This window comes from Patiria miniata, unplaced genomic scaffold (genome assembly GCF_015706575.1).
Source record: "Patiria miniata isolate m_02_andy unplaced genomic scaffold, ASM1570657v1 HiC_scaffold_21, whole genome shotgun sequence".
Lineage (NCBI taxonomy): Eukaryota > Metazoa > Echinodermata > Asteroidea > Valvatida > Asterinidae > Patiria > Patiria miniata.
Window position 1 is genome coordinate 2180331 of NW_024037060.1, and position 136882 is coordinate 2317212.

The window sequence follows — 136882 nt, forward strand, 5'->3', positions numbered from 1 at the left end:
GTACAATTAGGTGTTCAGAAATTTCAACGCTTAACAAAGCTTTTACAGTGTATGAACTTTGTTGCTGCCTCGGAAAATGTTTATGAAACCAAGATCTCAATTTTTGAGGCACGTTTCTGGTGCTGCACAATGCTAGTGTGACGGAGCCTCTACCGTCCCTGGAGTTTATGCAACATATGCTTATCTAAAAATACATGTTTTGATGGCTTGTCTGTCTTTTCACGGGCGCCATTAAAATTATGTTGTGAGCTAACGAAACGAAAAAGGACTATAGTATTTTATAATATTGATTTCCAGTAATTTAGCCTACATAGCCTTCCGAAGACTAGTGATCCCAGGAAGAATTATATTTAGGAAAATGGAATCGCTCCCTGTATCACAGTTTTGTACCTCGTGTCAAAGCAGTTTGTAGCCTATTCGTTTTAGAATGCCTCACTTACAGATTCTGCTTATTTTCTGAAGATATCTGATTAATTAAACAAAATTCAATTAATAGTTGTCTCAGTTTTAACATTTTATCATGTTTTATAATTTTTTATTTTTTGGAAAGAAGAATAATTACATTAATGCGTATTTGTATCAAAATGATTGACCTTTAACCTCCGGTTTGATGACGTTACAGCATTCGGATGCCTAACATCAAGAAATGACGATGATCATTTTCAGCATTTGTGCCAGAATCATCCAGAGTTGTAATGACTACTCGACTCGACTCGAGTCACTGCGAGCAAATGACTTACGATTCATTGTAATATCCACTGAGCTGAAACTTCAACAGGTTTTTTTTTTTTAAGTCTTCTTGGAATTTCGATTGGTGATATTATTGAAAACGAACAAAATGCATGAAAAGCAAATGATTCTATATGCCTTTAGAGAAACGCCCCCCCCCTCAAAAAAAAAAACCCGACCAAACCAGGAAACGATTTGATTGAATACAATTCACTCTTAAGTAGTAAAGTAGTCTAAACGTCTTGTCCCTAGTTTGAATCGGATGGAGTGATTTTTTGTTTTACTCTTTGGGAATTTAAAAAAAACCCATCTGCCTTCTCCAGCGACCTGCATTCTGCAGGGGTATGCAACCCCTGGCCTGTCCCAAAAATATGGACCCGCAATGAACCATTAACGGGTTGGTCTATGGCAACAAGTGCCTGCTATGTGGAGCGATCAAGGACGGCGACCAACCCGAGAATGTCTCTTTCGGACGGTGTAGACCTGCCGGGTAGGCGTGGTCGGCGACCCAAGATGTCGAAAGGAGTTGGACACCTAAACTATAGTCTACATCAATGCACTAATTTTGTAGGGGAAAACGTATACTATGGTAGACAAATTGTATCATCGATGCTGAAGTTATCAATGGAAATCAATCTCTAAAAAAAATCCTTGATAGGACATTTTCCATCTTTTCAGTTTGTATAAGGTTGTATTCAATGGGAAGAGAGTACATCTTTTACGATTCCTACATGGTTGATTGGGTGATCAAACATAACCCGATAACCGTTTTCAAATTGTTCGATTCGGGTTATCGGGCTGATCTGATACACCATAATCTTAATCAACGTTTCTGTCGTACATTTGAAGTCGGTTGACCTTTACTTTTGGGGTTACCGGAAGGTCAAAAGTGTGTATTCAAAATACAGACACAAATATCAATATAAATAGGTTTTCCCAATTACTTTAACCACAGAACAAGGAATATGCTTTAACACATGTATCTTTCGAATTCCACGGAAGGATCCATATCGTTCCACGCAGAGCGTCGTTGGCCTCCAATTGTTAATTCCGATTTCAAAGTTACACCAATAGATTTCATATTCGGTCCAGAGTAATTCGTGTATGTATTTCATTCTTCGGGGGTGGGGGTGCAATCCCGCAGATTAATGTTATGATACCAGTAAAATGGGGCCAAACTAATAAATTTAATGCTAAATTTCCTAAATTTATTTTCAAATTGCCTAGTAGATTTCAAAAATTTCCGGGGGGACATGCTTCCGGAGCCCCTAGTGTAGGGCACGCCTCAAGAATACCCGTACCCCCCCCATGCCAACCCTTCGTTTCCTACAAGCTGGATCAGACCATGTTCTTATTCGTCCAAGTTTCAGGAAATTCGTCTCATGTGGAGTTTGGCGCAGAATCGAAAAAGCCAATCCGTTGTTATCATTCATAGCTCGGGACCATAATGGATCGGAGTGGTGGATATAGACCTATCTCATGGAGGGTTCTGATTTTTCCTTTCCACGAAACAAATTTTAACCGCATCCTGGGCTCGACACTTTTATTATATATGGATAATGTAGAACTTGTTTTCTTTCAAAGTAAATATAGTTATACATTTTAAGTTTTGTTTGAGAACGGATTCCGCTACATACACAAACCCGTATTTTATTTCAACCCAACACATCTGTAATTTTTCTCCGACCGTTAGTCCCATATAAAATAGAAAATATTAAGGGAGAACCATTGAAAAAATAATATTTCAAAAAAGAAACGTTCATCAACATTTCCTAATAAAAGCCTCCACGCTATTGGCTGCCGAATCTTTAAGTGGCCAATCGCGATCGTGAAAGGAAAAGCCCGCGAACCAAGTTGTCGTCAACATCAACGGCCGTCTGCGTGAGATAGTCTGGCCCCTCCGACAATAACATAGTTTGACTGCTATGAGATATCAGGATCGTCTGGTAAGCTAAGGGAACCAACCAGATCTAGATTTTCGAGGCGCATTTCTGGTGTTGCACATTATCAGCATCAGTAGACTCGAATATGGACTTGACGAAGCCTCTAGACGTCCCTGGAAGTAACATATGCTTATCTAAAAATAAATGTTTTATGGCTTTTTTGTTTTTGCATGGGCATAATAAAAATACTGCTGTGAATCAACGAAACGAACGTTTCCAGAGTATATTTTACGAAATTATAAATCTCTGGGGTTAACTTAAGTTCATTTGCTTGCTGCATCACAATATTGCCTTAAATTTCATGAAATTGAGGTGCGGCCATTTATATTGAAACTTGTGGTTAATACTTGTGTTAAACGCCACTAGAATATATTTTTGTAGCGGTTGCTAACCGTTGAAATTTTGGGGCCTTGTTATTCCCGGGTTTAATTACATATATTTTGTTTGCTTGAGGATAATTGAATTAAAATTTCAGATACTTATATTTTTCTAAATTTACTGTCGCCTGGAAATTCATTTTGTGCATCCTTGTTTCCTTCAATTTGGTTAGGGTCTGGATTTAGTAAAAGTCCCGTTGGCTCTATTACCATCATCCGACAACGGTTGGTGTGATTGACGGGATTGTATTACAGATTCCCCCCTAGCAATAATTATTTATTTTACCACTCGGTAACACCTGTATTTAAAATACGAGAGGAAAACTGGCGAAAAATATCAGAAAATGGACCGGTAAGGTATATTAAAATTGACTGTTTCGAGTGATTTAGCTTATGGGCCATCAGTCACTAAGATTGGTAGTGTTTTAAACCCACTGCGAGCAAATGACTTACGATTCACTGTTTTATCGAAAAGTGTAATATCCACTGAGTTGAAACTTTTTTTTAAGTCTTCTTGGAATTTTGATTGGTGATATTATCCAAAACGAACAAAATGCATGAAAAGCAAATGATTCTATATGCCTTTTAAGAAACGCCCCCCCCCCCTCCAAAAAAACCCGACCAAACCAAGTAACGATTCGATTGAATAAAATTCACTCTAAAGTAGTCTTAACGTGTTGTCCCTAGTTTGAATCGGATGGAGAGATTTTTGGTTTTACTCTTTGGGAATAAAAACACTAAACCCATCTGCCTTCTCCACAGCGACCTGCATTCTGCAGGGGTATGCAACCCCCGGCCTGTCTCAAAAAATATGGACCCGCTTTGAAGAGCTCGGGACCCCTGCATCGAAGTGGTGGATACCTTTCAAACAAACAAATTGTAACCACATCCTGGGCTCGACACTTTTATCATATCCGATAATGTAGAACTTGTTTTCTTTCAAAGTAAATTTAGTTGTACATTTTCAGTTTTAATTGAGAACGGATTCCGCTACATACGCAAACCCGTATTTTATTTCAACCCAACACATCTGTAATTTTTCTCCGACCGATATAAAATAGAGCATATAAAGGGGAGAATCATTTTAAAAAAAAAATTATATTTCAAAAAAGAAACGTTCATCAACATTTCCTAATAAAAGCCTCCACACTATTGGCTTCCGAATCTTTAAGTGGCCAATCGCGATCGTGAAAGGAAAAGCCCGCGAACCAAGTTGTCGTCAACATCAACGGCCGTCTGCGTGAGATAGTCTGGCCCCTCCGACAATAACATAGTTTGACTGCTATGAGATATCAGGATCGTCTGGTAAGCTAAGGGAACCAACCAGATCTAGATTTTCGAGGCGCATTTCTGGTGCTGCACATTATCAGCATCAGTAGACTCGAATATGGACTTGACGAAGCCTCTAGACGTCCCTGAAAGTAACATATGCTTATCTAAAAATAAATGTTTTATGGCTTTTTTGTTTTTGCATGGGCATAATAAAAATACTGCTGTGAATCAACGAAACGAACGTTTCCAGAGTATATTTTACGAAATTATAAATCTCTGGGGTTAACTTAAGTTCATTTGCTTGCTGCATCACAATATTGCCTTAAATTTCATGAAATTGAGGTGCGGCCATTTATATTGAAACTTGTGGTTACTTGTGTTAACCGCCACTAGAATATATTTTTGTAGCGGTTGCTAACCGTTGAAATTTTGGGGCCTTGTTATTCCCGGGATTAATTACATATATTTTGTTTGCTTGAGGATAATTGAATTAAAATTTCAGATACTTATATTTTTCTAAATTTACTGTCGCCTGGAAATTCATTTTGTGCATCCTTGTTTCCTTCAATTTGGTTAGGGTCTGGATTTAGTAAAAGTCCCGTTGGCTCTATTACCATCATCCGACAACGGTTGGTGTGATTGACGGGATTGTATTACAGATTCCCCCCTAGCAATAATTATTTATTTTACCACTCGGTAACACCTGTTTTTAAAATACGAGAGGAAAACTGGCGAAAAATATCAGAAAATGGACTGGTAAGCTATATTAAAATTGACTGTTTCGAGTGATTTAGCTTATGGGCCATCAGTCACTAAGATTGGTAGTGTTTTAAATCAAATCGTATTTAGAGTGTACTCGTGAATATTAATTTGCATTGATACATCTTAAAAGTCAGCCAGCTAACCAAATTATGAAAATCACGAAGGGTATGATCGCTGTTTACTCTATTTGAAGTTTGTTGCTGCCTTTACATTGATGTAAATTAGCATTTACAATGTATGAACTTTGTTGCTGCCTCGGAAAATGTTTATGAAACCAAGGTCTAAATTTTCGAGGCACGTTTCTGGTGCTGCACAGTGCTAGTGTGACGGAGCCTCTAACGTCCCTGGAGTTTATGCAACATATGCTTATCTAAAAATACATGTTTTGATGGCTTGTCTGTCTTTGCACAGGCGCCATTAAAATTATGTTGTGAGCTAACGAAACGAAAAAGGACTATAGTATGCTATAATATTGATTTCCAGTAATTTAGCCTACATAGCCTTCCAAAAACTAGTGATCCCAGGGAGAATTATAATTAGGAAAATGGAATCGCTCCCTGTATCACAGTTTTGTACCTCGTGTCAAAGCAGTCTTTAGCCTATTCGTTTTAGAACGCCTCACCTACAGATTCGGTTTATTTTCTGAAGATATCAGATTAATTTAACAAAATCCAATTAATAGTTGTCTCAGTTTTAGCATTTTATCATTGGACCAAAGGCAGTATTTGGAAAATGTTTTCTTTGCAAATCAGAATAATTACTCTAATGCGTATTTGTATCAAAATGATTGACCTTATTTAACCTCCGGTTTGATGACGTTACAGCATTCGGATGCCTAACATCAAGAAATGACGATGATCATTTTCAGCATTTGTGTCAGAATCATCCAGAGTTGTAATGACTCGATTCAATGACTCGACTCGACTCGTGAATTTGCATTGATACTTCTCAAAAGCCAGTCAGTTAACCAAATTATGAAAAACCACAAAGAGTATGATCGCTGTTAATTTGAATTTCGTTGCTGCCTCGGCAAATGTGTATAGAAGACAAGATACAAATTGTGTTGGCGCATTGCTTTTGGTGCTGCATGCACATAATTATGACTCAAGTTCTCATAAAATATGAAACAGTATCTGCGGTAGACTTCAATATGGAGTTTGACGGAGCCTCCGACGCCATTGGACATGCTTTTCTAAAAATAAATGTTTTGATGGCTTTTTGGTCTTTGTATGGGTATAATAAAATTATGCCGTGAGGCTACATTATACGAAAGTACGAAATATGGATTTTCTGTATTTAAAATATGACAGGAACACTGGAGGTGCGATTGCAATCAGTTATGACGAAAATTCAGAAAACGGACTAATATTTTAGTATTGATTGCTTCGAGTGATTTAGCCTATACCTTGGGTAAACCACTTAGATTGATAGTGTTTTCAACCAATCAACTTTTTGAGTGTTTTACAGTGTACTCATATATTAAAATGCATGGACACTTTTCAAAAGTCAACCAAAATTATATGAAAGCAACAAAAGTTTGTTCAATCTACACTGTAAAAATGGTGCTTTTTGGTACCAATTTTTTTACACGTTTGGTCTAAGACATTTTGTTGCACATGAAATCCTGTTACTGTCTTCATTAATAAGTTATCAAAAGTCAAATTTACCTTTTAAAGTTTGTTTGTCTGAGACAGATGATAAAAGAAAGAGTGATAACAGTGTGCACTGTATTTAGCCTGTCATTCGACTTCAACCTGATATGATTATTCATTTATATTACATGTATACTTTTAATTTAAATACTTGATGGTACTAACAGGCTTCCATAGTGTACCTGACATGTCACAGACATCCGTGTCGTAGATTCAAATGGGTACAATTAGGTGTTCAGAAATTTCAACGCTTAACAAAGCTTTTACAGTGTATGAACTTTGTTGCTGCCTCGGAAAATGTTTATGAAACCAAGATCTCAATTTTTGAGGCACGTTTCTGGTGCTGCACAATGCTAGTGTGACGGAGCCTCTACCGTCCCTGGAGTTTATGCAACATATGCTTATCTAAAAATACATGTTTTGATGGCTTGTCTGTCTTTACACGGGCGCCATTAAAATTATGTTGTGAGCTAACGAAACGAAAAAGGACTATAGTATTTTATAATATTGATTTCCAGTAATTTAGCCTACATAGCCTTCCGAAGACTAGTGATCCCAGGAAGAATTATATTTAGGAAAATGGAATCGCTCCCTGTATCACAGTTTTGTACCTCGTGTCAAAGCAGTTTGTAGCCTATTCGTTTTAGAATGCCTCACTTACAGATTCTGCTTATTTTCTGAAGATATCTGATTAATTAAACAAAATTCAATTAATAGTTGTCTCAGTTTTAACATTTTATCATGTTTTATAATTTTTTATTTTTTGGAAAGAAGAATAATTACATTAATGCGTATTTGTATCAAAATGATTGACCTTTAACCTCCGGTTTGATGACGTTACAGCATTCGGATGCCTAACATCAAGAAATGACGATGATCATTTTCAGCATTTGTGCCAGAATCATCCAGAGTTGTAATGACTACTCGACTCGACTCGAGTCACTGCGAGCAAATGACTTACGATTCATTGTAATATCCACTGAGCTGAAACTTCAACAGGTTTTTTTTTTTAAGTCTTCTTGGAATTTCGATTGGTGATATTATTGAAAACGAACAAAATGCATGAAAAGCAAATTATTCTATATGCCTTTAGAGAAACGCCCCCCCCCCCTCAAAAAAAAAACCCGACCAAACCAGGAAACGATTTGATTGAATACAATTCACTCTTAAGTACAGTGTTGTAGTCGAGGCCACAACCTCCGAGGCCGAGGCCAAGGCCGAGGCCACAACCTCCGAGGCCAAGGCCGAGGCCGAGGCCACAACCGCGAGGCCAAGGCCAAGGCCGAGGCCACCTCCTCCGAGGCCAAGGCCGAGGCCGAGGCCAGCTATCAAAACACGTAATAAAATATAAAACACTAAAACAAGGCTAAGATTATGTTGGAGTTTTAACATCTTTTTAGTTGAACTCACTGAGTTTTGGAGTGCCTGGCTTACAAATTCACAGCTTGCAATGGGTTTCCTCTTGTAGGGAGTCCGGCGAATTTTATTTTTTAAAGAAAGAAATCTCAAGTTTTGTATCACTGAAAGCAAATTACACAACAAAATCAATGGTGTTTGGATCAGGCTCATAGGTGTTTGATACAACAAATTAAATGGCCAAAGTTTGAGTTTCTATTCTGTAAGATTTACATTATTTACTTTTAGCATGTTTTATAAATCTTATTTTCAAAACCTATCAAAATGCTTAATATCATAGGAATCCCCATTAAATAAACAACAACTTGATTTTTGAATCAGGTTTTTACCACTCATAACCAAAAAGTTACGACCCCCCCCCCCCCCCCCGACCTTCGCAATGTCCAGGCGCGCGCCGAGCAAACACCGCGATGCAACCAGACAATGCCAGACGGCCCGCCGTTACGCACGGGACCCGCTCCACACAACGGAATAAGTGTCCACGCATTATCACTGTTAATACCGCGGTACCAGACAAAGTCAGGCAATGGCCAATCCCGCTCCAAACAGCACGGCAACACGGAACATGCGTGCATGATATCACTCAGTTCATCAAAATGACCATGAATTCTCGGATCATCCGATTTGAATCCAATGGCTTCGAAGAATTTTAAGATCATGGTAAGAGGTAGGGAGTCCAGAGGTTTTGGCCGTATATCTGTAACCACGCAACATTAGTCAATTTCAAACCGTGCTTATACAAAAAAGTATCTCTAAAGTAGGCTCTAAAAATACAAAAAAGTATCCTGGTACCACGAGGAATACTGACTCCTATTATTAAAACATTCATTCAGAACTTTGCATTCATTTGGATGGAAAAACGAATTCTGAAATCGCGCTTTCCATATCGACCATTTGCGCCAAACATTACCGTGTGAGCCGGAACTTTCATTTAAATCACCGTGTAAAAATAAAATCTACTTGATAAATCGTAACTGTTTTTATCATATCTTTATGAAAAAAAATGGTACGGACTAGTACACTCGATCGTACCCAGAAAGTTCAGACTTTTACTGAAATAGTGGCCTATAAAAAGAAATGATTAAGCTTGCCGCACCTTGCCGCAAATCATTTTGAAAGGTCGGGGTACAGAGGCGAAACGAGAAAAATTTGTACAACACTGCAACCAGACTAGTCTACTACCACATGTTATTGTTCGCAGATGGGATTGGTGCCAGACTTATGTAGTCTGGCACGCGGTAACAGTTATAACGCTTGCACGCACGTGGAAAGCTGAAGCGCAGGCTAGGCGAAGATGCTACGTACGTGAGTACGTTCAATGCAACCATTTCCAGGTCATTCGTGCGTACATTGTATATGCGTTCGTTTCACGGAACCCACTGCGGCAGAATCTCGAGGGTTTGATACGGTAAAAAATTTAAATTAATTAGAATAGAAAACACATCAAAATGGGCGGCCTCGAGCCGGCCTCCACCGATTCGCCGAGGCCGGAAGGCTCCGAGGCCGAGGCCAAGGCTGAGGCCTTGCACCTCCGAGGCCAAGGCCGAGGCCAAGGCCATGAAAATCGGCCTCGAGGCCGGCCTCGAGGCCGATTTTCAACACTGCTAAAGTAGTCTAAACGTCTTGTCCCTAGTTTGAATCGGATGGAGTGATTTTTTGTTTTACTCTTTGGGAATAAAAAAAAAACCATCTGCCTTCTCCAGCGACCTGCATTCTGCAGGGGTATGCAACCCCTGGCCTGTCCCAAAAATATGGACCCGCAATGAACCATTAACGGGTTGGTCTATGGCAACAAGTGCCTGCTATGTGGAGCGATCAAGGACGGCGACCAACCCGAGAATGTCTCTTTCGGACGGTGTAGACCTGCCGGGTAGGCGTGGTCGGCGACCCAAGATGTCGAAAGGAGTTGGACATCTAAACTATAGTCTACATCAATGCACTAATTTTGTAGGGGAAAACGTATACTATGGTAGACAAATTGTATCATCGATGCTGAAGTTATCAATGGAAATCAATCTCTAAAAAAAATCCTTGATAGGACATTTTCCAGCTTTTCAGTTTGTATAAGGTTGTATTCAATGGGAAGAGAGTACATCTTTTACGATTCCTACATGGTTGATTGGGTGATCAAACATAACCCGATAACCGTTTTCAAATTGTTCGATTCGGGTTATCGGGCTGATCTGATACACCATAATCTTAATCAACGTTTCTGTCGTACATTTGAAGTCGGTTGACCTTTACTTTTGGGGTTACCGGAAGGTCAAAAGTGTGTATTCAAAATACAGACACAAATATCAATATAAATAGGTTTTCCCAATTACTTTAACCACAGAACAAGGAATATGCTTTAACACATGTATCTTTCGAATTCCACGGAAGGATCCATATCGTTCCACGCAGAGCGTCGTTGGCCTCCAATTGTTAATTCCGATTTCAAAGTTACACCAATAGATTTCATATTCGGTCCAGAGTAATTCGTGTATGTATTTCATTCTTCGGGGGTGGGGGTGCAATCCCGCAGATTAATGTTATGATACCAGTAAAATGGGGCCAAACTAATAAATTAAATGCTAAATTTCCTAAATTTATTTTCAAATTGCCTAGTAGATTTCAAAAATTTCCGGGGGGACATGCTTCCGGAGCCCCTAGTGTAGGGCACGCCTCAAGAATACCCGTACCCCCCCCCCATGCCAACCCTTCGTTTCCTACAAGCTGGATCAGACCATGTTCTTATTCGTCCAAGTTTCAGGAAATTCGTCTCATGTGGAGTTTGGCGCAGAATCGAAAAAGCCAATCCGTTGTTATCATTCATAGCTCGGGACCATAATGGATCGGAGTGGTGGATATAGTCCTATCTTATGGAGGGTTCTGATTTTTCCTTTCCACGAAACAAATTTTAACCGCATCCTGGGCTCGACACTTTTATTATATATGGATAATGTAGAACTTGTTTTCTTTCAAAGTAAATATAGTTATACATTTTAAGTTTTGTTTGAGAACGGATTCCGCTACATACACAAACCCGTATTTTATTTCAACCCAACACATCTGTAATTTTTCTCCGACCGTTAGTCCCATATAAAATAGAAAATATTAAGGGAGAACCATTGAAAAAATAATATTTCAAAAAAGAAACGTTCATCAACATTTCCTAATAAAAGCCTCCACGCTATTGGCTGCCGAATCTTTAAGTGGCCAATCGCGATCGTGAAAGGAAAAGCCCGCGAACCAAGTTGTCGTCAACATCAACGGCCGTCTGCGTGAGATAGTCTGGCCCCTCCGACAATAACATAGTTTGACTGCTATGAGATATCAGGATCGTCTGGTAAGCTAAGGGAACCAACCAGATCTAGATTTTCGAGGCGCATTTCTGGTGCTGCACATTATCAGCATCAGTAGACTCGAATGTGGACTTGACGAAGCCTCTAGACGTCCCTGGAAGTAACATATGCTTATCTAAAAATAAATGTTTTATGGCTTTTTTGTTTTTGCATGGGCATAATAAAAATACTGCTGTGAATCAACGAAACGAACGTTTCCAGAGTATATTTTACGAAATTATAAATCTCTGGGGTTAACTTAAGTTCATTTGCTTGCTGCATCACAATATTGCCTTAAATTTCATGAAATTGAGGTGCGGCCATTTATATTGAAACTTGTGGTTACTTGTGTTAAACGCCACTAGAATATATTTTTGTAGCGGTTGCTAACCGTTGAAATTTTGGGGCCTTGTTATTCCCGGGATTAATTACATATATTTTGTTTGCTTGAGGATAATTGAATTAAAATTTCAGATACTTATATTTTTCTAAATTTACTGTCGCCTGGAAATTCATTTTGTGCATCCTTGTTTCCTTCAATTTGGTTAGGGTCTGGATTTAGTAAAAGTCCCGTTGGCTCTATTACCATCATCCGACAACGGTTGGTGTGATTGACGGGATTGTATTACAGATTCCCCCCTAGCAATAATTATTTATTTTACCACTCGGTAACACCTGTATTTAAAATACGAGAGGAAAACTGGCGAAAAATATCAGAAAATGGACCGGTAAGGTATATTAAAATTGACTGTTTCGAGTGATTTAGCTTATGGGCCATCAGTCACTAAGATTGGTAGTGTTTTAAACCCACTGCGAGCAAAAGACTTACGATTCACTGTTTTATCGAAAAGTGTAATATCCACTGAGTTGAAACTTTTTTTTAAGTCTTCTTGGAATTTTGATTGGTGATATTATCCAAAACGAACAAAATGCATGAAAAGCAAATGATTCTATATGCCTTTTAAGAAACGCCCCCCCCCCCTCCAAAAAAACCCGACCAAACCAAGTAACGATTCGATTGAATAAAATTCACTCTAAAGTAGTCTTAACGTGTTGTCCCTAGTTTGAATCGGATGGAGAGATTTTTGGTTTTACTCTTTGGGAATAAAAACACTAAACCCATCTGCCTTCTCCACAGCGACCTGCATTCTGCAGGGGTATGCAACCCCCGGCCTGTCTCAAAAAATATGGACCCGCTTTGAAGAGCTCGGGACCCCTGCATCGAAGTGGTGGATACCTTTCAAACAAACAAATTGTAACCACATCCTGGGCTCGACACTTTTATCATATCCGATAATGTAGAACTTGTTTTCTTTCAAAGTAAATTTAGTTGTACATTTTCAGTTTTAATTGAGAACGGATTCCGCTACATACGCAAACCCGTATTTTATTTCAACCCAACACATCTGTAATTTTTCTCCGACCGATATAAAATAGAGCATATAAAGGGGAGAATCATTTTAAAAAAAAAATTATATTTCAAAAAAGAAACGTTCATCAACATTTCCTAATAAAAGCCTCCACACTATTGGCTGCCGAATCTTTAAGTGGCCAATCGCGATCGTGAAAGGAAAAGCCCGCGAAAGTTGTCAACATCAACGGCCGTCTGCGTGAGTTAGTCTGGCTCCGACAACAAAATAGTTTGACTGCTATGAGATATCAGGATCGTCTGGTAAGCTAAGGGAACCAACCAGATCTAGATTTTCGAGGCGCATTTCTGGTGCTGCACATTATCAGCATCAGTAGACTCGAATATGGACTTTGACGAAGCCTCTAGACGTCCCTGGAAGTAACATATGCTTATCTAAAAATAAATGTTTTATGGCTTTTTTGTGTTTGCATGGGCATAATAAAAATACTGCTGTGAATCAACGAAACGAACGTTTCCAGAGTATATTTTACGAAATTATAAATCTCTGGGGTTAACTTAAGTTCATTTGCTTGCTGCATCACAATATTGCCTTAAATTTCATGAAATTGAGGTGCGGCCATTTATATTGAAAATAATTGTGGTTACTTCGTGTTAACCGCCACTAGAATAGTTTTTTTTGAAATTTTGGGGCCTTGTTATTCCCGGGATTAATAACATATATTTTGTTTGCTTGAGGATAATTGAATTAAAATTTCAGATACTTATATTTTTCTAAATTTACTGTCGCCTGGAAATTCATTTTGTGCATCCTTGTTTCCTTCAATTTGGTTAGTCTGGATTTAGTAATAGTCCCATTGGCTCTATTACCATCATCCGACAACGGTTGGTGTGATTGACGAGATTGTATTCCAGATTCCCCCCTAGCAATAATTATTTATTTTACCACTCGGTAACACCTGTATTTAAAATACGAGAGGAAAACTGGCGAAAAATATCAGAAAATGGACTGGTAAGGTATATTAAAATTGACTGTTTCGAGTGATTTAGCTTATGGGCCATCAGTCACTAAGATTGGTAGTGTTTTAAACCAAATTTAGAGTGTACTCGTGACTTTTTGTATTGATACTTCTTAAAAGCCAGCCAGCTAACCAAATTATGAAAATCACAAATGGTATGATCGCTGTTTACTCTATTTGAAGTTTGTTGCTGCCTCGGCAAATGTGTATAGAAGACAAGATACAAATGTATAGGCGCATTGCTTTTGGTGCTGCATGCACATAACTATGACTAAAGTGCTCATAAAATATGAAACAGTATCTGCGGTAGACTTCAATATGGAGTTTGACGGAGCCTCCGACGCCATTGGATATGCTTTTCTAAAAATAAATGTATTGATGGCTTTTTGGTCTTTGTATGGGTATAATAAAATTATGCCGTGAGGCTACATTATACGAAAGTACGAAATATGGATTTTCTGTATTTAAAATATGACAGGAACACTGGAGGTGCGATTGCAATCAGTTATGACGAAAATTCAGAAAACGGACTAGTATTTTGGTATTGATTGCTTCGAGTGATTTAGCCTACCTTGGGTAAACAACTTAGATTGGTAGTGTTTTCAACCAATCAACGTTTTGAGTGTACCCCGTACCCCCCCCCCCCCCCATATCAACCCCTCGTTTCCTACAAGCTGGATCACACCATGTTCTTATTCGTCCAAGTTTCAGGAAATTCGTCTCATGTGGAGTTTGGCGCTGAATCGATCGAAAAAGTCAATCCGTTGTTATCATTCATTTTCGCGCTTCGGTCAGTCATATTCAGTTCGTGCACAGACCTTCAACAGTACGGAGTTAGAATAATAGTATTGTATAGCTTGGATAGGCTATTCATGAAATTGTTACTACTGAATTCAAATAACACCCTCTTTTCTTGGCATGGCGAGAGAGGATGATTGGAGTATGAAAACATACAATAATGACGCTTTTGTTACGCGTTCAAGCGTGATTTCATTGTTACTTTTGGTGAAATAAAAAACAAAGAACGTATATCTCCGTTTGATTTTCATTTAAAAAAAAACAGAAATACAAGCATTTGATTCATATGATGTTCCGCGGATTCATACAGTCCTTTGAAAAATCCTGGATCCACCATTGTCTAGATATAGTCTAACATTATAAATTCTCAATTTTTGACTTTCTCGAGCGAGTGCCTTCCGTTCTTTTTTTCACAAAAGCTTGGAGTCTCATGTCTTTACAATCAAACAAATTAATGAATCACTGCAATCAACGCAACTTAAATAAATAAATAAATAAATAAACAGATCATTGGTCAGTTGGAGGGAGTGTGGTGAGCCACCATGTACCCCGTAGTCCCGCCCTTATTGGAGGGCGCTCTTTCCGCTCTGTATTTGTACAAGCACTCTCTTTTTATTAGACTTTGTACCATGCATTACGAATGATTTCGACCCTTTCAATATTAAAGCAAAGTGCTGTTGAATGCTGTTGACGTGACTAACGTGTAGGCCTATTCTGAAATTTACCAACAATACACGTGTCACTGCATTCAATATCGCTTGACGTATATGATATATTTACATTTCATTGGTTAATTAGACCTTGTATTAAACAATGAACAGGATAAGATAAAAAGGAAGCGGCGTCGGATTTCACAATAAAGTCTGTTACGTTCTCCGTCATCACTTTATAGTACAGAACACTGCGTTCGACGACATTATTAATTAAACACAGAAGCTGTAGTTGTTTGGAAAGACAAAGCCATATACTCTCCAACATGCGTCCGTTTGTTTTGCTGATCGGCATTGCAATCGCAGGTAAGTTGGCCCACTACAGATTCAGAATTATTTTATGCGTGTAATGTTACAACAGATACATGAGGAATGGATTTAAAAACAAGACAAAAACATGGACAGTTTTCTATAATTTCTGTCCTTTTTTTCCCAAACATCTGCTTTATTTGAAATCCGCCTGCGCCGCCTTCTCTCTTTCCTTGACGTATTTAGGATGACCGTCGTAACTTTGTTGTCATTTTTCAGTAAAATTACAAACAATATCTTGCAGATTTTGATGTTGTCATTGTACTTATTTTCTCACCCATTCTAAACGTCTTGCACATCGGCAAACACAGTTCAGATCGATTTTTAAACATTTTACTTCTGAAAACTTCATTTATGAAAGGCCATTCATTTTCTTCCACAAAAATACATACTTAAAGGTATTATTTTGTAATCCTTCATTGTGTCTCATCTTTCAATATTGTCCGCAGTGTTCCTCCTGACTGATTTCTGCACTGCATTACCATTGGAACCAATGGAGGTGAGTTTTTCATGGTTTTTTGGTATTTCGTATGGCGAACGACTGAGAACCCATGTTTTCATATTGGGTGCAACTGGGCATCCTGCCTCGTGAACACAATTTCCCCCACACGCATTAATCACCTCGTAACTATCAGATCAGACTAGACTGAGAAGTCAAGCTTGCACCCAGCTGACTATCCATAGGCCTGCTGCAGTTGTACATACTGTTTATACTGTAGTATATATCATAACGAAAAGTGGTCATCTGTTTTCGTCAAGCTTACTTATATAGTCAAGATCAATTTTCAGAGTGCTCTTTTGCCATGGGCGGTGATCACGGGGGCACATGTCGCCCCCCCCCCCCAAAAAAACCCCAATATTTGTGGGTGGGACCAAAAAAGTAATGCCCCCCAGCCTCAACAATTGTTCCCATGGCTGCACATTCAATTTTTACCACAGAGACCTAAATCTTCTAAATATTCTTCCAGCTTGATTGTTAGACTATACTAAGTCTTCCAAAGAATTTTATGTTGTGAATTCATCAATAGATACTGCTAGAAATGAGCGTATGACACATGCAGCCTATCCACCACGTGCGAACATGTACATTTGACAAGCGCCACCAAGTGGGGGTGCTCGGGGGGCTTGAACCCCCCCCCCCCCCCCCGCCCCAAGCGTAATTTTTATTCCTAGGAGGGTTAGGGGCAATGTCATGAATAATTCATGTTTATCCATGAGAACGGACAATGACATCAACAGCATTGTTGTTAGTTACTCAACTAGTTACATACATTAAAGCATTTTAAAGAACGGTTGTCGTCGAGCTACCACACAGTAGCCTAGTGGATAGCGAGGTGAGCTATGGATACAAAGATCCCTGGTTCGAATCCACGTCGTCGCTGCTCATTTTCATCAGCTATTTTTCTTCTCCAAATCTATCACTAAGATAATTTTAAATTAAGGGGAAAATAGAACGAGAACCTATGTCTTGCAATGATTCAAAGGAAAAACTGAATTATTCATGACATTGCCCCTAACCCTCCTAGGAACAAAAATTACGCCCCCCCCCCCCCAAGAGGTGGTCAATTTTTTTTTTTGTAATTTTTTTCCCCACGATTTTACCTTGGTGATATGTATGTGACCTATTTGTGAGTAGTATAATAGGGGTGTAAGTGGAGCAGCCAACGTCACTCGTCCGTCCCCCCCCCCCCCCAAAAAAAAACCAATTTTTTTTCTGCGGCCATAATGTTTTGAAAAAAAATTTACTTCTAAAAAATTTGAAAAAAAAGAAATTGTGGGCCCCCAAACCAAATCCTGGGTGCGCCACTGCCCCCCCCCCCCCCCCCCCCCCGCAGTTTAAATTTTCAAGCATGGTCCCACGTCCCTGCAGTTGGCAATAAAAGCACTAAACCCCACCGTCTTCTCCACAGTACCCAGGCTTCTGCGAGGGTATGCACCCCCTGGCCTGTCCCAGAAATCTGGACCCACAATGCACCATCGATGGGTCGGTGTATGCCAACAAGTGCCTGCTGTGTGGAGCGATCCTGTACGGCGAACAACCCCAAGATGTCCCATTTGAGCCATGCGATCGCGAGTAGCCGATGGGCCTAAGTTTAACACCAGAGGGCGCTTTTTTTCTTGTTACGATTTATAATCAGAAACGTCACAACCGCTGAGCCGTAATCGGGGGGAGTAGGCGATTTAAAACGCCTACACCCGTCTTCTGGTTTCGTTGTTAACATTGGGTTCTTGGAAGGGACGATATCGAAAGAAAAAAAAAATTTAAATTAGTTAAAAATATTCGCTTTGTGCTCTTCAACAGGACTTGTTCTCTCATAGATCAAAAACGGATACAGGTTTTTCAAAAAGGGAGTCGGCTGGGACTTTCAAGTCAAAGTTTTTTTAAAGGTGTGGTTGGATGAGGTTTTGCAGTCAACGTATATATAAAAATATGCCTGATGCACTGAATCAAGATTGACAACATTGAGTGACAATGTTTTCCAACGTAATAACATTGGTCATGTGACACAATTTAAAATGTCTGTAGTAAGTGCTAGCCCGTTAGACTTTGGTCAATGTATCATTGCTACATTTTCAACAAAGCCCTGGTAATTCATTCTCGTTATGGTTTACATTGGTTCCTTCATTAAGTTCATGCATTTCATATTTCTCTATTGCTATTGTTTGTGCAACATGTTACATTTGGGGTTTTTTCTACTGTGTTGATTGTTGAGCTCGGGTCCTATCCTTTGATATACCCAATCTACAAATAACTTACTTTAGGGGGCCAATATACTCGACAAGCTGTACTTTTTATGGACCCCATCCATATTTGTCATTCAAATTATAATTTATTTCCATTGCATTATGTATACTCTTATCCATACTTTCTGTATATATTGTTCACATTCTTGTTTGGAATTGGAAACAAAGTGAAGTTAATACTTGAACGTTGCTGAGAGCTTAAAGCTGTTGCTCGTCACGTATGAAGTCGATTCTGGAACAGTCGAACCCTAAGAAATTAAGAAATTAATAAGCTAAAAGATCTAAAAGACACCAAAATCAATCCACGAGGTGTACCAGGTGGGGTTCGAACCAGCTTAGGAAGCTGAGGGTGCATGCCGTGCGTCCCCGAGAGCTTAAAAACCCATACGAGTCCCGTTTGACAGCAGTCAACAATGTGCTTATGGGCATGTCTAAACGCTTTACCCATTATTTTTTACAGTGTAGAGCTGTGGCTCCAAGTTCGGACAATATTGTGCACAATAGGGTGATAGGCATAGTATATTTGAAACAAAACAAGAAAGAAGAATTATTATTAATCATCACTGCAATGTTCATTTTGTTCTGCTTTATCATTACAACTAATATTTCTGAGGTACCTGTTCCATTATTTTTTTTTATTAGCCCAAAAAACCACGTTTATGTGAATATTACTCAAATTTCAGTGAAAAATTCATTGAAAACTGAAGAACCTTGTTTACACCTTGTCATAATAACAAGTGTTGTTGAGTAATAATAGAAAAGGACTAATCATAAACGAATTTCCCATGGTGTCATTTTGTTTGCATAGCTGGAGTCGTGTATAGCGAGCGACCTTCAGACTATTGTGGTCTTGTTTATTCAACGCCCGCTGAACACAATGTTATATTGATTAATATCATTAGCGGAAACAACAGATTTTTTTGTTCATGGACAAACGACAGAAATGTACATTATGAGGCCTACCTTATTTCCTGGAAGGTTTTGGGGACGTGGAGAAAAATATTTCCACGTCTGTTTTGATACATGAATATTTCCCCCTTGAGAAAAAGGGGGTGTCCCATTGTAAGGGGAATTTGTAAATTATCAAATTGGTTCTTTTTTCATATTAAAACCAATTATTTGATAGCAAATAGTGATAAATGTTGCACAAATTGATATCGGATATATAGAGTGTACAACCATGACAACGTTTATATTTGTTGCTGTGTTATATACACAAATGCATACACAACAAAGCTCGGGTAGATCATTATATTCATTTTACTGCATTCGGTAAAAATGATGAAACATAACTGAGAAACGAGTCTAAATTTCACCATTTTTGGTTTTTTTTACACTGAACTGAAACAACGCACAACCAAACTAGTGTCGCGCCCGATCACAAAAACAAAGGCCAAGTTTTATTTATTACAAAGAGCCAGTTCTACAGGCAAAATGCCCAAGTTATTGCTGTTTTCTTAATTAACATGATGAAATAATCCTGAAATGTTGAAAACATGATTCGAGTAGCTAAAGATGGATGAATATTATTATTGCTCAAAATTGTATACTGTTAAACAAAACATTAAGCCATATGAAGTACACTGACCCCCCTCCCCCCCCCCCCAAGGTTTCACTGCTGGAGACGGTTATTTAAAGCGTTAAATTATTACTTCACGAAATGGAAATTCTGAACCCTTAGAAGGCCTATCCCAAGTAAGGAAACAATTTGGTGGTGACACAGAAGATTCGAATACCAACTGTATCTACCAAGATTTATTTTGGAGATTAATGTCAAAAATGATGCTCTGGAAATAATTTTCAAAATGCCCAAAGACCCAAAAATGAAACCAATCATAGCTTAAATGATAGTGAAAATAGGAAGACTTCAAAATAGCAAGCTGAAATATAAGAAATCAACCCATACGTATACAAATTTAAAGAAATTCACACAATTACCTGCGCAACAAAATAAACTTAAGTACCTGTACCTACAACTGAGAAAATTTAGGATTCCTCGAAAATAAACCAAAAAAGTAAAATTTACATTATTTCAAAACACCTTAAATTGTTTTTCTTCCCCAATAAATTGTCTAAATGAAAGAAAATATCTCAAATGACAAATTCAGAACATAATTAAATGAATAAAAAAATCTAAGATATAATTAAAAGATGCAGTCCCCGTGCTATTTTGAAATTTTCACCCCGAAAAATGGATTTGCTCTTTCTTTTGAATGAGACATCAAATAAAAAAATCCACCAATGTTTACTTGAATATTTGTTGAAAACAGTTGAATTATTGGCAGTGAAATGCTGAGAAAAATACCTTTAAAGTTCCAACTGTTTTGTAGATGTGAATAAGAAAGATGCCCAATTGTTTTTTCCTTAAAAACGCTTTCATTTCACAATTTTATTCTATTTCTTTAAAGTGCATGTATCAACAAATATGAAAATCTTTAAAAACAATTCTCAACTACGACCTGTGCCCTGTTTTGGCATCTCATTTTGCAAGAACACCTCACAATTGATGGTTTACTTATTATGCTGATGATGCTGAAAGGATGTATTGTATATTGTGTAGTATTGTTTTGACTCCATCTGTTTTAATGCAAAAAACCGTTTGTGAGTTTAGAAACGTTTAGAAAATTAAACACATTGTTAAAGCCATTACACTACAGATTTACAAAATATGGCGCATTTCACAAAAATAATAAAATATGAAAGAGCAAAGGTCGTGACCCCAATTCCTCATGACCTCATGTTGACCCCAAGGTTGATATTCTTCAGGATGAATGTCAAGTCACAGGTAAATTTTGGGGGGGTAAATGGGTATAAAAAGAATTCCCTCCACCTCCAAACCGTGTATGTAATAATATAAAATGATAAACCGAAATGGTTGCTACGAACACCACTTTGCCCGGTAGCTGTCATCAGAGCTCTTCTTTTGGCTGGTCCCCGGCTCCGCTTTTCAGGCTTTGCATAAAGTTGTAAAAATCGCTTTTCGTCCGGCCGCCCTGGTATTCCGTGGGGGAGCCCTCCGTAAAAAGTTTGAAAGTAGGGAACCCTTGGACTTCGAAGTCGCTGCACAGATCTAGGATGAAAAGTAAGAATCCAAAACCAATCTTAAGTCTTTAACAATTGTCTGTAGCCAGTTGAACAATGACTGATCAAATTTAATAAAAAATACTTTTCTCACAAAGTTCATCCTCTCAAATGATTCGCAGCTGTTCTTTTCAATGAATCAAAGCAAAGAATTTCTGCTAATTATAACAGATTATTCTGAACTAATAGTTACCATATTCCACAGTACCCTTATGGGTTTTTTTTCTTCATAATTTTACAATCCAATGCATAAAACCCCTATTCAATAAGAACCATTATAAATGATGTGCATACGGGATATGGGTCATTCTATAAATTTATAGCACAAAGTGTGACATTTTTCCCATCCATGTTACTTCGGAACTTTGTAATTTGCCATACATGTGTCATCATAAACAATGACTTCAAGTTAATTTTTATTTGTTAGGTAGGTTATTTGCTTCACATAATCTCTCTTGCAGGAAGAATACAATAAGCAGACATGCAACTAGAAATCCCACAAAAAACGAGGAAATTCAAAGCGGCACGAGAGTTTGTACAGTGTTTATAAAGTTTTTAATGGCACACATGGAAAGTTGCAAACAAGGAAATCCACTGATCCGAGGAGAAGTTGCATGCCTGAATAAGGATGGTATCCAGAATTATGAAATCATAGATGTTGGATGTAACAGGGACAAGAAAAATTAGGGATTGGTCATCTTCATCCTTTCTTCCTTGAGGTGGCGAGAGTCCATGGCCAGACCTTACCTCTTTCCACAGTACAGTCCACAGCAGCCAGCTCCATCCCTTCCTCGTCTTTGACTACCTGGGCCGCGTCCTGGAACGCTGGCTTTGCGGCCTTGCAGTGACCGCACCACGGAGCGTAGAACATCGTCAAGACGTACCGGTTGGTCTCCGTAAAAGACTTGAAGTTTGCCTGGGTGAGATGGTTGACGGCGCTGGGCACGTCGCTCCACTTGGGTTCCGGGGTAGGGGGGATTGGCGTGGCCGCTTCACTTGGACTGATTCGAAAAGAGAGTTTTAAAGAATTCAAAGGTTTTAGAACGACAGCCGATTTCACGAAATTTAGGCAATGGCGTTACTCTACGTTTCATGCTGCCCGTCTTTGTGGAACCTGTTTTTGCTCAACATAATGTCGACACAAGACACTCACAGCTTTGTGCTTGTAGTAAATGACTCGCTCTTTTACCTTTGACAGAATTTTTAGAGTTGCCCCACAATTCCACAGGAAATTGGACAAAACAATGGCGGGCAGATGTTATTCAATGACTATTTTTGTCTGAACAGAATTTATACACAAACAGCGGTCGTAAATGCTGTTATTATCCTCGTCCGAGATGTTTAAATGATTTAAAACATGGCGCAGCTACGCCAAGTTTCGTGAAAACAACTGTAAATTGTTGAGTAAATCCTACGAACTCTTTCGTGAAATCGGCTGCGATGTCGAAAACTCCAGAATGTGTATTCATATGAAGGAGGCGAACTATTCCCAGAGGGAACAGCCTCAGAACACGAGCAGCCAACTTAACAGACTTCAGGCAAATAGCATAAGTCCACTCGCTCCACATTTTATTGTGCAGGTTTCCCTGCAAGATACATCACATTTCATGCTGTGTGTACGAGTCCACACTTTATGCATAAAATAATGATCTGATACACCGTGCCCTCTGGAGACATGCACACAATAGGGAACAAAAGAATGTATACGTCTCAACAGGGCAATTTCTATAGATGAATACATCTCCACAAGGTTATCAAGAAATAGATATATGTATTTTACTAAAAAAACTAGGAATTTCAAAGGAATGTTGATCTGTCACAAAATGGAAGAGTTTTAGAAAAGGGCTATTAAGTCAGAATTTCAGCCAAGGAAATTAATTCTGTTTAAAATAAGAGCATTTTGAAATTACACTTTCAAACTCGAAAACTTCACCACACGAGAACAAAGAAATGTCTCCACAAGGATACAAATTTCAGTATGTGTGGTTTTACACGTTCAATTTTGGTGACGTAAGAAATAGTATATTTCATCAGCAAATGGATGGTTTACAGACAAATGTGATTGCCATGGAGCCTGACATACATGCAAAGTTATAAAAGAATGAACTTACTTGTTCATAAAGTCGACAATGTTTTCTGTAGACCGTCCCGACACGTAATCATTTGCTTCTCCATTTCTGTTAACATTGGTAATAGGAGAGAGATACATAGACAAATCATGACTTTATATAACTAGAAGCTTTGCAGGTTGGAGTGCTGGGTTTTAGTCTGTGGTTAAACTACTTATATATACGGTCGTTGGCAGACCAAGTGAATAAAAGGATGCGACAATAGGTTTCTGGAGATGACCCTCCATGCTGGAAGGGGGGGGGAGCTGGACACCACGTGATTGATTAGGGTGCCGTTCAATTCGAACCCTTCAGGACACTATCGAACAATAGGTGGCGCCATTTGATGTAGCATAATTGCCAACAGACTCACACTTTTGCCAACATAACAAATTTGCCAGTGGAGGTGACTACCCCCGCCCCCCCCCCTTCCCCCATATCCACCCTCTAGGGACACCCCTTGCGACATCTTTGAGTAAAAGTAAAGTCTGGTTCATCAAGCAGACGTTCATCTCTGGTTGCCTCGGCATGAAATGAATGAGAATATTTCTATTCCCCCACCCCTGATGGCATGCCATTCCACTGCAAGTTACTCCCCAGCTAATATCGGTACCCAAATATACTCCCTGGTGGACACAGGCAAGTTGGGGTGAAGTAGCTTGCCCAAGGACACAAAATATGGCCAGCAGCTGGATTTGAACCCCCTGACCCTCTGATCATGAGTCACAAACCCTAACCACTAGGCCACACTCCCCGACTGACATCTTAGAGTGGTTCGATATGTTCTGCACTGAGTACAGCTGAACATTGAAAGTTTGGCTTTTACTGATGAACAGCTATTACATGTACATGCAAAACATTTGTAACACAAGGACAGACGAATCTACAATCTACACTTTCACTTACTTAAAATATTTTACTGAGCAGACATCATGTTGCGGGTGCGGAGCAGGGCAGTTGCAGGAAAACAATAAGAAACAAAAATCAAAACGAATAATTACATGAGGCAATTCAAATAAAAAGCGGCAACAAGTCACATAATTGTCCTCAAAACAATTGACGTCTGTAAGACTGGGCTACAATTTGTTTGCTGTGATATAGACTAACTCGGCGACAGCCATTCTCTGCGGTGGCGCCAGGCTTGCGCGAGTCACGCTCAAGTAATACGCACCCACCCCGGGTTCCTTCCACCAATAGGGTTACCAAAATGCACGCACGCCTCATCTTTAAGAACGTGTGCAGCATGCGCGTGAGCCTGGCACCGCTGCAGTAATGGCTTCTAATTCTGGTCACCGGATTCCGCTATGTGTACAGAAACACCAAATCCTTGGAACTTAATGCGTTCAATGCAGGATTGTAGTCATAGTCTTTTTTCCGAACCTGACCAGCAAACTGAAATGAAATTATCAGTGAATTTTATGAGCACTTGGGCTTTTGATAATGGTATCTCAGTATTTGGTCAAAACTATCCAAGGATTTGCAAAAGTGCTCCACTTCAGCGTCTTTCTTGCTATTATTTGTATATATTTTTCACAAACAGAACCCCCCCCCCAACTTGCAAGGCCCATGTCTGGAATCAGAGACGCAGCCAATGCTGAAGAAAAAGCCAATATTTTGGAAATTGCTCAAATTAGGCTGTGTGCATAAGAATGCCGGAAGTGGCACCAGCTGCTTCTGTTGGGAACCAGTGACATGGCCAATGCTGAAGACAAGCCGATGTTTGGAAAAGGCTCAGTTAGGCTGCTTACAGAATTTGGGATGTCAAGTTACTAATACGTTGCCTAACTCATATTCTAGGTCTGGTACCCACACTCTTCAAGCCAGTCTGACCTACTCACATAGTGGGTAACCTCGGATCTCGTATTTAGCCGCCAGGGCCTTGTTGACAGTTGCATCCACTGCGGCTAGCACGCCTGGTGTCTGCAAAATAGTACAATAAAAAAAGAATTTAAAAAAATGTATGTCATTCCTGAAATACCAAACAAAATTTGTAAGTGTGAGGTCAGTGACAGTATCTAGTAACTGTTCGCCTGATTTGTAAAACCCAAAGGTCAAAAGGTCACCAGAGCTACTTGTCAGATTACAGGCCCTTGAACAAATCTAGCACTATGGAAATCTGTGGTCACTTTTGTCAACGACAGTACATTATGTCCACATTCAGCAGGATGCCAAAATTAAATTAACGCGAAGAAAAATATGGAAGGCGAAAAAAAAAATGTCCTTAAGGCCAAAAAAAAAAAGTCTCCGGTTTCTGGTATGGAGCTTGCCCAAAAAGTGGTGCGGCGACGCGGCTTTTTTTTTTTTTTTACCTGACTTTTTTGCTTCAAATGCCGTGTGATGACTGCAAATGGTGCCCGACTAAACTTAGTACAAATAGGCCTATATGGGATTGGGAGTCCAGAGAGGCCACATAAAGCTTATGCTCGACCATAACTCCATCTAAAAACACGTTAAAATTGTGCAGCAGCAGGATTCCAGTCAAACCAGTGAGTTTGGCGGTTTTGGGACATCATCTTTCATTGAAAAAAAAAATTTTTCATTTTGCCGACGCGCATGGCTACAGCGACGCGCGCGCATACCAGAAACCGGAGACTTTTTTTTTTTGGCCTAAGACTCATTAATGGGAATCTGCTCCCAAACTTACAAACAGTCGACAGAGTCAAGATTTATGCACAAACCTACGTCTGTCCTACTTGGTACTGTTTTTGCTGGTAGCAGAGGGCCAGTCTACAGTCCCTTCCAGTGACTAACCATTCGAAATCGATGGAAAAGAAGATGTGCTCTGGGCCCAGCTTTTCTGGCTTGCCTTGTCAACAAGATGCATACAAGATGCCTACATTTGGAGGACTTTTATTGTAAGTGCCGAACTAAAGAAACTCATCAAAATAATACAGACACAGAAAATGAGGCCTTGCTTTAAGACAGCATCTAATCAAAGAAACATCTTAATGTTGAACAGGGGAGGATTATTAAAGAGGCATCTTACTTCTGCCTCCTTGAGGAGAGTTGCAGCCTCTGAGAAGGCAGGCTTCATCATCTTGCAGTGACCACACCCTGCAGAGCAAGAAATAAGAACCAATGAGATACCACCAAGTATATGGGCTCCAGGCAAGAAATTTAAAAGGTGACAAGCAACCCTCTGAATGAACGGAGCACGGCACTTCATAACAACTCTTGACAGCTCACATTGCATTCACTGGTACATCAGTGTGAGGACCAAATTACTCACAACTATTTTATGAATGCGCACAATTAACACTTATGTGTCAGGCGTACGGCAGCAATGTCTTCAAGAGTTGTACATGGGTCATTCCATAAATTTGGGGTCCACTTTTTTCCCTGCCCCTGTTACATCTGACATCTATGATTATAAATTTCTGATGCACTGCTTACTGCAGTCGTCAGTGTTGTAGTCGAGACCATCATGAGACCAGCTACAAGACCAGCCACAAGTAACAGGGCATGAACAATGACATAGGAATGCCTTTGTTGCAGTTCATTTGAATAGCTTGCGACTCGAATTGAGACTGGAGGTCTTGTGAAAGTCTTGTGATGGTCTAGCAGGGTCTCGACTACAACACTGAGAGTTGTCCTCCAAGAGTGATTATGAATAGCAAACTATCTACCCAGCTACATAAAAATTCACTGAATACCAGCATGGAAAATTAAGTTCAGAGCAATGAAGAAAGGAAAAAGTCACGCTTTGGACCCTAAATTTATTGAATGACCCACATGGAGAAAAGTATGGCTTATTCAAATTTCCCGGCATGCTGCTCTAAAATCAATATTGAAATGCAATTCTCCTTAGAGGTTGATCATTTCGAGAAATCTCATTAAACAAAAAAACATTGAGAAATGAAGATCTGGTACCCCGTCACCGCACAACTACAATGTCTCACTTACAGGGAGCATAGAACATGACCAAGACTGATTCTTCCTTGTTGATGACATCATCAAAGGTGCTGTCGGTGAGTTGTAAGACGTTCTCCCCTCCGTCCAGCTCTGCAAAGAAGTCCTCCACTACCGGCTCCGGAAGAGGGGGCGCCGCGTCGGGGTTCACCAGCAACATCATGAAACGCACAAAGTCAATCTCCTGTTCATTTGAAAAATATATATATTGGTATTGAACTCAATGCACAAGAACTGAATACATTTAATTCCTTGCTAAACAGGAATTAAATAACTACAAACACAAGAAACAACCAATGGTAAAATGTTGGTTCTTCATTTAAAGGCCACTAAAGTATTAATTTAATACTTTTAACCCAATTTAAAGTAAAGACTTTGAATGTACATGGTGTCACCCAAATGAGCACTGGGCAGGGCCTACTAAACGGACCTGCACCAATCAGATGTTGAAGTTGATTATGCATTGACAAATCAAAGAATCTGACTGGCTTCATACAAAGAAATGGCAAATAGGTTGTAATTTAATGCCTGAAACTTCAAAATTGGCCTTTTTTCAAGATTACACAGATGAACAAGAAAATCTTCAAATGAGAAAATATTGCACCTCTCTTCCTCCACTATAAGGCACAGGGTCTTTGCCGTACACAAAGTACTTCAACGTTGGGTAGCCAGTTACACCATACGTCGAGCACATTTCCTTGCTCTTGTCGTCGGTGCAATCAACGGCAATGTAGGCAACCTTCAGTTCATCTTTAAGCTGGTCAGCAGCGGCCGTGAATTCCGGCTTGGCCTTCTTGCAGTGTCCACACCCTGGAAATGGAAAGTTATAAAACCTTCAGTACGGATTATGGATATTAACACAATTCATTTTTGACTTTTTTAAGTAAAATGATGCAACATTTTGAGCACAATGAGTTCAGTGCTTTCAAGAGAGACAAACCTTGAATTAGACTCTACCACAATAAAAGTAGTCCATCATTGATGATTACGTGTATTTCATTGTGATTGATCATTGCCAACAAGCTGAAGCTCAATTAAAGATTTTGCCTCTTGACAAGAAAAGCTCAATCAATCAGTTGAAAAACTGAGACAGAATTAAATAGTTTATAATAGGAATGATTGACATTTCCGAAAAATAGCGAATTTCATAGGTTCAACTTTAAAGCCTGTTCATATAGATATGTGCAGGCATGCAACTGAAAAGTCACACAAAAAAAGAAATTCCAAACCTCACAAGACTCCCCGTCATTTTTTTATATATTTTTTTATATTTAGTGGTATACAAGAGAAGTTTTAAAAAAGTGTAATCAGCTGATCAAAGCATGCTTGTAGTTGATTGATTTTGAAAAGCATAACTTAGGAAAGTAGCAGAAGCTGCACTTTTCCCCAATATTGCACTGGAAAAAAAGTGAAAGATTTTACAAATTTACGGCTAGTTGGTGGTGGACTATCACAATTTTTTGGCAAAATCTGCAAGCAGAAGTGTTCCAAGGGTTGGCAAGAGCCGTCATGCCACCACGTTAGTAGAGGGCGCTATCAGCACGGTGACTCAAATCCAGTCTTGGGAACTTTGGCAGCACTACCCAAGAAATTCCAAACATGCCTCATGCGCACCCATTGGCCTGAAAACAGCAGTCAGCTGCCAATGCTTCCAATCCTAGATTGGTCTACTTGTATCCAAGGGGAATACAAATCTACATTTCAGTCTTGGATCAAGGCTACAGTGAGACTTACAGGGTGCATAGAACATGACCAGACTGTGCTTCTTCTTCTTCGTGACCGTCTTGAAGTTGTCTCCTGTTAGGTGCAGGACGGCTGACTCCTGGTCACTCCAGCTGGGTTCAGGAGGGGGTGGAGCAGGAGGTTCCGAAGGACTGTCAGAGGACACAACGAAAAAACGCTGTTACAAATCATCCATATTTTAGATTGGAATTTTTTTTTGGGGGGGGGAATAATTGACTAGGTTTATTTTAATATTGAGTTTTGGTCTTCACTGATATCATTTTAGACACACTGTATACTTGCTGCTTAAAAGCTTGTAAAAGAAAAGTGTTAAACAGGGAATGATGACAGGTTCAAATCATATATAGCACTTTGAACTGCAATATTAGGCATACCAAATGAACTGACTAGTTTTTTTCCAGTGAGTATATACAATGTAATGCAATGTAGTGTAGGTGCTACTGGAAAAATGAAAAATCTGTGGTTTTTTGGGGCGACCTTTATTTTAAACACATTAAAGTGAAAACTTTTAAGTTGAGCTTACTCTCTCATAAACTCCTGGATTTTTTCTCCTGTTCTTTCATTCAAATCCCAAGCAAACTCTCCACTCCTGCGGTTAAAGAAAAAAACAAAATAATTTAAAGAGATGGTTTATAGCAGAATATGTTAGTTTCCAAAATGTATACAATTTGAAAAATGGCAAAGCAAAAGTCGACTAAACCAGCCTTTAGACCAACCACTTGCATGCTAGTTTGAATTAATTTCATTTCACAAATTTAAAATAAACCGTAAAGGGAAACTGGCTAGGTTAATTTGAAAATTTGTAGTAGAAAGCCGAGTGATCCTCGTTAGCTATTATCCCAGGTTTGCGGCATCGCTAATGTTTCATCGTGACTTTGGGTGTGATCCCTGGCTACATGGCATATACTGGTTTATGGCTTCTGACTAGCGCCCTTGAACAAAGACATTGACTTATTGGGGAATTGCCAACATAGGGCTGGATAGCTCAGTTGGTAGATCACCGGAACGGCAATCCGGAGGTCACAGGTTCAAACCTTGCTTCGGTCAATTTCTTTGTTCAACTTGAAAATTGTCAATTCACAAATTTGAGTGTCCTTTCTTTCCAACATCATCATGCAAAATTGAAAAAAAAATCAAGTGATCATAAAAATAGTCTCATAATTCTGTTTTGCCTGTATTCGGAAAACCAAGAGAATGTTAAGAATGTTATGCCCCAATCTACATGTATAACAAACTAGCTCAAGTTGTCTACTGACACTCATTGAACTGGGCTGTGTTTTTGTGTTTTGTCGACCGTAAACTTGAAAAATTGACTCTCCATGGAAAACTCTTGGTGGCGCACTACATTGTGAATTGCCCGAATTGTTCTCACTTTTGTTAACATGCCTTGGTGCTCTACAATAAAGACAAAATGACAAATTTGTCAGAAGAAAAAAGTCACATACTTGAAATATTTGAGAGTAGGAAAGCCTTTGATTTCAAAACGTTGGGCTACAGCCTTTTCTTTTGTAGCATCCACTGCAGCCAACACTCCTGAAAGCTGTGGACGAGAAAGGGAAGACATTTTAGACACTATACCACATCACTTATTAATTATTATTATTTGGTTCAAAGCCAGGATAACCAACAAAATTCCATGACTTGTTTCCGGTGGAACATGTGCAACTGGAATCACGCCTAGCACCAAAAACACCTCAATTAGTGCGAGTCAAAATTGTCACCCCCAATATTCACTCTCGCAAAAATAACACAAAACAGTAAATTTTTTAAAGGCCGTTTGTGTGGGCGTTTATATTCTGCTTTTAAATGTTCTTTCCTAATAATATAATTTCATTTAAAACATGTTTTGGGCACTTTTCAGGACGTAGTATCACTTTATGTCCACAAGTCATATCAAAAGTCCGTCACAAATCAATGGTACTCACCCCTTCCTCCGTTAATTGTTGAGCTGAGTCCGTGTATTCTGGCTTCATTTTCTTGCAATGACCACACCCTAATAAAGAAAACCGAGACAAGGAAAGCCTAAGTTAAAGCTGGTCTCAGAGAACACAAAATTCAGAATGGCTATTCACTGCAAGTCTTTCCATGCATCAGTGTACACAATCGGCCAGATTTGGCCTATTCATTGGCGTTAAGGGGTTATCCTATACAATAGCACTGCCCAGGTCACAAGTGAAAGCGAGTCAGTGAGTCAGTCAGTGAGGTGCAATAACGAAACTCGGCTGGCCCTCTGGGACCAGCAAAAAGCAGATATAAAAGCGTATTTCAGATTTACATAAACTCCAGACTTATGAAATTTAATATGGAATCTTTAAAAAAGGTCTCCTTACATGTTTTTTTAAACCAATCTTGGTAATGCTTCTCAAAATCTTGTTGAGGGTTTTTAATCTGTTGCGAGCAGAAAAAGAATCGAAGTCTTAAGCCCGGTTCATACTTATTTGACATCTTGAAACATTCGCTGCAAAATTCGCCCGAGTTGAAATGTGTTTAACTTTTACAAATTCGCAGCGCGAAGACTTGCCATGACGTCACAAATTTGCGTTCACTTTCGCGTTGAGTATGAACCAGGCTTCAGGGAATATAACATGTCTAACACAGAGACTTGACAAAGTGCACCAATGTCCATAAGAACATACCATCCTTTAATATTGGACTTACATGGTGCATAGAACATGACCAGGACTGACTCATGTCCCTCTAGGTAACTGTCAAAGGTGTCGTCGGTGAGGTGAACAACCTCAGACTCTTCGTCGCTCCATTGGGCTTCCGGTTCCGGTTCCTTAGGCGGCTGCGGGCTGGTGGAAAAGAGAATGACAGAGGAAGTAATTATAGTGAGCAGCCATGATTGATGTCATCGACATGTATGTAACATGGTTTGGGTCGATCAGTGTTTAGTCGAGTCTATTACAAGTCATCACAAGTCCATCACAAGCCCATCACAAGCCCATCACAAGCCCATCACAAGTCCATCACAAGTCCATCGCAAGCCCATCACAAGCCCATCACAAGCCCATCACAAGCCCATCACAAGCCCATCACAAGCCCATCACAAAGTCATCCAGTCTCGAGTCAAGTCACAAGCTATTCAAATGAACCGCGACAAAATCACTTCTTTGTTGTTTGTCGTTCCTTATCAGTGACTGGACTTTGTGATTTACTTGTGACCGAACTTGTGATTGATTCAACTACAACATGGACTGGTTTTATCTTCTTCTTTTTTTCAAACCAGAGTGGTCACTAACATGCTACCAGCAATTTCAAAGGTCAAAAGATTCGTAAAGTAAAATTAAGATACAAATTTTAAATGCAGTTAAAGATTCTTACTTTTTCATCCATTCAATGATGCCATTTTGGTCCCTTTCACCTCCGTAGTCATACTTTCGTTGCCCATCCCTGGAAAACAAAAAAAACTAGAATGTCTTAAAGATGTTCCTTACAAACCGACTTCATCCACTTTGGAGAGAAGTGTATTTCGTGCATTGTCAAGGAATACATGTAGTAGCTCGAACACAAACACCGTTTTAAAGTTCTGTCCACGGATCACAAAAAAAGTAAGTGTTCTTTCAGCAAAACGAAAACACTTCACATGCATCCCCATGAGAATTGTTTTCGTTTTGCTGAAAGAACACTTACTTTTTTGTGATTCGTGGACAAAACTTTAAAACAGTGTTTGTGTTCAAAACTCTGTAACTTGAAAAGTGCTTGAGTGATTTTAATGATTCTTGTACTAAAAGAAAGCTCACTGATTGGGCTTTCATATCCTAGATTTGAAAGTGCTACAGGCAAAACTTCATTCAAAAATTGGTCCTGCCATTTGGGTTGCGTTTTTTTTTTTAACTCACTCTGTATACTAATTGTACACTTGTCACAATCTTTTGGACAGTACTGAGTATACAATGTTCAGAAAATTATGTCAGCGGCGGACAAAAACCCAACATTGAAATTTGGTATGTTACATGTACTCACTCAAAATATAATATTGTTGGGAAGCCAGTAATATTGTATGCTGTGCGAACCTCATAGTTGGTAGGTATATCAACATCAAGACCAGCTAGGACCTAAAGAGCGAGAAAACAAATCAAACAAACCAGACAAGAATTGTTTTTCTTTATTTTTTTTTTTGGCATGCATTTGTAACAGTTAATATGGGAATCCACTGTTCATTATGCATTTGCTGTAAACTTTATACTATAGACTTCGCTGCACGGTGCGGCAAGACTGCACTGCCAATCAACGTCCCCATAACTAGGTTGGGGAAGCACCATAAGTTGTGGAGTTTTTTCATAAAAAGATTTATGTTCTGCATGATTTCTAGTTTGGTGGGATATTAGGCGACTGAGGTATTTATTTCTTGGCCTTATATCTATTACATACATATCAACAGGAATCAACCAAAATTTCAAAACTATTTACATGTTTACAAAATTTCACATGTTTTTACCTTTAAAGGGGCAGTGTCAATACACGCACACTGATTAATCCTAATCACCAAGCCTGACCTCCCCTGCCCACACATGTATTACCTTTAATGTCAAGTTTTCGTTAAGAGTCAATCGGATTTCAACGAGGCCTTTCAGATCACCTGGTAACTAATACACAGGGAGTAATGATTGAATTACCTGAGCGTGGCTTGCTCCGGCTTAGATGGGAATTATGATAATCCATCGCCATGGGAAATTTGAGAAGTGCGCGGGAGTTAAATAACACTGTGTCATTTACATCCTAATACTTTCAAACAGATGGGTATACACGGATGTATATTCAATACAATAGTTTAATTTAAATACAATGGTTTTGCAACATCTGTTACAGATTTCTGGAACATTTAAGGCTTTGATTCAATTTTGTTTATTTTTAATAGAGTTCACTTTTGTCATTTGTAAGATTTGCACCTATATTAAAATAATCAAAAGACCGGCAAATCGTTGTGCTGTTTATTGACGGACGCACACATCTGTAGATTTTCTCAGTGCCTTGTAACATATCACCTGGAAGTTATTTATCATAGTAAGTGATATTTTGATCTTTCATCAAAAAATTAATTCTTCACAAAGATAGAGTTTGACTGTTATTTTCTTTAATTACTTTTTTTTTTGGGGGGGGGGTTAAAAAGTGTTATTCTGAGAAGGATCTTCTGGAAACATAAGTACACTAGTATTCAGACTTACATTAAGCATTTCATGGAATACATATTTTGGGACAAAAATACTGAAATAACCTTTTCTTTTATTTAATCTGGATAACTGTGTTCAACGCGAGATTAACCCAAAATACCACTTTGGAAAGACTTTAAAATACAGCAATTCGAAATACATCACATGGAGTTGTGCACTGAGACTTCTTTGGTTAAGGACACGTTTTGTTTTCCCCTTGACAAATTAAGTTATGAAAATAGGACATGCCTAGTCTAGTCTTTCAACTACCCTAGAGATCACTTTTCAATGTTATCATAAAAAATGGCATTCTGCATTAATTCATCCTCACCATTTTAAATTTAATATCATTGTAGGATTTCAAGTAAACCGTAAGATAAAACCAACCGCCGCATCTTTTCAATTAATTGATACCAGACTTTGTAAGGGTACAAGCCTAACTCACTAATTCATCTGCCCCCTTTTAAATTTAATATCGTTGTGGGAATTCAAGTGAACCATAAGATGAACCACCGCATCCTTTCAATTAATGAATACAAAGTCTGGTAACCAGACTGTGCAAGGGTAACAGCCTATTCATCTTCCCCATTTTAAATTTAATATCGTCGTGGGATTTCAAGTGAACCATAAGATAAAACCAACCACCGCAACTTTTCAATTAATTTTATACAAAGTCTGGTAACCAGACTGTGCAAGGCTAACAGCCTATACATCTTCCCCCTTTTAAATTTAATATCGTCGTGGGATTTCAAGTGAACCATAAGACAAAACCAACCACCGCAACTTTTCAATTAATGAATACAAAGTCTGGTAACCAGACTGTGCAAGGGCACCATCCCAGCTTAACCCAAACAGCAGTTGGCTGCATGTGGTTTTGAGTCCAATGACTCCGAGACTGCGACTGATGAGGCCATAATTAAAACAGACGATCTGGAAGAGCGAGATCACTTTTCTCTATTTAGTTGTGTGGGAGGAAATTGAAAAAGCAGACGTTTTTGAGGAAGTGTCCTGCGCTTGACTGATTTTTCTAAGATCCTCACATCGTATGACTGATCTTAACTTGACTGCGCTTGACCGATTTTTCTAAGATTCTTACATCAAAATCCCGGATTAAGTTATCTTCAAGTGCTCTGACCTCAACAGATTTAATTTTGCATTTTGGTTGTAGTTCATGAACATGTACACATAGCTCATTAGTGAATTATTGTTTTACTCATCTAAAATAAAAAAAATTAAAAATGTCAGAAAATAAAATGTAGAAATCATTTTTTTTTTTAACTACAACTGCAAAACTAATATGTCTCTCCATATCTGTCAGGTGACACTTTTAAATATTTTAAGGAGAGCCACTCAACAAAACTTCAATTTTAAATGTTTGTGAACGGGGGATTTTGTTTATAAGAATGGGTGTATGTTTATTTAATTTTATTTTAATAAAAGTTGTATCACACACCATCAAATCTTACAGCCATGCTATCTGTTTGTATGTACATGTAAGGGTCAGCTCATACATTATGTGTACTTCACAGGAATGCAAAGGTGAAGCGAACTTGACAATCAAATTCCCCCGGAGTTAAAATGTGTTATAAAGTTCTGTAAATTCACAGCGCAAAAACTGAAAGTCGTGTTCCCAGTACTATAAAAAATAGATTCCTATTCTAAATTGCTATTTTTCTAGCAATACAAAAAATTTTCACTTTTGAGTGAGATATCATTTTTTAGTTATTGAATTATAAATTTACAATTTTGAAATATTTTCGGCCAGACAATAAATCTGTTCTCGCGGGTAGGCTGGTTCCCACCCCCCAATCAGTATCAATAATGCACAGACCAAAAACGAAAACAAAATTTCAGAAGGTTGCAGTGGTCCAAAAAAGGCAAAAAAAGACAGCTTTTTGTTCATTAGATCGAATTTTTGCGTCGGGGTGATGTAAATCAAATCAGGTTTTGCCCTTCTGCCTTGTATACAGTGTTTATACGTCGATGAAGGGCAAAACCTAATTTGAAGGCTTTTTGGTTGAACAAAAATATATATACAAGTTGAAAATTGATAAATAGAAATATAATTGAATCTGTTGGAGAGCACAGGGAACCAGACATCACATATTTACAAATATTATAACAAACTGGCTTTGAATCTTCCGAGTACATGGGATTTGTAAGCAGTATTTGTGCATGGAACTGAACGGACCGAATACCCACCACACCCTTCCCAGTCTACTACAGAGTGGTTCACTGCACTATTCATTCAACCCTAACAACCCTAAATCTTCCAGTATCCTGGATTGGAAGCATTTTGGCATGTTCAGCTGCATACAGCTGGCAACATGGTACTTGATGTACCGTATCACAATTGAATGTGGCATTAGGTTTAATACTGCCCCAACTATGAATTCTAGAGGATTCTTTGTATACTTCCTAGTATAGATTCATAGCAGTGGCGTAGCCAGAAATGTTTCTTTGGGTGGTTTACCATATTTTTTCCCCAAAAATTTCAATTTGCCTGACGGCCGTAAATACTTTTTAAAACGGCCTTAAAGACAAATGGTTTAAGACACGCGCAAGCAGCCGTGTGCAGCAAGTGCGTTCAGTGGTGGTCAGATGCGTGTCTACCCTTCCCTTAAATCCCCTCCCCCCCCCCCTTTTTTTTTGGGGGGGAGTTGTTTTTGTAATAGGGGGTGTTGTTTTTAAGAACACTCCCCCCCCCTTCACTAGCTAGCCAAAAGTTTTTTAGCAGTGTTGACTCAATAAAACAACAGCTATAACACAACAGCAATATATAATACAGGTATATAATATTCAAAAAAGAACAAAATTAACACTTGATTGAACACTTAATTAGAAATTTAAAAGGAGGATCTGTGTCTTACCGCTGAGTCTTTGAGTTCCTTGGCTGCCCCAGCAAACTCTGGCTTCATCTTCTTGCAATGTCCACACCCTGCAGATAAAAACAAAATCCAAAATAGTCATAGATTCAGTGACAAAATTACAGACAATCAATTTAGATACCTCAGCTAACCTCTGTTGGCGGCAAAACTACCCTAAAAACTGGCATGAAATTGGCAAGAAAATATACACACTAAAGAAAGCATACTTTAAAATGTCACGATACAAACATGTTAAATAAATCCGTAGTGTCACTTACAAAAATAAATAAGGATGATTTCAAAGCACGTTTCAAGCACAGAAATTTATATTTTATTTCTTGGGGGGGGGGGGTGAAGGGAATCTTTTCCTGTTAAAGACAAATCTGGGCATGGGATTCCTGTACATGTACACACATGAGGCCCCCTCCAATGGTGAGAACATTGTGCTAGCTATTGTACAAAGCTACTGCCCCATGATGGATTATCTGAACAATAGCTAGCACAATGCTTTCGCCATTGAAGGGGGCCTTCGTGATAGAAGTGACAGCGTGCCCCGATTGGTCTATAATTCAACTAGAAACAAAAATGTGGCAAAGTCCATAACACTCAGCATTTTTCTTCAAAATCAAAGAATTTTTCTTCCATGAAGACTCTAACGAAGAAATTTTCAGCCAACAGAGGAAAACTGACTCGATGCATCATGATCATTTACAAGTGAGCGGTGTTTGAACCTGAAGGTTGCAGGTTCAAACCTTGCTACAGCAGGAGAAATATGCAAAGGAAGAGGGCTTGCAGGGGACTTACACGGAGCGTAGAACATCAGCAGGATTGGTTTCTTCTCCTTGGCTAACATTCTCTGCAGCTCCTGGGAGTCGGAAAAACACAGATCAGCAAGTCAGATGAGTAAAACCCAACAGAAAGGGGTTTCTGAAGTGATACTTCAGTTACAGAAACAATTCTGTCAAGTGGCGCACAGTCTGAGGTGCAAAATATGGGGAATGTTGAGGTCAAATGAAATGGGGTCAATTTCCAGAGGGTCTTTTCTGTTTTCATGTATTTGGTCCAAAAATAATAACTTAATTTATTGATGATAGCCACATCACCTCAAGGATGACTTTCAATAGACCATAAAAAAAGTAAGTTGATATACAAGGATCAAAATACATTAGAAAAGTATAATTAATAGGAGAAAAAAATCACTTAAAAAATCCATTGAAATGCAGAAAAAAAATTGCAATAATTATTTCTAAAATTATTTGAACAAAAACCCCATAATACAGGCCCTCAAGCCACTGAAAGTTTTAAAATTGATTCAACCTCACATTTCACCATGCAAAGAATGCAAAAGGAACAAAAATTATCAAAAATCTTTGATTCTTTTCCCCTTAACATCAAGAGAAGGTGTAGAACTGGAGATGGAAAAACCACAGAAGTTAATTCAAGATGTGATCAATTATAATTGCCAAGTGTGAATTAAAGTCACAGCCCTGCTGCGACTTGGTAAAATGCACACAGCATTCAAAGTCCCAACGACTGCCCGTTTGGGATACTGACCTGGGCATAATTAAATGATTTCTTCTCTCACTTCAACCGCTGTGATATCAAACTACCGCTGCATTTCCATAATTGATATGCATAAATGCAGCTCATTAGATGTAGGTGAGCATTTTATATTCCCGAGTCAACGCATAAATGTACATACGATACTCTGAATACACTATGCATTTCTTGTGCCCTAGTTGTAGCAGGCCCATGGTCCTTACACTGTGGAATATTCAGTAATGTAGTGATTTGCGGGACTCGATTTCTTTTCTTGCCATACTTGGGGTCACCCATAATTATCAACATTTTTAAAAGCGTACCAAATGCGCACTTGGGGGAGGGGGATAACAACCCATGTACGCCTTTGAAACTAATGTCTGGTTTGCAAAGCATGATGTGGTTGCCAACCAAAACGCTTGCCAACTGCAGTGGTGACCAATCACACAGAAACCTGAAGGTCAGGTGATACTTTGACATCACATGATCGGAACCTATTTGTTTGTCTATACTGTTGGACTGTCTGTTTGTCTGTGTATCGTGACCCACCTTTCCAGATTCTATGTGTCGTACGCTGCTTGCTGTAGGATCTTCCATCCAAGGTGCGTCATCCGTAGGATTGTTCAAGAAATATATCATGGACTAGAGTCGGGAAATATACAGCAAAGAAAGAATCATTTGAATACGAAATAAGTATAAATTTGTCCATCATTTTTCTTAGAAACAATGTACAATGTTCTTTGCTTCATCTTCTGTTCTTTGATTCAAGCCATATTTTTGCCACCATTTTTACATTAAAAACATTAGGCCTACTTAAACACTTTTCCATTATCTACCAATTTATTCATTATTCATGAAAACGTATTCAATACATTTCAGAATGCAAATCGATGGTCAAAATCTGTCAAAATTTCAGTTTACGTGTAATAGAGTGTTACACCATTAAAAATATACCATTGGGGTAGTTCAAAGCACACTACAGAAAGTGTAAATCACAGTAAAAGAATTAAATTAGTACCTTTTTATTCTTCCTTCTGTCATAGTCTCTGTTGAATTCACCTTCCCTGCAAAAAAACAACAAAGGAAACCTGTTTGAGAACTATAAGTTTCTATAACGAGGCATCGCCTTGCCCGTTTTGTTGGGGCGGTGGCTCCATTGGCAAATGCCTGCTTCGCGTATGATAAACATGTGAACAGCTCTTGAACACACACACGTCCTTTGCGCTTTACAGCATAGCAGTAATGGAAAAAAAATTCCAATGCTGTGCAGTTACCAACAGTATCCACTTTGCACAAGTTAAACAAATTAAATTGGAAATCGAGGTGCTTCAAAGCAAATCCATTAAATCCTTTCACAAGTTGTTGGATTTTGTCTGGTTTAGTGCATTCATGGATAAAATTAGCATATTTTGAAATTATAATTTCTTTAATGATATTCTTTACAACAGAACAACAAAAGCAATGTACTTACTGGTAGTGCTTAAGGACTACGTTGCTGGGAGAGACTTTCACTTTCTTGCAGAGCTTTTTGGCATCACTGTGAGAAGTAAAAAAAAAATTTAAAAACTGATTTTGATGAAACATACCAAAAGTTCAAATATTTTAGTCAACACTTTGGAAATTAAACTGAAGCATGTACAAACTGTGATACTAGAAATGTGTGTATTTCCCTTATTGAACCCCCTCCTCCTGAACAAAAAAAAATGATTCCATGATTATACAAGTGCACAAGACAAATATGATGAAACAAAATTTGTTTAAGTGATATTTGAGATTTTTTTACAAAACGGAAAATTGACATTACAAAACAATTTAAGGATTAAATGAAGTCTATTAGCACAAGAGAGAATTACTACCACAGAATTTATATATAAATAACCATAAAAGAACAATGTCTGAATCAGTTGGTCCAAATCTCCAGTCCAAATATTTTGGGGTGACGTTTGGAGAACATAAACATTCATAAAATGTCATAAAAATTATAAATGTCAACTTCACCTGCAATCAACAGTTAAAAGTGTGGCCAGTCCCTTCATCTCCGTGGCAACTTCACCGTAAACATCCATCCAGGAATTGGCATCTTTAGCTGGGATAAAAAAAAACACCAAAATATTGAAATTGAAAACCAACACTCGGTAGGTTTAATTTACCCTAATCCCATGGGTGTATTTTTATTGGGGGATCTCTTTAAATCATTTTCTTTTAAATCATAATTATGCAGATATTGTGTGGATGAAAATGTCGACTCAAAGTTGCTTTGAAAAATCCAAATTCATTTTGCTGGATTGGGTCACAATTTATTCAGTTTTTTGTTGCGGATAACAACTGAGTTTATCAATAACTGGTGGTCAATCAATATGCAGCACGTGCAAGTGGTGCAACAATCAATGAATTCTATTTGTTGGATTTGCAAGAATATGTTAATATCTAAACACACAAACTTATTGGTACACAAACTGCAGAACTGGAATATATCATAAACTTTGCTGTCAAAGTATTGGGTCTTATTATTCATTTACAAACTCAATTGACTGTTAACATATGCAGGTTGAAAGTACAAATCAATTTATATTTTCATTCGTCCCGAACAGTAAACTTAATATCTGAACTATTAGGCCGAGTAAAAAAAAAAATAGTTTCTCGTCCAGGGTTTTTTTAAAAAGGGAGGAAGCGGGGCTTTTTATTTTTTATTTTTTCAAGATGACCACCTTTTCAAAATATCCTGCAACCGTTGGTGTTCCACTGTTCAAAGACACTTTTAAAGATGAAAGACAAGTTGGACAAGAGAACTGAACATATTTACAGTGTCATTTAGAGTTGTATTGGTATTGGTATTTATTTTCCGGTGAATTTGTAGACTTTTTCGGTGTTTTTCTACTACATTTTTCAAAAATAAAAAATAATAAAAAATCCAGGCGGCCTCCAAAAAGGAAGCGGGCGGGGACGAGAAACTTGTTTGTTTTTTTACTTCGCCTTACTAGAAATGGAGCTGTGGAGAGAAAAACATGGAAGGAAAAGCCTAAATACTCTTCGTACATTTGCTTAACATTTTATTTTAATAAACACTGATGTATTTAAAGTCAGTAAAGCAAAGGTTTATAGGAACAGTCCTGTAACTTTACTTACCGGTTTTTGAAAACAAAACCATTACATTATTCCGCGTCCGGAGAAGTTTCTTGAATTCTTTCATGTCATCGACAGCGAGGATGTTCTGGCTCTTGGGCTTCTTGGCTTCAGACACTGCCAGGAATGCCTTGAGAAAAGAAACAAATCACACAGCATTTTAGTTCATTTCCTTCCAAACTAACATATTCACTCTTGATCTTTTCAATAGAGTTGCACCGAATATATGAAATATTCAAATATACGATTACCCACCCAATATCCCATTATCCGAATATCTAAAAAAAAAACAAATCAAATTTTATTGTACTCGTACAAGTTGCATGGTTTTATTGTTTGTCAATTTCCATACTTTTGTTGAAAGCCACATAAGGCCCAGTAAAAAAAAATAAGTAGTTTCTTGTCCAGCTTTTTTTTTTAAAAAGAGTGCTTTTTTCCTTCGTTTTTCCCAAGATGGCGGATTTTCCAAGAAGGCAGATGGATTCTTTAATTTTCTGGACTCTTTAGCAGATACAAAATTGTGTCCGAAGGAGCCATGAACCATTTCAACACAGCTACAATTTTGTTGAAAACAATCAGATAAACAATATATTGACAATGTGCAAAATAGCTTACAAATATATGAATTAAAAAAAAAAAAAAAGCTACAGGGAAAAAAGGAAGCAGGCGCGAATGAAAAACTGTATTATGGTTTTTCTTTGGCTTTATACACACGATGAGAGCCTCTGTTAGAAATATTAACTCAACTTTCTTCTTTAAAAGCTGTCAACTATCAGCCATTCCGCTACCTCGAAAAATATACTGATACATGCATAATATTCTTTATTCTTATCTTAATGAGTTCTTTGTCAATTTTCAAGAATCGCAGGTGCATACAAATCTATTTTTAAAACTTCTTCAAATTTTCTAATCTTGTCTAATTCCTTGTGGAAGTTGTGGTCAGGGTTATTCACTAGTACGCTCTCTGACATCACAGTGTACCGCAGCTGTGTGATGTGGCGCTGTCATCTATTATCTGTCAACACATCTGGCATAATGTGCCCCTTATTGAACCACATACATTATAATCTTACTCACTTGACACATGATATATTGCCAAGGCTCATAACACCAAGTTAAAGATATAGTCCATCATTTGTAATTTGTGCATTTTGTTCGTTTGAAGCAACAAAAGTGTTCAAAATCTAATGAAGGATACTGAACAACTAACCTGATGAAGTTTCAGCTCAGCTTCAGCTGTATATTTCGAGAAAAACAGCATTCTAGGATCTCAATTTTAAATCAAAATTTGCTGAATCATGTTTTGAATTGTTTTGAATTGCAGCTATACGCGATGTCGCGCACTGATCCGACGAATTATAGCAACCAGTGCGTCGTGCCAATGTTTGCGCGCGCTGCGCCGAATAACAAAATTTAAATTTTCCTATGGTGCGTCTTATGTTGGAAAGGCCTTCTTTCATTGATTACTTCAAAATCACAGCTTGCCAGAAAGAATAATTTCACAGGGAGTTTAGTCCCCTTACTATCTTTCAACCAAGTTTGTTTTTCAACAGTAATTACGCCAGTTACTTTTTCGGATGGCTGCAAGTGATGGACTATAGCTTTAATGCATAGGAGTATGTAATTTGCATACATGTATGTTGGAAATAAGACACAGAATAGAGCGTGTATCAAGTCTCGCCAGTCCATGCTCACTTTTTCTGTGAACGTTTTGGTACCAAACACTGACCAGTCTAGTCAAAGACTCCCATGTTTTGAATTTATCCAATGTTACATGTATGTGCGTGATCAATTGAATGGAAGTTGAGGTTAACATGTTTAATGTTACAATAGTCCAACTTATATGTACAATGTAGCTGTTTAATTAATGTAATGAAACTGAATAGGACTGCTGCAAACTAATTAAAAGCACGCTTTTTTTAGTTGGTCATTAACCCTAACCGAACACAACCCATCAAAGTTCAACAGCAGGTTTGTGTTTAAATCTGTTGGGATAGGTAGGCCTACAGTTCCCCTAAACAGATGGTCTTTTACACTGGGGTTGGCATACCTCCAGAAACTAAGTCCAACAGTGTGTGTGTACAATTTCTCATGTGGGTGTTGGAATTTGCCTGAATCATAATGGGTATGGTTCCTAGTTAAACCATTGCAAACTGTACCACCAAAACTGCCCCTCCCTATCACTCAATGTACCGCCCAAAACCTGCCATATCACTTTATGGTTTTATGGGCTCTTCAGTGAATAAATAATTTTGTAAAACAATGCAATAAAAATTTAGGAGATAAAGGTTTAAAGTGCAACCACACACAGCTGCCCGCAGCAAACCATGTAAATTTAACTGCGGTCGTATCACGTTAATGTGTACATGATTGTAACTTTTAAACACACTAGGAAAGCCATATTTGTACTACTTTTTATGACTGTAATATAAAACAAAAACCCTTAACCAGCTGCTCAAACTTACAGTTAACACAATATCAATCATTTTTCTTTTATCAATATTCAAGTCAATATGTTCTTCATCATCCTGAAAACAGTAGTCTTTTGGCAAGCTTCCATGAATGTATACATTGCAAATTCATATCAGATGCAAATGCAAACATTTGAGCCAGCCATGTCATGCATGTGGGGCAATATTGAATTTGTAATGAACCATATGTGAGAAAATATTGGAATTAATCGGTAATATATCGTCAGACCCCCTAAAGCTAGCTACGCAGTCCTGTTTCTACGCACTCACTGACAACGCACGCGCGTTGCAAGCGTTACCTGCGCAGATTATGGAGGGTCGAGGATATATTAATTGCAAAAAAACAAATGAAATCTGTGCACAATAGTATTGAGACAAATGTCGCGATTTTGTTTTGTTTTTTTTCTTTTTAAGTTATCATTCATATTTTATAACATGTTTAATTTTGAAATTGACTAATCTTGTAAAAATCTTGTTGAACTTGTAAAATAATAACAGAAATCCATTTTAAGGTTATCGGACCAACTTATCAAAACGATGCCATGACAAAAATTACCCCCACCCATCAACTAAACTTCCCCCACCCACTTTTCACGTCTTGGCCATGTTGGCGCTAGGCTAGGCGCGGCCATCGGATGATCGGATCGACGCCCAACGGGTGGACCCCCTGTATGTCCGGAAACTGGTCCAGTTGCTGTCCCATCCCACTTCGCCCAAAACACTCCAAGATCCAGCCCAACTTCAAGTCAAGTTAAATCAATTGAAATACTCCATCCATTCACTCACCGTAAAGAAACACAGCCCTACCAGAAGGGTCAGCCAAGAGTATTTCCTTAGGAGTTCCATGCTGGATTCCAGGTTCCAAACGCACGGGGGAAGGAAAGTTAATGCCACGTCCGCTAACCTAACTCATTCAAGGCCGTGTGTGCACCATTCACACATGCTCAAATGGTGCTGCACAAGTGCGTAACAGGTGCACTGCCTAAATAAACATCTGTATCATTTCGCAAATGGAACGCCTGGGTATCAGCTCGCTCGTTCGCCGCGGTCTTCATCACCGTTAAACTTACAGCCCGCCCCCTGTTGGCCCATTTGAAGAAAACTTTTCTACTTTTTTGGCACTTCTGTGATTCCTGTAAATATTCTGAATATTTTGCTTGAAAAAGTTCGTTATTCTTCAAACAGAGAAAACGAAATGAAAGGGACCTTGATATTGAAAACGTATCATTTGTTCAATTTTGAACGGTAAACTGATAATATTCATTTGGTTAATAATTTACATCAACAAATAAATCGGGATTTGAACCACCAAAACGTGGATGTGACTGATATCTTAAAGGTAAATGGGTTCCATTGCATTTTTGATTTTTTTAATCAACAAAATTGCTCAAAATTTTAAGAGCGGTGCATATACAACTTGTTGAAGTTTCAGTACGTCAGTGGATACTATATACAGTGGAAAACAGAGAATACGTTACACATCAGCAATTGTACATTACATGTCATGAAAAAAAAAAAAATGTTATGTAAAATAATTAATTAATGCATTAATGCTTAACTGTTGCGCAATCATACGACGTGGGCCCAAATTAGTGAGCCAAACATATAATTAGTTCCAGTTAAAGAGGTTGTGATCATACCGCTACCGGTTTTAAATTCACTGATGTCTGCCTGCTTGCAGGTCCCCGGACTTTTTCTCAAAAGTTCTCAAAACTTTAAATCAGCAATGGAGAAAAAAGGTTATTTTTGTGAGGAAAAAAAGAGATTTATTTTGTTTTGTTTTGAGGGGTTTTTTTGGTTGAGGCCATTAGCAGAATGCACTTAGTAACTTCTTTCCTTTCAGAATAAAGCGAAGATATATGGCCTTCAATTTTAATCGACTACTGAGGCTTTCATCCAACCGAAGCCTAGGTATCAAGTAAGAACCCCCCCCCCCCCCATAAAATGTTCCATTTATTGTTCGGTGCCACCTCACTGAAATGGTCGTAATGCGCCTTCGAAACAAAAAAGAGACTGTATTTATCATCCATGACTTTTTTTATTAGACCGTCCCTATCCAAAGATGACATCAATCCCCCCCCCCTCACAACCCCACCCCACTCTTCGTCCCGCCCCCTCTGAACAACAACGTACCCGGAACTTTGAACTCCCCAGCAGGTCAAAAAAAAAGAAAAAGGGCACAGCCCCAAATCGAACCGTCCAAAAAAAATGTCCAAATCAATATAAGAGGGGAAAAATCAGATAAGTACATAGCTACATATAAATAGATAAACACATATAAATAGTTTGATACATTATCTTCTTTTGAAAAATGAGATAAATCGTATAATAAACGTTCAATTGGAAATAAACTCTGGCCGTTTGATATATATGGCGAGCACCCCTTGACGTATGTTTACTTTGAATATGACTGAGTCATCTGTGTCATATTATTATGCCTACGCCTTGAATGTTGCGAACTTCGTTGACAGGCGTCTCGGGTTTTTCATTTCTTTGTACACAACTTTTATTTTAAATTATTTTTTTATAGCTGTTTTGTAAAGAAAATCATGTTGCTACGGTGCCTTTTACTTGCTGTTGGTATCCCCACCGTTATATGTAAGTAATTCGTCCCATTTTCTCGCTTCTGATCTTCACAAAAAAACTAATTTTGCTTTCCTGTTGCTCGTTTTTGAATAGCATCCTTTTCGTGAAAATTGTGTTACTCGCTAAACGTCTCCATAGCAGCATAGGGCTTTCGAGTCAACTCGTACCTTGGGCGACTCGTACCTTGGACAACTCGTACCTTGGACAACTCGTACCTTGGACATCTCGTACCTTGGATAACTCGTACCTTGGACAACTCGTACCTTCAATTAAGACGACTCGTACCATCAGAATAAAAAGTAGAGTACATGTACACTGTACGTGCGCGACTTAGTGTGTGGTTCCTTGACTCCCAAACGATACGATTCTTTTCAAGTCAAAGTTAATTTCCTTCTCACAGAACCACATTCAAGATCTAATGGCTTTGCCAGGCAGCATTAGTTTACGCATTGGGCCTGGCGGGCCGGCCTCCGAGGGCGCGAGCAGCGGTCGGTCGTGCGCGGTACCGATGCCGGTGACTCGGAAGCGGCCGGCGGTTTAACAAGTACACCCAAAGTGTCGCTCATCTATTGAAGCGTCGCTCATCTATAGAAGTGTCACTCATCTAGATAGAAGTGTCACTCATCTATTGAATTTTATAGTGGAGAAACTTCAGATGCGGATTTGGTGTGGTTTAATTATGCAATACAGCCTAACCACCGTAACATCCTGTTTCCAGAGCGAGCTTTATTAAACTCTATTAAAACCAACCGACAAAATTTATAAAAATCAAATTTAAACATTTAATGTGTCTAAATAAAGTAATTTCTGCGTTTTCTTGTGAAGTCTAATAACCAAAGTATACAAGAGCAGTCAGTACTTTTAAATGATTCAGTCCTTTCCTAGCTATATAAGTCTGAAAGTCTAAAATGTAAAAAAAAAAATTCACAGTTGGTTTATTCATCAACTGGTTTATTCGAAACATTTACAAATTGGGGGCGGGGGTTTGGCCACTTTTTTCTTCATATATATATATCATCTCAATGATGGTCATTCATTGTAGAAATGATGGTAAGACGTGGATCTTGGATAAAAACATCAGTTCCATAATATTTTCACGTAGCCTAAGTCTCTAAACGTAACTGCAGACTGCATCAATGTCACCGTGCACAGACGTCCATATTGACCGGTCAGCGCGGCGCAAGAACCGTGTCACTTTGCACGGATGCCGCGTGGGCCGGTGCATGCCGCGCACACAGTGCGTGTAAGCTGCCGCGGCCGGCTTCGCGCTAAATAAATTCCTCTTTTTGGGGGCCCGGGGAAAGAGACCCCTTACCAAAAAGAGATTCACCTTTATTTTAATAAGCAGTCCACTTCCAATGAGTTACGGTCCACTTATTTCAGCCTCGGATCATTATCCTGATTGACAGTACGACTTGTCTTACGCGTGATGGTACGAGTCGTCTTAACTGAAGGTACGACTTGCCGAAGGTACGAGTTGTCCAAGGTACGACTCGGTATAATGACGTCGAGTTGAAGGTACGAGTTGTCCAAGGTACGAGTTGCCCAAGGTACGAGATGACCTGTTACCAGCATAGGCATAGTTTCGTTGCTTCGTTTTAACAGGAAGAATTTGGCTATATTACATGATAGTCAAGTAGTATGAGTACTAGGTAGTATGTCCTACGACTATCCTTGCAGCATCAGTTATTTTAAATTTATGTGGTGTACATGTGTTCGAAACTTTCAAGGCGACCCCTTTTTTATTTATTTATTTATTTTATTTATTTTTTATTTATTTCGTTTTATTTTACCTGGGTAGCCCCATCAGTTGTTAAGTTAAATAATGCACCTCATGCAACATTCTTTCCCTGCATTGTGTCTAGAAATAGAATACATTCAACCATGATTCTACAGTTTGACAGTTCAAAATAATGGCAAAAAGTGGACAGTCTTTTGCGTACCCCTTTTTCTCTTTAGTTACACTTACAAGTCAGTTTTGATCGCTCCATAAATGATTATTGTAACCTCTAGCATGAATCATACCTTGCCCTGGTTGTCAAGATTTGCAGTCAGTATTTCGACCAAAACAAATTTAAATTATTCCCCTGCTATTTTTAAGCCTACCTGGGGTTTTTTCTTCTCTTTTTCTAGTTTATGCCGCACAAATCAATGCAGTTTTAGGTAATCAAATGTAGTTTTACAAGTTCCATTCAACATGTTCAAATATCAAAACCCGGCCCGCTTTCCACAAAATTAAGTTAGATGATATTCAACATGGGTTTAACCATTTAGCAAACTATTTAGATGATTCTAAACTGAACACATAAACATGACAAAGTGACTTTTCCTACTTGTATCATTACCAAATGTTTAGCTAGGTAGGCCCTATTTATTATTCCTGTTGTGCCCATTCTTGGAAATCACGCATTCTCGAGAATGGGCGCGCATTCTTAAGAATGAGCGCCCATTCTTAAGAACGAGCACGCGTTCTTAAGAATGAGCGCTCATTCTTAAGATTGGGTGGGAATATCACGTGCACAATTTATGAATTTTGCCCAATCTTAACAAACATTGCACGACATAATTATGTTAAATGAATTGTATAGCGGTTAAAAGGGAAACAATTCATATAAAGAGGAAAGAAAATGTTCTATGCTTCTGTACTCGTATAACTACGATAATTTGAATCATATTAAACCTGTTATTATTGCTTTTCCTGCCTACTTATGGGAAGTTTTGTAATAACGGAGGACTGGGAACGAGTCTGGAAAGTGCTTTGTTTAGGCTAGACAAGTACAAGTCCCTGTATGTATCATATGCGTGCCACGAAAAAAAAACGATGTCCAGAAGCTGCCAAAATTGCTCTTTTGACTAGATAGAATCCAGCTCTGCGACGTTATGGTGGGGTGTGAACAATAAATTGGTGGCAATTTAAATGGGAAATAGCATTAGCACTATGGGATGTCGCAGTATTCATTCTCATTCTTCACATTCTTCATTCTTACGTCCCCCCCCCCCCCTCTTTTATTATCCCAAAAATCTGAATTCTTTCTTATTTATTCTTATTTTTTCCCCCGGTCCCCTCCCCCATAGGCCCAATACGCGTATACTTTTCATATCCACTCTACTTTTCAGCGCCTTGCGTTGCAACAGTATAATTATTAAGAATCAGTGAACGAGGGATTCAGCTAGACTTGCCAAGCGCAGCCGGTGCTCGGCATCGACAAGACCGTTATCTTGTCGCGCATTCTCAAGAATGTGCGCTCAATCTGGAAGAGTTATTTTTTGCCAAGATTGAGCAAGGATCCAGTTGCACATTCCCAAGAATGTGCATACCCATTCTCGAGAATGCGCGATTTTCAAGAATGGGCACAACATTCCCAAAACATGAAGTGTCTTTTCGTATATATCCTATATATAAATAAATTATAAATTGGCAGGATAGAGACTGGCTGTGGATATTTCATTGCTGAAAAAAAATCAGTCGGCAAATTAGAAAAAAAACATTGTGCTCCCTTAACTCAGAGTTTGTTAATATTTGAAAATTCCCACAGATGCTGAACGTCTAGGGAAGTTCATCAAGCATTATGACACGCTAAATTACGATTCCAACACGCTCCATTTGAAGCATGAGAGAGCCAGAAGATCAACTTCAGATGACAGAAGTGTTCATCTGGATTTCACTGCTCATGGAAGGTAAGACTTGCACACAAATCATCAACCCTGGGGAAATTTTGGGAATTTGCCTTGGAACACAACTAAAGGTCTTTCTATTGTATTGAAAATTAATCATTTGAAATACAGCGAGTTCAACTCGAAAGTGGTTTAGATCAGTTTCTGAGGTTACGTAGAACTTCCGCCTCGGCCCAAACCGCGCGCTGCAAGAGCCTTCACTTCGTCCAGTTTGACTAGTTTGCTGCACATGGTCTGGAGCCTTTCCTGGAAAGAATTTCATACCTGGACATCTCTTGACAGCCTGTGCTCAAACCCTATGAGACTGGTCTGAAAATTTTAAGTGTTTTTCAGTAAATGCTTCAATATTTTCTCTGCAAAATTTGACTTCTTAGGACATGTTATCGCTTTCTGATGTCTGATTTGTCACTGAAAGGAAAATGAGTGATGTCTATGTATGGAATTCGTTCCCCTTTCTCCATCACTGTGGTTGACATTGCTGTAGCCCTAGCGGTAAACATGGCAGTCCACTGCGGCCACGCTTGTTGTACCGCATACAAGTATCGTACGTCGACCTTAACAAGTTCAAGCCGGGTATATTTTGACAGTGACCAGACTCAGGCGCTGGATTAATTTTCACGAGATCGATGGCAGATGGGTTCAGACCATAATCTGCGTGTAGCCCACCCTGATATTTTCAGCCTCGCTCCCTGCGAGCGGGTCGCTGACAGATATTTCCAGCCTCGCTCGATGCGTGTTTATCAGACATCCGTTCCGAATACCACAAAACCTTAACGGCGAGATAAAACAGATTCGGTGTAAATTTAAAACCATTCAGACACCGTTTTAGCAGGAAAGTTACACCGAATCAAGTTCAACTAGTGCTATATAAGCGAATTTGAAACAGGGTCTGAAGGTAGCCTTGATTGCTTTTGACTACTAGAATGGCTTTGTGAAATTTGCCAGCCTTTTAAAAACTTTCGTAAAAGTTTTTGTTTTTTATGTTTAGTTTTTTTTTTTTTTATTATTATTATTTTTATATTTGACCTGTTTTTACCGAATACTCGACAAAGTTGTCGCAAAGGACGATCTACTAAAAACTGACTCTATTACAAATGTAGTTCCCTGCATTTTTCTCAAGTAACCTTTAAGTTTATAGCCTGCTCAATTCAGCAGAAAAGTTTGCAAAATGTTTTTTTGTTTTGTTTATTTCACTGGTAAACAAAATCCAATAGAAATTGTTCAAGTGTTAGTATAAGGCCAAATAAAAAAAAAACATGTTTAGCATCCCCGCCCGCTTCCTTTTTGGAGGCCGCCTCCTTTTTTTTCTTCTTTTTTTTTGGGAGAAAAAAAAAAACGGAAAAATGATAAATTTTAAACAGTGACATCATTTTGGCCTTTTTTCTGTTACATCTACCCCATATAAAGCTGGTATGTCATTTCCTGAGACCAAGTGGCGGCCATTTAAAAAAAATAGCTGGCAGCCATCTTGAGAAATAGTCCTTTTTTTTCAAAAAGGCAGGACGCTAAACATATTTTTGTTTTTTTATTGGGCCTAATAGAGCTGAAAAGGAGCTTTCGAGTAGTAAATAGTGTATAATACTGCTAGTGACTAAAAAAAAATCACAAATTGTGGGAACCTGTCTTATTTGGTGTCAGCCCCAGTTATTAAGCGCAATATAACATATCAATATAGACCTGTCACATGTTCATGTACGTGCTCTAGTGCATCACTACAGGATGTACATGTACCACACCCATACTTTGTGCAAAAGCCAGTTAATAAATATGTCTGGCTGTGATTTAATAGGCCAACATACAATCAGTATACATACATCAGCCTGTTGTAACTATATGGAATTGTTGAAAAGGTTTAATCAATACTGCCCTTTGTACTCTTTATTTACTTACGGATTATTGAACAGGATGTATTTTTTGTGTGTATTCATGTACATGGATAAGGCGTACATCTTGTGTTTGGGTTATAAACTGGCTTTACCTTACAATGTGCAAGATGCAACAAGTTTCTACAGGGGTGTAAGCACAAATCTGCAGAACAGAACCTTGTAACATCAACAAAGATTTTTAAAATGACTGTCAGGTTAACACAATGTACTGTACATACATGTACGTGTACATGTAGTACACATACTAACTAACATGTAATTGGGCTTTACATGTCCCAAATCCCACAGAAACACTCTGAAACCTTGTAGTTAATATTGATGAATTTGGAGTTGTTTCCATTTTTCATTGTGAAATACAAGTTTGTAAATAATACACATGTACATCGACTAGGCAAACACAGTTTATAACACTTTAATTTCTGTGTTCTCGCATAAATCTGCTGGTATGTTAATTGAACACTCTGTACGTTTCGTTTATTTACAGTGAACATTGTAAATTCACTTTGAAACCCATTCAGCCAAAAGTTCAGTGATCCCGGAATATAGAAACACTTTGTGTATATGTACAAAGGATGCATCATTGGACACCAAGCTTGGTTCTTTGTCCAGTTTATTTACATGTATGTAAACAGCCATTCACCTACATTATACACAATGTATATAGTATTTCTTAGAAAATTCATTTGGCTACCTACATGTGATATAAACATGTATATGTAAATGTACATGTACATATTAAAGTGTACATGTACATCATTTTCATACTTTTTCAATATTTTTGTCTTGCATTTTGTGCTTGACATGCCCCTTACCCAGTTCCACATCTCCAAATTTTGTGGGGAAAAAAAAAACTTTTACTAGATTCTTACACTTAATTGAACACATCCACAATGTGTTAAATGTTCCCAATCTTGGCTGTTATAATGTGATTCTCATTTGTCAGATTGTCATGGGGAAAAAAGTCGTGCTTCGTATTCACATTGCTCAACAAAATGAACCAAAGCTACTTTAGAACAGTGTTTTTAGTGCTGCCTCACTGTCCCACTATTTGTTTTCTTTTTTTTTAAACAGATTTTACAAAAAAAACCAAATTCTAGCACGTATTTGGCACCTCAAGCTACATGTATGTGCACTTGCTAAAACAGAACGGTATAATGTACAATTGCTGTGTGTGACAGCTGATTTTTTTTTTCTCCTCAGGGATTTCAAGCTTCGGCTTAATCCCGGAGCACCCCACCTGTCTCCCAACCTGATCCTTGAGACAACAGAGGGCGCCAGATACCATCAACCAGACTACCTGTACGTTGGAAATCTCGAAGGTACGCACAGTATGCATTCAGCAGTCTTATTATCCAATCTGCACTGGTTCACTGCAGACTAATTCGCCGACAGCCAGTTTCTGAGGTGGCACTAGGCTCACTCGAGTCGCACTCAGGTAGTACACACGCATTCTGAGCTCCTTCCGCCAATAGGGTCCAAATGCGTCCGCAACTCGTCTTTTAGAATGTGTGTGGCATGCATGCAAACGTGGTCCAACCTCAAAACTGGCTTCAAATTTTGTTCGCCAAATTAGTCCATAGCACACTTATAAAAAAAAATTGCTTTTAAATTCATAATTCCTAGCATACCTCATGTCCACTGTACACGTACACGCTCCAAATTGTTGACAGCCTCCTCTACCACTGCACAAGGATGTAGTAAAGTCCATCACGAGTCCATCACAGGTCCAGTCACAAGTCCAACCACTAGTAGCAGTGGATGAACAACAACAAAGGAATGTCTTAGTCAAAGCTCATTTGAAAAGCTTGTGAGTTGTTTTGGGACTGGAGGACTTGTGATGGACTTGCAGGGACTTGTGATTGACTTGACCACATCCCTGCCTCAGCAAATGCTTGACCGGGCTTGCCAGTGACTGCTGGCCTGGCTGCAGGAGGGGAACAAAATCAACAAGGGCAACCTTAAGTTCCTGTACGGTTTCTGTAACATTCCGTCTCCTCTTCCCCGCAGGTGAACCCGACACCAAGTGCCACGGCTCAATCCTCAAAGGCCTCTTCTCAGGAACCATCTATGCAGACGGCGACACCTACCACGTGGAGCCCGCCCACAGGCACTTTGACACGCCCACAAAGTTCCACTCCATCGTCTACAAGGGCACGGACGTGGAGCCCGCTGGAGGCTGCGGTTTGACCAGCGAGACTATGAGATGGATGAAGAAAGTCCAGGAGTCGGGGGTTGATGAGGAAACAAACGACGTGAATCAGGTCTGTGTCCGTGATTAATTTAATCCTTTGCTCGTTAGTTGTAAAGTTTGACAGTCTGCCACAGATGCCAGTATTCTCTTAGGATGCAAACTGGTGGTGAGATTAAAATTCCGGATCTTTTTTAATTCAGTTAGAATTCCACTATTTGGTTCGATTTTCGAAACTGACCTTAAATCCTTATTTTGTTTGTGCAATGTGCATTTCGAATCAAAATGTTAAGATGTATTTATGTGGGTTTGGCAAAATGACCACTCAAATAGTGACATAAACAGCTACCAGTATTGTTTCCTAGCCACATATGTATCCTGCACCCGCACCATTTCTAATGGTCCCTAGTATTTGTCAAACTGTACTCAAAATTGCCCAGATTTTAGATACATCTTAGCTATAGCCACAGATGTGTCTTTCATACAAAGCTGAACAGCCTGTGTACAAGTTCTTCTGCGAAAGTAACTTAAGAAAGCCTTTTACAGAGTATGCTTATTTTCTTCCTTCACGATATTGTTTCTTCGATGTTTTGGCAGGATTTGGCTCAGCATAATCACGGTCCCAACGAGAACCTGTACTCGGACCCCCAGAGTAGTCGATCGCGATCGCGGCGACAGAGCACCGACAAGAACACCTGTAATCTATACCTGCAGGCAGACCACACGTACTCTGCGTACTTCAACAACGAGGACTCAGAGGTCATTGCCCAGTTCAATAACTTCGTGGCCGCCGTCAATGCCATTTACGGCGACAACAAATTTGGGACTTACATGAACGTTGGGTTCATGGTGGACCGAATCAGGGTAGGGAAAGTTACAAGTTTTGGGATTTTTTTTTTTAATCCCCCATTTGGTGAGAGTAAAGAAAAGTGACTAGGGGAGTCTGATAGGCAACGTGGTACCTGCCTCTACTTCCACCTCTGTGACCCCGGGTTCGATTCCCATCCAGGTGAGATGTGGATTGCACTTTCTGTCCCCACCTTATTCCGTGGGTTTTCTTTGGAATATTTTCCCAGGGTTTTCCTTCACACTCAAAAGCTGAACATTTCTTCATTCTTGCATCGTCTTTCCTGTGCACTTTTAAAGAATCGTTGGTTTTCATTAAAAGAAAGAACAAAACTCACAAAGTAAATAAATATATGAAAATAAATTACACCCTGAAGCAGGATTCAAACCCAAAACCTCATAAATACTATACTGACTCTCTACCATCTGAGTTGTCCAACTCTATGTTGACATACGTCTAATGAATCACTGTCTTTATTCTGGCTTGTTGAATTAATTTCAAAACAACAGTTTTGAATAGGACTTACTAAAAAAAAAAAGGCTTTGTCATCTTTTTCTTAATTACTGAGGTTTTCTTTTATTTACATCAGTTTTTTACCATTGCATCTTTACTGCTGTGCTTTTAATTGCAATTGTTGCTCTTTTTTTCTTGAATTCGGGTACAAGTCTATTTAGTATTCTTCTTGTGATTTATTTTACTGGTTAATTGATTTGTGAATTGTGATATTTTTTTATTTTATAACTACTTTTGTCGTAAAGACACCCTGAAGTTGACTTTAATTTATGATTGCATGATAAATAACTGATCAAATATAATCTAATTTAAATCTGAATGATTGATAACTTTTGTTTTGTTCAACTCAACTCCAGATCAACGGCACTGCCGAGGAGGCTGACAACACCAACCCTTTCCGTTTCAGTAACATCGGTGTGGAGAAATTCCTGGATCTGAATTCCCTGCAGAATCACAACGACTTCTGCCTGGCCTACGTCTTCGCCAACCGTGACTTCAACGATGGCGTCCTGGGCCTTGCCTGGGTCGGATCGCCAGGAAGTGAGTCCAAACTATCTTTTGTTTTCTTTCAAACAATTGGAGACATTCACGATACAGTGTACCGCTAAGCCTTTCTCTCAGAAAGCCAACTTTGCAACTTCACTCTGGTTTTTTTTTACCGAAAGCCAACTTTGCAATTTCACTCATTGTTTATGTAAAACATATAATGTGGCCAGAAGCATTGTAAGTAAAAGCCACCTGTAATACGAAGCAGCTGTGAAACGGAATTTCTGCATGAATTAAATGACATCACAGTTTTGGTCATGAATTTGGAAATTTGTATTAGCACTAAACCCAAAAATGCATCAAAACGCCCTTAAAATGGCCAGATGAAGATTACAAATAAAGTTAAATGGAACATGTACATTTCAAGAATTGCATATAAAAATATCCTTTACATGGCCCCTGTAATCAATATAACTCACAGTCATCTTTACACACACACAAAATTAGAAATTAAAACAACAATAAAGATTAAACAAAACAAATCTTTTAGCACTACATTGTATTACGTTGTGTTTATTCACTGAAGAATCAATATAGCCATAGAGTGCTTGGTTGGTTTTGGGCGCGACAGTGACTGAAGCCAGTTTTAATGTCTATACATTGTGTAGTATTTCACTTTTTCCCATTGCTAAAGCATTATTTACTACATGTATTCCTCCGAATATGTTCTAATGCAAACCACGGAGCTCCATGTTTTTCACACTCCTAATTTCGCTTTACGCAGATGACTTTTCCTCAAAGAAAAAACAAGCTCTAATCAAGTGTCATGTGTTCTTAGAACTAATGGTACAAAAAAACATAATTGAATAAACAATATATTTGCTATCTGTATGTGCAGGAACTGACTGTACATTCTTTTCTAAATTTATCCTTTTTCTGACTTTAAAAACTGTTGAATTTAGAAAGCAGGATTATATTTTGAAATTGTTTCCTTTTCAATGCTCATTGCCTCTGCCATGCCTCAACGAATCTGCATTTGATTTAAGTGCAAATTCCGCTCACGAATTCTTATGCACGTCCACAGCCTACTGTCATGACTGTATCGCTTTAGTGCATTGAATTAGAGCCATGACCTTTGACCTCTATATTGTAGACAGTGTGAATGCAGGCCTAATCAGCCGCACAGCGTGAGTGTCTGATTGAAGTCAATTATTGTCATCGCTAGCTGTCCTTGGCAAATTCCATTTGCATGTATTCAATATCACTGGAGGGCAGAAAATCAGCCTCATTGTGTCTGTGACATGTAAATAATTGTACAGTAAAATAGTGGGATTGGTTTGAAGAATAATATTGTTACATGTTCATTGCTAATGCGATTAATGTATCTGATTTATATGTTGTACATGTACATGTTAATAGTAATAATTGCACTGCTGAAAATAATTTTCTTTTTTTGAGGAACTGTTTCCTTGTCTAAGACAAACAATTGTTCCTGAAATAAGATTTTTTTTCTAATTTCAAGAATACCATTTTTACTATTTGTATAATCATGTAGTACATGTATGATATCCAGTCTTTTTTTTGGGGGGGGGGGCTGTTTTATTTCAATTAGTCCTATTTTCTTTCCAAATTCAAATACTTTCATGTTAAATAAAACAGGCATTTTTTTACACAAATTAGATATTTTGAAGTCCTTGGTCAAAGATTTTTTTTAAGGTGTTAACTATTCCAGATATGATGTTTGCACAGAAGAAAGTCTTAACTTTGCACTATACACCTAACTCTCTAGAGACATACATTTCTGAGAAAAGATGATGATTAATTAAACAAGCCTCTTAAAGGGAATGTACATCATTGGCTTTTGCTGTAATTTTCAGAAATGGAGTATTTGAGGGGTTAGTATAATATATCAAATATTGTTACACTGACATGTTTGAAGTTTTATGTTCGAAAATGCGGGAAAAACCAAGAAAAACTAAATTGTTCAAGTAGTCTGGTTCCCTGACTCCACTAAAGATGAAATGGATCAATTTATAGTTGCCAGAAAATTGTAAGGTAAGGGAACCAGTCTAGCTGGCCTGCACCCGTTCATAAAAAAGGAACCAATACCAAACAAAATTTGGACTGAAAAAAGGTAAATTTGGAGCAGTAATTGAAATATAGTTAGGTTTTTCCAACGGTGGTCGGCCGACCACCGTTGGAAATGTATACAAAAATACCATTTTCTTGAAAATGACTTCACACCAGGTGCCATAAGTTTACAGGATGCTTTAGACTGTCATTTACCAACATCCTAGTAAGGTATTTCTTAAAAACTTGGTAGTTTTATTTTTCGATGTTTGCAAATGTTGTATATTCCCTTTAACCGCATACCAAGCTTCTATCAGAGATTCTGAAACTACATACTTTTTCGAGAAAGTTGTCACAAATGGCCATGTACTGTTGATGCATCCATGGAGGCTACATATGTCATCCACAAGACACTGGGCTTTACCCTTCACCAACGTATTTTATAAACACTGATTGGGAGAAAAAATGTCATGCATGTCAATCAGGACAGGCAACACCCTCTGTGCTTCTGAAATCTTATTGGTTGCCATTGCCTGCTGCTTACTAGTGCAGACGCCTTACCACTCGACCACCAAGGTTGCTGGGGTCAGCTGGCTGTTTGGAATCTGGTAATAGCAGGGGTATCGCAACCAAACTATCCATAAGATGGACTTTGCGGATATTTATGACGTAAAGTCCATGTTACAAATACATGTAACAACACACTGATCTATCTTACACCACATGCACTGCCCAAATCATGTTAGGTTGATCTCAATATTGCTTTGTATTTGTCTTGTTTTTCAGGTACGTCAGGTGGAATCTGCGAGAGATACAAGCTGTTCAGCAGTGGTTACCAGAGTCTGAACACCGGCATCGTCACCGTCAAGAACTACGGTTCCCAGGTCCCTACTAAAGTCACGGAAATCACCTTCGCTCACGAGATCGGTCACAACTTTGGATCGCCTGTAAGAGTCTTATTATTTGAACTAAAACTTCAGAAAGGCCTGATGTTCTGGCAGTTAAGTTTACACTAGTATTAGAAAATGACACAAGTCAATCATAAAGCAGTACTCCAGACCTGCCATTGCAGGGAAGGTGCCCATCTTATGAAGCGACTTTTTTTCTCTTCCCGATTTGTTTCACCTGTCCAGCATGACTACCCTGCGACTTGTAGACCCGGTGACAGCTCCGCCACCCGTAGTCAAGGCAACTACATCATGTATCCCAGTGCCACCTCGGGCGACAAACCCAACAACAAGCAGTTCTCGGACTGCAGCGTCAATAACATGTCCCTGGTCGTGAATGCCAAGGCCAGCAAATGCTTCGTCTGTAAGTCGGCTAAAAACCGCGTCGGAATTACTCGGCTACGGCTTGTGTTCACACATGCATCTATGGGAATCCGCTAAAGCCACTTTCATGGATTCATGTGTTTTTGCCAACCGTAGTTGAGCAATTCGGATGCGGCCTAATCGTCAAGATGATGATCAAGAGAAAATGTGACCTGTTCTGTCAAAAGCAGACGCTTCTGGGCAGAGGTTGAAATTGAGATAGGGCCAAAAAACGCTGTGGGAGTGATTTTTATCGATTTTCAAATTTTTGCATATTTGTAATCCTGAACATGTCTAAACTATATTATAAAAGTTTGAAACCCTAATTTGAACTCTACAAATACTATTTTTGATGATTTTGATAAGGTATAGCAGTTAAAGAAATAACTGTTTTGTGACGTTCGTGGCCATTTTCTCCGTTTTCTACTTTTCGACACAATGAACTTCAAAATAGCATAACTCTGCCCAGGAATGACCGGTTTCAAAAATTAAACCACCTATTAAAAGGAAAAAGAACATATGTTAACAAGATGTAAAAATATCATTTTCGACCTTATGCCCAGAAAAGTCTGATTTTGACAGAACAGGTCACAAATAATGATGAATTCAACAATGTCCGTGAGAATTGTCTTCCAGGGCACAGTACATTCAGAACAAACATGAACTTTGGTATTGACAGACACTTTAAGGCACCACTGCCAGTATGAGTAGCAGTGTAAGTTGCAGAGAGCCCATCGCAAGTCCTCAGGAGTCCCCACAAGTCCATCACAAGACCTCCAGTCTCAAGTCAAGTCACAAGCTATTCAGATGAACTGTGCCAAAAGCATCGTTCACCCCGTGTTACTTGTAACAGGACTTTATAACTTTTGATGGGACCAAGATGGACTTGTGATGGACTCGAATCCAGCACTGGTGAGTTGTCCTCACGGTGCATCATCCACAGTTCCAATACTGAATCAGTAAGGGTCGTTAAGACGCAATTCAAGTTTGGCTTTGGCCCTAACCCGTCGCCCACCTTGTCTTCGTTACAGCCTCTGACCGACCAGTGTGCGGCAACCACATCCTGAACGTGGACGAAGAATGCGATTGCGGTTATGACGACCAGTGCACGGATAAATGCTGCAACGCCCGTCAGTCAGACAAATCTATGAGCGAGGACGTCAACGCTTGCAAACTGGCATTTGTCAATGGTGTCAAGGCCAAATGCAGGTAGGTGACCTGTAATGAGGCTGAATCTGACCTTTTAGTGTCAAAGGTCATTTAAGGCATGTTTCACTCGTTGGACATCTTTAGTGGTAAAAAGGGGGCGTGTCCCTGTCGGTGGGTGGACACTGGGACAATTATGTCGTAATCATTTGCAGAAATAGACTGGAGACTGGTCATCATGTATGTGTATGCATATCAGGACAGGCAACACCTTCTCTACTGAAATCTTATTGGTTGCTAGGGGCTCCGTGCACAAGTACCCCCTCAAGGGTAAGAAATGGAGTGTTGGGGGAAGAGACATTCCAAGGGCATTGCCGACAGTGCGCGACACTCGTGTGAAGGCACTGTGACTTTTTGCACATTCAGAGTAAACTCAATCGTGCATACTTCATGCTAAACGCACTAACAGAACGCACCCTCTCTTGTTCACACACTGAGCCCATACACCTGTTCATGAGACCTTACATGCACCTGTGCATAATTATTTGTTCCGATGCCCATTTTGTATTGTGTTGCTTCACTCGGCAGCAAATCCCAAGGACCCTGCTGTGATGGAGACACCTGTGATTACACGGCTGTGAATGCCAAGACTTGCAAGCCGGTTACCGACTGTAGTCAGGAGTCTAAATGCAAATATCCTTTTTGAAGCGTGTAGTTGATGTCAACCCTGACCCGTTAGGCAGTGTCGGGTGTTGAGTCCATCACATGTCCTCACAAGATCATCGCCAGTCAATTACATATCATTTGATCCGACATCAATAATATTTGTGTATTTATAAAGCACACGCATCCACCAGTATTGGTACTCAAGGCGCTACATCATTATTACCCTGCTCATTGGGCCAATGAAACATTCCAAAGACAATCTCAGCTCCCTGGGGAGTAAAGCGTTCGAGCCGCCATTTCGGCGCAAAGCAGTTAAAATCAATCACAATAACCATCTCTGCCCTCACAGCTACCCATTTACTCCTGGGTGGGGAAAAGCAATGAGTGACAAAATGCCTTGCCCAAGGGCACACGCACCACAACCCCAGGCTGGACTCAATAATAAGCGCACTTTATTATTCCGTACACGGCATTATTTTTACTCGATACGACACCACACAGATAACACATCCTGGTTTCTGAAGATTTTTCAACAAAGAAGACTAAAGCACCCAATAATATTTGTATACTTGTTGATCACACAAAAGAACAAAAATGTCCTTTTTGTGTGTGTGTTTTTGTTTCATTGTACTTTGTATGATGTGGTTGTTAAATGATGCCCTTTTTTATTGGATACTTTCTTTAACTTCCTTTGTACTGGAATAAGTGCCACTTGCCCAGAACCTGTCCACAAGGAAAATCTGACTCTCTGCAATAGCAACAAACAGGTCTGCCGAAGTGGGGTAAGTTTTGGCATTTACAGTTAAAAAAAAAAAAAAATTGCAATAAGTATGATGTATCGTCGGCCAACAAACGGCTTAAGCTACATGCATAAATTCCCAGTAATGAAATATCAGGCATTTATGAAATCTAGACTTCAGCTCCAGGCTCATCAGGCATTTATGAAATCTAGACTTTAGCTCCAGGCTCATCAGGCATTTATGAAATCTAGACTTCAACTCCAGGCTCTTCAGGCATTTATGAAATCTAGACTTCAGCTCCAGGCTCATCAGACATTTATGAAATCTAGACTTCAGCTCCAGGCTCCGGCTCCTAGACTTTTGTTCTCAGACTTGACAAACTCCATTGCTATACAAATCCATTCTCCATTCTTATTTTACAACTTTGAACTATTGGCTGCCAGAGACAATAATTCCGTTCTAGTGAGGTAGGCTGATTCCCACCCCACAATCGGTATCAATAATGTATGGACTGGGAGCCAGTCTGCTCAAAAGCAGATCTGTTTGTGCCCAAAACAAAACAAAACAAAACTTTTTTCAGAGTGATGCAGACTTCCAAAAAAAGGGGGAGGGAAAGAGTTTTTGGTTAGAAAAGAAGTATGCAATTTGAACATTTATCAAGAAAATAAATTGAATGTGTTGAAGACCATGGGGAACACAACTACAAAGAAAATGTATTTTTATTGATTTAAACGTAGCTGGATCCTTATGAGTCTTATGTTGTAGACAAAGCCGACAAGTTAGACAATCTCCTGAGTAACAGGTTTAGAGTTCTCAACTAACACCCAAAAGTGTCCATAACCATTGTGGGGAAATATTTATAAGGTGAGAGCAAAGCCATGTCCGACAGTGCATGGCTACGGCTTGCGATTACACATGCACCTATAGAAGCGGCTGCAGCCACTTTCCATTGACATGTGTATTAGTGCCAGTCATAGCTAGTGAATTCAGGCAACGGCTTATGTCACATATTGTGTGTTTGAATCCTGAAGGAATGCAGCGGTTCCATATGTGAGAGGTTTGGCCTGACTGAGTGTTACTGCATAACCCTAGACGGAGAGCCGGACCATTCATGCCATTTATGCTGTCAGGAAGGAAGTGAGTCCCTCTTTAAGCCATTGGCACCTGTACCACATTGTATTACATTGTATTACATTGTATTACATTGTATTACATTGTATTACATTGTATTATGTTGTATTACATTGTATTTATTTCCTGAAGGATCCATAAAACCATATAGAGTGCTCGGGCAGTTTTGGTGGCGCAATGAGTGATAGGCAGGATGCATTTAGGTGGTGTAGGGATTAATTAATTAAAACCCTTCCTCTCTGGCTGGCAAATTTAGCTACGCCATCACAGCAGTCCAAATCAATCAAGTGACTGTTTTTAGCAGTTAAGAATTCCCGTGTTAATTTGATTTAGCCACGCTTTGACTGGAGGTGATTGATAGTCCAGCCCTACCTCTGTTGTCTGTTGATGGAATTTGTCTAGTCACAGTGTTTATACAAGTTTAACGGACAATCTTTCAATATAGACACTAAAGATCAAATTTGTTATGTATGTAATTCAAATCTCTGACGTTATTTAAATCGGCAAGACTTTGGAAAGCCAGCCTGAAACCTGTGTTATTTTCTGCCAAACGACCCACAATCTTTCAAGAGCTTCATCAACAAGCTGGATCTCATAAATCACTCTCCTAGTCGCACTTCCTTTGTCAAGAGTCCTCTTGGACCAGAGCTGCTCCCTGCCTTTTCTTGGGATTATCTACTGAAAGAAGACTCTTCGCACCACTCCACACTCTCCTAACTCCCTGCAAGCTTTAAATATTGATTACCATTCATTCTGTAAAATTCCCCCTGCCCCAATTTATTTTAATTTGTAGATGATGAAAATACATGCAAGAGTAGTATGAACATCGGTGTCATGGATAATTTCACTGCCACCTTCGGTGAGATCCCCCCAGGCAGCGACTTGACCGACAAGGTCTTGTATCAAGTACCGGGCGCACCCTGTAACCAGTTGCAGGGGTACTGCGACGTCTTCTACAAGTGTCGCAATGTGGACTCCAACGGCCCCCTGTCCAGGCTCCGAGATGCCATCCTGAACCCTCAACTCTACAAGGATATCGCAGAATGGCTCAAGGTATGAAATCCCAGTATACACAAAAAATGACCAGTTGTGAAAGCATTGTGGGTGGGGGATGGACTACGTGTGTCAGGAGCTTAAACCTAGGTGTGCCGAAACATTGACAAGATTTGGAGAATGTCAGCATTAGGGCTGGATATCTCAGGTAGAGGACCGATAATTAGTTCCGGTGGTCATGGGATCGCATCCTGCCCAAGTCGACCTAATGTTTGTCCGAAGCAACATAACTTGTAAATGCTGAGACATTGTCAGATTTGGAGACTGCCAACATTAGAGCAAGATATCCCAATCTGTAGAGCTCCAGTAAATAAGCGTGTTTCTGTGGTCATGGGTTCGAATCCTTCCCCAGTCAACCTTATCTTAGTCAGGAACCAAAACGTGTATTTTGGAAACTGCCAACAGAAGGGCATGATAACTCAGTTGGTAGAGTACCAGTAATGTTTTCCGGTGGTCATTGGTTCAAATCCTGCCCCAGTCAATGTAATCTTAGTCAGGAGCCATAACCTTGTATTTGCCAAGACATTGACAAATTTTGAAACTGCCAACATTAGGGCTGGATATCTCAGGTAGAGGACCGGTAATGTGTTCTCAGTGGTTGCAGGTTCAACTCCAACCTAATGTTTGCCTTTTGATTGGTTCTCCTTTCAGGTCAACTGGTGGGCGGCTGTCCTGATTGGCCTAGCTGTCATCCTCTTCATGGCTATATTCATCAAGATTTGCAGCGTGCACACCCCAAGCAGTAACCCTAAGCTGCCCAAGCATCGCCAGCTGACCCTGCCGAGGCGACCCAATTCACGCCAGCGGGGCGGCGGTCGCCCCATCGAGATGGCTTAGCCTGTCTGTTATTGGAGGGCTCAATAAGGTTTGGAAGTGTGAACTTGTGTTGTTCCCCTCATAGCGAAGAGAGCACAGTAAAATGCTTAATGGTATGTTAAAGTTGCATTCCCCGTGCTATTTTTCGAGATTCATCCCGAAAAATATATTCATTTTCTAAATTTCTATCAATACAGAGGTTATTTACTTTGAATGAGACATCAACCAAACGAATCCGACCATGTTTAGTGATTACTTCGCAATTTCAAATTATTGGCTGCCAGACAATAATTCTATTCTCACGAAATAGACTGGTTCCTGCCCCACAATCAGTATCGATAATGTACAGATCGGGAGCCAGTCTGCTCGCAGAGCAGATCTGTTTGTGTCCAAAACAAAAAGCTTTCTCTTTAAAGGGTTGCAGATGTTCATAGTAGAATTTGTTTTATTTGTTGAAGAGCAAAGGGAATGCAACTTTAATTACAACTGTTACTTCTTCAATTTGTTTTAATCCACAAGTTCAAGATTTGGATAAATTTGAAGGTGATTCTTACATTCATACAGTCTCACATATCCCGGGAGAATTCTTGGTATCATTTCACATTGGCAGATATTGGGCTGAAAAAATGAAATTAAAGATTTAAATGCGAAGATTAGTCAATAGTTTAAATATTGTGGAAGTAAACGAGGCAAGGTAACGATCAAATATTGCGCAGCATGACAAAAAATGGTTAATTACCCTAACTCCATAAAGTATATGAGAAATATTCAAATTTGAAGGATTCAGGAAGGATTCAGAACTTACTTTTCCAGTTTCATCACAGAAACATTGTTTTGAGGATACAACTTTCTAAATTATGCCTTGTTATTTCTAGAGTCTGAGCGTTTGTTGTCACTTTTTGTCAATGTGGGATTTTTGTGTATCAAAGTGTCAGGTGATTCTGGTCGTTTTATTGGTCAGTTGATGACTTGTGAAAGACAGAAATTTTCTTAAATGTGCTTGTTGCAAAAATTTTCAAAAAGACTGCATGGGTTTTGAATGTAAAGTATCAATCAATCTTTTAAAATGAATATCAGAAGAATTATGTAATTGGAATAACAAAATGATCCATGGAACGATTCCCTTGAGAATACAGCTTTACAAACATTTCATATTTTTTTATATACATGTGTGTTGCAAATAGAAATCATCTTCACCCAAAGAGGAGGGGGAAAAATCGTTTGCATGCCCACCAAAAGTGAAACGACTTACTAAAAAGCTTTGTTTTTTCCTTGTTTAATTAGGATTGATTGAATTTTTGGGAAGATTTTTTTTTGGGGGGGGGGGTTTGGGGGGTATTTTTTTTGATTGATGAATTGGTCTTTTTACACACATACACAAAATGCTAAATAAAATATCACAATATCTAACCTTGTATCCATCCATTTTTTTTCCTTTGTTTTTTCCGAGGGACAATATTATTACTACAAAGTTAAACTTACAAAACATATTACAATTTTGGTGTATACACTTTTGCAGTGAAAATACTCAATTGCTACAGTTTCTAAAAGAACCATGTTTCACTTGATGCTGGCAAGCGTGAAAAAAATTGCCTGTAAGGTAATATCATGATTAAAGACTAAAACCTTAATGTCAGTCTGGTTTTTTTTAAATTAACATTTGTCTTTTACACATGTATGTATAAAGTCGTTTTGGCAAATTACAAGTTACATGTATATAAATATATGTCAATGTGTATCTACACAGTTTTGATCCACACTTTGTAATTTGTTAAGGCATAGGAGTTTAAAATCAGTTTTTTTGCCAATATTGAATGTAAATTTAAGATAGAAATTGGTCGGTTAATGAAGTTTTAGAAAACTAATTTGCCTGAAATGAAAACTTAGTATTATTTGTTGTAAATTCATCAAGAAAATTTGTGTCATACTCATTTGAACATTGAAAACATGTGTTAGTGGAAAAACCAGAGTTGTGTAACCGTTACTGTTTAAGTGTCTTTTTTATATTTGTTGGTCTTTTTTCATTCCAAAAATTTCCATATATGTACATTTTTATAACTTGCAAAACATTTGGAAAGGTAGGACAAGACTTACAGGTTCACCTGAAAACAAAACAAAAGTCGACCACCCCTTTAACTACTGCAAATGGCAGTTTTGGACTTGATGCTCGTGTCATGGTGGCAGGTCACATATTACAGCAAATCAAATGATTAGAAGGAAAAAAAACAGTTAAAAACTTTAAACTACACAAACACAGCTTGTCCAATTTTAAATTCTGGGTTTTTTTTACAACATAATCAAAATGCTTTAGCCTGAACCCTAATGACTCCATGAACAACTTTTCCAAAATACAATTTTCTTTTATACTCCAAGGACGTGTGTGTGACTGTGTGAAGTTTACCCTCTCGCCAAAACTTTCCATACACAGAGGACTGATGCAAATCTAACCACTGCTTTCACTGCCTTGTATAGGTCACTAAATTTAGGATCCATTTTCGCTGTCTCTGTTTCATCTGAACTTTATTATTTGCCATAACAGGATCATTAAGAACAATTTTTTTTATTGTTGAGTAGGACGGCTACATTAAGTAGCGCATCAGAATTACAAAATCTCAGATGTCAGATGTAACAGGGACAGGAAAAAATTGACCCCAAATTTATAGAATGACCCGTATGGAAAGCCAAAGAGGCAAACTCAACTTATAATGTAATTCTCATATTTGTTTTTGAATCAGCATTTAGTCTGGCAAGGTTAAATGATTATTCTTTTTTGTGAATGATTCCAACGTTACCTCTCTCTGTATTCCTGCATATCAACTTTGCCAGCTTTGCGAAAGCTCGGCAAAATGCTTACATGTACCGTACCTTTCACATACATGTATGTATATTAGCATAAATATATCTTCATATCTTCTTACAATTATATAATAATGTTACATGGTAGATGCACATAAGCAATAACAGAAAAGATAAAAAGGGTAAATTGATTGATTGTACATTAGTGATGTTTTTTATTCTTTAAAAAAAGCATTTGTTTTGTGGATCGCATTGGAGTGATTTAAGTTTGAGTTTGTGCCTTTTGAATTATTTTATTATAGTATTGTTCATCTTAAATATTGCAAGTTGCTGGTCCTGATACCAAAATGATTGATTTTATCCATTGCTGTGTTAGAACAAAGTATGTTATTTGTATATGTACATTGCTATGTTTAGACTTGCATTTGTTATACAGGTTACAATGAATATAACTTCCATTTCAATGAATGGGCCATTCCCCTATCAAGTACGTTGCATGGTGCATGCCATATTAATACTATAAGGGTTGCATGATATTTTGGGGGGATGGGTAACAAGTTGAAAAAATATGCAAAGCATAGTTATTGATTGTTCTTTTTTACCGAAGCCTAAAAAAATATGCGGTTCATTGCTTCATACTTTGCGGGCGATTCCATTTTTTATATTACATGAGATTGTATAATTTGTCAGTTTTTAATGGTCTAACCATAAAAAGGAGATTGGGAACCTTTTGGGTGGGTTTTTTGGGGGTATTTTTCATCTTATTTTTTCCTGTCTTTCATTTGGGGTATATTTGTGCTGTTTTTGTGATGAGGGAATTCAAAAGTTTCAATATGGTATCTCTATAGTCTTGAGTAAATTCCATGTGATGAAATTATGTGCTGTAAGTTCTGGGAATTTTTAGGTTTTGTTTTAAATATTTTTGGGTAAGATTATATACTTACGTAAAAAAAACAACACCACATTTAAATAATAGTAATGCTTATATATCTGCATTGTACTTAGGAAAATGTGTAAAGAATTGAAAGTTCGCTTTTTACCGAATGGCAAAATACAAATGTTCAATTTATATATGTAGAAACAAAACAAAAATGTAGTGTACATACGTATTAAAAAAATGTATACAAATAGACTTAAATGTTTTCAGCAAATCTATTAAAAAAAATATTGATTGATTGCGGTTGCCTGTGAAAAGTAGACCTTTAATTTTTATATTTTTTTGAAAAACTTGAATTTTGCCCAACCTGTATCTCCAACATCGATTTTAAGAAAACTGGCAATTTACGTTTTTGCTGTGGCTGTTTCATGTCTTCAATTGCTAATCTATCAGTGTGAACACAGAACAGTTGTTGATCCGAGATAAAGAAAACTGTACACAAAATATCTTCGCAATTTTGTTTTAAGTAGTGTGACAAATCAGTTGCATGTAGTAGTGTATGTTGCATGACAAATATGATACATTGTGAATCCAGGTTGATTGCTGTTGCCACACAAAGAGATAATTTTCGGTTCTACAAAGAAAAATGATAAAGGTAGAATATTGAGCCCAGTGACCTGATGAATAACACAATAGCACATTTCATTTGTTTTGCTGTACTAAACTACATTACGGTTTCTAATAAAATAAAATGAAAAAATTAACTGTTTTGGTCGTTCGTTCTTTCTGTCTGTCTGTCCCTGGAAAATTGACCACAACTATTTGACTAATTGACCAAATGCCGTGCCGTGGTCATAAAATGCACTCTTGAAGACGGTTTTCAGAACACCGATTTTGTTTTGATCGATGCATGTTTATTTTGCATTCAAAAATTGTTTGTAACAATTCGGAAGGATGTTTATGAAAAAGTTTGTAAATGGAGGCAAAATGTGCATTAATGGTAATTATGTAAGTCACAAATCGCTATAAATCTAGGCATATGTATACATCTGAAGTATGGTGTTTCATATGTGCCATCGGCGTCGCATTTCGGGTGTTGCATTTGTAAGGTCTGGCAGGGATAATTTTGATTGATTCATAAAGACTTTAATGCAAGACGGCCAAAGCTTATTGTGCACTCCCACTTGTTTAAATAAAGCGTGAAAAGTCATTGCTACTAGTGACTGAATTTGACCGACTTGTGATTGACTTATTACAGCTTTGTTAACTGATAAAAACATTTGTGAGATTCAGCCATAACCTTAAGAAAGATCAGCAAAATAATTTCTGACATCTTTTCCTTGTACCTTGGTTTGGCAAAGCCTTTATTATCAAAATAGTTCATGAGAAAGCAAATATATACACATATCACCTTGTATTATAATGCCTACAAGAAGTAAAAATGAAGTAGAACAGCAAGCATTAAACTAAAAATAAAAGGCTTAATATACTCCTGACAAATGTTGGAAAGTTTCCGGTAGTTTTTGTAAACAGAAACTAAGTCAATGGCTTGTAAAAGACTTCTGCAATGTGAAATTTGAATAATTCAAATCCTGAGAAATTTAAATGTTAGAGTTCTGAATAATTTTATAGCCCATAGCCCCTGTACTACACTCTATTACATTGTGTTCATTCACTGATGTATTAAAAAAAAACATACATTGTTCAGGTGGCCAATGGAACACACATTAGTGGATTATATCAGAAATGGCACAAAGTGCCCTCCTTTAAAAACACCTAGGAACATGTTCATTATCCAGAAACAAACCTATAAGAAGAAAGCTTGCTAGAAGTGACGATAGGGATCTCCCAAATACCCTGTGAAATTATTCCGTCTGAAATGGTTATCTCTCGAAAGTAAAAATTCATAGAAAGCGACGAAACCCAAATCACAAATCCAAAAACAAAATTGCGAAAAAGTTTCTGTATTTTCTCAAAAAGTAAAACAGCCCCTGAGCTAAAACTAGGTTACTTTTTATGCACCCTACTAGAGATTTTCAGCAATTTTGGTCACTTAAAACAAAAACAACACACCACAAAGAGCAAATGTACTCAGTACTTTTAACAGAAATATTTACAAATTCCACCGGAGTGCAAACTTACCAAGCAGATTAACATCACTGCCAGCAACTTACAAGAGACAAACAACATAATTTTAGACTTAAAGAACTTGTCAATCAAAATAGATGAATACAACCATGAAAGTGTTTCATATGCTACTAGGATATAAAAAAGTGAAAGCACAGTTGGTCGATAAAATCGTAAGTAGCTCAATATTTATAAAAGCCTCAATATATATATTTTTTTAAATGAACATATCCAAGTATAATAACTATATAGCTTTAAGTACCTTCTGAAAAAGCATGTTTACAATACATCAGATCATCAGATTCTTCATATTAACTAGTACTTCGTTTTTATCTTACCCTGTTGCATTTTTTTCAAAATTAAAATTCCATTCAAAACATATTTGTGACCCTCCAGCAGACAACCAGTCGGAAGAATTTTGAGATACAGCCTGCAATACATTGAACACGCAAAAATTATCAAAATCAGATTTCGGCATTACAAGCTAGAAAACTTATTCATGTTCCACTTTCAACAAAGTTAATTTTTTAATTTAGTTCAATGGGGAAACTTTGACAAACAATGTATATTTTTTTTTATTTAGAAAAAAATACTTTTAAAATTGTCAGGGTTGAAGTATGTAAGCAAAATGCACCGCTAGTCTAAGGACGCTTTTCATAACTTATTTCACATTTCACAGACCACATGTAAATCTACGTTTCGATTTATTAGGTGCATTTTTTTTTAATAAACAAAAGGAAACAATAGCATTTCGATGGTTCCAAAATGTTCAATTAATAGTCATAATCAAACCCATTTTTGAAATTGGAGTATATAAAAATATTACATATTCTGTTGATGGCATGTGACTCTTTTTGAATTATACAGCCACACGTTACTGTATAACTACATTGACAAAACCTGTGAACACCGTACATACACACATTTTAAAATAAACAAATTCTACGTAAGTGTTCTTAAAATTGCTTTCAACTTCAGCTCTAGCCCAAAAACCTCGAAAATTCTTACAAATGAATACACAATTATTTCTTTAAAAAAGCCTTAAAATCCCATATTTACCAAGTAAAAAATCTGTATATATGAACTAGATGTTTACAAGAAGAAAGAACCCTGAAGTAACATATTGCATATTCTTAAAGAAAAATTTCAATAATATTAATTGCTTCGTATACACCTTCTAAAAAATCCAATATAGAAAAACTTCAATAGGCACTACGCATGTGAAAGACTGAAGGGTACATGTACATGTACATTCTGAAGGCATTTCAGTTAAACTAGTTGTATCAAATGATTACAGCAGCTAGAAGAATACAAAAAAAGGGAATCCAACTCCTCACCCGATCATAACATTTGAATTTAAAGATAACAAAACTTGGAATAATACATGTACATGACTGGTACTGTTCATTTCATGAGTCATATATATTTTTACCACTATGTACTGTTCATTTAAAGGCTGGTTCAAACTTCAGACAAATGGGAAGGAAATTTGGCATCAAGAAATGTTTGCAGGCAATTTTTTCCGAGTTGAATGTTACAACTTTTACTAATTTGCAGCACGAGTGTCTGCTCACTCTGCTGTGATGTCACACTTTCATGTTCACTCAAGTATGAGCTGACGGAACACTGTCTTCGCCTCTTTCCTAACTTAACGGAAACAATAGATGAATGTCAAGTTAGCATCCAAAACGAGGCCCTTGCATTGTCCAACATTGGATAATTGCTTCTTTTTAATTCATTACATGAAAAGGGCGTCGATGAAAATTTGTCCAAATCGTCTATGTGTATTAAGATGATCCAGAACTGAACCTATTAAAAAATTCAATACATCTGAAAGCCCTCTGATGTCAGAGCGGTGAGCAATAAGTTATGCACATGTGCGCAGTAGGCGGGGCCAAATGGATCAGTCTATTGTTACATCAAAGGGAGTGTCAGCACAGTGAGCAATAAGTAATGTGCATGCGCGCAATGGGCGGGGCCAAATGGATCAGTCTATTGTTACATCAAAGGGAGTGTCAGCTCAGTGACCAATAAGTAATGTACATGTGCGCAGTGGGCGGGGCCAAATGGATCAGTCTATTGTTACATCAAAGGGAGTGTCAGCACAGTGAGCAATAGGTAATGTACATGTGCGCAATGGGCGGGGCCAAATGGATCAGTCTATTGTTACATCAAAGGGAGTGTCAGCACAGTGAGCAATAGGTAATGTACATGTGCGCAGTGGGCGGGGCCAAATGGATCAGTCTATTGTTACATCAAAGGGAGTGTCAGCACAGTGAGCAATAAGTAATGTACATGTGCGCAGTGGGCGGGGCCAAATGGATCAGTCTATTGTTACATCAAAGGGAGTGTCAGCACAGTGAGCAATAGGTAATGTGCAAGCGCGCAGTGGGCGGGGCCAAATGGATCAGTCTATTCTTACATCAAATGGAGTGTCAGCACAGTGAGCAATAGGTAATGTACATGTGCGCAGTGGGCGGGGCCAAATGGATCAGTCTATTGTTACATCAAAGGGAGTGTCAGCACAGTGAGCAATAAGTAATGTACATGTGCGCAGTGGGCGGGGCCAAATGGATCAGTCTATTGTTACATCAAAGGGAGTGTCAGCACAGTGAGCAATAGGTAATGTGCAAGCGCGCAGTGGGCGGGGCCAAATGGATCAGTCTATTCTTACATCAAAGGGAGTGTCAGCACAGTGAGCAATAGGTAATGTGCAAGCGCGCAGTGGGCGGGGCCAAATGGATCAGTCTATTCTTACATCAAATGGAGTGTCAGCACAGTGAGCAATAGGTAATGTACATGTGCGCAGTGGGCGGGGCCAAATGGATCAGTCTATTGTTACATCAAAGGGAGTGTCAGCACAGTGAGCAATAAGTAATGTACATGTGCGCAGTGGGCGGGGCCAAATGGATCAGTCTATTGTTACATCAAAGGGAGTGTCAGCACAGTGAGCAATAGGTAATGTGCAAGCGCGCAGTGGGCGGGGCCAAATGGATCAGTCTATTCTTACATCAAATGGAGTGTCAGCACAGTGAGCAATAAGTAATGTGCAAGCGCGCAGTGGGCGGGGCCAAATGGATCAGTCTATTCTTACATCAAATGGAGTGTCAGCACAGTGAGCAATAAGTAATGTACATGTGCGCAGTGGGCGGGGCCAAATGGATCAGTCTATTCTTACATCAAATGGAGTGTCAGCACAGTGAGCAATAAGTAATGTACATGTGCGCAGTGGGCGGGGCCAAATGGATCAGTCTATTGTTACATCAAAGGGAGTGTCAGCACAGTGAGCAATAGGTAATGTACATGTGCGCAGTGGGCGGGGCCAAATGGATCAGTCTATTGTTACAGCGAATGGAGTGTCAGCACAGTGAGCAATAAGTAATGTACATGTGCGCAGTGGGCGGGGCCAAATGGATCAGTCTATTGTTGCATCAAATGGAGTGTCAGCACAGTGAGCAATAGGTAATGTGCATGTGCGCAGTGGGCGGGGCCTAATGGATCATCTTAGAACCTTGTAGCCCTGCTCTCGGCGTTATCAGGATGCTGGTCAAAGGAGGGTTGGTTGGGCTGGTCGCCGTAGTAACGGCTGCCGCGGTTACGCTTCTTCTGGAGTCTGACGTTGACACTGGACCGGCGGCTCATCTCCTCCCTCTCCTTGTGCCAGGGGTTGGTGGTCGGGATGAGGCGCTCGCAGATGAAAACCACAAGGAACATGACGATGATCATGATGACAATGACGATGACAATCACCCACCAGTTAGTCTGTATGTGGGGGGGGGAGGATAAACGCAGAAAATTCAGAGTAATTTTTTGGAAGGCATTTTAATTAATTTGTGACTTTGATTCATAAATCAACAAGAAAAGACGTTGAGAAAACCTGGAGCACTTTCAACAAACCGACTGACTGATTCAGTGAATGACTGTCACTGGTCACTAAGCCTGGTTGTTGACTGGTGAAATGAATTACCCCGTAATGGGCTAAATCTGTCCCATTCACATGAAGTCCCTCTGCGAGAGACGATTATTGTCTGGCAGCTAATAAGGAGTAAAATATGTGCTTGGCCGGTTTTCAACAAGTACATTTAACTGCCTCAGGGGGCTGGACACAACTAATGGCCTAAGCCGGAGGTTGAGGGATGTTATCGGCATCCAAGCCCCAAATTGTTTTCTCCCAAACGACATCCACATATGGGTTTACGCTATGGCGTTTTGGACAAAATGTGGGGAAAATAATAATACTATATCTGCGTACGTATCACAAAAGTATCGTAGAGGGCGCCAGACAACCATGTATGTGGATGTCGTTTGGGAAAAGAAAATTCACGTCCAGGCCCCCTGAGCCGGTCTTTAACGTACTTGTTTAATACCATCCAAGCACATATTTATTCCCATTCACAAATACCTTTGAGTCAAAAAGTCAAAACAAGTCAAAAATGATAAATTTCAAACGATTTTGTTCAACAAGTTTACTTCACGTTTTGTAAATACCCCTCTAGGTATGTTATGGAATGTGCCTCTCGCCAGTAGTCGTAAACATTTCCTTATATAGGAGATTGGCGCGAGCGTGGCAAGTACTGCACGATGTGGCACAGTACGCGGTGATGACGGTGTAGTGTGAATTTAGGACTCTCGAAATACGGACTCATTGATAGTACTGGGCATGCCTAAAAAGTGAAGATCATAAACGTTTAAACAATAAAAGGTTGAATTGGGACCAGATTTCATAGCAGTCCAAATTTCATGTCACACCAGAAAAGGGTTTAAAACCAGGCAGTTGGTGTTTTATCAACTGTTTAAGACCGGCCACGTGACGGGCTCTCCACCAGTAGGAATGGGTAAACTGTCTTAGGTATTCACGAATACAAACTAAATGTCAGTGGATTTTTTTCATTCGATACCTCATATCTCAAGGGAATTGTTTTTATATTTCCAGGAAAAAAAAGCAACTGAAAAAAACAAAACAATCCATTTTTCAATGTAAAACTAAAAAAATAACACAGGGAACACATCTTTAAATAAACTTGCAAAGGAAGAAGAGGCATTGGCTCCTTACCTTGATCCACGTCCAAATGACATCAGTCAGTTGGTCCTCCTCATTGTAGAAGATCTTACGTATGATGCCCGCCAGCGGCCCGTCCTCATTGGCTAAACGACAGATGTCAAAGACGTCACAGTAACCCATGTAGTCGTCACACGGGGATCCATGGACCTTGTTCAAGACCGTATTGCCTGGACCAACGATGTTGATACGTGAGGCCGCAACGCAGGACTGAGGCTGACCTGGATGGTGGGGTCAAAGGTCAAGGTTGTCACAACTGAAGGTAATTTGTAATTAAAAAAGTCGTATCCTCTGAGTGATCCCCGTTTACTATTTCCAAGCTTTGCTAAAGTGGACCGATAAATCAAAATTAAGATCTTGTGCTGTAGGAATAGGTAACTGTTGCAAAACTCTTTCTTTGTTGGATGTTAAGGAACTGATTGTCAGTCATACCAGTCTGTTCCACCTGTTCTTAAATCATATCATATCTGTAATTAATGAACTAAATTGGCAATAAAAAACAGTATCCTCTCTAGAATGATCCAAGTTTGCTATTTTCCAGGTTTGCAGCATTGCTAATGTTGCTAGCATCGTGATTTTGGGCGTGATCCCTGGCTACATGACACATACAGGATGAGTAAAAAAAAGCGGAACCCAAACCCCAAAAGTTATATTTCATATTTTAAAAAATATGTTGCACCAAACATAATAATGACTGGAAAGCCAATTTCACAAGCTACTTTTAGATGAAACAAATACTGAAATTGGTCAATCGGTTCACACAATATCATTATTTAAACACAAGGACGCTAAAAATTCTTTCATTTAAAAATGCGATTTCAAGAATTGTCTTCAAACATCACCAGCGATAAAACCTCAGTTTAAAAGTTAAGAATATTCAACAAAGTCCTTTGGAAGGCCCGTCTTTAAAAAAAAAAATGGATTTCATAAATCATATTGTTTGCCTTACCAGGGTCGTTAATAAAGCTATTGTGTACTACCGGTACAGTTGTTGACAGTTTTGGAACAAGTATTCTGTGTCATTTTCTTTGTTGTTCCAAACAGTCAGAATACACAATAAACTGCGTTTTTTGGACGAAACAGGTTTGGGGTCATTGCGTTTAAAAGGTGATTTTCTTTGAATGGATTTAGCAATTTCAGTAATTTTTTTCATCTAAAGGTAGCTTATGAAATTGGCTTTCCAATCATTATTATGTTTGGTGCTACAAATTTTATTAAATATGAAATATATTTTTGGGGGTTTGGGTTCCGCTTTATTTGACTCACTCTGTACATACAGGTTTATGGCTTCTGACTAGCACCCCTTGAACAAAGATATTGACAAACTGGGGAACCGCCAGCATAGGGCTGGATAGCTCAGATGAGTAGAGCACCGGAACGGCAATCCGGAGGTCACAGGTTCAAACCCCGCTCCAGTCAATTTCTCAGTTCAACTGTATAATCATTCTATATGCTATTAAATTTCACTGGCCGCTGAACTTATTACAGGAAGTAACTCAAGACTGCCCAAACAATGCGATTTCTTTACCTATATTTTGGCAGCACACTTGGCACTTCTCATTGTCTGACTTGCACTGACACTCCTCCAGATTGCTAATAATGCAGACAGACTCAGAACAACCCTGCAAATCAAATATCGGAATTGAACATGATGAGATATTTCAAAAAAGGAATCTGCAAACAAGAATCTTCTTAGGATGCACAAAATGTTACAAATTCAAATTTGTTTTACTCATCCCACTGTAACACAATGCCCAACAGACAACCAATCAGAATCCACCAATACAAGCACTCCCAATCCTAACACAGCCTACTTAAGGAGCAGCATCTTCAACTCTCCTCAGTCTCCTGACGATGACTAGAGCAGCTAGTTGAAACGTTGACACCAAAGACAAGTTCTTTTAGAACTTAAAAGCAGGACTGTTCTTATCAGAACAAAAACTACTTAGCGAAAGTTGATTATAAGCAGGACAAGTTCTTTTCAGAACTAAATATCTTCTAAGCAGTAGTTATTACCACATGGTGTTAAAGCAAACCGAAACAATACCAATACTCCATCATGCAAAGCCTAAAATCTTATAACATCACATTTATTTGTGATTTTTGCAACATATTACATGAAGGGAAGAAACTGGCGCACACTTCTCCCAACAACTAAAGAGCAAATACAACACACACATAGACCAAGGGAATAACTAATAATAATAACAACTCACCCCGCTTCTGCAAAACTTCCTGCCCCCGTCACATGTGGTGCGATCCGGCTTTGCCGCTCCGGTGCCACAAATATAACTGCTGCCAGTAGGATGTGGTTAAGGACAATTTTAACATGAAAAAAAAACCCAGCAAATACTTGTCTCAAAACAAAATCTCCTGAAAATGTAGCAGCTAAAACCATTATAAGAAAAATGATTGAGATAAAAGTGTTATCTGCTATTTGTGAAATGACTTGCTTGGAAAAGATTTGGTTTCCATTCTGCAATAACTTGTTCGTATTCTCCTTGTGTGTTTATCCCAAGTCTAAATCAGAAAAGTCTTCCGAGTCCTCACAAGTCCACTGAGTCCTCATTAGTACCCTCAAGTCCCCCGAAGACTCCCAATCCCTCACAAGTCATTACAAGTCATCACAAGTCCTCACAAGTCCTCACAAGTCCCCACAAGTCCTCACAAGTCTCCTAAGCCTCCCAAGTCCAGGGGTGTGATTGGACAAAAATGAAAAATCCACGAACTTTGGTTGACATGTAATATACATGTACATGTACATGTACATGTATTATTGTACATGTACTTGTATAGATGTACATGTATACATATGCATGCACGTATGTCCATATATAGGCCTAGGGCATGTACATTTTATGTACTGTAATTTCTGTAATGTTAGCAAATTTTGTCGCTTCAGTAAAGAAAACAAATGGGGGAAAAATTAAGAAAAAACGTCTGGTCATTAAATAATATAATCCATATGTGATTGATTCATAAAGGCTTTTTCTGTGTGTGATGTTATTACTTTTGCATGTTGCAGAGAGAAACGATTCACACAAAACAATATGAACGGTGCTGAAAAAGTTTAATCTTACTTTAAACTCCAGTCTGTATCTGTAGCGTACTGCAAGCAAACTCCACTATGGGATATACGGTTGCAGGCGCGTGGTGGCTAGCAGCATCCCTAAACAATTTTGTTAAAAAGCTCATCGAGAGAAGAGCAAAAATGAGTGCGTCTGCTAGCCACGCATGCGCAAAATTTACACATTGGGATTTTTGAAATTTTGTGTTGGTGGTGGCTATTTTTCAAAGCACTACTGCAGCTCAAACTGATTTCCATCCACAGTGACACTTTATTACCAGTTCTTCCAGCCATACTCTTAAATTCCTTGACAAAATCGCTGCAATATTGACACCAATGTGTTTGCGAATTGCTAGCACACGATCGTCACTTCACAATACGTATACATGCACAATACACACACACATCCACACGCGATATACAAACACGAGGTGCTGCAAACCCATTGAAAATTATTTTTAGTCTGGTCCTCAAGTACTCCACTGCGCATACTGCATTAATGTCTACTAGGTTCTTGACCGCACTGCATTAGACTTGTCACCAGTCCATCCATTATCGTAAATTAGAGCCTATATTTCGCCAGAAGTTTTTGGGCGATATTATTACGGAAACAGAAAACGTTAAAAATCCGGAATCCGCAAAAAAATTCCGCAGACGTTAGATTAAAAATCCGGAAAAATCACACCCCTGCAAGTCATCACAAGTCATTACAAGTCCCCACAAGTCCTCACAAGTCTCCCAAGACTCCCGATCCCTCACAAGTCACCACATGTCACCACAAGTCCCCACACATCATCACAAGTCCTACACGCCCTACAAGTCTCCCAAGTTCTCAAAAGTCTCACAAGTCCTCCAAAGTCCTCACAAGTCTTCACAAGACTCCACAAGTCCCGACAGTCCTCACAAGACCTCACAAGTCCCCCGAGTCCTCACAAGTCCCCAAAGTCCTCAGAAGTCACCACAAGCCAGTTACAAGCCACTCCATTGGACTATGACAAAGGCATTGTTCACCCACTGACACTTGTAACTGGCCTTGTGGATGGGCTTGCGATGTACTTGTGACCAGACTTGTGATGGATTTGTGACAGACTCGACTACAAAATTAATAAATGTTACAATAAACCCCTTACTGTGGACATGTCTTGATTCATCTGTGATACGCTCGGGGATACACTTTGTACTTTTCATTATTACTTAATTTCCATAACAAAACCCGTCCACAGTGCAATATGTCTAAGAGTATGCTTTGCCAAAGGATATGAGCAGTTTGCACTGAGGCTGCACTCGTCTTCCATCTGACAGACAACGTTGGTGGATAGGAAGGTACATGTTTCACGGTCACAGCAATTGCCTTGCTGAGAACTAAAGAGGGGAAAAAAAGAAGGGAAAAAGAAATGACACACACTTGTTTAAATGTACGGTTATAAAAAATACAATTTATCTAGGGAAAATACACCGAATTTATGTAACAGCCGTCCAAACTGTGAACCCAACCCAACAAAAGGAGTCGCAAGTTGCCAGAGCTACTTTTGAGTAATAAACAAATTTAGCACAATGGAAAGCAAAAGAGTGTATCAACATTCCCCCCCCAAAAAAAAAATACCCTATTCATTAGGATGTCAAACTAGTGATACTATACAATAGTCTGAAGTTGGATAGTCGATCTCAGCTCCCCGAGGTATTGGAAGTGAAAAACTCTGAGGGAACTAGTTTGCCAACTTCCAATACCGAAGGGAGCTAATAACATCGACTATCTTCCCGAAATAAACCATGTTCCGTTTGTTCTACTCTACCTTCTACATATTCACCAACATTTCATCAAGTTTGCATTAGTACTAACTCGGCAAAACATTGCTGTTCGCGTGCCCCCACCTTTTCATGTAGCGGCTAGGGCGATGTAACCGCATGCGCACTACCCCACTGCCCTAGTTTCACAATTACTTTGAAAGCTCCGTGTGCGGTACACACTACGTGCGTGTACTGGTTCTCTTGATGTATCGTCTTCAATTGAGCGCCAAGACATTTGGCAAAAATGCGTTTGAGAGTCTGCCTAACACTCTCTCCGTAGTCGTTTGAGGGGTTACTTATGCCCGTAGGCTTTTTTGCAAAATGTCACAGAGTGGAAGTTAACAGGAACCTACCTGCACTCGGCTGTGACCTTCAGCTGACACGCATTGGTCCTGGTATTGTCAGCATTCTGAGCGATGCAACATGGATCATCACACGTCTCCTCAAAACCACAATCGCACATCTCACCATCTTCAACAACTTCATTCCCGCACAGTGTCACGGATGACATAGCTACAAATGCATTTGAAAAGGGAAGAGAAATAGAACAGAAGCTTGAAATGGAGGTATGACCAAAAATTGGTGAGGTTGGTTTCCATTTTTTTTCCTACAAAATTGTGATCCTAAAGATGCCCAATATGTAGTGTAAAATTTTGCCATTTCGCCACTAAATGTGTTTTTTAATGATTTTCTGTTCAAGAAATGCATAACCCAAAGTTGAAGAATCGGTATCTCTGCTTTCACCTTTGTGACTTGAGAGATTTCAAAATAGACATAATTTTGCTCAGAAAAGTCCATTTTCAAAAACTGAAACCATCAAAGTACAGGGAAAGATCTATACACTGACAATCTTAGAAACCTTAAATTCAAACAACTACAAAAAAAAAGAGTCCTTTCTTTGACATAACACACAGGGCTGAACCAATATATTCAACTTTAGAATATTCAATCCACCGAAAAGCCAAATTGCATTTTTCCGATTCAAATATTTGAAAAAAAGATCGACAATCAGCTACATGAAAAAATTAATCGATACATACACAGTGTTCTTTTAATATTAATTGTAATTTCCGACTGGTGCAGGCCTGTGCATGAGAACACATGACAAACGGAAACAGATCCCCGGTGAAACGGTGGGGTATGCAGCGCATAGGCCAACTTCGTCCGAGTTCAAGTACAGATAATTCTGAAATTTGCCTTTTTCCCAAGTCAAAGCGAGCTGATTCCCTACTCACACACGAAGCAGTTCCTCTTGCTCGTTCCTGTGAAGACAGAGCCTAAGACATTGGTGATCTCGCGGATGCTGCACGTGGAGAAATCGTCATTGTTGGCCAGAGTGCCAGACGTGGCGTAGGCAAACATCAGGTAGTTACCCCTGGTGCCCCCCGGGGAACAAACCTGGTCAGTCGCGGGGTCATGCTGCCAAATAAAATGTTGGAACAAAATCTTATCAAAATCGTATTAAAACTTGTGTATTGTGTCACAGTTTGGCGACAACAAGAGAAATGGGACCAATTTCTGAATTGCCGAAGAGTGAAGTTTTGGGCTTGGAAAAAAAAAAGTTTCCCAACTAAAATGACATGTGATGGCATAGTTTCCACTTTCCAGCTTGCTTTTGTTGAAAATCTCAATTTATATCTCCTAACTCAAAATTCTATCCAGGATAACATTAATTTGCTAGATGTTAATTTCTGCTCATGAAAACAAAGTTCCCTGACTTTTCCCTGATACTTTCCCTGGGAAGTTTCCAAAAATTCCACGAGAAATATTTTCACTTTGACAAGGTTACTAGGAAGTCAAGAGGTGGTGTAGCACAGCCAATTGTCTGGAGAGGTGTGTAATATTCACCCTGCATTTATAAACACTAAAAAGCCACCATAGCCAGTCAGTCAATGGACACAACACGGACACGTGGCACAAGACGCCAAATTGGCAGAAACCTTTCTCTTCTGTTATCTCTGATATTTGGTGGACTTTTTTTTTTACCCAAATACCCCGAGTTTTCCCTGACTGGAAAAATGAAAACTCGTTTTTAAGGTTTGCCCTGAATTCCAGAGTGGTTGGGAACTCTGAAAGAACACCCCCCCCCCCCAAAAAAAAACATAAATAAGGAAATAAAAACCTTCAGCTCAAATCAAATTTCATGCAATACTAAAGTGTTTTATCAACAGTATTATGAATTTGCAAATCAGAATATCAACATTTGTCTCATGTTCAAACAAACACCCAAAAAGGATTCAGACGCACTCTCAAAGTAGCACCATGAAGAGTATTTACAGCTACACACCACCCAATGACTGTACTTTCAAACTGGACTTTATCCCGGTAAACTGTGGCAAATTTGTGAATTATGATTTTGTTTTATCGTCTTTTCAAGTGTCTTACATTGGATCCAAAGCTGTGCCCTATCTCATGAGCGAAGGTGTTGTGTGACATCAGGGGCGGTACAGGCATTCCGTAGTTGTTGGTGGTGACAATGCCGGTGTTGAGGGTCGTGCCTCCCCTGCTGAGTTCGGGAGCGCAGAGACCACCGGTGCTTCCAGCTGAAGACGACAAAAGAACAAACATGATGTAAAAGGGAGTAATAGGCAGGGACGCTTGGGGAAGTACAGGGAATAATACGTTCAACACAACTCAACTCACCTACGGTAGTAGCAATCCATGCCAGGCCAAGAATACCGTTGGCAAAATCCCTGTTGGTGAATGTGTAGGCCAGGCAGTAGGCACTAAAGTCACCTTTGGAAGCAAGGTCAAGGTACTTCTCCACCCCAAGATTTGGGTTGCTGAACGGATAGTCATCAGATAGTCCGGTGAAGATCTGAAGAATCGGGAAAGCAAATGTTCAACTACTTTAACCCTTTGGTAATTCGGACAAATTATAATGACATTTCTTGGGCAGTTACTAACAATCACCCTGTATACAAAAGGGTGCATTCTTTTGTACAGTTAGCCAAAAAAAATTGCTTGAAAATGGCATCCACTTGAAGTAAAAACCAGAAAGCCTTTATATCGACTTTGTGTATTATGCCTTGATATAATTTCATATTTCTTCCCTTTTCGTTTTGCGAGGAGCTATCTTTATAAAACTCTGAATGCTTGTTCCATAATAAATCCAGTCTCATACATGTACCTCTCTACTGAACTGAAGATAGGATTTGTTTATTACCGACAGAGAAGTTACTCCAGCAGATATATACAAAGCAAAGTACCACAATATGGGGACATTACCCTGATTTTGGCAACCGCAAAGTTAATATCCTTGTACTCTCCAAAGTCGGTTCTGGAGTAGATGGCACTGGCAGCCTGTACGTGCTCCCCGATCTGCTGTACCACAGCTTGTTTACTCTCGCCAAACCTGTTCAGTTAAATTTTGAGCACAAAAAAAGAAGTGTATTTAGAATCGGACTACAACGGATAGACTGCCAATTAATGGGGCAGATAGGGGAAATAGTTGGGGGAATTGTACCTTTGATGATACAAGCATGGCATTTGGCACACAATCAGGGTATGTCATGACAAAGATATTTGACTACAGATTTGTCCTTTAAAAAGTATGGGTAGAAATAAAAGCAATTTCAAAATGTCCTAAATGGCGGCCATTGCTTGTTATTCTACCTGTCTTTTTTGCAAAGGACAAATCTGCGATGGCCCTATAGCCCATTATATTTCTCATGATATACTCTGTGTGCCAAATGCCATGTTTGTATTTTCAAAGGCGCAATCCCATCGCCTATCTTCCGTACTAAATGAAAAAGAAACGCCAAAAAACTAAAATGAAACATTATGGCAATCTTCTGTAATCACACCGATAGACAATTCAGGGTTTGTCTATGCTGACGTCACTTCTTTGAAATGAACATGGAAATTTGAATTTGCATAAAAATTTTACTGGTTTACAGTTGCAATTGTACTGGTCATGTTGAAGGCCTTGAAAATGGCAGACCATTTTGAAATCTGAAATGGTGAATCACAAACAGATGAGCATTGCATGGATTCAGGTACCAAAAAAATGCAGTGTGTGGAAGTGTCGCAGTTAAATCTGTTCTCAAGTAAATCACAAGTCACTCAACAAGTCCAGTCACAGGGGATGAACACTAACAAAGGAAATGCCTTTTACACAGATCAGGAACCCCAACCTTCCCAAATCCTCCAAAATCCTCTTTACGAAATGGAGGATTATGCAGGATTGAGGCTATATGGCAAAAAGGTGTGGCTGATTTTGGAAGATGTACTGTGTCAAGGTCTTGGGCCGGATCTTGTATTGTGTACGATCAGCCAAGCAGTATCCTCATCACTGCTCCAGGATGTCACTGGCGCTGCCTCATGATGTTGACAGTGGTTGCCAGAGGATTTGGCAGGACTGAGGCAGTGGTCACCCCTCCAAGGACCACATTCAAGAAAAAGGGAAGGATTTTGCAGGATTGAGGCTGAATGCAATTTTTACATGCAGGCAGTTGGAGGATTTTGCAGGATTGAGGTTGCATCCTAGCAAAATTGCCTAGAGCTTGCATACCTTTTATAAAATTCAATGTCGGTTTGGATGTACAGCGTACAGGTCTGAGCAAGAGGAGCCTGGCGTTTATGACGGGAAAAGTACGATGACCCATCGTCCTAGGAGAAACAACACGGAAACAAAGTAACTTATTAATAATATCTGACTTCCTTACAAACTGACAACTTACTCTTGTGTAGACAAGGTCAAAGTATATAAAAAGGCCAAAAAAAAGAACCCCAAAATACCACACTTAGGCAGGAAATTCTCTTTCCATCTACTGCTTTTTCCTTCTTCCTGATTCCAAATGTTCAAGCCAAAAATAGCCCAAGGTAGCAGACAGTTAACCTCGGGCATATAAACCTGATGTCACCAATATGTGTGTCTATGTGCTAAGCAACAACATGTACTTATGGTAAACAGCTCTTTTAAAACTGGCAGTTTCTGTTCCACCCTTTCCCATCGAAATCCTTGCAGATTTTGTGGTAATTTAATGGATTTGGGATCGCAAAGCCCAGCCACTAATAATTACCAAAGGGGTTTGGTGTCCCATTCCATACAAAGAAAGGGCCAACAGTTTACAGCACAGTGTTGCTTTCAAGCATGTCAAGAATTTTCTTGAATCTTCCTAATTCCATCAATGATATAAAGGGTACCCCCCACACATAATATTTTCTTTCGCTGACCACTCCCCTCCCCCCGGGACCTAAAAAATCTGTTATCCAATTAATACATTTTCAAAAATAAATTTCTAAAAGTTCCTTAAGGATTTCGAAGCATCTTGGAGATGTTTATAAATATACTTACATGTACTTCCTCCTGTTTTTGCTCCTCCTTCTGCATTTCTTTCATTTTCTCCTCCATGCGTTTCTGCATTTCGCTGACCATCCCGCAGCCGCTGGACCCTAAGGAGGAGTAGTCCAGATCCTTGGCCTCGTAGATGACGGAGTGGGACTCAGGATCCTTCAAGTAGTTGGCGGCAGGCTCAATGGCGTAAGTCTCCTCCCCGACATGAATCTTTCCTTGGAAGAGGCCGTCTGTAATGGAGCCATGGCAGTAACTTCCTTCCTCCCCTACAGAAAAATGAATGAGTTTTGACTTGGTCATGCCATGTGAGGGAATCTCTAAAAAAAAAAAAAAAAAAAAATATTTGGGTAAATTTCAATGGGTCTCTGAACAAACTGATAAAATAGCTTGGCAATTTGTTTGTGTTTTTAGTACACGTGTATGTACAATGTAAACTCATGCTGAGAACTAGTTATGAGTAGGGGTGTGCATTTACAGGTAGTATGGGAACCTGGTAACCGACTGAAAAAACTAGGTACCCGTTAAAGAAACCCCACCCCAAAATTCAAATCTCGAGAGTTGCTGTTTAGACTGTTCATTACTATAAGGTACGCACAATAATTCTACCACATCTGTGCATCGTAACAGCAAGATACAAGTGTGTACAGTGAGCTAATAGCTTTAAGATGTAAACTTTTGCGAGCGTCCTAAACATGAAATATGTTATTTTTTCCCATAGCCTGGTTTGCATTTTTAAAATCCCCAACATATGACATTCAAAACCTTTCATTTTCATTGTCTGAGAAGTTACTACATTATTTATTAAGTTGGTTATGGGTATCCGATTCCATGATCTGTAAGCGGTTCGTGACATCAACTTGGGTACCTGGTTCTGATGCACTGCACAGCCCTACATGTAGTTATGAGTGATTAAATTTACAAGTGCATAGTATTATGATTAGCTACCGTACATGTACCATAGGTGTTTATACTGAAAAAAAGGCTTTCATGTTGTGTACAAATGAACACGCCATGTGAGAGCCCAATTATGTTCTGGCAGCTAATTCAAATTTTGTGAAAAAAATAATTAAAACTAAACATCAGTAAATTTTTCCATTCAATCTCATTAAAATGTGAATAACGTTTATATTGCTAAAAAAAAAAAAGATGAAACTAAAAAATATAACAGGGAACACTTCTTTAAATCAGTAAAGGGCAAACTCTGTTTACTAAATATGGACACATTCCATGGGCAATGAAACTTGGGCAGTTATGAAAAGACTGATTGTTGACACTCAATCCCCACCCCCAATAACTGATCAACATGCAAGCCAAGTAAAGCCCTTCACGCCTGACTGACTCTGCCCACTGGTATTTCACTTTTATTCCCTGAACAAATATGCCATTATAGGTTTACATTTCACGGCCGCTGGAACTTGTAAAGGTATGCGATAGACAGGTATGGGACTACGTTTGCGTGGGCATTCATGTTGAATTTCACGCAGCTGTTGATTTTGTTCATGTGTACATAAGCCTGGAAAGTTGTTTAAGGAAGGGTGTCGGCTAAAATTAAGAAGTGGTAGAAAATTAATACAGAGCGTGAAAAGTAACGGTCGGCAAAATGCAGTGTGACGACAATTTGGACGTGTTTATGCAACACTTTTTCGTGCAATCCGAAATGTCAAGCCTCACGAGTAAATTACTCATGTGTAAAATTTAATCAATTTTCATTGAACTGATTTTTTTTTAACAATTACCCATGAGTAAATAAAGATTGCTGTTGCATGTGAAAACAAGAATTTGCTCATGAACAGAAAAAGAATGGGAATTGTGAACATGATTATAAAATGCATGTATTTATATCAAATGCTGGGGGAAAAAGAAGTACTATACAGGTATATGTATACAGGGCATATATTTTCTTTCAAAACCATATATTTTCCTGAGGAAGTTCTCGTTGTACAGATCATATTACATTTGTTTACAAATTGGATGTTGTGTTCATATGATGCCAACTTTCAGCAAGCAGTTCTCTTCTGCACTGCATGCATTTCTCTTGAAATACGATTTGTTTAAAAATGGTGACATAAAACTATTTAATGTGTGTGTGCAAATAACATGCAAAAAGATGATCTGGTACACGGTACCCTGTGGAGACATGTGCATAATAGGGAACAAAAGATTGTATACCTCTCTATAGATGAATACATCTCCACAAGGTTATCATGAAATATGGATTTTACTCAAACACTAGGAATTCCCAAGGTGTGTTGAGTTGACCTGTCGCAAATTGAAGTATTTTATGATTAAAGGGATATTAAGTCCGAATTTCAGCCCAGGAAATTAATTCTGGTTAAAAAGGGAGCATTTTGAAACTACGATTTCCACCTCTAAAATGTTAGTACACGAGAACAAAGAAGTGACTCCACAAGGATACAAATTCCAGTATGTGTGGTTTAATGTTTGGGCAGCCTGTTGGTTGGGCGTTAGTATGATGTCATACATGTAGGTAACATGGTCTCTTCGCTAAGAATACATGCCATGTTGACCTGCTTTTGGCAGGACACAGTTTCCACACAGAGTACCGGTACAAGCATGTTAAAATAATAAATGAAATGATTGTCATCATCTGTCTCTGATTAGAAATCTAAGATGCCCGCAGGGTTGGGTTCGTTCCAAACTCAAAACCACACATCAACCTCACCCTTCCTCACAGAAGATGGAAATCATTTTCTATTTTGAGAAAATCTTTCCCAATTTCCCTTGGGATTAGGAAAACCAAGCAAGATTTGGAATTCCTCCGGTCCCCCACTAAAAAAAAGCAAAATTGGCCTGAAGACAATGTACAGGTGGTCGTAACCATTTAGTCGAAGAAAAAAAATCCCCATGTAGGATTAAGATGCCCTCTTGAAATCATTGTAAAAAATATCACTGCCAATAAAATACAAGAATAGGTCTTAGTCCTGCTTTTCAATTAGCAAATAAGAGACCAAGCAAATTTTTTTTTAGAGGTAGGATAGTTCATGAGTTTCAGATACATGTAAATAAGTTTAGTTCCTTTTCTAAATTGATATTTATTTTAGCAATACAGAAGTTACATTTGAGACATCAACCAAAAAAATAAAAATCAGCTGACATTTAGTTATCGAATTGTTACTTTACAAGTTTTTTTATTGTTGCAGCCCGACAATAATTCAGGCATGCGACAGGGAAGTAACCAAAAAAAAGAGGAAATTTCCAGCTTTACAGACTTTTTTAAATTTAAATGTAAAGTACAACAACAAGGAAATCAGCTGATCCAAGAAAAATATTCCATGTCTGATAATTCTGTTAATGCAGGGTAAGCCGGTTCCTGCCCCACGATCAGTATCGATAATGTAAGGACCGGAACCAGTCTGTTCGTATCTGTTTATGCCCACTTTAAAGGGAATATACATCATTTGCTTTTGCTGTAATTTTCAGAAATGGATGGAATTGGGGGATTGGAAATATAAAGCAAATATAGTTACACTGACTTTTTGGAGGTTTTGGGTTCGAAAATGCTATAAAAACCAAGAAAAACGATCATTTACCTGTAGTCTGGTTCCCTGACTCCATATAAGAAGAAACAGAGCAGTTTACATACATTGGGGAATTGTAAGGTCAGGGAACCAGTCTAGCTGGCTCGTACCCGTTCATAGGTTTGTAATCGATTGCAAACAAGTGCAATAGTCAATTGGGGCCAGTATTTGAAAAAAAAGCCAGTTGTTTCCAACGCTGATCGGCCGATCAGCGTTGGAAATTGATACAAAAATACCACTTTTCTTGAAAATGACAGTATACCAGGTGCCATAATTTTACAGGATGCTTTAGACTGTCATTTACCAACGTCCTATTAAGGTATTTCGCAAAAACTTGGTAGTTTTATTTTTCGATGTTTGCAAATGTTGTATATTCCCTTTAACCTGGCTTTTTCACCCAAAAAAAAGACAGGAGTTTTTTTGGGATTGGAATAAAACATACACGTGTTAAAAATGTATTAAGAGAAAGAAAATTGACTTTGTTGAAGTTCAAAGGTTAAATGCAACTATTTGTATCGGATATTGAGGCTTATAGCAAAGTTCCTTAACTGAATCGCAGAATTAAGAAGGAATTTCTTACCTGCAAGTTCCCCGTTATAAAAATAACTGACATCTGGAACTTCCTTCCCACTTGATGTTTCCAACGTAACACTCGGCAAAAAGACACTCGTGTCTCGCCTTAACCTCAGGTGGAAATCTCTGCAATAAAACAGGAAGAAGAACCGAAAAAAGTCATCAAAATAAAGTTGGCTAAGTGTCTTGGCTGTGTTCAAGACATTTTCGGGAAGACTATGGCTTAATGGTGATGTTTTGGAAGTGGACCAACAAAATCAACATTGTATTGTAGGATTAGGCCTACGTAAACGTTGCAAAATACCTTCATTGTTGAATTTTGGGGGCGAATGGTCAGTTATGCTTGTTTACACCATGAGAAAAATAAACAGACTGTGCGAGTTTGAACATTCATGCACAAAACTGCAAAAATGTCCCGAGAGAAGTTTAATACTCACATAAATTATTTGTGGTTTTTGTTTGTATAGGCTAGGCTTATATAAAAACAAGTCAGGTGTGTTTACAAACACAAATGCCCCGCAACCGTGACTGTTTCCATGACATAACACCACTCTAACATCAACTTACATGTACCTTGGTCAAATGGAACGTTCATTGACAGCATTAGTGTCTTCTGTAGGTTTTATATGAATTAATCCCTAATCCCTATGATCTCAGAATAAATACAAGATTTCTATTGTTTTAGCCAATGTGACCTTGACCCTTGACCTTTCGACCCCCAATGCGATAGGCTTCTTAGGATTGCCAAGGACAATCCACAAACCAAATTTGAAATTCATATGTAAAGTATATCTCAAGTTATCACGCTGACAAAATTTCTTTTGTTTTTGCCACTGTGACCTTGAACCTTGACCTTTTGGCCCCAAATGCAAAAGGCTTCTTAGGATTGCCAAGGACAATCCACAAACCAAATTTAAAGTTCATATGTAAAGTATTTCTCAAGTTATCGCGCTGACAAAATTTCTATTGTTTCAGCCACTGTGACCTTGACCCTTGACCTTTCGGCCCCAAATGCAATAGGCTTCTTAGGATTACCAAGAACAATATACAAACCAAATTTGAAGTTCATATGTAAAGTATTTCTCAAGTTATCGCGCTGACAAAATTTCTTTTGTTTTAGTCACTGTGACCTTGACCCTTGACCCTTGACCTTTTGGCCCCAAATGCAAAAAGCTTCTTAGAATTGCCAAGGACAATCCACAAACCAAATTTGAAGTTCATATGTAAAGTATTTCTCAAGTTATCGCGCTGACAAAATTTCTATTGTTTCAGCCACTGTGACCTTGACCCTTGACTTTTTGGCCCCAAATGCAAAAGGCTTCTTAGAATTGCCAAGGACAATCCACAAACCAAATTTGAAGTTGATATGTAAAGTATTTCTCAAGTTATCGCGCTGACAAAATTTCTATTGTTTCAGCCACTGTGACCTTGATCCTTGACCTTTCGGCCCCAAATGCAAAAGGCTTCTTAGGATTACCAAGGACAATCCACAAACCAAATTTGAAGTTCATATGTAAAGTATTTCTCAAGTTATCGCGCTGACAAGATTTGTCCGGACACACACACCCACACACACACACACACACCCACCCACCCACCCACCCACCCACGGAAGGACAAGGCGGAAACAGTATGCCCCTTCGGCTTCGCCGCGGGGCATAATAATCCTTTTTTTTCAGACACCGTTCAGGTTCGAAAAGTTGTTGAAATTAAAGAAGAAATGGGAGCTTTGTTTTTCTCAGAAATCTGTACTATAATCTCAACTTACAAGCTCAGAATATATTATCAAATGTATTTCAATTTACTTTTGCCTTGCAGTAATGTTACTATGAATGAAAGCAAGAAATCAAAAAATTTATTGTGCAAATTTTTAACTTTACATTCAGTTCAAAATTTCTTATACATCAGCTGAATTCAAGCCTCATCTGTTGTTGAACCATTAAATGTACGATAATTATTTCTAGACAAAGAAAAACAATCAAAGGACTGGAAAAAAAATTGCCTTCTTCCATGCAAGCCAACCCGTCCATCATCAAGAAAGAGCTTCATTATTATACAACTTGACGTGAATTTTCAATCCCATTAAGAACCCGATCCACAGCAGTTCCTTTTTGGCTAATCCGGGGACTGTCACCGGCAGCTTGGGTCGTTTCATGATCGGATAGTCCAAGGGGAAATACCCTGTTATCCCGGTGGGCGTGGGCTCCCACGGAATCAATGGTCCGTGCTTCTGGGTATAGGACAGCCCTGGGCGGTGTACTCTACAAGTCAAGTTGGGGTGCGGCGAGGAAAATTGATACTCCAAAATGAGATTATCGGTTATTTTCACCGGAACACAAAGTCAGTGTTGAACCGGTACTTGTTGTCAAGTCCACCACAAGTCTTCCCAAGTTCATCACAAACTCTCAATTCAAGTCCTAAGCTATTCAAACAAACTGAGTCAAAAGAAATCCTTTGTTCAACTCTTGCTGCTTGAGAACAGACTTTTGCAAGACTTGTGATTTACTTCCGACTGGACTTGTGGCGAACTAAGATTTGGGAGCACAATATCTGAATTCTGAGGGGAGGCTGATGTACAAAAGTAAAAATATTTCTATTCTCCAAGCTGCAATGCCGGTACCCATTTATTCTTGTGGGTGGGGAGAGAGGCTAGTGGGGATAAAGTGGCTTGCCTACAGACACAACATATGACCAGCAACTGGATTTGAAACCCCTGACACTCTGATTACGAGTCACAAATCATATATTTTTTTTAATGCCGCTAAAGCTACAAGAGGAAATACTTGTGGGTGCAGTTTATGCAACATGTGAGTAATGCAAACCAAGTCAGCAAATTTTGAGCAAAATGTTAACGTTGGGTCAAACGCTGTGATTCATTTGAGCAAAGGGAATTTACTTGTTAGAGAAAATCAGTTAGAGGTTTCAGATCCCCACCCCTATAGACTTACCCCCTGAGCCCTGCCTACACAAAGGTCAACAGTTAAAGGAATCAAGGGACACTATTGGGTTAAAGTCCCCTGGGGAAGACAAGCTGTATTACGAGATTAATTCATATAGTGACATGCATTGGCAGACAACATGGGGTCATGAGAACTTTTTGAAGATTCCTTGTCTCTAAAACGTTTTCCATAGATTCAGCTACTTCAGCAGATTAACGTTCTTTGCAATTTTTTTTTTAACTGAGCAAAAGCAGCTGAGAGCTACTCACAAGCAAGAAGGATCAAAAGAAAAAAGTTATTTCTGTTTTAAGGTGTACCATGAGATTCTGAGTGTTCCATTGGGGACTTCATGACATGGCCTTCTTTTGAACAACATTTTTACTCTAAATGTCTTGAAATGTCCAGTGTGAAACTATGAGATCAGACAAATATCAAGTTTAATGAAAAGCAAACTACTAAGAATATGTAGAGCAAAGTCTTCGGGCATTTTTTTTTCATATTTGTAAAAGAAAAAAATGACTAGATGGTATTATGGAATGATTTATAACAAGTATGAGAGTGCTATAATGAATCAGCAACATGTACGGTTTGGAAAACCCCCAGGAAATCAGGGTTTGGTGTTGAGAGCTTCTAGGGTCCCGGTCCCCAGGAGTTCTAGAGCAAAAGGCAAGGTGGGGGAGGGGGAGTTCCTGCCTCCTTCTGGTCCCCTAGGCAATCAATCTCTCTCACCCCCCCCCCCACCTCCCCATATACACTATCCCCTCCCCGACCCGGTTTTAACCAAAACCCAACGTGGTAATCTTTCAAGGAAATGCCCGCATACATGAAACGGAAGTGGTGAGGGCTAACATTCCACATTCGCAAACTGCAGTGCAGATCCAATCAAAATCTACCCCGGGATCAGAAAGTTGTGGCTACTCCCTGAGTTAAGGAATCTTTCAAAGTTTGCTTCTTACAAGTTGCACAAGTAGCATGCAAACATGAATTCTTAAAATAAAAAAAAATATTTGAAATCGATTTTATTTGTGACTGGGCAACAAATGTCAGTCTGACTCTGTTAGTTTTTTGCTTTTTCGCATATATTTGCAAAAAAAATATCTTTTTCTTACCTTTTGTGAGCTGTAAATGTCAATTCTACGTTTTGTTGCCCTAGCGATCTTACTGCTCTTCTATGCTGTTGATGTACTGCATCTAAGTTGTAATTTAACATCTCATAGTGCCGGATGAAGGGACTCAACGTTGGAGCTAGAGACAAAAAAAATAACATCAATAATAGAAGGCAAAAACATAAAATGTTGTTTGATTTTTCATCTACAGGTATTTTTAAGTGCAAGCTCTCATGCCCAAAGAAGTTTCAAATTCAGTTTAAAAAAAAAAAACTTTCAGTTTCAGAGAAAATAAAGTGTGGTGGAAAGAATGTCGCATCCTGATGCCACTTTCTTCATGAATTCGCTTGGCCATTCCATTGCAAAAATGTTGAAAAGACTTGAAAGTTGAATCTGCGTTAGAAAATACTTTCGACTCTCCAAAGACATTGTAGTTTGTACACAACCAAAGTCGGCGTCTGATTATTTCCATTGTGGCTTCATTGAGACTCGGCTTCTTTTTAAAAAAAAAATGTGATGTTGTTGATGTGACAGTGTCCGGAAATTGGGCTAGGCCACACGGCAACACAAATGAAAACAATCGTGAACATTGTTATTTTAAACAAACTTTAAATCTAACACTGACGCTGACTTTATTGTTACCTTTTGAAGCACCCGATTTCCATGATGTGACAAGAATTATTGCTAAAATGATCTTCGCTGAAGACATGATTCTTAGATTTTGCAGATAAATGCGTCCACTGTGTAAATATGTAAAAGCACCGACTCGCGGATTTCATGGATTTTCACGTACCAGTGGTCGCCAGATAGATAGTATCGATACCTTATTACAATCGTGCTGTATTCTAGTGTCGATTTTACACAGTGCATACTGCAGATGTAAAATAAAATCAGTACCACATTTTAATAGAGTCGACACAATTTGGCCACCCACCGGTATCGATACTATAGAAAGTGACACATCTAATAATTTAAATAACAAAGGTAAAGGAAAACGCCCCGCGACCTTTTGGGAGGTAGTCAGACTACTTTGTATTGTTTGCATTTTTGCGTGGGTGTGTTTGAAATGAAGTGCAGGAGCCAGACTCACAAACAAAAAAACTTTTCCGATATCGATCTGGACTTTACGATTTTCTCCTGAGTTTTTAGAAGCTTCTAATAAAATTATGAGTTTCTGTTTTTAGGGTTTTAGAGGATGTAGGCCTATATTTTGACAGGTTCTAAATTGTATACTCATTGTTTATTGTTTTTTTTTTGGGGGGGGGGTTGGGGGGGGGGGTATTTATTTTTAAATTTTTTGATGAGTTACTCGTTTTATTTGATTAACAATTCATTACTTTTTGTTGCATAGGCCTGAGGTTGGGGTAATATTTTTGACTTGAGATTTTTTTTAGTAGATTCAAAAGATAAGTGAATTTAATTCTGTTTGTGATGCGTACTATACAGGCCTATGCCATGATTATGACGGAGCTCTAATCTACTCATAGAGCAAGGATCTGTTCCTTGGTCTATGGTCCAATTCATCATGAATTGTGTACATTGTTTTACTGCTTCCGAAATTCCGACCATTGGAAAGATTTACAAAAGCTCTTCAAGTGTAGGCTTACAGAGGGTTGGGTGTGTGTTTTTTTGTAATGGATACCTCCATGATACGATCATAGCTGCCTATACGAGGTCGGGTTCAACGTTGATCGTCATTCCTTATGTAGAATCTTCGATCAGCCATTGTAGGCGCCCGTTTCATCAGGGGGCTGGAACTATTCCAGAACCCGGCCGGGCGCCAAGTAGCGCGACTTGCCGGGGTCGACCCCGTTCCTGGACTTCAGTGCACATCTCAGTACCGTTCCATGATGATAGCAGAGCCAACATTAGTTGGAACGGTTCAAAGTAAGTGTTCCCACCGGAACAATTATATAAAGTTGAGCTAAGCTCATCATTTGGGAGTTGGGACTATGGTCAATAGTTGGGGCATACTAACATGGTGGAGCTAGTCGTTCCGAACGACGTGGCAACAACCATAATGTGTGCCCGGCAGAAGGCATTATGCGTAATCAACTTGGTTATATGCAGAACACTGCCTCTATTTTAATGAAATCTAAACGTTCAATCCGTCGGAAATTAGCACAAGTTGTTCCAAAAATTATGATTCATAAGTGTGACAAATTTCAAATTCGTACGATTTTTGATACGTGTGGGAGAACATTGGATTCATAATACGCGTGGGAAGCATTGGAGCCTTCCAATCCAATTTTCTTGAAAGCGATTTTCGCGTCAGAACGCTCCGGGCACCCGACCTGTTGATCTTTGTAGCAGACATACGTTTTGGCTTCTATTTACCCTCTGTTTTTTTCTCTGGATATTTATTGGAATATTAAGCATCAAGATGGTAAGACTATACGGTATATTAAAAAAAAAATCTTCTTCATACATCAATTTAAATACTCTGTGGTTTGTTTGAAAAATGTATATATAAGTCGTGTGTAAAATGCAAAAACTTGTTTTGATGTGTTGAATCACATTTCTCCAGGATGATCTGACCGATGACTTTCTTCTTATACTTAATGCAATGGGTTCCGATCCGTTTTAGTAATGTTCTTGTTATGAACACATACGGGACTTTAAGGTTGTAGAAGGTAGTGGGTCCCAGGATACAAGAAATGTGGGAGGCCAGCCTCAAATTCATGCAATTGAACAAGAACTATAACTGTTACTTCAATAACATTTAGTATGGAAACATTGTGAACAATTTCAGAGCCATGACATTTAGCCTGTGGTCCGATTTTTTTTTTTACAGATGTTCTCCGATTTTATTCTTTTAATTTTATGTATATATGTTTTACAACCTCTACCATATGGTAACACCTTCCCCGCTGAAAAGAAAACTGGGCCACATTTTTAGAAGAATCAAAAACCTTTCCATTTTGCTTCCTTTGGACAAAGATCTGGATAACTACCAGTGGATTACCGGACTTCACATTTTGGCCCTGCAGCTTATAGTGCGTTCTCAAATTGTAGAAACTTTATCCCGTGATACCATAAAGGAAAAAATAGGCGAGCGTTTTGTGGGAAGCCCTCAAAATGTGGGAGGCCCTGGGCCCGGGCCCAGTCTGCCCCAGCGTTCAAGTTAGTCCACTACTGTCAGACCTGCCCAAACATGTTGAACATAACAATCACTTTAAAAACCTCAGAAATCGATTCAATACCCCAGAAAACCATCATTTTGACACCTACCGGTATATGATCAAAATCAGTTCATAAGTTACTTTAATTATGGCATGGCAGCCATCTTGGAAATATGCAAATTAGGACATCGTGGGACTTTTTCCCGCTGCTGACGTCAACATTCTTTAGTAAGATGTCCTATAAGGATAACATCATTTTAAAAAATTTTGTTTTATGGGGTGCTGGGAACCCATTTTCCTGAAAAATAGAAATCTAAACTTCGCATGGAAACACTGATCACATAATAAAATAACAGACTATATGAAACTTTATTTTCTTTTTTTGATGAGTTCTTTATTGGAAAATGTTCACCTTATTAAATCCGGACAAACGCATAACTCAAGTCGTGTTATAGTAAATAACAAAATATTCATCAGTCAGTTATTTGAATACACCACAATTATATACAACAACCCTGCGTAAGAATAGCTCGTGGTTTCTAGCTGTATATTATACATATTTACTGTATATATGTGTCAAGTCAACTATACGATAGAACAAAAATCTGAAGACGATCTCGCCAATTTGTGTATCGCTCAACTAATCTACAAAAATAGTATCTTTATCTGAATAGAACGTGTACGTCAACGAAACACTGGGTATTATTTTCATTATATATTTTATTTACTTTTTAGCTGTTAGATCAATTAAACTGAAAGAGAGCCCACTTTTTTTTGCATCGGATGTTGTCAAAAACTGATTCTAATTATGAATATCGATAATTATAAGAGAATGCTTTAATGTAAATGTTTATTTTATAATACAAGGCTTTCAAATGTGTCCACACAGAGCGATCTTTACCCTTCTTATATTTACATTATTTGTCGGGATACCTGTCTTATACAAATCTACTAATTTACAAAATACAATTGCTGAAGCGGACTCATCAGTTATATTTACAAGTTTGTACACACATTTGATGCAGTTGGACAGAATACAAGATAAAATTCTCAATAGTAGCAATTTTATTGCCACCTGGTGTGCGAAACATCACCACGAACACAACAAAAAGGAAAATATTAGCCTAAGAAGTATAAGTTGATTATAAGTCATGTTTTATTTCTTAGTATCCCTGTGGCAAGAAAGTAATTCACAAATTGTATTTCATTGGCTAAGATGCAACAAGACCCCAAATCCAAATTTAATTCACAAGAAATATCACTAATTTCCATCATTTTCCATCCAAACTTTTCATTCCCAGAAAACTTCCGTTGAATACTTTTTAAGATCATCTGTAGTCGAAATCTATCATCTGAATTCTTAAATTACTTTAAACAGTCTTCACTCACTTACCAGAGAATAGTAAATATAAACAAACACGCAGTCAGTTATTGACCAGAACGGATTTACTGTTGAAGTACTGAGAGTAAAATAAGTTAGAAGTATTGAAAGCATGCAATATCACCAAATGTTACAGCTGAATTATGACTTATGTATATATATATTTATACAAATACAAAGAGATTAATATTGCGGTGCAACTGTTTCCCAAAATGTTAATGTGACTATACACTTAAGTAGGAATTAGTCCCTCCTCCTTTAAAGTGAATTTTTTAGGCTCAACTTACGAAGTCATGTTTCAGTTCTAAACCAGAAAAACACATGTCCACTGTGATGCGTGAAAATACTTCATCGGTTTTACCGTCTCGTATCATGCGCTGTCAAACGGCGTTCACGTATGGAAATTCCTCCCTATCGCTGGTGTAACCACTTTCGTTCGAGAAGGCACGACATAGAGACGGATGCCTGGATCTGGGCTTTTCACCTGGTTCGAATTCCCCACCGTGACCCAGTTTGATGAAGTCGTAAGTGGAAGTGAGATTCCCCGTATACATCTCCATGTCGCCGTTGAAACTGAACGGGTCTGACGCGGCGTCGTCCCCGGGCACCACCGCCACATCTTCGCTGCCAGCGAGGAAACTCTCGGAGTAACCGTACTGGGGCAGCTCCTGATACGGAACGGTGGCGGCATCCTCTTGGTCCATTTCCGGGACCAGAGACTCCTCGTAACCGCCCATGACTTCCTCAGACTCAGTCTCCAAGAAGCCATCGTCGATCACGAAGAAGTAGCCGCCCTTCAGGGTCAGTTGGAACTGCTGCTGCCAGGCATCGTTCAGGCAGACGGCCGCCTCGCGCGGCTGGACGAACCAGAGGAAATCTTGGTAAGGTTCGCTGAGTTGGACCTCGGGATCTTGTAGAGCGTCAAACACCTACATAGAAAACAGTTTAAATAACATAATGAATTGTCGGTATCACGATGAAGTTACAATAAGAAAATATCTGTGAGAACTGCTTTAATATCACACTAAACCACTTTCGGCTTATATGCACAAAGTATGAAAGTGACGCTACATTGTCGCCTAATGTTTGCCTCGTTCCAAATGAAATTTTACTGTACTGTCCTCTAGTTTACCATTAAATTCTTTGAAGGCAAATAAATAATTTAATGCCAGTTACAGCACCCGATTTCTTACGTAGACGTCCATTACGGTACGTTTACACCAATGTATAGTGGTTCGAGTGGTGTCTTAAACTTTAAATAATTGAAGACGATTTGTGTCAAATATATTCGGAGTAGATGTGATCTAACGTACCAAGTTATCCTCCACGGCTTGCTCAAAGAGCGCCCGTACTTCCTCCAGGTAGTGAGCTAGCCTGGTCTGGCCGAGACACTGGTCCTCGGAGTCGTCCGAGGCAATCTCCATGAAACCCTGGTCGTAACAGATGTCATTCAGGCTCGATAAGCCGGGGCCCTTGCCCCTGACACCGACGCGGTGGGTCCATGCACCGCTCTTCAGATCGAACCGGTACTGTTGGGTTTAAGATAAAATTTCGATTGCATTAATTTAAAACAAAATGAAAATCAATTTAAAGTTTGAGGAAATCGTCAATACATTCAAATTGGTTATGCAGGTTCACTTAACTAAAAATTGAATGTCGAACTCGATTATCAAATCATGACGGTTTGGAAGAACCGATTTCTGCGCAAGGTAGTTATTGCATGTTTACCTGTGGTAGTAGCTTCCAGCCGTGAGTAGCGACCATGTCGATTGCCGATACGATGTAATCGATAGTCTCCTCAGTGGCAAAGTACGGGAGATTGATGCGAACGAACCCCGGCCGGACTGCCTCAGCCGGCTCCTCATTACACATGTTTCTCCTGAAGAACGAGATTGAAATTGTCATGAATATAACTACAACTAATATGACTATAACTTGATACAGTATATAATACATAGCATATACATAATATATAACTATTTCATTTAATACAATAAGAACGACAGAAACGAATTTAACATAAGATACCAATGGACATTCTAATCAATAATCACAAAAATGTCGAAGTCTTCAAGTAATACATATAAGTTTGTTTTAATACTGATAATTTGGCATTTTTTTGTAATTGTTGGTAAATCTTTGTATTAAATTTTATTTTTTACATTTTCAGTTCATGGTCTTAAAGTAATTATTACCTGTCCTCGCGGATGAGATCGTAAAACTTGACGGCACTGTCTTCCGAAATGCCCAAAAGATCCTGAAATACAACGAGAAGAAAAATACTTATATAACTTAAGAGAAGATAATACTATTTTACCAAAGGAATATTTTCCCCTTTCAGGTGTCACTGCTATAATGTGATTGGTTTATTCTGGCCTAACAAAATTTTGTAACGAACTCTAATATTTCAATAATGACCAACGAAGGTCTAAATCATTCTGTTATCAAACCATAAAGATTGAATAAACCAAGTAACGACAGAGAAACAAATAATGGTCCTAGTTACGAGAAGACACTCACGTGGGCGTAGGGACCCGCGCATGCGCACCCGCCTCGAGCCTGGATGCCAAAGAGGTCGTTGAGGAGGACGGAGACGAAGTTGTGATGCAGGAATTTGCCCGTCTGCGGATGCCTGATCAAGAAGGAGAAGATGGGGAGACGGGACACGTCTTTGTTGCCGAGGATGAGAAGGTTCTCGTTGGATTGCCACCTCGCGAACGCGTATCTGGAAGAAAAAGTGAAAGGTCATAAAGATTACAATTGTTAAACATTCAAAAAGGAATATTTTATTTTTTTTTGAAAAAAAAGTCAAAAAGCAATCGGTAAAAATAAACTTTTCAATACCTCACGGCTTAGATTGAAGTCGGTATAAAAAAGCTGATGATCAACAATTGACGAACTATCCGACCGACGGAGATCTGTTACACTGCTATCAAGAATGGAATTGACAAAAGGTGTTTGTCTGTTTACCTTGCTAGCTGCTCCTCCCGCTCCTCGATGTGGTGTACGCCCACGGCGTGTTTTATCTGGAAGGCCAGCCCAGCGCGGATGGATTCTACGATAGCCGGAGTGCCGCCTTCCTCCCTCGCCTCAATATCCCGTAGATAGTGGTACATGTCACGTGACACCTGGTTGACGAGAATGTATAAGATTGTCTTTGAAAATACCATTTCGTCTCTAAATAACAATAATCATATACCCCTTAAGTTATGACGTAAGGGGGGAAAATATCCAAAATGTATGCATAAACTGAAAGCAACTTTTCTAAAGATGACACCAAATGGCCAAGAAGGCTTTGTATTACTGTTTTTGAAAACTAGATCTCCATGCCTATATGCCGTTATACTCTCATTATAAACATGACGGTTTCTGTTCTATTCTTCTTTCTTCAAAATTCCAAATTCGGTCACTTTAATAGTTCGTATAATTGCTATTGAAAACACGGCAAAATAGGTGTGGCGACAGCTTTGTTTTATTTCTGTACCGGATGATGACTAAACGATCACAAGGTGTGTCTCGCAAAAGAAAACCGTGCCAAAAAATCCTTTCTTCAAAAAGGTCTCATCTAAAAAAAGCAAACAACACGTGGCAGGTTTTTGAGTAATACTTACATATGCAACGGTGCCCCCGCCAGCTCCGTGAGGGACTTTGTTAACAAAGAGGCGTTTCTTAGCAACCAGAAGTCCTATAAATATAAACAAATATAACGATGAGTCCTCTTGCAAATGATTCGGTGTTTACGAGTTAATCCAGGGGAAATTGGAAAATTAGGACAATCAGACAACAACATTGCGAGGAGGTGTCGCAAAATGACAAATATAGCCTTACTAGAAATAGTTTCCGAGGAGCGTTAGGGCCTACATCTCAGCAGATTAGTAAAAAAGTAAACAACCTGTTTCGGTTGGGTGTGGTCGAAATTACGTCTGAACTCTAACACTGTTGAGAGTCGCAATTTCGATTGCCAAGCATTTTGGAGCGTGGTTTTCCGAACATTAGCGATGTCCATTTTAATAATTTCTGATTTTGCAATTTTTTTATGGTTTAGATTATTATCTTACCTGGTGTCCCGACGCCTCCGACGAATTTGTGTGTGGATATGAATACGGCATCCTTCGAGCAGTCCCAGTCTGGTCTGTGGACAAAAATTATGAAATACATATTAAGGTAATTTTTGAACAACAAACGTTACACAATTGCTAAATGTTTGTGCCATTATTGGTGACTGCATGTCTGTTTGTATTTTCAATCACTTGGTAAATTGGTACCATTTTGTTCAGTTGGTGAATTTTGTTCAGTGCTAAATTTAAGAATATTAAAACTCACCTAGATTCTTCTGGATTCATATCAATGTCCAAATACGGCGCTGATAAAGAAAGAACGGAAAAGTAACATAAATCAATTATTGATGTCGAACTCGATAAAAAATAGCTAAAAAATATTATTTAACTTTTGGCATTTGCTTTATGATCTGCACAAAAAGCCACATTTAGTAAAATGTTGTGTGAACGAGTTGAAAAATCGAAATTATTTGAAGAATAAAAAAATAGATTAAGCTTTGCAAACACAGATTTTTTTAGAATTAAGGCCTATATGCACACTGCAAAAAGTACAGTGTAAATTTAACGCTCTGAAGAAACTTCTTATCGAGAGAGGGTCATTAACCAGACACAACACAGTGTTAAATTCCAAAATTAACACCACAGTTTCCAAAGCGTGTTTATAAAAAAAATCAAATATTATTCCTTTTGGCTTTCTTGAGGCCAGCTATTTTTCTTTTGTCAAATTTTGCTCGACAAATTTTGTTTGAACCAACCTGCCGTAGCGTAGTCCCAGAAGGAGAGAGCTCCGTAGTGATGCAAGAGCGCCGCCACCGGCTTGGTGTCGGTGATGATACCGGTGACGTTGGATGCGGCTGAGAAGCAGCCTAGGATCAGATCGTACTCTTGGCAGTACGTCTGGAGCTTAGACTCCAAGTCAGTCAGGTCTACCAGCCCCTGAGGCGTCTGTTGGATCCGCACAACCTGTGTATAAGGGTGAAATTTCAAGGCATTAATTATCATTTGCTTCTCATACATTTTGTTCGTTTTCAATAACACCACTCAAAATCCAAAGAATGTACCCAACCTAACCTGTTGAAGTTTCAGCTCAGTGGATGTTACACTTTTCGAGAACAGTGAAAAACCATGCACAACCTTTTGATCGTGGAGCAAGATCAATTGAGCAAGAGATAGTAATATAACATTAGACTGCACTATTTTTTATAAAACTTGTCTCGCAAAAACTCGCGAGATGTTTTGGAGACGTTTGGCAAAATAACTGCTATTTTCCGAGCAGTTTCAATCGCTCAGTGCGCTCACTAGCAACACGCAGCTTAAGGATATTCGCTTCATTGCACTTACACCCTCACCATTTTTTATTGTTTATATTCTGGAAACATTCGAGAATAACTATAGATTTTTTTTTTACTTAATGAAGAAAATGTCTTTCCATAACCGGTATCAAAAAGCAGTGTCGCCAACTTGTCTGGCGACGTGTTTTTTCAAGTGTCGTATCACTCACGATTATTACAAACGGCTATTGAAACACCCGTGCAAGTCTCAATTAGACACGCTGAGCTGACTGCGTTGCGAGCGACGAGGGAAGGAACAAACTGTTTGGGTCGATGATGTCATTTTTGTTGAAGTGAATTAGACCATAAGCTCAGCCAGATAATCTTGGGCCGGGGAAAATAACAAACATGCCTCGTGTACTGAACGTCGATATCCCAGCAAAACAACCCAGAAAAATTAAAAATTTGAGCCCAAGTCTGTCCCACGTCCTCTGACAAGCAAACACGTCTCTCTCCGTTTTTGCTTATAGGTTATCATGATCAAGTAATGGAAATTATTGGTTGTGTGTAAAGGATACACTAATGGAAGCCAGATACGAGTATATTCTTTAAGCAGGATGCTGCCGGAAATATGATTCTGTTTAATCCCATTAATTGGAAAAGTGACCCCGCGTGCAAATGGGTAATACCACAGGTCAGAACTGGCCCTAAGGTTCATTTTCTTCCTCGTCTGCCCGCCCCCCTCCTTCAGACCTCCGGATCCGCCCCTAGTGTTAATTTCCCTTACATTTCGAATCAGATTGTTTGAAAGACGCCATGATCTGTGAGAGCATGGCGTTCAAAACGGGATTTTAATTTCTTGCATGCCCTTTATCAACTGTTCAGATGATAAGCAGAGAGCGTGGGTGGCAATATAGGGGAGAAGGAAATTAAAGTCATGGAATTATGACACATGGCATTTGGTGGGGAGGGTTGCACCGCTGGAATGAGCAAGGGAGAAAATCAATGTGTACTAACCATGTGGTTCGTTGTGCGGTTTTTGCAGCGGAAAGGGGGAGGGGGAACGTCTTGGGGGAATGTGGGTTACCGACCTATAACTTCTTATGGGGTCAGCCAGGGTCTTTCACTTACCCTAGCTCCGCTCTCTCGCCATGGTAGGATGTTGGAGTGATGTTCGAACGGACCCACCAACACCATCTGTAAGGCATGTGGAGAGTCAAAAAAAAAATTTAAATCTGAAAACAAATTAATGTTGCCTGCCTCAACAAAAACACAGCAAGCTTGAGAAAAGGGCAAGTTTACTAAATTTAGACCTGTTCTTGACTTGACTGGGCGTGAACAACCTGTCTATGTGTCCGGGATTTGTTATGGACATAATTGGACATAATTGAAACTTATTAACTATTTTTGAAGAAAACCCAAGGGAACCGAGAAAGTGCTTAATGATTATTTATAGATTTATAGCCGTGTTGTTGTTACCGGCTTTTTTCCTCCTTAAAGAGGCTATGTCGTTGTGTCTGGAACTAAGAATCGCGCCCTCTTGTGGATGTATTTCAGAGTTCTTTTTGGCAACTATTGTTTTTGACTCACCGTCCTTTTTGCTTTTTCCCCGTGTAGTTCCATAGCATTGAGGAGTTTGTGTATGGCCCCAGTGGAGCCGCTGCCCGTGAAAATCACTGCGTCATCTTCGGTCGCGTTCACGCAACCTCGGATCAATTCCCTGGGAGGAAAGGGAAGACACAAACCAAGACAAGTTTTAACGAGGCCACATCATTATGATGACCTGACCTCGACATGCACGCAATATGTAACGATGAGTGATCTGAACCAGTCCTGTCATTTCTTGAGGTTATTGTACTTCTTGTTGGATATCCCCGACGCCAAAATGGAATAATATGAAATTTGATTTAGGACAAAAACTTCGTGAATTGTGATGAGTTGAATCCTTGTTGTTCATTATCTTTTATTAATTATATGTTTTGCTTCAATGCATTCGTTTATAACATGATGGTAATACTTTTATTATAATGATGACATCACAGTTTATCGTTAACATATTAATTTTGCCATTCAGCTTTACCAAAGGGAACACGGTACACTACCAAAGGATATGCCCCATAAATGAAATAAAAAAACACTCAGAGTTTCGCAACAAATTGTTCCTTGTTCTTAACAACCTGTTTTGTGGCTACACAGATTTCCCCCATCAACCTGGGCCGGGGCAACGGGCTTGCTCAGAGCCCCACCCCGGGACGCTGGCCGGGATATTTCTGATCAAGTCAACCCCCGAGCACGTACTTTTCCCCAGGCCTTCGCCTGGTGTTCACACCCATAACACAGCCCCGTCAACACACCCGCCCCTGCCCATATCTCTTATCTCCCCTTCACCCGTGGTCAATCTCCCCTCTAGTTCCTGTCATGTACAACAAGAAAATGAACTTGCAGCAACCCCCCCCCCCTTCCCCTGTGTAAAGTTCACATCTCCCCGATGTTTTCTTATGAACCCCAGGTGAGCCTGAAGTCTCAAGAGAGATCGACTCTATAGTCCCTGAACTTGAAGGGTTGTAGACCTCAAACAAGTCCCAAGCGCGTGCTGCAGTTCACTGGGCGGGCGTGGCCCCCACGCGGACTCGCGTCGCGCCCGGTGACAAGGGATATTCCGTCTAGTCTCAAAGGAAGAGTCCGTTTTGAGGGGTATCAACTGCAAAGTCAGTGTGGTTTTCCTGCCCCTAACAAGGCGGGAATTAAGGACAAGTGTCCCAGATACTGAACAAGGTCATTCATAACCTGGGGGTCAAATCGCAGGTGTCCTCTCCTAGCCTCTGTGGCAGACAGGCATAAAAACTTCTACAATCTATTTGTGAATCGGCGAAAAAAATTAAACGCCGCACCATCTCCGACTACATTGAGCTTGACCTTAATGCTACAGCCGCTGCGGTGAGTTGAGCATGCCAAGTAGGAAACTACGGTACTAGGCCTATTGTATTTACCAGGGCAATATTGGCACAACATAGAAACTAAGGGACCCCGAGTTCTTAGAAATTGGAATGAACTTGGAGAGCGGTACCCATACACTTCAATACTGTTCCATAAATTGGCAATGTTCCCATGTCAGAGCTATACCGCCAATACTGGAGCATTTGTTTTTGAATCTTGTATTTGGATCTCCTCAGCAAAGTTTGGGGACACAGTGAAAAGAAAGTGCCAAGTTGGATCGCAAAACTTTGACCATTTTCGAGGAATTATGTTTACCTGGCTTCGTGCCTGAACTGCGTAGTTTGCTTGGAGGTCACAGTAGTTGTGGTGTGAGTGTTGGCGTACATGGTGTAGACGTGCTCGCTGATGTAGTTCTCAATGCATCGAAGAGGCCTTTCAAGGAAACAAGCCAATTGCAAATTTAGAAAGTCAAACCCTTCAGAAATTTTCTTTCAAATATGTTTAAAAGAAAACCAACAAGTTTTCTTTAATCGAAAAACGTACTGAAGGCACTATTGTGTGACTTTGTAAGAGATGAAATAATAAGTAAAACTTATCACGTGATCATTACGAACCATTACGTGGTGACAACGGAGGTTGAGGTGGAAAGAAGTTAAAGTAATAATGTAATATTCTAATAAATGATATGACATCAAATCATGAATATTAACTGATTTTTTTAAAGGTTCCAATAAAGTTTACAAGGGACTCATAATATTTCCAGGACAGGTCAACTTTCACGACAAACGCGAGTACAGGGCGTATGCCAGACGAGCACGCGGCTTCCTCGTAAACACACGGTTTCCTCGCGTTATTGGATGAAAACACGCGGGCCTGTCCCGGCTATACTGTTTTTGGTAACTTGCAAGTCAGCACACACCATTGCCCGATCGGAAGTCCTGAATTAAGGAAATTATATACGATAGCCAAAGCAAAATACTTCAAACACGCAGTCCCTATCTCGAAATAGAAGCCGAGGCAAGTTTTGCGCATAATCACGATTATTGGGTAAATCTAAGTAACTTAAGATGATTCAAGCCTGTATCATATCACACTTTGCCTCAACTCGAGATGACCGATCTTAAAGGCGTTGACAGCTCGTACTAACCCCGCTCACGCAACCCGAAATTCCACTGCTCAAATTTGATTAGAATTTTTACGCCAGAACACGATCCTCTATCGCGCCTGTTGCAATCATATTCAGTGTTATAATAAACGGGGTAGGCCTGGAAAGGATTTAAGAACTAAAGTGGCATTTCCCGGACTCATGCGGACCTGTGGTTGCTACTTGGCGTTACCGTGAGCCCCGAGAAATGGGGGTTGACGTGGGAGCGGGGACGGGGAAATGAAATGGGTGGGCAGCTTGCAAGGATCTCGGTGTGAATGTGCCAGGTCGTGTTGCCATCGGTGCCGCGGACGGGCCGCGCACAGACGCCGGATCACACGGCTTAGCGACCTGGCTAATCCCCCAGATTATACTAATTTTAGGGGAGACAATTAGCATTTCCGAAAGTCCTCAACTTTGACGGTTTTTGTCTTGCACAATCGCTGCTGTTGAACAACACAGGACACACCCATATTTTTTTTTGGGGGGGGGGGCCGAAAGTTTTATTTGCCCATTTACAAATGACACTTAGTTTCCTTTGAACTCAACTCATCATCAGATCACCCCAGAGAGATTATTCTATGCAGGATAATAAAGGCCATTCCCCAACTTTGTGACACGCCAGTTTCAGCTTTAAAGCCTGTCGTCTGCTTTTTTCAGTTCTTTGGTACCAAGGGGACCCCTTTCTTTCATCAATATTTTCGTTGAACAGCCAAGACCCGTAGGCCCTTTTGTTTCATTTGATCAAAACGTTCAACGCCACACCGGAACCGCGTTTTCGTAAATGGTCCCTTTCGCGACCCCAAGATCCCCATTAGAGGATTTATTAACCGCACGAAGTTGTACAAAATAAACGTGATTGACAGTCGATGGCGGGCTGTGGTTAATTCCATCTGGTTGGGAAATGTAACATCCGCAAAAGAAGATGACTCCAGGCACCTCACGAAGGCATGGTTTCCTCTCAGGGATACGACTGTGCTGGTCAATTCAGATCCTCACATCAATCAGATAACTATATAAAGGTGCACGTTATTTGAAACATTATTTATTTCCCCAAAGGTTATATATAATCTCACTCACCTTCCAGAAGCTGTGTAATCGCAATATATCACTGCAAACAAAAGACAAAATAGATATAATAAATATAGGCCTATTTATATTAAAAATACAATAAAAACCGATCGATTATTGATTGATAGGCCCCTATGTTCAATTCAATTTAACAATCGATGGATCATTAATCCTTTCCAAACAAACGGCTTTTTGTGGTAATTCACACGCTCAGCACAATAACACAGAAAAAACAAGTCATCACCACTATATACATGTCATTTCTAAAATATTCGAGATCGTTTGCGCGTGAACTCTATTTAGAGCAGGTACATTATCAGAAGCGCCCCCCCCCCCCACTCGATTGACTTTTCCACGCCCCTTGTCCTCGTCTCACATTGTATTACATTTTATTGATACAGCGATTTGGTTTCTAAATAGACAACGTCATGGTCGAATACAATGTCAATTGTTAGCCCCGAGTTCTTTCAGCCAATTGATAAAAATTTAAAAAAAAACCACCATCATTGCGAAGAGCCTCATACCTATTGTTATTTTCCTGGACAAAGAACCTTGACCGGAAGGTCCAAACTACTCGACTAACCAAACAACACAGGCCGTACTTTTGTGTTCGTTTGTCCGAACGGATGTTTCTCCAATCGCTGCCAATCAATAAAAATGTGTTTTGTAAATTTGCCAGAGCGATTACAAATAATGACACCCTAAACCGCAAGCCCATTATTGTACGGGCACAATCATTGTCAAGGTTTAAGTGTGGCTGTTCGATTCATTTCTAGAGCGTGAATAAAAAAGGTTTTAATACTGTACTATTATAAGTTAAGGGCCCAAACATAAACCAGTATTTGCATGTTCTACAGTGTTGCGATGTCGTGCGTGCCTTCCTTTTGGGGGGGGGGGGCAAAAAAAAACGATTATGACTAATAAGGATGACTGAATTTTATCATCGCGGTCACGGTGCATCACCAACTTCGTGCGGGGTCAAAAAAAAATGGCAAGCCGCAATATACATGTGGAAAAAACATATTGCGTCGGGGTCCTGCAATCACCGCACGCGTAGTCTATTTATTGCGTGATGTGGTAAATCCCTTTAAGAAGGGAGTGTCCGGTCTACGCCACAACTTGTGTCCCTTAGTTTTTATAAGAAAACTTTCGCTTGATCTGATAAGCATAAAGTATCCGTCCAGTGCTCGGCTGACTGCCCCAAACTTGAAGTCCGTTATCGGGGTGGTGTTTGTTTTTATTAGTGTAAGCAAACCCCAGAGGACATTTTGGAGTCTCCTTCCACTTTTCCAGTCCCTAAAGAGCGACGCTCAAAAACAAAAAAGTGTTTGGAAATTTTTGTTTTTCTTCGCGACAGGGCGGTTTCTCAAGTTCTTACGGAAATCTCCCGCCCAGCTTACCGAGATTAAAAGGCTCCCCGTGCCAACAGTTTGTTTGATTCACCGTACTAAGATTCAGGAACTTAATTTACACGAGTATTTTTTTTTTTCAGAGGAAGGGATCGTCAAAGAACGCCCCCGTTTCCCTGGTCACCTTTTTATATGGGAACTGCATGACTTGGTGATCAATTGAATCCTTTAAGACGACCGTCTAACATGCAACGAGCCAAAGGCGCGAAAACTGTGCATCGCTGGCGTTAAAATTGTTCAAATACGATGCGCCAGTATAACAACGCTGCGAGCAATGAAGCCAATGGGTTAGCTGATGTATACGAAAGAACACTTCAGCTCAGCGAATTACACTTTAAGAGAAAACAGTGAAAAACTGTGCACAACCTTTTTACCAAAAATCAGTTGGCTGATCGTTGGAAATCACTACTAAATAACAGCAAGCCAGACGGAATAGTTTAACAGGGTGTTGAGTACAAGTAAAAAAATTTTTAAAGTAATACTTCGGCAGGTTACTTTCGGGATAAATGCAAATAATCCTGCCTTTAATTTGGTGTAATTTTGCGCTACTTTTGTATTCTATGAACTCAGAACTGTCCTTTCACGAACGTGTCTCCTGATGAAGACATCAAGATGAAATCACCATAAAACGATCAGGAAGTATCATCATCGGTCGATTCATCGTTTTGACGGGTCTGACTTATGTCAACCTCGCTCAAGACTTTTTGGCGGTCTTTTCCCCCCGTGCTTTTTTACCCCATGCCCAGACCTAATTCGTGCAAACAAGCTAAGGTTCTGATTGATATTTCCGAGCACTTTTTTTATCAAACACATGCACGCTTAAGTGTCGAATTGGGAAAGGCGTAGGCCTCGGGCCTGTATCATGTCCGACAACTCGTTGTTTAAATACGCAAGTCGTGTTGTGTTTTGCTATAGTTTTTTTTTTCATTTCGTGTTTAAGTGAAAAACTGAAGGTCACAAATACGGGTGTGTATACTGAGATATATTATTATTATGCCCTAAATATCTGGAGTTTTGAAACCTAAAACAAACTAGGATTTGTACAGGACTTGTAATCTTCAAGTACAAATCACATTACATGACTTTACAGTTATACTGAAAAACTGTGAGCGTGGAACGAATGACTTGCGGGTTAAGGAAACGGGTGGCTCATTTGATACGATACAGTGTACATTTTCCACTACCAATTTGCAGTGTCATTTCTCTACAATTCCTGGGCCAAATGTAAGCTAATATTTATGGAAATCACAACTTTTGGCTGCTATTTATTACAAAAGAACTGATATCGGAAATCTAAATTTATCTTACTGTAACGTATACATAGAAGTCAATCGTTACACAACAACAAAACGAAAACACTTTTTCACACAGGTCATCGCATATAAACTCAAGGAGAAATGTTTTCCAATAATTGCACAAGCATAACACAACATTGGATGCATCGGCTGCCTCCCCTTTTGGTAAACTCCCCCAAAAGTCTCACACGAAGGACACTTATAATGGACTCACCCCTTCTCTGTCCAAACGGACCACGGAACTTCGCCTCTCCTCCAATGACATTGTTGTTGACGTAGCTGAGAAGTGCCTGCTTTGGGCAGGAGCCGTTCGATCGAAAAGCCTCCATCTTCAGTATGCTATCCTCGCAAACAAACCAAAACAAAACCGAAGATGCTGATCTTGGTATGTGTTGTATACGAGTTGATGTTGCGGATAGGAATTCCCTATTGCATGACAATGTGTACAGCTGTCAGCGTTCGGTCTACACGTGCTGGGAAGTGCGGGTAGAGTGCGACATGAGCTCTGTTCTGGTTGAAGTGCGCCTGTGAACTGCCTGCATGAGTACCCGGTGGCGCACTTTATAGTCCGCCAACAGACCACAGACTGAGCCGCGCGTGACCCGTACCCGAGCTGCTGACGTCACAAGGGTTCCACGATACTGCTTGCTTCGTTGCGTATCCCTGTGGGCTAATATCATGCTAGCACACGTCATACCGAAATTTCTAGCTCATATTGGCACGGAAGACTCACCACGCGTGTTGATGATTTCGCGGCCATCCAGTTTTTTATCTGAATCAGTCACTAAGGAGACATTGATACATGGGAAAACATCTCTTTTTTCTTCAGACGTAAGGAAAGTGAAGAGGGGTATCCCCTCTGACACAAAATAGAACGTGCGGATCCGACTAGGCTAAATGCTTGTCAGTTTATTGTTGTCCAGCCGCATACACAAAATACTTGAAGGTATTGTTGTTTTGTTGTGTAAGAGATCTTTTCTTGTCTTCGTTTGACAGCTCTCCTCTGTCTTGTCAAGGTGAACCATCAATCTCGCCAAATAAAATAGTTGTTTATCCTTCTGCGCAATTTGGTGTTGACGTTTAGTTAACGCTGGCATGAATGGTGTTGCCGCGGGGAATTTTTACTTTGAAGGGCTACTGGGAGACAGCTTGTTATCCGTAATTATCTTTACATTTTGAGGGGAAATGCATACCGTAAAGGATGCACAACTGATGGTGGGAATAGAGATCAACCTAAAAAAAATATAAGTCATGATGTAACAAAGGATAACTTCACTTAAAAACCTTGTTACTACTTCACTGCAAAAACTGTGTTTAGCAATTAAACACTTTCCTAAACAATATTATTTCTTGCTCTCGGAAATTTGTACACATGTTTACATACTAAACATTTTTAGAGTATTGATGGATAGTGTTTAGCGATTAAACACTGATGTTTAGGAATTGGACACGTAGTGTTTAGCTTCTAAACATGTTTACTGAGTGAGAACAAGATTGTGTTTAAAGGGAAAATACAACATTTGCAAACATCAAAAAATAAAACTACCAAATCATTTTGAAATACCTTGCTGGACTGTTAGTGAATGACAGTGTAAAGCATCCTGTAAAATCATGGCACCTGGTATACTGTCATTTTCAAGAAAAATGACAGTATACGCTGGTCGGCCGACCAGCGTTGGAAAACACTGGCTTTTTTCAAATACTGGCCCCAATTGACCATCGCACTTGTTTGCAATCGATTACACACCTATGAACGGGTACAAGCCAGCTAGACTGGTTCCCTGACCTTACAATTCCCCAATGTATGTAAACTGCTCTGTTTCTTCTTATATGAAGTCAGGGAACCAGACTACAGGAAAATGATTGTTTTTCTTGGTTTTTATAGCATTTTCGAACCCAAAACCTCAAAAAAGTCAGTGTAACTATATTTGCTATATATTTCCAACCCCCCAATTCCATCCATTTCTGAAAATTACAGCAAAAGCAAATGATGTATATTCCCTTTAATTGCTCAATACAGTTTTTAGAGTGTAGGTTGTGTAGTCAATTTTATGTCATGTATAGCAACTACACCGCATGATTGTGTATTAGCTGTCGCCTCTTCATGACATAATTGTGCATAATGTGCGAGTTCTTTAGGTGCGGCGACAGCAAGTGTTATTGTTCAGGTCTACTTGTAACTGACCTGTCAACATAAGTTTTCTAATTTTAGGAATGATTGTATTTATATGGTTATATTAAAACATATCAGTTACGAAAAGAATCAAACGATTCCTCGTCAAAAAATTATATTGCAGATGGAATACTGCCGCCGTTTATTGATAAAAGTCTCGCTCAACAGTGGACTTTTCATTATTAATATAATATAACTGACACAAAAGTGTATATACAACTGATCAAGGACCGCTTTAATTAAAGGGGCAATCTCGTATGTTGTACACCACCCAGGTACGCTCCGCCTATGACAAATCAGCCATACCCTTTAAAAAAACAGTCAGCAGATCGCGGAGCCGCCAGCGCGTTATTACAATATCTCATTACTGGCTGTTTTGTGTTTGCGTCTGTGTTCAGATTTTGTCAGAACGCAAGTCAATATTTCTTAATTAAATTATTTTAAACCTTTAAGGCGGAAAGGCAAGAATAATGTATATAGGGTTTATTTTATATTGTTGACGTCAGAGGCCTACTTTTGCTGGACCAGCCTATAAATTTAAAGTCCTTTATCTGACTGCATTGACTCACTGACTGACTCGTTGATTGTGAGTCACTGATTACTGCTGGCGAAGAGAACACGGTGCATTGCTGAACCGTTACACGGTGCAGTGCTGTCGTGTAGGATTACCCCGGCCGTATAAGGCTGAATCAGGCCCATTGTTTGTACATGCACCAGAAACATTATAAAGACTTCCAGTGAATAGGCATTCTGAATCAACTGAATAGGATTTTGCGTCGGCTCTAGGGCCAGCTTACTATACGCTTGCCTCGTCTTGTGGTTCACATCCAGGACTAGTCAGGGTGTGGCAGTTGTACTTTCCTCGCCTCTTATACATCTGTGATGCACCGATGCTACGGTGCCTGTGCACATTCGAAGAAATAACACAAAACAAATCGATTGATGACATAGAAAATTCGAGTTATCACTTTTCGCCAAAGTCGTCCATGCGTCGGTTCACCCTGCATCCAAAAGGTACCTGTGCTATTTTTCAGTCTTTGGAAAAAAATGGGTCTGCAGTGAGGAAACTTTTATAAATATAACTTCTCACGAAGAAACAAGTTCAAAATTTTCAAAAAATCTTTATTCACTGCCATCATTTTTTTTGTCCGACATTACAACTCTCAAAAAAGTGAAAATTCACTCAGTGCTAGTGAATATTCACTCCATCAGAGACGATGTAGACTGAATTAATTCAGTCGAAAAGAGTTTTCACTCTAGTTTCGACAGAAGTGATTTTTTTCCCAAAGAAAATCTAAAATTAAGGTGACTCACTCCGTCTTATCCCTTGTTTTATGCTTTGTAAATTAGAGAGAAACTATAGTGTAAAAACTAAGAAAACTCCGGATCCACAACCTTTAACATTTCGACAAAACGCTCACTCACGCTGCTTGGGTTTGGTGCATCATTTTCTGCACTGATTGCAATTTCCAGGGCTAACAATGAAACTAAACAGGGCACAGTTTTACAAAAACTGCGCCCCTTGGCACGGATCAACCTGCCAATTCCCTGGTGTACGCTCCCAAAAAAAACTTCCAGCAGCCGTTGGAAAAGTAGGCTAATTGTTTCACCTTGCCCGCCTTTTAGGCTTACCTGGGAATCTATTTGGAACCACTTTGTATGGGAATACTCCCTTTCAAATTAATAAATTCCCCACCAAATTATTAGCAGAAGACGTCGCCCCATGCCCACCCCAACCACAGTGGCGTGTTTGGGAGGTATAGGGTCAACGGGGGCACGTACACTCCCGTTTGTGCCCCTCCCCTCAGAATTTGGGAAAGACTAAAATGAGGTTTTGTTATTTCTCAAAAAAAAACACCCAGGGGAAACTGACTAACAAAGAACTTGACGGGATCGGGGTTTGAACCTCTGACCTCCCGATCGCAGTTCCGGTGCTCTACAAACTGAGCTATCCAGCCCCACGTTGGCGGTTCCCCAATTAGGCCGTGTCCGAAACGGGCTTCCAGAGCTACGGCTACGTCTATTGTCAGCGCGTCCCCGCGTATTTCCAATGGGCGCAGACCTAGACCTAGCTCTAGACAACTGATTCGGATGCAGCCCTAGTCTTTGTTCCAGGCCGCTAGTCAGAAGTCATAAACCCGTATAGGCCTATGTCATGTAGCCAGGGAACACGCCCTAAGTCACGATGCTACAGTTTGCTGCAAACCTGGGAAATAGCAAACGGAGATCAGAAGGAATACTGTAGTTGAAAATGGATTGAGCCGCCCCCCCCCCCTCAGAAATATGACCCCTAAGTCCCCCCCCCCCCCGCTAATTTGCCCACCAATTATTGTCATGCCACCTTCATGCTACCAAATCAATCCAACATCCCCTCCAAAATAAATTTTAAAACAGTCCCTGTACAGCCTCGTCCAAGTATTCCAATTCGACTCTTAAAATTTTGTTCAGCGCTCCACTCGCTTTCTCCTCCTAGGCCCAAGTGTTTCTAACCTTTCAGTACGGAAACATCATTCACCCTATTAACCCAACACCGAAGCCAAACTAAACTTTGGATTCCCGCCTTTTTCTCCCCTATTTTTGTTTACATAGACGGGTACCACCTGGGACCTAGGTCACGTGAGCATCGAGAGCCACTTAAAGCTTCTCAATTGGACAGCGCTGTATCACATGCTGTATAGGCGCACGTCGTGTTAAATTCGGCACTGACGCAAATTGGCCGGTTTGTCGCACGTACTTGACTTTTTCGATCACGAAAACATCAACGAAAACAATGACAGGGAGATAAAACACAGAAAACAACTTGTAAATGTACAAACAAATCAGCCGACTGAGCTACGATGAAAAATTATGATGAAAAACAAATAACGTGTGGTGTTATTTTCAATCGAGTAGAGAAACAGTAGGCGGATTATTGCGTGCGAAATAATGCGTGGAGCTAGGTTGAAAAATAAAATTGTGTCGTTGAATTGAAGTATAATTTACCAGACTATTTTTATATCCTGAGTTGTTTATTCCAGTTTATTTTACAAGTGTATCTAGTTTAGCCAATAGCTAATGATTTCAAGCAGATACCGTTCGATTAAAGGCTTTGTTTCGATCCGGTAATCTAGCGGAGATGTTCGACGTTCGAACAAGCAAAATGAATAAAGCCATTCGTGTTTTCACTTTAACCTTACTAGTTAGACATCAGGTGCATGTACGTGGAGTAAACATGGGGGAAATTGGGTCCGTAATCTCGGGCGTCAGTACAGACGTACAAGTTGTTTTTGTCAAACTGAAGCCGGGAGCAGATGGTATCGCATTGTCCCGAGAGTGATGTTTTACAGAAACTCAAAAACAAGCAACAGAAAACAAAACAAACACGAAAACATCTTAGGCAAAAACAAACAAAAAGCCCCAAAATGCACTACATTGGTGAAAATTTACCTCTGCGTCATCACGTGACTTCATCTGACGTCGTCGGTGGTGTTAATTTGTATTTGTCCGGTCTGCCAACATCTTAAACCCAAAAGTATATTGAAAAATGTGAATCTTCAATCGTTATTGCGTAGGCCATCGACACCCCCATAGCAAAAGATGGGGGTTGGGATGGGGGGGGGGGGTTCGTCCCATCATCCCATGGTGGGATTATAACCACCCTACAACGGTACCAACTTCAACACTCGAAGGCACACACCTACACAATGAATACATCCTATTCAACGGCTGTTTCATTTTCGCAGTTTAATTTCAACTTACAGAATATCATTATCTGAATTGGGAGTGAACTGGAGTGGGCTGTGCGTCAACGGAAAAAGCAAAAATTTTAATGACATTTGGTTTTTTTCCCCGCAGTTTTGTGTGGTAATAATAGTTGTTGTTTTTTTCTTGTGGGATCAGATTTAAAAAAACATTCGACGTGCTATAGATTTATAAGTGATATTTCTATCGTTGGTGATCTAAACAGATCAATAATTTAAAAGAATGGAATAGTTTAGATGCAAAGGGATCCAATGAAAAAGTTCCAAAAATAAGAGGCCACATGGAATTTTTTTTTTTTTAAAGGTTGTTTTAAGAGGACACGGAGACTGTTTTTTACGAACAATATTGGGTTTTCCATTATGTACGTTTCCACTTCTGAAAAAAAATTTTTGTAAAAGAAAATAATGGCGAAGATGGGTTTTTCTAAGTTTTTTATAAAACAAATTGCAACTAAATTTACCAATTGATTCTTTGCTTGTAATTATATAGCTATTACTTGGTATCAATCGTTTCCATTACACATAAAATATCACGAAACGTTAAATGTATATACGGTCGCATTTTATAAGGCTCACTCTCGTCAAATCTCGCCGACGTTTGCGAGATCAGACGTTGTTTCACCACCCACTTCGTTTCCGGGCAGCGAACACATCCATTTTTCAAATTACCAAAAAAAAAACCTTAAGGCGGCACTATCGTACCACCCAAAACCGCTAATCATTTTTCCATCAAGTAAATTTCTTTGAACTTGGACATGATAAATTATGACTTGTACCTAAAAGCATACGCCCCCATTGGGTGTGGTAAAAATGGTTTTATAATTACGGGGTAATTTTGGAACACAAATTAGCTTAATGAACCACGCACTATCCAGTAAAGTACAAGTACATGTGTGATGTGCGTGAATGCGTGCGGTTTTATATCAAGTACACGATCTCTGCATATCTCGCAAACCTTATGTGGTTGTCTTGCATGCACGTAGATGTATGTTGCCACGGTGATACGGCAACAGGCGTAAAAGCGATATGTCAGTGATATCGATAGAATCGGAACATTTGTGTTCATGACTAATCTAGTATTTGCTGGGGGTGTCAATTTCATCAATCTCTGACAGGAAATATCGTGGGATGTTCTAAGAAAAACAGGTGTGTTTTTCTGGCAGTTTTCCCAACTTTCTTGCACCTGCACCTAATCCCTTCATTGTGCAATCAACCATGCCTAACAATCTCCACATAAATCTCAAGAAGATGAGGTTCTCTGATTTTTTTTAATAAGTTTACCAAAGTCAGTCAGTCAGTCGAATTTGCGACCCTTTGCCTTCATGTGTTTGGATCGGTACTACTCTCAAATCCGCCTTCAAATTTGGATAAGGTTCCATCAAACGACTGGCATTATTTAGACAATTTTCAAATTTTATCAAATATTTTAGAAAAGTAAGTAAAGAGTAAGGGTGAGTAAAGAAGCCCCTCATATAGAGTACATATATATATATTTTATAAAGAACTGGAAATTAATTTGCTAGACATCCTGATTTAAAAAATCAGAAATTCTCTAAATTTAGGTTTTTTTGTTTTTTGGTTGTTTTTTTTTAAAGTGTGTAGTATTTTTCGGGGGGGGGGGGCGCAGGTAATCATGCTAACTCACCTAAATAATGCTAACTGGCCTTTTTATGGGGCGGGGTCGCTTGTAGATTTAGGGAGGGGTACAAACATGTCCCCCGCCCCCCTTCAGCGCTCCCGTCTTTCTCACTTGTCGAACACACTACTAAGTTTTCAGACAGTGTCTTGAGAGGAATGCCACTTTTTAGACTATGGCTTTGCGAGTCCTTCCCCTTCCTCCAACCCCAGACCAAAACTCAGACACAATTGCCTGGATTTTTTTGTTAAATTGTTATTGTGTCTGGCTCAGTGAAGTAACAACATATTGTTACGTCACAATAAATATTATAATCACTCGTAATCAGATCAGACTGACCTTGCTAAAGCAAAATATATATAGGCACCAGGCGCACACCATAATAAATCATGTAAAGAGATAAGCAAACCCAATAGAATGATAGCATCAATGCGCATTCTTTCCTCCCTATTGTATGGCGGGCCCCCTCGAACCAAATTTTATAAGAGGGAGAAAATCTCGCAATTATGTGCAGGGGAGAAAGGGGTGAGCACAATGCTTGAATTTACATGGGAATAATCGTCAGGTTAGCCTTGGGTTCGAGGCGCGTAATCCCATCGAGGACACGTTGTTTACCACTTTTTTAAGCGCGGGACGGAAAACGCGTAAACAGTGGAACATGAATTTGCCCATTTGGCATGTGATGTTTAGATGCTGATGGCCTTGCCCTATGGCTATCCAAAATCGGATCAGCTCAAATGGGAGAGAAATAAAATCACAAATTCACACCTCTGTCTCCCATTATCAATGGCTGCTAAATTGTGCTGGTTAACTGAAAGATGTGAGATCGTTTACCCCTTATTGAAGATTTCGCACCTCTGTTTTTTTTATCTGATCGCTCTTTCAACACACAGGAAATTGGAAACGATTCGTAGCTGATGTATAATTAAATCAAATTAAAATGGTTCCGGTTTACCTCCTCATGGATTGCGGTTTTTCTTCTAAATTTATCAAGAGGTTTTTAGGATGTAGTTTTAAAAAGATTCGGGTTCTGATAATTTTGCTGAATAAAGTCCTACCTGCGATGAGGAACCTAAATAAAAGACAGAAACGGAAGAGTGAACCGAAATAAGGCCGTATAAGACCCCCACTTGCGAATTAAGAATTTGGTTCCCCAAAGGGGGCGTGGTTACCTCCCACCCTCCAGCATCAAGCAACCATGTGTATATACGTCCCCAATCAATTGAACATTGACTCTTATAGCAATACATGTATAGTTCAAATACTTTGCCAGTCCCATCTAAATCCACCCCCTGATTAGACTTACTACTCCGCGGCCAATACGCCCCCCCCAAAAAAAAAATATCCATAAAGTCGCCTCTATTATCCTTGATCGAGGGACTGCCGTTATTCAAATCCATCTTTGTTTTACCTTACGAGGTAATTACTGCCGCAAACTGCGTACTGACTGCAGTGACATGAAAATTATACAACTCGTTAATTAGATTGAGCCTTGAGGGCCTCACGCTTCGATTGAGCCGAATGAAACCTTTTCCATTTTCAGCCGTTAGGGGCAAATCTCCCTATCGTCATACCAATCCTCTGGCCTACAGTACGCCGCATTAGATGACGGTGGGGATGAGTTGGACTTGGGACAGTCAGCCACAGTCTAAAGAATGGTTCAAGTCCTAATTCCAGTAGAGTTGATGGACAGGACCACTAGTCGTACTATTGCAGCCGTCGACCCACACCGGCCGTCAAGCTACGAGTGGTAACTAGGCTATTGTAGGCCTACACTCTAAAAACTCTCTAGTTAAATATGACTAAAAATCAGTTAGAGTTGCACCCGGCTGACCCTAGCTGTAGTCACTGGTGCACGTTTGACTGTACTTCAAATCTAAGTAGGTGTTAAGTTACACCTGTATGCAGTTACTTTTGAAATGCCATGAGATTCTTTTCTTTAGTAGAGTGGCCGAGTACTGACAAATCTGTCACCACAATCATTTTGAGGAGAAAAGCATCGCTTCCTTGTTTTAAAAAAGCATATTCATTACCCCAGCGTATACCCCTCCCCGTCCCTTATATAATGGGGGCGTGGATGCGCTATCAGCGCCTCTCCAAAATAAAGGTCATAACATGATAAGCCTTCTCCATTTGGTATGTGCGGCTTGAAGATGCTGAGTCATTCTCACCAAATCCGCGCCAAAGCAGCTGATTTCCCGGAGAATTAAGCGCGTCAAGTTCCATTATTCCCCTGAGGGTTTCATGTCATAATCACAGTGTCAATAATATCGCTGCGCCATGTGGTGAAGACGGCATCTGGGGACTACATTGGTAAAACCCAAACGCGGATGAATCATTTGGCGAGGGCGATGTTTGGAAAAACCACATGACATTTCGACGCACCTGGTATTTTTACGCATGATGATCACTAACCAAAGTCATCATGCAGAATGGATTAACGAGCCACGTTGGTTAATAATTAACGATTTCCGGGAACCAGCCATCGAAGTAACCATGATCTTCAGGTTTACATCATCAACTGTAATGGCATAGGCGTACATGCGTTATTTCCATCGAATTTTAAAATTGGCGAAGGTCTCTTGCGACACCTAGGGACGCTTTCGCAACATCGGTACTTTTGTAACCAAGTTGGATAACGGAGACAATAATTTGATTTAAAAAAAAAATTGATTTTAAAAAAATTGTGTAAAAATGAAAAGAAAAAAAAAATTACTTTTACTAACATTGATAAAAAAAAAATAAGAGGAAACTCGATAAATAAACTAAAAGGAAATAAAATTATAATGAAATAGTCAGTTTTTTCTTTGTGGTTTCTTAGAAAATTATAATGTACATGTAATATAATAACATGAAACATAGACACGCCCTCGTGGGAAATGAATAATCGCACGGCAGACATCTTGGTTGTAACAAGTGTTACGGTGGCTTTTTTGGCCAGTATAGGGGTGCAGATCTGAAAATAGGCCCAACATTGCCTACTCAGGCCAAAATCACGATATGTATGCCCTCAATTTCTTAGGAATTAGAGCAGGGTGGAAGCCGTGGAGAGGACTGCGTGCTCGTATTTCTGTGAAATTTGGATGAAATTAGGCCCTAAAAAGGTTTAATGGTTCTTTTTGCAATGCGGAGCGTAGGGGTCCATTTCCAAAAGGCAATGGGCTTCAGAACTGCTTTTCAGTGGGAGATCATCTTTGGATGGAATTTTCTCCCCAAAGTCATCGGGTAACCCCCCGAAAGATAAATAGACAATGAAAGATGATGAAATAAGCTTTGATTTGATGGGTGGCTCAAACACTTTGGAGAGTTGTGAGTATCATAGGTTAATAATTTTTGGAAGTACGCGTAGGCCTAATTATCATTGTTCTATGGGAGTCGATTTGCAGGTCTGCACCCATAACATCGACGAACCGAAAGTAACACGCGAAGTCTGCCGTATCAGATAACATAGCTGGTTTTTCCCCAGCTTAATAACATAACAGATTGAACAACCAGAGATTAACAAGGGGCTAAAACGCCACAGTTCTTTTTGCGGAAAGGTAGGCCTTATGGTTTATGATTAGAATTGATGTGTTACAATCATTATACACTTAGCATCGTCCCCCGAGACGCCCACACTAATTTTTGTTTTGTCAAAATGACCCACTTTTTTAGGTGTGGGCCTGCTGACTTTAATATTGCACACATGACTGTGATAATGGATACGGCTAATGCACGCAACTTGAATGAAACGCATGTAGCGTGTACTAATAAACAATATGCAATGAGTCACGGAGCAGAAAATAATGATGGTAGACGTAAATGCAGTCGCTAGAGCGTGGCCTGAAAAACAAAACGATTTTAAAGAGGAGTTCTCCGGATTGTTTTCATGACAGAGGATTCAGAGAATCAAAATGTCTCAAGATTTAACTTCCTGTTTTGCTTTTGTTTTACAAAATGTTATTGAGGGGGATAGCTAGAATTTGAAGTAGTGATGTAACTACCCCAGCGAGTGTCCGCCCCCCCCCCCCCCGGTGCCCCCATATGAAATCTTGATTTGAAAAAATATAGATTCTGCACTGTTGAAATGATACGTTTCAGTGCCCCCTCCCCCTTTGAAAAATTAATGAATCCCCAGTGCCCCTCAGATGTTTGGCCATTGTTATGCCGTTGATTTAAAAGTTATGAATGTTTGTGACTGCAATGGTAAGAATGATTTCATGAGGTGACAGATTGGAAGTACAGAAGCAATCGCAACGAACGTAAACTGGCTAAAACAAAAATGTCAGGCAAAGACGGAGAACAGAGTAAACCAGAATAAACGGTAAGAAATTGGTGAACCGATGAACACCGTGAAACACAGTGCGACTGTATTAGGTTGTAGTATTTAAAGATATTTTCGTACTACTTCACCCTGAAAAATAGAGAAATTTAAAAATTACTATTCTCATGGCAATACAAAAATATGGATGTATTTTTCTGTCCATGCCCATGCTTTACAGGCCCCGTTTTATACCCGGTGAATGCGTTCCAGAACCCCGAGCATCCATTGACCCGAGATGTCCCCATCTTCAAATATTCCAAACCGCAAGCCTCCACGTAATTACTGCGGTGCAAATCGCATTCAGCGGTCGCACGCACTCCTCGCTTCACTTGAAAATAAGACGATAATAATGCGTCCACCGCAAATTGTACTTAAACGGCAAACAGAATAAACAATCCAGAGCCAAATAAATTGTGTGGGTTATGAACCTTCAGAGCGAACAAGTGTAAAACAATGTCCTTGACTTTAACATGTGACGGCATTGTGGTGTCATTGTTGACTTGTTTTTTCCGTTATGCCGTTCTCGGAAAGAGGCAATCTTGTCTTCGGCGTTTTTGGGGGAGGCATTGTTTTCTTCTCATAGTATGTTTTGCAAATTGAAGAAAGCAAATAGCGTCATATTTGACATTGTCACGAGGCGTGGGCCCCACCTCATACACCTGCTTTTGTTTACTTGAACAAGTGTATACTTTGGTCTCAATTGTCTTCCTTTCAGAACTTCCTTGCTTTCTTCAAATGTCAAGAAGTGGGCAATACTCAGCTCTCACGTTTAGGCTGTTTTAGTTAAATTCCCATCTGGAATCTACTAATACCAAAAAAAGTGGCTCTAAGGGTTTTCTTTACGAAAAACATGGTTTGTAAACCAAATGACAGGTAATTCTATCCAGAGTCTGTCTTTCAAAATGACAAAAGCCACTACTCTTAATCAGTTGTTTGTGATGTCACATTGATGGACATTTTGCAAATAATGGCCACCAAGTTCACCGTGGTAAGAAATGCACGCTCGGCATGTGACCAAGATGGCTTCCTGCTTTTTTCACCGAAATGGGCGAACTTTCTAGTTTTGTCATATTGCAACCGACTTTTGTTCTCCTCTGGTGACGAGCGCCGGGCAGTGCTATCGTATTGGATTACCCCGTAACGTCAATGAATGGGCTAAATCTGGCCATGAAAAGACTTACCGCGGTACTAGAGAATAGCCATCCGGAATCAAATATACATGTAGAATTTTGTGCGCATTGCACAGCCAAAGTGTCCTCACTGACTGACTGTTACATGTGACTTATAGCAGTTTCACTAGGCTTTCACAGACTTGTGTTTTACTGCATGAGAGGCAACTATGGGGCCACTCTATCACGTATACAGTTCCCTTCCCCTCCCTACCCCCCCCCCCTCCCCCTGCTAAATAGGTCTTCCATCTTTGGTGTCTAGTTGCATTAATTGATGGTCATTTGCTTTGTGCAGTTAATCCCGTGTTGTGAATAATTGTCAAGGTTGTTGTTGTGTATATACCCTAATTTATCAGTTTGTCCTTGTTTTTCGTCAACCTTCATCAGTTTATTTTTGCTTCGCCGGGGTGGCCCACTTCTGTTGTTGTGGAGAACTTGAAATTAGTACCGGAAGTACACAAGTCATAAATATTTCGGGCACCAAAGGGGGATTATTTGAGCGCAATCAAGTCCGTCCCAAAGTCAGTCACTGAAAGCATGACGTAATGTTGGGCTAGTGCCTGCACGCAAACACGTATGACCCAAGACGTCAATATTATCAATGTCCTGGTCACCTGAAGTCCCAGAATATAACCTAAAACGTAGAATTTACCGTTTAAACACGATTGAACTTGTTCGATTGCACTCAGTATACTCAGTATTTTGCGCCTTAGAGTTGGAGTTGTTGTTTTTTAAGCCTATCATTCCAAAATGACCTTTTTTCAACCTAAAGCAGATCTCTCTTGATCATAATGGCATCATTTTTTTTGTAATTTTCTTTCGGTAGAAAATGCGATTTTCTTATACTCGTTTTACGCTTGGTGCCATGCGAATCAACGCGGTTATATGCGTGTTCACTGAGTGTGCGTCGCGGTGATCGCCATTTTACGTGTTGCATGTTGTCGTCTTCATCGTCGTTTTACCCCAAAATTTCCCTCAAAAAATAATAACCCTACCCTCTGTTCGGCATGCCTGTTGGTTTGTAATGTCGCTAGCTATAGTTTGGCAAGTCCAATATATATTAAACTTAAAGGAGATGTTTGTTCCTCATATGGAACAGGGCCCTCCGATCCGCTACACAATCGCCAAAATATTGGAAGTCCGAGTCCAGTCCCATTACATTTCTGAAAAACGTCCAAACTTACCCTCAGATGACACTACTCTATATAACAAACCTTCGTTCGTTGATTAATTGCTGACATAAGCATTTTTTCTGGTCTTTGTGTATATATTTGTCCGAAGGTAATGCCATCAGTCAAACACTTCAATTGCATATTGTGAACGACACAAAAATTACACAAGTATTCAGGACGCTACGAATCGAAGGCCTCCGATCAAAAAGCACACGTCCCTCACAATTTCAATGATCCGTATAGGCCTATACAGCTGATAGTTGAAAATGCCCGTTTTAGACATCGCGCTCTGCATCTGAGACTAACTTTATTTCCAATCATGGTATAAAAGGGGCGTGGCAACGCCTCCTCTTCTTATACCCTCAACCCATTCCCTTCTATCTAGGAAGCCACTTCTCTGAAGAAACAGTTTATTATTGGTAAGAAAAATAGAATAACTATATTATAATTGACAGATGAATGGGTTGTGAAGGCTATTAAAAACCGAAATTAATATCTTTACAGCTTGTGAGCTTTTGACGAGAAAGTGACTGAGTTATTTTTCAGTCTTGACGTTTCGGGAAACTTGCTTTGATAATCTTCAGAAGACGTTCAAGGGCATCATTCTGGCTCATATGTGTAAATGTCCGACAGCAAATTGAGTCCGCACCAACGCAGGCTTGAATTGCGTCTATAGTTGGGTCCTCCTCGGCCTCTTCAGTGGGGGCAAAAACCTTTTTTGTAATCCCCCCCCCCCCAATAAAAAAAAGATATCCTTCGGGTTCACCATGGACAATTATCCATGTCTGGCTGAGACCAGATGAATAAAGAGGGGTAGGTTTCTAAATCGGTTTTATAACAATGGATTGGAACCTTGGAAGCACCGGGCCGGATCAGTGGTGGACAACAGCCAGTCTGGAGTTTGCACGCGAACCCCATTCTGTTGAGCTGATCACCCCATCGTCTCACAAGAAACCCGAAGAAAACGGAATTTCCAATTTGTTTAAGAAAACAGAATTTTGATTTTAGAGAACGGCAAAATTCAGCATTTATTTAAACCCTGAGAATGCCCGTGGATGTTAAAGTGTTGTAATTCGTTCATAATTCTAGCCTCCCCTCACCTTACTTAAAGAAAACAGCAACATACACGGTTTCATCACGCCACGATCCTTAACCTTTGCCATATATTTCCGTTTAAGGACAACTATAAAAAAGTTATTTTTGCCTTCAGATAGCTCAACGGGGTATTATGGTGCATACGGTATTATTTTGGCTTACGTTAAGGTATTAAATAAAAAAATTAAAAAAAGTTGTCAAAAATGAGACAAAATTGATCGATACCATTTGTCTTTGCAAGATGAGCTGTTAGAGTTTGACAGTCAAGGAACGTTGAAGATTCGACCTTACTAAATCAGCTCACTCAACTTACCAACCCTGACTCAGGTTTTCATCCTTTTTTACGCCTTCCGGTTTGAGATTTGTTGTTTACAAATTTTCGCTCGGATTGCAATGAGTTATGTGCATTTACAATAAAGAATCCCCTGCAGTAAATGGATTATGGGCTTAACATAATCTACTTCTAGGGGGACAAGCATTCATGTCTCTTTTGATCCATTCAAAATCATGGGTGACCTTACCTAAAAACGAGCGTATTTACCGCAAGCTCGAACTAACAAAGTTAATCAGGCGCAGTTACGACAAACAAAACAATAATTGGCCCTTCCTGAAGCGCCCCCTGTTGACGCTTTTAGCCTGTGCGCGTGTGGCTCACCTCTAGTGACCTATGCGCTCTCATTGGCCAGATTTACCGGCGATCCGGGGTTGAATCAAAACTTCCGTGCGCGCGCGACTCGTGTGTTCAAAATGTATATTGTATTGTACAGTTATTATATACCAACAATGCTTCGCGAAGTCTGCGATTCCTTCACGATATTTTGTGGAAGCAATTATCGGCCACCAGAGCCTTTGGTATAGGGCAGAGACAACCTCGTCCCCAGTGCTTACTTTATTTCCAACCGCGTTTCCAATAGTAAACCCTGGATAGGAAACTTTCTTCCTGTATCCTGATTGGATACCGCAATTGGCTAGTAATGGAATTTTATCGTGTACTTGGTGCTATATATTCACAACGTGCAGTACGTGTTTTCGCGATCATTCGTCCACGCCTTCTCGAAAATACTAATTTCCTTTCCAATTTGCTCATATTAATATGAAATATGATACTGCATGTTGTCTTGATAAGATCGTAACAGTTTGATTTCAAAAATCGTGTTTTCGTAACTCACGCCGTGCTCGAATTGACTCTGTTTTTACCCCAGACACCGCATACAAAAACAAACGCTAATGTGTAACGCATATCCAGGCACCAGACTGTTCCTCATTTGCATACGTGTGCAAAAATCTTGCACATGCAAATCATCCAATACCAGGGTGAGAGAGCAGGTAGTAGTGGGCGCGTACTGCTCGACACCCTGGGGACGAGGTTGGGGCAGAGAGTATTACGAGCAACCCCGTAAACTGTCAAGCCCACAAGCATTATTATAAGTTCAGTCTGCGATCCTCTCCTGAATGATGGCTTCAGTTCATTCAGGCATCGATGACGGGAACTTATACCTTTTGATCACAGCATATAACTTGCATAGAGATACGAACGGCTTATGTGCTGCAAATACGTATTGTAGGTCTAGGCCTATATACGTACTTAGATTGTCATTCGCATTAAGTATTTGTAATTTGAAAACAATGGGCACACATGTGCTTCAGCAGGAAAAGGAGGGCCTTGGAGTTGGGAAGTTGGGAAGAGAGAGCCAATATTTCAATCTGCATTTCATGGCCAGACCTTGGCGTTAACGCGCGGCTATCATACGGATTCGGCACACTTGCATGCAGGCGTGCACATCGAATTTGCTTTGGTACCTTGTCACTATTGCAGTTCCCGATATCCTATCCTCGTCAAGTTGCGCGCCCATTCTTCTCCGTTATCTGCTGTCAATCTGCCAATCTCAGCATGCGAGGACATGCAGCATGCATCAAGTGTTGCTTTAGCAGCATCCCAGTGTGGTTTTGTTTAGCACAACGTAGAGATTTGACAGTTCGATAATAATTCTAGATCGCTGAACAAAACTTCAGCCATTTGTCCTTGGCTGAACTGTACTACAGCGGATAGCCTTTGCAGATTTTGGTCCCCTCCTATTTTTTTTTTTTTTTTTAGAAACGCGACCTCAACACCAAATAACGGGTGCAATTTAGGAGTCAATTTAGGATTCGTCTGGAGGCTATACCGACTCTGTGGGGCAACAACTTTGACGTTTAATTATATCAACCCAAAAGCGACTCCTTTTGATTCCCATCGATAAATAACTACAGTTTTGAAGCGCTTGTGAGTTTAACACTCCATTATACAATCAATGAGTAAAGAGATTCATGCTCAGTCAATGTGATTTTCCCTCACTAAAGTTATTTCTTGAGGTGTGTATCAGCCTAGGGAACCAGTATCTCACTGGGGTTTGACACACTTTGTTGTTTTTGGAAGTTTAAAAACAAAATGTTTTTGATAAAAGTCAAAGCGTAGATGTACTTCAGAGGCCCAATTATCCAGTAAACAGTATCTTGTAATGGTGCAAACAGCATGCACTTAAGCTAACGAGTTGTTACAGCGTGCGTCATTTGTCAATTAGCCTAACACACCTCTAGCTTGCCGGCCAGAAAAAAAATCATATTTCATCGCCCAGTCTTTGTTTTCAGGTTTTATTGAACGAACAGTATATACACACCTTTAAGTTGAACCCGGAAAGGCAATTTCGCAATTTATCTGACTATAATACTCGCAGGCGTCAGCAGTAGACCAATATACCCACGTATAACAAGAGGGGAAAACAACAACAGACGGTCCGTTTTTAATATCAAACATTGATTGAAAGAAAAAGCGGGATATGTCGTAAGACAACGAGGCAATCGGGCACATTGCACAACAAACCCCCAGACTGGCGGCTAAACTATCGATTCGGAAAATGTGTGCCCCGGTGAACCGTCTTGTTTGCGGGTTTCACCGAGACTTTCTTCCCGTCGATGTGGGCGTGTGGCCGGGAGCATTACCGAGTCTTTCCCGGTGGTTGCAGAAAAGTAGGCCTAGTACTCGACACCTACGTTCAAATGTTTAAAAGTCACCTTTTCCCTCGGGAACGGTCGCGCGCACTTCCTCGCGAAAATGTTACGCTTTTAGTAGTCAGCTTAAGGCTTAAACCTTTATTGAAGCGCCAAACTTGTTTTTATTTAATGCTTTTAAGCTAATTAAAGCCTCTTGTATCTCCTCCAATTTGTGGAACTTAGACTTTCTCCAAATCCAGCCTGCTTAAGCAAAAAGCAAATTGCGCCAAATCTGAACGCGTCAGTGTGGAAAGTCCTTGACACAAACACACTTTCTTAATATCGGTTTGTTTAAATTTGTACTTAAGTATATTGTTAATAATTAAATTCTAGAAGTGCACCGCCTAAACCATTGGAATGAAAATGATATTATTATTTTTTTAAGAATTAAAGATTTACATTGGAAACAATAAACGCCGAATTATGAGTTTATCATGCAGCCTCTATACTAATTACAAACATTTTTACAAGAATTTTAGGAAGGGTTAGAAAGATGTATATCAGACTGCACTGACTGTGCCGCTGATGCAGGACGCGCCACACCCTATGACTAGATTAATTAATTAAGTAGATTTAGGATGACGCTTTGGACGTTGTTTAATGATTCTAAAGCAAGTGTAGAGCACATCTCGTCCGGTGTGTCATCTGAGACAAATACAAAATGCCCTCGTCATTCGCCTGAGCATTTCCTGCATGGGCGGGAAATTAATTGGAGTGTGGTGGCCCTAACAGGACACCTTTGCCGTATCGAAAAAATCTGCTCCTAACATCCCAACGCAGTCTCGAATTCTTGTCTTCTTGTCTTATTGTCAAAACGTTTTCTCTGATGTGGTTAATATAGTTCATGTTATGAAATATTATAGGTTAACGAGTCTTGTGATGTCTTTGGAATGATCGCGTTGTGGGGATGAAAATTCAAGACTGTGATGTTTCTTCGGGGCCTCCGTATTGGAGAGCCAACCTACTATGGAAAGTAAAGGCCGTTTTCAAAAATGGGCGTTAGAACTACGGCTAAGTCTATCGTCAGTATATTATCACTTAGTAAATGGTATCAGGCTTTGACAGTTAAAACATTTGGATGTGGCTCGCGGCTCGATAGGACAGCATGAATACGATGTCGTACTGCATTTCGGAGGCAAAGTGCATCCCGAACGACAGCTTCTCCAGTCTTTATCAACACGGTATACTCCCGGATTGTTTCCATTCATAAACTGCTTAATGCCAGACTGACAGTTCCCATTGACGGCAGGGACACTAAAAAAAAACCTTTTGTGAAAAAAACCCAGATTATATCTCCTTTAGAAATGCAGGAATTTTCAGACCCGGACTTTCGGCACAATATTATGTCTGGAAAGGTGCCAAGATTGGTGACCTCGTGATAACTTTTTGTATAGTTAATCTGCGAATACTTTCACAAAATGAACCGAGTTGTACAGTTTGATGCGCTTGCACTTTTGGGCTTTTGTCATTGAAAATGTCATCAATCTCTCTAGTAGTGTGGGGTCTTTTTTCCACCATGATGTCCTAATAGCGTTAAACGTACGGTACACAACGTAAAACAACGCGAAGTTCATAGTTGCGACCGCCCACTGCGTCACAGCCTTCACAGTGTTTGTGTAAAAGAAGGATTTATAGTGATGTTTGCAAACTATGTCCTGCTCTCTGCTAATGACGAAGCGGCCAATTAAGAACTGGACCCCTCCCCCCCCCCCCCCCCCCGCCTTTGACAAGCCATGGTCCTCAAAACATGCAGCAGTTCTGTGGTATGCACATCCCCAAAGGGCCTCATTTATTTATTTATTTATTTATTTATTTTTAAACAAATTCTGAGGAATGTATTGTAGAAATGTTCTGAACGCGTTCAGAAAGAATTGGAAAAAAATTATGGAAGATAAAGCTACAATTCAGTTTTGAAATAAATATTCCAGTATTTATTCGCGTGCCGCTTATCTTTTATAGGAAGTTAACATGCAACCCATAAAACCTGCCCGACTATAAGAAAACCTATAACCATGTGATATCGGTATGTGATGTTTGAACTTCTGAAGATCATTTTCGTTTGCCTAACTCAGGTAAATATTAAAAGGAATTTTGAAAAAAGACAAAGGTGTAGGCTTTTTGATTTTCCATCGTGTAGGCTTTCCAAGGTCGTTAAAAAATCAACTCGGGAGTTGACTTTCACCATTTTTTCAAGTGGATGGAATGGGAGGAGGAAGGGGAGGAGTCGAAGAATAAAAGGGGCGTTAAGTAACCGCCAATAACAATTTCAATATAGATTTTTTTTCGTGTTTATAGGCAACGGAAGTGCAGCACCGAAACTAAATAAATGGGGATCGGAAGCACCGCCCACGTTTCTGTGAGAATAATGCTATGAGCACTGGTGTCGTGTTTTTTTTTTAATTAACCGAGATATCTAACAAGCTTGTTTACGAAAAAGTGAGCGAAACTGGGCCACATCTGACCACAAAGCGCGACCAGCCAAGGCCATCCAGCTTTTTTGTTGTGTTTTCTTTAAGGATCGCATCACGCGAGCGATGCATGTTATAAGCGACACCTTCGGATGACACTGAACAACACTGAGCAGTACACTCATTATACTCGCGCCCTCAACGTTGACCTTAGAGGTATCACCTCCCCGGGGGAGTGGTTGGGGTTTCACTATGAGGGAGGCATTCCTAAAGATGAAAGGTTACATAGTGCCTAATAATCTCACCTAAACAATCCGGAAAAATACGTCTTGCTCTTACTTGATCTAGCTCTGTCTTCGGAAATAAGAAATGTATATGCATACCTATAGATTTTATACTAGACACATTATTTTTACTCGTCACATTAGAACATCCGTTTAAATTGTGCACAGTCTTGCAGCCGCAATACAAAGTGTCGGCTTAATAATACATGTACCTCTATTTTTTCACAGCGCCATTACAGTAGTTAATTATTCAAGTAAACTCAACCAGATCAGTCCTTTTATGCATGACTGTCCAGTTATCTAGTTTCAAGGTTTTGGCAGCCTACTTGTTGGAAGACGTAGATGCTTCAACACAAGAGGGCGCGCCATTCTGGGTATTGTGTGTAATTTGCGTCAATTATTCTTTCAAAAAATGTATTTCCTTGCGTGCGAGATACATTTTCACATGTGGGCGGTTTTATTTTCGCTCAAAAGTCTTGTCAAGATTGAAAACAAATGATTCTTTAATACTTCTTGCCTTTTCAAGGAATCTCTGCCAAGTTTCCGCTCTTATTCCTTGACCCAATTTGATGTTGACGGTATGTAGTCGGTATGACATCATAACCGTCCATACCATACCACAGACCTGAGGTGTTGGAGCAAGGCGATGCAGCGTGTTATAGCGCGGCCTACACGCTGCGCTCTCTCCCCTCCCTGTATTGCGTCACATAACTACCTCGTCATCGCTCCCGCTTCCCCCTCCATGACGTCACCCCGGAACAACAACAACTGGCAAGACACGGGGAAAGTCGTCTCGGCCGGGGAACACGTTGCCATGGCAGCACTGCATCACTGCATCAACACAACGAGGACCAAGATGTTTGCCATCAGCCAGTTCAGTGAAGATCGCGTGAGGACACGCTCGCTACTCCGACTTAACAGCACAAACGAGTCATTTCCGCTCCGTATTACCGCACAGCCCCCGTTTGTTGTCGGCGTACTCTCGTTGCACATCGGCCGAGTTTTTCGCAGTTGCACTCTCCTAAAATTGTTTTTTTTTCTGTCTCCCGGACAAGATATCAATTCCCGCATTATTCTTGGCGGCTCCCGTGTCAGTGTAGAGTGATGATGTCAGTGCCGACTACACTCTGCGTTTCACATCAACATGAATAATTGGTCGGCAATCGTGATTGATTCTTGCACGCGTACACTTTTGTTCTTACAACATTCGCGCCGGTGAAAGATGTATTAATTTGCCAGGGCGGCATTGTCACGAACACTGCGAGAAAAATGATCCGTTGTTATTTGGTCGTTATTGTGTGTGCCTCGAAGAATTAAAGGTGTCCACATAATTTGTAATATTAACCTGGGATAGGCCTATATAATCAATTAAGTTTGTTTTTCATCTAGCCCATTTATTTTAAACAACTTAACAAGAATCAACGAAATCAATTTTTGTTGGTAACGGATTTACATAAGCCAGAATCATCGTATAGCTTGGTGGGTGGATCACTGGACGAACCTAAAACCTATTTTACGGTGCCGGAAGTGGCCGGCCGGTCTCAGGGGTTGAAATGGAAATCATTTGTTAAATGACACTTTGGGGGAGGCACGCACCCCCCCCCCCCTCACTTTGGGGGAGGCAGCACCCCCCCCCCCCCCCCCCCCCCTCCATCCGCCAGTGTAGAAGGGTGATCTGTGTGCGTATATATGTGTTTTATAGCTCCATGGTATATACGGAGTCCACTTATGGGCTAAACTATAGTGTCAGGTTATGGTATTATTTCTTCCTGATCGATCCGCAAAGACGAAGATTGATCATCAGATCCAATTGTGCACACCCAAAATACGACAACGCAAAAACAATGACACAGAGTTCCAAACAAAAGTGGATTCTTATTTTTACAAAGATGGCGAGGGGCGTGGTCATATGTGTGTTTTTAAACCTGACTGTTGTTTGGTTATAGTGATTAATCCCTTGATCCACGAATTACGAGTCACCAAACTCACCATACAGTCATGATTCGAAGCGGGCAATTCGCTAGCCAACCGTGGGCGGCAGGCGACGGTTACACCCCAATGTTCCGACACCCCAATGTTCCGACTGCACATATTCCTATTCCTAACCCTAACCCTAACCGGGAGTAACACAATCTTATGTACGGGTTGTCAGAACATATAGGTGTCGGGAACATAGAGCAGTCGCCGCAGGCGACGGAGCCGCCTCCCCCACGAAGCGAGCGAAATGCGAAGCCTCGTGTTTAAAGTTAAGAAGCCGATGCGATGATCTCCTTACAAATCCAATTGTGCACACCCAAATTTTAGGACAACGCAAAAATAATGACACAGTCACCGCGTAGCTTGGTATCCGGTAAGTTATACGCCATTGTTTGGGGGAATACTGGACGCCGTACGTTCGAATCCTAACGGCACCATTTTTCTTATCTTGCTCTAATTGTGTTATTTAAGTCAAGTCCTAGTTACCTATGAAAGCAATTTCACCTTTTTTTCTGATTCATGGCTCTGTCTGGAGGTGTTTTTTTGTTAAGGACGTAAAGTCCGAGAACCAACAACAGACACGTTAACTTAAGACACGTGCGAAGTGGTTAAACCTGGTTGCAGAAAAGTTCATTATTGCTGCCCGGCTCTCTCTACCAAATTCCGACCATTGGAAGTCAGAAGTGGCAGTCAGTAAGTCAGTCGGTCCGTCGGGGAGTCAGTCGGGGAGTCAGTCAGTCAGTCAGAAGGAGGACACTAGGCTGCACTTTGGGACCAGCAAAGAAAATGAGTTCGGACATTTTCCTCTCAGATAATAACAGCGACGCTTTCGGTTTGGACAGTCTTCTCAAAGACGATCACTACTGGCACATCGTTCGTTTAGCGTGTGCCACGGGGTCTGTCGCCGTGAATCAGCACCGCAAAGCCGCCCAGGAACTGTTGGTCGTCTGCACGGATTTTGCAACCGGAAGTTGTACATCTTCTGCGGTGGTGTAAATGCCTTCTCACTGAAACCGCGCGTCTTATTTCCCAAAATAACCTGATTTAAATCACAAGTTCCAATTATAGACATTACTCGTTACTCAATATAACAAATCTTGATTCATTTCTTCAGGATTTTGGTCATATTATGCGTTGACTGCAACACCTCATCCATCCCTCCCCTAGAAAAACTCTGACTCCAAAACCCCAGCTACCCCTCTCCCCTCCCACATCCCTGGAAAATGCTTGATCCGTCCCTGCGGTCGTACTCATTTCTGAGCCCAATTTGTATTCAAGTTCTTAGCCAAAATATTACTTTGCAAAATCAGTTTTCGTCCTGAGCTAAATTAACAGCATGAGAAACAGTCACAAGCCACAAACATCACATGTCATTGCTAGGCCAAATGTAACTTACTTTCAAACCCAACACGGGATGCGGTTCAGGCTAGACCTGTCACGGGGTCGATGAGCAGACAACCAAACGCCCAGATTGGGTCGAGATGGATCTAATTTAGTAATTTTGGT

The 136882-nt window shown here is 39.6% G+C and overlaps 5 protein-coding genes across 5 annotated transcripts; 2 read left to right on the forward strand and 3 right to left on the reverse strand.

Moving 5' to 3' along the window:
- The first annotated feature begins 15521 nt into the window (after positions 1-15521).
- Positions 15522-19203, forward strand: LOC119729568 (ovoinhibitor-like). Its single transcript, XM_038202180.1, has 3 exons — positions 15522-15676; positions 16129-16178; positions 17590-19203. Exons 1-3 carry the CDS (start codon positions 15637-15639, stop codon positions 17755-17757), a joined length of 258 nt encoding a protein of 85 aa, XP_038058108.1. The 5' UTR covers positions 15522-15636; the 3' UTR covers positions 17758-19203.
- Positions 19204-19664: 461 nt separating this feature from the next.
- LOC119729567 (protein disulfide-isomerase A5-like) lies at positions 19665-45376 on the reverse strand. Its single transcript, XM_038202179.1, has 23 exons — positions 45205-45376; positions 41951-42077; positions 40823-40910; positions 40296-40361; positions 39843-39888; positions 39374-39466; positions 38090-38150; positions 37289-37356; positions 33232-33323; positions 32590-32658; positions 31924-32060; positions 31191-31258; positions 30711-30805; positions 29789-29854; positions 29257-29396; positions 28127-28332; positions 27517-27706; positions 26600-26667; positions 25452-25533; positions 24520-24532; positions 23617-23682; positions 22253-22506; positions 19665-21494 (listed from the first exon to the last, which is right to left on the reverse strand). The coding sequence occupies exons 1-23, from the start codon at positions 45262-45264 to the stop codon at positions 21334-21336; spliced, it is 2316 nt and encodes a 771-aa protein (XP_038058107.1). The 5' UTR covers positions 45265-45376; the 3' UTR covers positions 19665-21333.
- Positions 45377-46828: 1452 nt separating this feature from the next.
- On the forward strand, positions 46829-66780 carry LOC119729649 (disintegrin and metalloproteinase domain-containing protein 10-like). Its single transcript, XM_038202312.1, has 14 exons — positions 46829-47016; positions 50541-50682; positions 53766-53884; positions 54573-54826; positions 55351-55617; positions 56470-56653; positions 59456-59616; positions 59803-59980; positions 61011-61188; positions 61714-61818; positions 62489-62573; positions 63563-63668; positions 64456-64715; positions 65367-66780. The coding sequence occupies exons 1-14, from the start codon at positions 46968-46970 to the stop codon at positions 65550-65552; spliced, it is 2274 nt and encodes a 757-aa protein (XP_038058240.1). The 5' UTR covers positions 46829-46967; the 3' UTR covers positions 65553-66780.
- Positions 66781-70551: 3771 nt separating this feature from the next.
- Positions 70552-95520, reverse strand: LOC119729650 (disintegrin and metalloproteinase domain-containing protein 10-like). The gene is made up of 15 exons (XM_038202313.1): positions 95344-95520; positions 94705-94840; positions 90664-90782; positions 86545-86810; positions 85759-85856; positions 84474-84600; positions 83889-84063; positions 83631-83788; positions 82481-82664; positions 81599-81758; positions 80718-80819; positions 78607-78691; positions 77919-78012; positions 76385-76611; positions 70552-75093 (listed from the first exon to the last, which is right to left on the reverse strand). Exons 1-15 carry the CDS (start codon positions 95408-95410, stop codon positions 74836-74838), a joined length of 2256 nt encoding a protein of 751 aa, XP_038058241.1. The 5' UTR covers positions 95411-95520; the 3' UTR covers positions 70552-74835.
- A 3437-nt stretch (positions 95521-98957) lies between these two features.
- On the reverse strand, positions 98958-112956 carry LOC119729742. Its single transcript, XM_038202458.1, has 15 exons — positions 112604-112956; positions 109695-109725; positions 107786-107902; positions 106124-106253; positions 105665-105730; positions 104018-104225; positions 103528-103567; positions 103263-103336; positions 102816-102889; positions 102175-102332; positions 101725-101929; positions 101400-101461; positions 100933-101083; positions 100518-100733; positions 98958-100133 (listed from the first exon to the last, which is right to left on the reverse strand). The coding sequence occupies exons 1-15, from the start codon at positions 112716-112718 to the stop codon at positions 99585-99587; spliced, it is 2196 nt and encodes a 731-aa protein (XP_038058386.1). The 5' UTR covers positions 112719-112956; the 3' UTR covers positions 98958-99584.
- Between the last annotated feature and the right edge of the window lie 23926 nt (positions 112957-136882).

Excerpts from the sequence above, each read along its gene's own strand:
- LOC119729650 (XM_038202313.1), bottom strand. The coding sequence starts at position 95,410 with ATGTCTTCAGCGAAGATCATTTTAGCAATAATTCTTGTCACATCATGG. Across the intron at positions 84,064-84,473 it reads TTGCGGTTGCCAAAATCAGG|ATCTTCACCGGACTATCTGA; the intron begins GTAATGTCCCCA and ends CCGATTCTTCAG. Across the intron at positions 78,692-80,717 it reads AGCCTCAGTGCAAACTGCTC|TGGCAGCAGTTATATTTGTG; the intron begins ATATCCTTTGGC and ends ACCACATCCTAC.
- LOC119729742 (XM_038202458.1), bottom strand. The coding sequence starts at position 112,718 with ATGGAGGCTTTTCGATCGAACGGCTCCTGCCCAAAGCAGGCACTTCTC. Across the intron at positions 105,731-106,123 it reads GGGAAAAAGCAAAAAGGACG|ATGGTGTTGGTGGGTCCGTT; the intron begins GTGAGTCAAAAA and ends CATGCCTTACAG. Across the intron at positions 101,462-101,724 it reads GCGCGGGTCCCTACGCCCAC|GATCTTTTGGGCATTTCGGA; the intron begins GTGAGTGTCTTC and ends GTTGTATTTCAG.
- LOC119729568 (XM_038202180.1), top strand. The coding sequence starts at position 15,637 with ATGCGTCCGTTTGTTTTGCTGATCGGCATTGCAATCGCAG. Across the intron at positions 15,677-16,128 it reads GATCGGCATTGCAATCGCAG|TGTTCCTCCTGACTGATTTC; the intron begins GTAAGTTGGCCC and ends TATTGTCCGCAG. Across the intron at positions 16,179-17,589 it reads TACCATTGGAACCAATGGAG|TACCCAGGCTTCTGCGAGGG; the intron begins GTGAGTTTTTCA and ends TCTTCTCCACAG.
- LOC119729567 (XM_038202179.1), bottom strand. The coding sequence starts at position 45,264 with ATGGAACTCCTAAGGAAATACTCTTGGCTGACCCTTCTGGTAGGGCTG. Across the intron at positions 40,362-40,822 it reads CTTTTAACTGTTGATTGCAG|TGATGCCAAAAAGCTCTGCA; the intron begins GTGAAGTTGACA and ends TACTTCTCACAG. Across the intron at positions 32,061-32,589 it reads ATCATTGAATGGATGAAAAA|CCCGCAGCCGCCTAAGGAAC; the intron begins GTAAGAATCTTT and ends CTTTTCCACCAG.
- LOC119729649 (XM_038202312.1), top strand. The coding sequence starts at position 46,968 with ATGTTGCTACGGTGCCTTTTACTTGCTGTTGGTATCCCCACCGTTATA. Across the intron at positions 53,885-54,572 it reads GTACGTTGGAAATCTCGAAG|GTGAACCCGACACCAAGTGC; the intron begins GTACGCACAGTA and ends TCTTCCCCGCAG. Across the intron at positions 54,827-55,350 it reads AAACAAACGACGTGAATCAG|GATTTGGCTCAGCATAATCA; the intron begins GTCTGTGTCCGT and ends ATGTTTTGGCAG.